Below are 144,179 nucleotides of genomic sequence, written 5' to 3'. Positions count from 1 at the left end.
GCTCAGTAGCAGAGTTACTGTACATAGCTGCAACGGATGGTTTCACCAACCGTTTAATTTAAAACAAATGACGACTAGCTTCGTGTTGTTTTCTATATGTTCTATTATTTAGGTTAATTCTCCTAGATCTAGGTCTTAAGGATCGTAACGTAACATTTAATGATTTGTAATCTTTTCTCAAGAATTAGACTAATAAATATATTGTTTTATAAATGCAACTGGTAGTTCCAAACATTAGTAGTGCATTCAAAGAAACCAATTCTCAAATTTTGATATTAGCATAGTATTAGTATAGATAATAAATTGTGCAGTCAAAAATAATGACAGCTTTATTTAGATAAAATATTAGCAAGTTATGATTGACTGCAAAACATATTATGATATGTTAAAAGATTCACACAGACAGTCGGGCGCTACACTTAAGTTGAGATGTAAGTATTAACAAGTGCTGACCTACGGCGTAACATGAACGTCACCTGACTTTAGTTGCTTTTAGCTTCAGGGCAAACAGATATAGAAATAGGTTTGTATGTACAGACATATCAACGGTACACAAAACTTGATTGATATCAATTCAGTATGTTTCAATATGTTCGCATTGATAGATATTGTTTTATAGTTTTAATCAAATGCGTGATGATTTATAATCAACCATTGTTAAAGATTTACCAAAGTTTTTAGGAATATACATAGACAAATTCTGTAACTGGAAAGAACACATAGAACACCTTAGCAAAAAACTTGACAAATTTGTTTTCGTACTAAACCGTTTAAGACAAATTGTTTCTGAAAAAGCTGAATACTCGGCATACCATGGCTATGTTGCTTCACAAATACGCTATGGTTTGATACTGTAGGGTAACTCGGTTAATGCTATAAACATATTTAGAGCACAAAAGAAATGTATCAGAGCGTTGTGCGGGGCATATTTCTTAGACAGCTGTAAACCATTGTTTAAAGAAAAAAATATTTTACCATTGCCATGTCTATATATATTTGAAATGAGTTTATTTGTAAAAAAAAATATTGATATATTTGAAATTAATTCTAAAAATCGAAGACTAAGAATACAAAATAAATTGATAATACCGACACAGAGACTTCACATGTTTCAAAGAAATTGTTATTGCATGGCCATTAAATTATACAATAAATTGTCTGATAGTGTAAAAATATTACCACCATACGCTCAATTTAAAGCAAAATTGTTTAAATATTTAATTAACAATTGTTTTTATTCTGTAGAAGATTTTATATCTAACTGTAATTTATGAGAATTTAATATATTTTTCTAATATCTATTAATCTAATTAAATTATAATTTAAAAATTTATTTATATTGGTAGTAGTTTGAATAATTTTATGGTTTTAAATAATTTACACACCTTGAATGGTAAATATTGCTGAACACCTTATTAATTGTTGTGTAAGATCTGCCCTATGCAATTACCAGTATTTTGTAAATAAACATTCATTTCATTTCATTTCATTTCATTTCAAATGGAAGAGGAAACGGCACTACATATGATATGTGATAAACTATGATAAATATCTCCTTTTGAAAGAACACACTATCCTGAGGATATAAAAACAATAATTTCTAAGATTATCCTTGTATTCTTGTCTCTGAGGGAGGTCCCTCAGAGGGAGGTTCCTGCCTAGGTAGGCAGTGAACTCTAAAAAAGGCGAGCACAAAAGATATATTCAGGTCGCAGTGCTACGGGTCTCTTTAGCACATAATAACCAAAACCCCTAAATAAAAAAAAACTTTGTAAAAAGTTGTCTGCGTATGTACCTTAGTCTCACCTATTTCGGTTGGTATGGTTTTCTCACAAATTATCATGTGAGTCGTTAACTTGTAAATGCCGGTATCCAAATCAGCAGCAAAGCAAGTAAGTCAATATATAACCACTAAGAAAACAAAGAAGAATAAAATAAAATGTAATATTATTATCTAAGAGTATATTTGCCTACACAGTATTGAAACTCGAATCACTTATTACCGAAACAGATAATTTTTTTATGTAACTAGATGGCAATCGAACTAGTGATGGAATTGTATTCGCCTATAGAAAAAAAACAGCACTACGGATGTGACAAAAGCAATTTAGTCATTTGTAGCCCGTTTAATAGTATTTAGAACTAGTGTTTTGTCTCTAGACACAGTAATTTCACTGACATATTCCTTATATATAGCTCAATAAATAAATATAAATAGAGATAGATACGATTTTGTACATAATATACCTAGATACAATCTTTGAACATCTAAAACTATATTGATTTCGAGATTATGCTTGAAACTAGATGACCACAAGTTTGTGCGAACGACGTCACATAACCTTGGTGAAAGTCATCCATAATGATGTGATTTAATTATTCAAAAGATTACGTCCGCAAAAATTATACATAATGTGTTCTTGAATAGATGATTATGTATGTAACCTAATGACCAGTGTGAGAGTTGAAATACATATCTTCATCGCCATAAAATTATATCTAATGAAATTCCTATTAGTTCTAATATTTCTTTATTTGTAGACACTATATAAATTACTAGCTACTCGCCCCGGCTTCGCACGGGTGTACATGTATTATATATGTAAACCTTCCTCTTGAATCACTCTACCTATTAAACACCGAAAGCGACTTTGTTTTATAACATGTAATGATAATATTTGAAGGCGAAATAGCAAAATGTAACAAATTTAAATTAACACTAGTTAACTAAACGATAGGAAGTCGAGTAACCTATTGTGAGGACCGTGATAACCTAAACTAGGTATACGCCTGTGCTATAAGGTATCCGTACCCTCATGCAACATGTACCGCAAAATAAATTTCTGACTATTGTATTTAATTAAATAACAATCTGGTTTGCTAAAATTAAATATTACCACTTCAGTTGTGAATTTAAGGGTTAGTATTGCTTAATGTACAGAGTAAGAAATTAAACTATGAATTAGTAATTAGTGGAGTGGTATCTTTATATGTCTATAAAATAAAAGAAGCTAACGACCCTCTTGACGGTAAGTAGTGACAGTCGCATATACACACCACAGTATCACGACCATAACCTCATCATCTGACGCTCGTAGTAGTCTTATGCTTTGCTATACCGGCGGACTATGTACTGACTATATATGTTAACTGTATTTAATGCCTGATATGCATCTTTTAGAGTTGAAACACGTATCACAATATGGTTATAGACTCAATAACGGTCCGATTTTGATCACTAATAGTACCTAGCAAGAAACTTGACAAATTTGTTTTCGTACTAAACCGTTTAAGACAAATTGTTTCTGAAAAAGCTGAATACTCGGCATACCATGGCTATGTTGCCTCACAAATACGCTATGCATCTTTTAGAGTCGAAACACGTATCACAATATGGTTATAGACTCAATAACGGTCCGATTTTGATCACTAATAGTACCTCTTCCAGTAGCGATGTTTCCGCATTGAATGTTTGTGGTCCCATACATGCTAATAGTAGCAGAATTAAACAAAATAATATATATATTAAGTAATAGACTATAAAAGGTTTTCCAGACAAAAGCGCGATTGGCAGCTTGTTAAAAATAGTTTTATTATGTCATTTATGTAATATTTTTTAAGTATCACATATACCCGTCTGTGTAGAATTGGTTCCGTGTAATTTTCTCTCACGTTTGTCCTTAGACCTCTATAAGTTGAATACATAATCGTTTATATATGCATTTCCGATCGTGATAGACAACATTATTGTGTTTTAACGTTACGTGAATAGAAATTGCACTTAAAAGGATACAGTCCGTGTGGGTGCGACTGATCGTACAGCTTTCAAATTTTACGTTTCCGAATTCATTCATTAATTCGTATATAATTTACCTTTTCCTCTTTAGTCACACTTGACACTCTTGACAGAGTGGCCGTGGCTTTCATGGTTGTTCACCTTGGTGACAGCGCTCCTCACAAATTGTCTCCATCTGGTACAGTTTTTGCTGTCTAAGAACATTGTACAATGGACTGCTGTGTAGCCGTTTTAGTGTGCTGTGTTGGTCAGTCCGTCGCGTTGGTGATCGACCATGAGAACGAACCTTCGATAATTAAAAAAATTACTTAGGGCCATTCAAGTTTCAAGTCTGACTACTGCTGTATACCAGATAATTATCAAAAAGAATTTGTGCAGCGACCTCTTAGACATATTGTTATGTTGTTTTTTAATTTTATTATACTATCTTTTAGACAAACTATTTTTGTAGCATTTTATTACATATCATCAGTCTTAATCAGTATTCTACAAAAAACATTCGGGGTACATAAGATACCTTCTTCTCAATATTTTCCAATTTTTCCAAATGCAACGTCTACAGTATCACATTTCTTAAAGATATCTTAAAAAAGTGATTTTGTAACTAGAACATTAATTATTCAATAATAAAAAAGTTAAAATGTATTCGGAAAATTGAAAAGAAAAATGATCACGAAGATAAGGGTTAATTTCTTCTTGTTTAAAATTTTACATCCATTGATTAATTATAACGGTAGCGAGACGATTACCCTTCAAGCAGTCAGAGGATCAATTTTTATTATAAAAAAAAAACAACAGACACTGTTAATATTGCGACACGTCGCTAATGAATGCTTTCAAATTAAAGCGTCTAGCGTGGGGCCCGACAGAAGAAATGTTAAAGATGACATGACCAAGTATGTTACATCATCCGATTTTTAATGGATTATAATATAATGCTTATTCAAACGGTATACGCTGGTAACGGCACCATTGGTGGATGACAAAATAAGGTCGGGTCAGTAAGCAACATAATAGTATCATCAAGAATTAACCATCAGGTCAGTTAGTTGATCGTAATGATATCATCAGGAATTAACCAAGATGGTTTTCAGTGAAGATCATATGGAGATTGACCTATTTTTGATTCGTGCGGAACAATCTTAGAAAAAGACTGGTCTTTTTCTAAGATTTTGCAAGAGTCGTGTGGTATTCTAACCTACTTAAAAACCACACCTACGGTGTACCTACATCATGCGTATTAGTATTCTACCGCGAATCCGGCAGCGTTGACACGCCGTGTAGATAGTTTAGGGTAGGCCTCATCTCGTTGTTAGAGCGACTTAGATCACCTTAAGGAGGTCGGCCTCACATGGATGGCCTGTAGGTGATATAGGGCAGGCCCCATCTCGTTGTTAAGGTGACCGATATCACCTTATCGAGGTCAACCTGACTTGATGAGGTAAGGAAAGATCAATGATATCAGTAATCCCCGTTAATTGTAACGGGGATCGTCTCCCCCCTTCCATCATGCGTTACCATTCGGCATTTCTATAGTATTATGTCTCCATACCCCAGTGACTTGACCGCCATAATCACCTTTCAAACCGGAACACAAGCGCATACTATACCTGTAAGCAACACAGTGGTAGAAATAAGTAGGTGAGACTGACGGAACTATGTATATGACTTTATACAAAGTGTTCCTCTAGTGATAATAAATTATAACTTGACTATACATATAATAAATAGGTGGTATACCTACTTTCAAACATGTGCATGAATGGAATTCTTTCATTATAAATCACAATCAACACATCCTATATGGTTGTACTCCAATCATGTATAAACAATATCTACTTTGGAAAGTATATACTCTATCCTGAGGAGATAAAATCGGTCCTAACTTACTTAGTTAGTCAATTCTTGTCCCTGAGGGGTCTGGATGCAAACTTTGAAAAAGGGCACAATAGGTCTATACAGGTCACAGTACTGCAGGTCTTAGCATCTGACAATAGCCCAAAACCCTCAATAAAAAATAAATGTAAATTAAAATGCCTTAGTTTAATCTACTATCAATATACCACTAGCTGTTACCCGCTACTTTGTCTGCTTTTTTATGGCCGTCCTCGTGACATATTCTGTCTTCGTTCGATTCAGCCGGCTAGTTCTGAAAAGGTAATAGGCAGACAGATAGTTATATATTATGAATACTTACGTATTTATAGTTTTTTGGGTGTATTGTTTTAATGTCTTGTGTTATTTCTTGAAGGTGACATATTTAATATAGTTATTTATACAGTTACTAATATATAAGTATATCCGTACATTATAAATATTTGCATAATGATATTTCTAGTATCTAATAGTTAAACTTGTTATTTTGCACAAAATGAGGTTTCGGGTTGTTTTCTCGCTCGGGTCAATCGGGTGAGGAGGTACTACTGAGTTATGGCCAATGTACGTTGACTGGTTTCTCTTTGAGAACTAGTAATGCTTGATTTGTTTTGCACTTAGGTTAAAATTATTTTATATCTACTGGGATATTGCTCATTTGTACTAAATACTGCGTTTTGCCTGCGCGAACTCAGACGAATAAAAAGTGCGTGTGTACGTTTTTTACAGCGTGAGTTCGTAAGTGTACTAATATAAGTAGGTACTTACAGTCTTTACCCCTGTGAGCTCTTCTAGTACTACTACTTGTTAACTTGTAACATATATAAGATATATAAAAAAACATGTTACTAACAAGTAGGGATGAATTGAGTTACTGGAAATTAAAAATATTAATATGTAAGATTGCATTTCAAATATAGAAACAAATTCATACGTTTAGTCTTTTCTACAAAAAAAAAAAACACAATTATATTCATGGTGAACGTAGGTAGTGCCTAATGAAGTGCATTCTTTACTAGTCAACCGCCTTACCGAGCATAGAGTATGCAACATGCAAAGCATTGTAATATTGCTTTGATCCATATTGTATCTTTAAATTTATTACGATTGAAATGTGTTATTAAATAAAAAAAAAGTTTAAAATATGTATATAAAAATAAATAGATTTTCGAAACATCCATCATTGCATTAATCGATATGGAATTGATTGCAATCGATTTGACATTTATGTCAAAGATCGATTGTCTATAGTAATAAGAATCTACAATATAAAAAAGTAGTCTATAGTATTAGTGATGACTTGCTTGAATTGCTACCAATGAAGCAGCAATGCGTGCGTCCGTAGTTAATTGAAAAAAAAAAATACTACAATACTTTTTCAATTCAATGAATCAATTCGCCGATCAAGATAGCAAAAGCATGTATTACGCTTGCATGACGATACTGCTTTACTTCAGTTTATGTAAAAAAAAAGCTAACGGAAACTAAACGTACTATTAAACCAAACGCCGTGTCATGCTAATTATAGTGTGACTCAACCGCAAGCAAACCTTGAACTTAGTTCTCTTGGTTGTCAATAGATGGCGCCTTGAAACATCAATATCTTTAACTTTTCCTTCTAATGAAAGATGGCGTTGGATTTGAAAGAATATTTTCAAATTTATTAAATGTTTAAATTAATATTAAATGTTTATAAGATATCTACTATAAGTTTATGTTTTATTAATATAATTCTGACACTATGTTTTGTTACAACAGTAAATTTATTGCAAGTGTAATGTTATGGACCAATTTTTTAATGGCTGACAACAGTATTGTAAATCCACCTCCGCTAATGATATATGCCTTCTTGAAACCAGTGGAGGATAAAGTATAATAATATATATCGTCGGTTAAATAGAAAAATAGCACTATTCAAAATGTACATTCTTTACAAGCATTTAACAAGTTTTTTAAATTTATTTAAATTATTTTTTTTCTTTTAAAGTTTTAACAAAAATTTACACAGTAGTAATATATAAATTTTTAAGTTTTTAGATAATGATTAAGATGGCGTGGTTAATTTAATTGACTTACATGAAGAGAGGCAATTCTAGCTTCTAATTTTGGAAAATGACATAATTCTATTTAATCGACGATATAGTGTCTCTAATTTACTATGGATTGCCCATGATTGTTTTTAAAAGGGATTGCATGGAAATTTCTCTAACATGGTACTATGTTATGATGATGCTAGCATTAGTGATACTACTCAATCACTAATGCTAGCATACCAATCTCTATTAACATCGATATAATTTTGAAATAAAATATAATATTATAATTTTAAACTTACGCAATATAAAGACATTAAAAAAAACTTGAGCTCATGGCCTACATAAAGGTATCTAGTACCTATAAGCATTAATAAGTTACACGCGTGTGGTCTGTGAAAGTGCTTGGTCGCAGCGAGCTTCCGAAACACCTGTACGGTTATATTACGAGCGAATATTTCATCGAGCATGTTGTTGAATATGTTCGATGATGTATTCACAACCCGTAACAGGTATAACGAAAATCCTTACATCTGTCCTTTTTTCTGAATCAGCTAAGCTACTAAATTGATATTAATACTTTTGCATTATTATAAACTAGCCGGTTTCAATCACGTGAAATTTTTAGCCTGTAGTTTATTCCGATGTATAAGCTATATTACTATAAAGTTTCATCAAAATCCATTCAGTAGTTTTTACGTGAAAGTGAAACAAACATTCATCCTTACTCACAAACTTTCGCGTTTATTATATTAATAAGATATATATAAGTAAATTATTTTCTGTTTCTTCTCTTGGCGTTATTTGGACCATCGATAGAATTTAGTATAAAAAACTTCTTTTTATTATATTAATTTGAGTTATCTAATATCATTATTAATATTACGTTTATCTTAAAATATAATACAATCGTAAAATAGCAAGACTATGTGTTTATCTGTTCGTGTATTAAAGATTCACATATATCGGCTACAGAAATTAGGATTGGAAATTAGAATATTATTATCATATAACGAACACCATTAGTACCTACATATAATTGTAGATTTGAGAGTTTTTAATAACACCCAAAAAATACCGGCACGGATGATGTTTCTATATGAAGATCTTTAATTTATTGAAGCTAAGCCAAAAAAACCAATAATTTAAGAAATAAAAATAATATTAGGATACTGATGAGTGAAAATTGTTATTATCTATACATATAAATAAAATTGGAGTGTCTGTTTGTAATATTGAAACAACCGTTTTTTACTACATGCATATGATATACAAATATACATACAAAATAACATTTTTTACAATTTTTGTCTGTCTGTCTGTCTGTTTATTTGTTCCGGCTAATCTTTGAAATGGCTGGACCGATTTTGACGGGACTTTTATTTGCAGGTAGCTGATGTAATAAGGAGTAACTTAGGCTACTTTTATTTTAGAAAAATAAAGTTAAATTCCACGCGGACGAAGTTACGGGTTACAGCTAGTATGTAATAAATGAAGGTTCATTTTATATAAATTACAACAATAATTGAATTACTACAATTTGCTCTTATTATTCTTCAACACGAGAGTTACAGTGATGTTTTTATCTGACCTAACCGAGCATGTATGACAATGTAATGCCTCGTGTATTCACACATTTATCATACATCTGGTTCTTTTATGAAGTCACCGACCGCCGTCTGGCAAGTTCAATAAAAAATCTTTTGACAACCACTCGTTGCTTATGTAATTTATACATTCGCATATCATTTTGTCAGTCATTTTTAGTGTATCCTTAGTGAGAGTTGTACGTTCGCTCTCACAAGATGGGAACAAGATTTGTGCCACCATGGACCTACAGTTTCTCTTGTAGACAATCTAGGGAAAGTAGAGGGGAGGTGATTGTTAATAATGGGGACAAGTGGCCCCATTGATAGCAATTTACCAGGTCTGGTAGACTTTCACGCGGTCTCCCAGAAAACTGATTAATTAAATCCTGGTAAATTCGGTACAATGCTTTTTACTAATCTGATTGTCTTTAATCTCATAAAAAATTACTTATTCTTAAAGAGATAGCTATCTGTTAATAAAAGTCTAGTAGAATGTATTTATTCATATAGGACATTTTTATCTCTTATGGAATATTGTATCTACCGTCTAGTTCCAGCTACTTAAATTCAGAAGAACTGATCATAAATTCAACTGGTATATTTCGATATATATTTTTCTGCAATCGTTTTTTAATAGTATTGTGATACTCCATAATGATATTTAGCATATTAAATACTTCATAATTTCGTGCCTGAATAACTAGCGCTATCTATATATCTTTGTTTCCCAAGTAATCGTTTACAGTATAATATTTTAGGCATATATCAACAGATTTTCCTGTAAAAATATTAAAAGGTAGATTCAAAATATGTTACGGTACCATATTATAAAATTTAATATCCATTCATAGAAAATATCTATTTATTTTATCTAAACAACACTTGGTAAGTTCAGATTTATATCTAGTATTAGTGCTATTAACTTCACTATTTTTGGGTATACGTGACTATCATCATAAATCATTACACTTTCGTTTTCTTGTCTTTATTAAGAACTGTTATGAAAGAGAAAAAGTTAAAATATAGGGGTTCATAATGCTATGACCAATAACAGATTATTCTCTATTTGTGTATATATGTACAGATAATAAACTAACAGTATCAAGTAGCAAGTTAAAATATAAACATACAATTTTTCAATCTACTTAGTCTCTGATAACTTTTGTATTTAGATACGTTCTTATTAGTTAGTTCATTAGATCTTTGTAATGCATACTTTATCATATTTTTCTAATGTAATGCAGTAGTTGAGTTCCTTTTAGTTCTTCTCAATTGAATTTGTATAGTGATGTAGATGGTGGGGAATAAATATGAATAAAAAAAACTTGACATTCATAAGCGGCTATAATGTACTACATGATTTTTGATTTTATAAATTTTCTTTTACTATTCAAGTAGGAAGTAACCATCGACACCAAAAGTGCTAATTTCTATAATGTAAAATTTCTTATAAAATTACTTTATACATTATTCAATTTCAATTTAATACACATATATCTGATTTATTTATTATCCAAATATTAATGTATATTACAGAAGCTTTTAGTTTTTCCAACAACCATTTTAAAGTTCAAAATATAAAACTTGCGGCATGGGTACTTGCTACGGAATCCTATGGTGATGCGTGTCGACACGCACTTGGCTGGTTCTTTATTTACGGCCAATGATCTTGTAAAATTTACTTCGAATTTAACTTTCACTGATGTGTGTGATTTTTTTACTATTATAACCGTGTCAGAAGAAATTCATGGGATATTTATAGAAATAAGATTACTGGAACATAATTCTTAGGTATATATCAATGAATATTAGGTATGTATAATATATATAGGTACTATTTTTACAAAAAAAATCTTTCAGCTATCTATTATACATAGCTAGTTCTGCTTAGAATGGAAACTAGATGTACTGTGTGAATTCTGCGATGAAAAAGTGCGAAAGTGAGATTAAAAAAAATCACCCTTTAATAGTCCAATTTAAATGGCGAAGATATTGCTAGTAATAATAACATATTAATCAATACAAAAGCAATATCCGTCAGGTCGATTTCTACTAAAGTAATCGGGGTTAATTCCCGATCAATTTCCCATGATGGGCTAACTGACCTGTCAACTTCATCCAATTATCTTCCTCTGGTGCCTAGCCAGATACAGTGCATGTATGTGTACGATACCATTACCATCTACTTAGAACAGTCCAATAGTATGTTATATAACATCACGCTTTATGGAAGGACCGTTGCTGCAATAAGCAGGGAGCTGGTCTTGCCATCAGATATGCTAAGACTATGCTTTAGAAAACCGCCTCCTCGCGGGTTCGATTCCTAGCTTAATACTAACGTTTGTATCCATGACAATGAATTATTGTCTAGGTGATTTATATGTATATTATGTATGTATTTAAAAAATAATAATTTAGTATTACTATCAGTTGTACCCATAACACAAGCTCTGTTTAGCATGGGACTGGATGGTGTTGTGTGAATTGTCCTGGCTTTAAATGAAGTCAGAAGAAATGCTAAGCCAGCTATGAGAACATCCTCTAGGATGTTCTCATAGCTAATATGTAATATCTCATAGTTAATATGGAATATCTAGGATATCTATATCCTAGATATTCCATATTAACTACGTTAAGTACATTGGAGTTTTGGATTGTAGTGGAATATTGGATTATATCAAAATTACGTGTGTTTTGGTGTACTCCAATCTTCAATATTGATTATAATACCATCAATATTACCCAAACTAACTATGCAGTTCTGAGAATTAATACCATATACCTTTTTATAAACCTATTGCAATAAAACAAACACGAAATTTTAATGCCGTTTCTTTGATTACTGAATGCGCGTACAAATTGACAATAAATAGCTCTAATAATCATTATTTTACGTTGATAATAGTTTCCCCATAGATCTTTCATGCTGAGTATATATCACCGATCATACATGTAGATTTAGATTGTAGAAGTAGATTAGATATAGATTTACTTATGAATACCACTTGAGCTTAAAACATTGATATCTCAAAAACACTTTACACGCGTTAACTCCTTTCTGCGACCTTAAGTATCTTGTTTAATTTTTAAACATACAACAAAGCTGTTCAAATTTATCGGTCGACGAGTGGAATACTGAATACCCAATTTAACGTTGTTTATTCACATTATGTGTACTCATCTTACATTTTATGGAAATATTTATAAAGAAAGTTGATTTAAGTCTTATATATGTATATTTTTTTTATAATATTGTAACAGGACACACATATTGACTATTCTTAATCGCGCAATATGTTGTTACAAACGACAGAGGTAAACTTTGTAAATAATACACGTGGATACCACAGTCTCATCAATTTCACCGTCAATCAGCTTTCTGTGTGAGCTGTTTTTGATTGAGGGATGAGATATCGAATAATTGTTTGAAATGGCAATGCATAATAGATACCACGGTTGTCACACCATAACGTAATAATCACCCACTTTAGAACAACCCTCTTTCTAATGTCCGATTAAAAATCAGGAATAGCTTTCTGAGAAGAACAAGCACAGTTCAATGACCCATATAAAGCCAAAGCCGACTTATGGAAGTCTAACTATCCTGCTCGTTCGGACTTTATGCGCCCAGTCAAATACTTACTCGTACCTCAGACAGCCATCTGCAATGTATGTGCGCAGAGGTTATTGCAATATTCTGGGGTAAATATATTCATGAATACTTTCGGTATGTAGAGTTATCACTTACTATCAGCTTCTATGCTATTTCAGTTACATAAATTACAAGAGATGTATTTTCACTTTTATTGTAGATAATAAACTAATAACAAAGCGGATACCTAATCCGCATCAAAATTATTGTATAAAAAACTGGATTTTTGTCTGTTGCATAACATAAGGGCCTTATTAGATAAGCGATTTCTATTACCTTATTAGTTTTATAATATATAAAAAGTGAAAATCATTGTGGTCGACAACCTCATAGATGGTTGTATATAATATTAATGTACTTCCGCGGACTAAAGTCATAACTAATTTATCTAATTTTAGTAACCTAAATATAATCTCAAAACAAGATTTACCTGTTGAGCTTATTATTATTATTATTATAACCTTTATTCAGATCAACTTATACATTATTTTAAAACAAACATAAAACTTAAAAACGGAATAATTATTCTATTATTTGGATCTTTTTTAATTTCTGTAGATCTGTTTGCCAATCGGCAAATGCCTCCTCCAATCGTTTCCATTCTTCTCTTTCTTGTGCCACTCTGTTCCACATTACTCCTGGCACTATCCTAAAATCATCATCACATCTTGTTCTCTTTTCCTTTTGTTGTGTTGAGCTTAAGAACTCAAAAACAATATCAGTAGTTGTGTTGTCTTAATTTCGTTGTTGTAATTTCGTCAACTTGTTAAGTCCATCATATAGGTACAAGGAGCATGTTGTCATTTTGAAAATTATTATATTGCATGTTTAGAATTTTGTCATATGATTAAGAATAAAAGTAATCTTTAAAAAAAACTTAATTTATACTATTCTAATAGTAGTTACATTTTATATTTCTTCCATTTTACTAAAATGCAAGTAATCGAAAATAATATTCTAAAGAGAAAAGGTTATATTTAATTTGTATTACAATTGATAAACACTCTAGATACTTCAGCTATAACTTTATTTTTGAAAAAAATGAAACGTGTACTAACTAGTAGAACTCATTGTGCCATCTGTCAATCAATCATATATTCAAAATTAATATATATCGAATCAAAATATATAATCATATATCCAAAGACTATGCAATAAAAACAATATATATTATATTACAAACTAATAAAGGAATTAACTAAAAATCGCCGAAGTTAGAGCGAGAGGTATACCAGAGAAATCTCTCTACAATCTTCAGCACTAGTAGTAGCTCAGGCATAGACAGGGAGAGAAACAGGAGCGATGAAGGCGAGTGTTAGCGTATGACATCGACAATGGGATCCTTAAGCCTATACCCAGGAACTGCTCGGAGTTTCCCTCTCTGCTATAGGATAGACTCAGCACTAGCACAGTGGATACATGGAATGCTAAAAAGTTCATAGAAATAGAAACAGAAATAATCTTTATTCAAATAAACTTAATATAAGCACATTTGAATAGTCAACTTTTCTGATTCTACTGCTCATTCGGAATGCAGATTCATCACAAGAAGAATAAGCAAGAAATTTGTGTGTTGCTCTTTTAAATAAATATTGATTTCATTATATTTACATTAACAAGGATTAGGCGTGCGACAATCAACATAGAAACCGCTATGCACTTATTCTCTGTTCAATCAGATAACCTTGTCATCTCACATCAATATTGGTTACGAGTTACAAGAACTATAATTAGTGTACAGAAATTATAATTCTTGTTACTCGTTAAAGATTATTGTATAAATTAGTAAATAATACGGTTAGAATTCATTGGAAAATTAGACTCAATGGCCTTTGTAATAAATAAGAATTATTGAATAATACTTATAATAACTAATTATTGTTATGCCTCCACCAGACTCAGTCTAATGACTCCACTTCATCCTAAGGTTACCTGGAAGAAATTCGCTATTGAGCGATAAAGCCGTCCATTGCTACCTCAGCATTGTAATTATGTTGTTTTTTATATTTGGCATACATATTATTTTATGTTATTGTTATTCTGTTTAGAGGAACAATAAAGAGATTTTTCATTTAAATTCATGAATACAATATAAATGTACTGACTAACACAGCGCGTATTCTGGAAGTACGTCAAAGGTTTCATGTTCTCTTTATCACGTTAAAGAAAAATATCACAATATTTTCTCTTTATAGTAGATATTAAGATTTCACTAGCATGCGGGGAACGTATAGAACGCACGCCACTTATGGAAATGGCGTTGTACGATGCATCTCCATTAATAGACGTGAGTTAATCTTAATGTGAAGTAAATTGTTTACGATTTAGTCCGATTTCCAAGAAATCATATTGTAACTGACTTTTTTTTTATTGGAATGACAAACAAAATGAGGACCCACCTGGGAAACGGCGACCATCGCCAATGTACAAGAATAGCAGTTACACGAGCTTGGACATTACAGTGTCACATGACATGTGTAATTTCACAGAGGACAATTATGTCATGCCTCTTAAGCTGTAATTTTAATTGGTAAGATACAGAACAGGGATGAACATACATATATTCTTCCCTGTCTCATGATTGCTTTTACAATCGTTAGGGTTTACTCGTTTACATTCTCTTTTATAAATTATGTATATATTCCTAAAACGATTATTTGATTCTTGTGTTATATCTTTGTTTACGACATATTTGTTTACTATATATAATAAATTAACAATGTATTAGAAAAATGGTATAATTAAAAAAAAAATTGTTAGATTTTTTTTAACATCAAGAAAATTGGTTTTCTATGAGCTGTTACCAACACAAATATTCTATTATTATTTTTTTTATCCATAGAGAATATTAAGGTATATATGCTTCATAACTAGATTGTATATTGATTAGAGATTGTATAGAATTATTCTAGGAATTGTTTATATAATATAACCTACAGCCAAATAAATAAGGTACCAATTTCATTGTTAAAATTTTAATAACAATCGAACCGTCTTGTATCTATTATGATATATTTTCTATGTAGTAAACAAAGTGATTCAGTGTACAAAGTTAGTTCAATAGCCCTTTGCAGTAAAAGTGCGGATATGCTCCAGTTCACATGCTCGGCGAATTACAAATACCACACTCTACCGAATTTATAATATAAAGATTTACTTAAAATAGCAAAGGAATCTAGAACAGCTTTCTTTAGCAGAGATATATTAGAATATTATATTCCATACAAAAACACGGGAAAGACATATATACAAGAATGCCATAGTAGTACATAGTCATACAGGAAAGTCTACAAGGAACTGGTGGTAACTCCCTCGGTGTAACGGTTTAGCAAACTGAATAATTTTCTTAGGGTTGAATTTAAAAATATTCAAATATTTGTATTAATAAGTACTAATAATTAATAAGACCAATACATACATAATGTATTGGTCTCAGTATTTTACTATGTATATTGTGGATGAACTGTATTTAGTAAAAATATTTTGTATAACTCCTTTACTACAGTTATTTTATTTATTTATGTATCATTTACTAATTATATATTTGCTTGTATAAAAATTCGATATGGATTTTAGATGTGCTGTGTTTTCTGTATATCTAAAATTAACGTTTACTCGTCAATTTGTTTATGAAATAATACTTCTTAGAACATATAAAAAAATATCAATATTCTAGAAAAATCTCACCTTCCTAGTAATTTAGGTTTTGAAACATAACATTTTCAATTAGATGCGGTTTCGCTTTCATAAACATCATGCTAGTTTATTGTGAGAATTAATAATTCGAGTTCATTTTTAATGGTTGGAATCGTAATAAATTGATCTCGAATAATCATCAGTAGCGCCCGCTGTCAGCAATCATAGCATAATTTAAAGGCAACGTGATCTCGATTCACACAGTAGTAACACAAGATGGTGTCTAAAAATCACACATTATGCTACAGAAAATCGTCCAATCTCTTGATGTTTATGTTTCTAAATACATACGAGTATGTCATTCTAGTGTATTAAAAAAAATTAACATTCTATTTATTAAATTATTTAAATTCGTTATTAATAAATTTAAAATATTTGGTAATGTATATATATATATTTAAAAAATAAGACAGACATCTAAAAAACAGCATTTGATTAAGAAAACATCGTTACTACTTGTAATTTTAATTATTTTGATTTACCTGAAGATGCCTCTTTTATGTAAATGTTTTATACGTAAGTAGTTTTAAAGTATATTTAGAACAGATTCAATTGGATATCAAAAAAATTTCCCTAGCAAATGGAGAGGCACGTAACATCTATTTACAAGTTTCCGCCTATGCACACACAAACTACTGAACCAATTTAACTCAATATTCGGACTGTAACAGATTAGTTGGCAGAAAATCTAACTGTGTTAGTTAGCCATAGTTTTTGATTCTATTCTGTGTTTGGATAACTTAAAAAATCATGATCTTCTTTCCCTTATCCTGTAGCAATTGCGACCGGCCTATGTGTATAAAATACATATTACAAGAAAAGTTATGGTTTTTGTTTTAATGACCTGTCTACGTCCACCCTCTTTGCATTTGAAAACGCTGATACAATCATAGCCAAAATTACGGAAATAAGAAAAATAGAACTTTACTTTTACTGCAAGAATTCCTTCAATTGTTATATGACGTTGTAATGTGGAACAATTTATGGAAATACTCTTCAATCACATAAGCCTATAGACTTATATGAGATCGATGGATAGGTCGAATAATATTAATTATTAACAGCGTGTCCTGGCTTTGCATGGGTGGATATTTACTCAGTATTTTTTAAACAACATAAACTTTGTGTTATTGAAGTTTTAGTAGAGATTTCTATTTTTTTCTAGTAATAAATATAACCTATATTACTCAATAATAATATAACATGCCAATGTTGAAATATATTTTGAAATCGGTGTAATTACAAAAGTATACTTTATTTATACTTTCTTAACGTAATCGCGTAAATGGACTTCTCGTAAATCGCACAATGTGCGAATAGCTCAACGCAGCCCTTGGGCTATAGTAAAAGTAGGGGCTTTTACTGCCCTAGTTTTGAATAGAAATACTTCTCAGCAATTTTAGTAGGCAAATTATTTGCCTGACTTTGTAAATATGTTATTACTCCTTCATTAATTCCTTCTCTGTTTACTTCATTTATCTTCAAAATACGATCACATTCTTGTACTAATGCTTTGTTGTACATATTGAACTGGGTGGCTAATATTTAACAAACTTGTCAACGATTTCGTACGAAGACCATGAGTAATTTGGATTAAAATTATAGCCTATATCCTAACTCGGGATGTGTTGGTTATGGTAATATTATACGTATGTATATTAAATAAAAACGTTAAAGCGTGAAAGCGTAACAAACAAACAAACTTTTACATTTATAATATTAGTTAATACTAATATACATTTTTATCATCTACAAAAAGAAATAAATACATTAACCAAATCAAATTATTATACCTTTATTCATCTATATAAAAGTAAAAATGCTAAAACATTTTCATTTTGTTGAAATTACTTTTTGGAAAAATCTTGATCATGGATATCAACGTACATTTGTAACAAATACAATCATTTTAAGTTGACAGATAATATCAATTACTATTTTCTTTATATTGCCAAGTAAGAGTAATAAAATAGGTTGCAAGCAAATAATATTTTAACATTTATCATAAGTCGAATGTACGTTAGTTCGAAATTTAATTAACCATAGTGTGTACATAGAAAAAAAAACCTTATTTTTAGGGGAAAACCGTCATGGAGACCTACTCTCTTCAGGGTAACGAACGGGTACTTCCGGACTCTTATCGACTAAAATCCCAAGGAGTACCTTTGCTGCTTATTGCCGGAACCACGGGTGTGTGCGAGCATTATTCCCCAGTGCCAACCCATTTTACTAGACGGACCTACATAGAAAAGAAATAGCAAACATTGTGTGTATTACATAGAAAAAATCCTTTTTTTCTTGGGGAAATCCATCATGAATACCGAACATCACGGCACGATCGGGTATTGCTGGACTTCTACCGTCTAAAACCTCAAGGTGTACCTCTTCCACTTGCCGGAGCCACGGGTGTGCGCGAACAATTATCTGCAGCACCAACGGCGAGACCCATCTCAATAGAAGAGCCACTAATGCACATGCACAAAATTTTTGGTGTAAATAAAAAAAAAATGAAAGTATTGTATTAGGTAACAAAATAATAAAATTAGTGTAATTAAGTTAATTTTGACACCAGTGTAGGTATTTGATGAGTTAATGGGAAAATCATCAAATATTTGACGATTTGACAATGGACGAAGAAAATAGTTGTGTATTTTCACATGGCAACAACCATTGTGTTATGGGAGACGAATGAGAGTAAAATTAACTTTCGTTTACAGTGAAATTAGTAATTAGACGTTTTTGTTACTTTTTTTCTACAATTCATATCGGCTGTTCCCACATTTTTATGTAATTTGAGAATGATTAATACTACATTATAAAAAACTGATAATCAGCTGATTATTCCAAGTTTCAAGTAATCGTTGTGAGAATTTATTTTCATTGTACAGGTTTTTTTATTCCCATTATAGCTGATTCGAGATGATTCAGTTTAGTACAATATTATGAAATAGTACTATGTAACCATCCTGCTAAATTATATATGTGTAATTTTGTAAGAATGCTTAAATTAATATCTAAAATTCTCGTGTCACAACATTTGTTATCGAACACATTAAAAAAACGGCTTGACTGATTTATATGAAAATTTTGGTATATTCGGTAGGTATGAGAATAGGTCGTATGCTATTTTTTATAACCCTATGCGACAAGGATGGCAGTCCCCAATGGCTATATGGATGTTTCTTACCCTTCCGCCTATAGACTCTATTAGCCGTTTCAAATTTCAATTCATCGTAAAATTGGAAAATTATAAAGCTATTATTTATTTAAAAACGAATATTTTTTTAACAGAATTGGTGAGTAATGTCACAGTATTTAGTAAGTACTGTAGCATTCGCCTAATAAATTAATGAATAAAATTAGTCATATAATTTAAATTTTTAAATTCAAGAAATACAAGAACTCTAGAATTTAATATAATTTAAAATTTTCTTATATTATACTTTTTTACTACAAAACAGAACACATAGTTAATTACTTGTTGTTTTTATAACAACTTCTAAAAACATAATTTGATGCAAAGTTAAAAATAATAGGATACGTGCATTTATACTTAATTTCTGTCATTAAAATCTATTTTTGGCCTTAGTAAAAGCTGGTTAGGAATTAATCACCGTGAACTAGAACATTGACCGCACAGTTTGTTTGTAACGATTATGTTAGATTTAAACCTAGTTACTTTACTGCATTAATTCTTTAATGTTTTTTTTAATTATCTATAAAAATTACTTACTTTATTATTGTTTCTAATTTCAATATAACCTACCTCGGTGGTTTAGCGATTTATTACACCGCTTTACTTCCGATTGTCACCAGTTCGATTCCTAGCAAGGTATAAAAATTTGTTTACATGATTATGATTCTTTGTATCGGTCCTGGTTTTTTCTATGTATATAGATATTTACAAATAAATATATATGTACAGAAATATGATAAAGTAGTTTATATCCATTATTATGGCATTTAATTAAACAAGAAACCTTTTACCTTGTCTTTTATTGTGTTGAGATTTCACGTTGAGATGTTTGGAGGAATTTGTTCAAATTTTTCAAAATATTTAGTTTTTTTACTTCATCTAATGTTAAATAAATATAAGACAGAGTTTTAATAAAAAAACATACTGAGTCTCGATGTAAAACTTAGCTTAGGCTTTTCAAGAAACATAAAAAGAAGAGAATAAAACTTTAGTTTTATATGTCTATAAAATTATTTTATACCTACACTTTGTATGTACCTATTCGGAATAAGGAGAAATTGCTACGGGTGTCACGATACGAGATAAAATATTTCAAATGAAACTTGCTTTGTCAGACAAGTTTTAATGTTGATCTCAAGTATGTAGAAGTGCCTACTTAGCAAGTAACCAGAAACATTAAGTTTCATAGAGGAAACCTCTATATATTTTTTTGCTGTCTCTAAGTAACTCTTTCCTCTACTTAATGTAGAACTTTAATTGTGGTTATAATAAATTATAAATTTTACTCACAGCACAAATGCCAGAAAAGGTGAAAAATGACTTTGAAATTACAGGTTATAAGGCGCTAAATCTTAGTTCTAAGACAGAGAGAATGGATGGCACTATAGTAGGTTACTACTACGGTGATGTGGTGCTACTTCGATTGAAATACATAGGTAAGGGATGTTTCCATTTTGTCCAACAGGTGGGTTATCAATTATATAAATAAATCTATATTTTGTTATTATTAAATATTTACCTCCTTTTTTTAAACTAAGGACTCTTGCGTTCTTTATACTGCGAGGTATGGTAGTTCGAAGAACCTCCTTAGTATAAAGGGTTCGTAATTGTTAAATTTATTAAGTGTCTAACTTCTTTCTATTAGTGTCGAATTATTGTCTAACTGGCTTCTACGCAAAATAAACAAAGTAATAAAATTTATTATGAAAAATATATATTAGGTTTTAAATCATTTTGTAATACTATGTACTATTATCCTATAATGGTTAACGTAGGTAGTATAGTAGTAATATATGTAATAGCGACATATCGTGTACGATACCGCCGTACACATTTTGAATTTGCAATTAACTAATTTCACACTCATTCATCACATCATACTCAGTGCACAGCATAACTACTATCGCTTTAGACGCGTAACTCTAACATTAAGACTATTTTAACCATATATAATTGACCATGCAAACGAATCTTTATTATATTAGTATGTATTATAAAGACAGTTTGAAGTTTGGATATTTGGATGTTCGGGATAAGATACAGTATATCTATTGATATATATATATATATTGAACTATATCCTGAATCAATTCGCAAAGATGTGAGACAAATGAATTTGCCCGAGTGAACTAATTAATAAATATTTTCAGAACCAATTTTTTGAATTTCTATTGAACGAGTGTTCATTTTACCGAGATTGTCTGCACCTCGAATTATTCTAATACGGCTTCATGTGACGAAAGTGCAAGTTCTATGCACTGGCCACCATCTCGTTTGATATTGAAGTTACTTAATATAAATAACTGTCTTTCTGTATCAATACAGAATATATATTCTTCTACTCCATTCTTACGCCAACTACCACTTTCTCTCTTTTCTGCTCTGCCCAAAGGTTGTCTGGAAGAGATTGCTTAGGCGATAAGAGCGTCTTTTATACATTATCACTCTTATTTCTGCTCCTTATATTTTACTTGTAGTCCAACAGAACATTTAAAATGTATGTTAGAGAAACTAAAGATTTTGTTAGAGGATATTAAAACTGATATACAATAATAACATACTTTATTTGTCTCTCTATTGGAATGACTGCAAATGATAACAATAAACGCGTCATGGTGAAAAAATTTCAACTTACGTCTCACACAAACGTGCAAATAAAAGTCATTCAAGTCATTCAGACAGCCAACACAAAACAAGAATTAACATTTAAACAGAGGTGATATCAACTTTGCCCTCGACGTAGTCATAGAAAGTAAACAATTTAAAAAATTCATTCAAGAATCGGTCGAAAGTAAGAATCAAGTTCAGAAAACGAAAGTTCCGCTTGTTGTGTGATGCTGATATCTACCGATATGTCGTGTTAACGATGAGTCTTAAAAATGTATCCACACTGCGCAACGGTGCGTTTACAGGCTACGATCCGATTCGATTTAGTAAATTGTTCTGTAACTCAGAGATTTATATATACTTATCAGAGGCAGATTGTAAAACATCATTTACGTGCGTACGTATTCACAGTCTCATTTATTTCAGCCAAGCAGTTTGCTCTACAAACTGTGTTTTGGTCATACGGTGCAGATTTGGCAGTGAATTTACTGATATGAGCTATAAACTGTTAGTCCTCTAAAAGGCATGCATAATGCAGTTATTACTTGATAATGTGATGGGATGAAGGGTACCGTTTACCATCATGTGGACGTAAGATTCTAATCATATAAAATAACAAAAAAGCATCAGCGAAATTTCTTACTCTTTTTCTGGCTTTCTTATATTTGATTATATTATTTAAATAATAATAATAATCATCTCAGGACAATTCACACAGCGCCATCTAGACCCAAGTTAAGCTAGCTAAAGCTTGTGTTATCGGTACTAGATAACTGATATATATACATAGATATTTTTTTTTTTGTAAATACATACATATTATACATAGAAAACACCCAGACCGATACAAACAATCATACTCATGAATACGAATGTTTGTGCCGTGCGAGGTATCGAACCCGCGACCATCGGTCGTAAAGCGTTTTATAAATAATTAACAAAAAAAAAAAAATTAGATTAGTTTTATGTAATTATTATAGAATAATTAATCCTATTCGACTGTTTATATTTTGTTACGTTCAAAATTTTCAGTAATGGTTGGTACTAAAGACAATATTTTAAAAACTCCTATCATATTAAAAAACAATGTTAATAATATGTTGCAGCTTTCATAGTTGTGTGTACATGTTTTCTGTGGGAAATTAGATTGTTGTCTACGATATTATTATTTATTTTATAATGGAACTATTCTCATATTTACCTTAACTCTCTGTGTTACTTTTTCTTATATGACTTACAACGATAAATAAAGAAGACGGCGTGCTTCATAGAAAATGAACCATAAATATAACGGGATATACTTCGACAATCATATCACCCTTCGTCTATTTACTATTCATGGGAACCAGGGCATCATGTCACCATGGTACCTCTACCGTATGGTATAGTACCTCTGTGTTGTCGTGATAGTACTGATTCCACATTTCAGATCGAAACTAGCTCAGGCTAGTAGTAGACAGTTTAAATCTTTGACTTTATAACTAATATATTTTATTACAATGATTTTATTAAATCTTAAAGTAATAAAATTTTATGAGAGGTAGAAGTAAATCTTATCAATCTCTGAAGTAATTATTAAAAACTATGTCTTTTATTGGATATCGAAAATATTCCATAATATTGCAACTAAAATGTCAAGGAACTGTTCTAAGCAAGTAGGCAGGGAAGATAATAAGATGTTTCATTAGTTTTTTTATCTTTTACTTTAGTAACGCTATGACAGCCTCGTCATAGCGTTTGGTAGATCGCCTTACTTCCGATGGTCCCCAGTTCGATTCCTCGCACGCTACAAACATTTGTATTGATAAGTATGATTGTTTGTATCGGTTTGAGTGTTTTCTATGTGTAATATGTATGTATTTACGAAAAAAAATGTATGTATCAGTTGTCTAGTGCTCACACAAGCTTCAGCTAGCTTAATTTCTAGATCTAGTCTAGATGGCGTGTGAATGTCCTGAGATTATTATTAAGTAATAGTACACATTTGTAATTCCAGTAATTAAAACCATTTGAAATAAGTAACCTGCAAAAGAAAAGAGGTTTAAAACACGATATTATATTTAAACTATCGCTTACTACGTCGCTTTATCTCTGGTTCATCTTTTCGTCTGCAAATGAATTAATACATTTGGGCTCTTTCTCTAACATAGTACGAGTATATGCCTATAATATTCAGCAGGCTGGAACAATCTTGATGCATATTTCGGCCTAAAGAAAGTGGTAGTGTGATTATAATAGTAAAAATATAAATAGAAAGGTGTTTGTTTGATCTTAATGAATCGTTATGATGCTTTAATTACTAAATACGTTATGTTGTTAATATCTAAACACATACTTAAACGAATATTCCTTCTTTACTAGTAGTGTCAATTAAGCCGACTATGTATGTACCACGATCTTCATTTGTACTGACTAATAAGTTATAGGTTTATAGACAAGTCAGAGAGATAAGAGTAAAATAGTGCAATCACTAACAAAAAAAAATTACTTCTTACGAGCAATTCATAGGAGTCTGAACCATGTAATACCGTTAATATTTTTGTTTAACATAGAATGCACAAAGATCAGTCATGTAACGTGCGACGAATTTGTATTATCCAAAATATTAAAAGAAAATTTTTTTCTAATATTTTTTATACCGAATTCTCAAATTATTTAATGTACCTACATACACAGTTCTGGCTCTTTTATTATATACTAGCTGTACTCGCGACTTCGTCCGCGTGGAATTTAACTTTATTTATCTAAAATAAAAGTAGTCTAGTAAGGACTATTACCTGTCAAAAAAAGTCCCGTCAAATGAACCCAGCAATTTCAGAGATTAGCCGAAACAAACAGACAGACAGACACATGTACCATATGTATATTCATATGCATGTAGTAATAAATGGTTATTTCAATATTACAAACAGACATCCCAATTTTATTTATATGTATAGATTTTCATATATACACACTCTACTTTGTAAGTGATATGATTCGATCGTATAGTATAAACAGTTTTTAACGGTCCGCTATCATTTATGGCTAACTTTCGATATCGATCGATTATATTCCAAACATATCTTTCTGACGTAGTTCACTTTCTGTCTCCCTTACTCTTTAATCGGCCGTGTTGTGAATGTACCCATTCTAGTTATTTTTTTATTGAATTTGGCAGAAAAGTATATGAGCCATCTGGTAAAGATATAGAGATACCTTTGACGCCTTAAAAAAATATAATGTAATCCCTAAAAAGTCAAACTATAATTAATAAGTTAAACTATTATTTTTAGTTGGGTAAATACCATTAAGCGATTAATAGAATTCGATCTTCTTATTTATTTGTTAAAGGAGTAATCTTTAAAACTCCTTTAAGAAATAAATAATAAGATCGAATTAAATATATACAAGATGTATATCTTTAGAAAGAAATCCAGTTGTAATAATATTCCGCTGTCAATAGACTATATACAATAACTTGTATTAAGTTAAGTTTATTAATTATAGTAGAAATGGAATGCCCATCATCTAATTCTGAGATTAAACAGCTAAACAGCTCTCAAGAATTATTACAGTATGGTAGCATCACTGAATTTATGTATAAAGAACCAAAAGTTTTAGATAACTTATTGAAGAATATAATTGTAGTATAGGAAATAAATTTTCACAGAATTATATGTTGAAAGAGGATTTATGCATTTTAATTTATTATAGTTCTATTTTAAAAAAAGAATTGAAGGAGTTGACAGAACGACGTAAGACGATGTAAAGATGATTTTAAGACGTAAATAAATAATTAAATATTATCAGACTTTTCTTCAAGTCTCACTCGCGATAATCCCACATATATATATATATGTATCCAATTTTAACTGTAACGGCTGTGACGTGTTACATATTTACATGGTAAGTTAATACGCCATACGAGTTTCCAAATCAGTGAAAGCATATCTTGGTATAAAGCAATGGACGGGTACAGTATCACCCTTCTTTGAGTAGATTAAAAATGAGAAATATTTTCATTTCACTTTTAGTATTAACATTCTTGGCAACTTTATGAGAATCGATATTAAAGCAATAATAATTTTGTAAATTACAAAATTGAATCTATATCTATGTGTAGGTATTTCTATGCATACTATGTATGTATTTACAAAAGATATCTAAGTAGTGTCTAGTATCCAGGGTTATCATTATTATTATACATGTACTTAAATATTTTAATTCGTTAAATATTTCCATTGTACGTTCTCTAGAATATTAAATAAATTGTAAGTATAGGTTTTAGAATATCGAAATTGTAAAGTTGCAGTCTCCATACTAATATTATATTTATAAATACAAAAGTATCTGTCTGTACTGAACGGCTCTTTATGATATTTAACGTAAATATAGACTGAACAATAAATACGAAGACGAACATATTTGTATACTATGTTTTAATTTAAAGAAGCCGATGATGACCCGGATAACGGATTACAGTATTTTCATAAGAAGATCATACAGCATTTATTTAAATATTGATGATGAAATATCTGAATTGCTTGACCAATCACTGACTTTCTATAATCATTGATCATACTTACTCTGCTGATTTGGGTACTCTGCGTAGGAGTGATTACCCGTTATTAGTAATACAGATGTGAAAATTAACTTCTACGCCGAAAGCACAAAATGACAGTCACTAGTGGGTATGCTCTAAATTTGATTAGGTTTGATACCTAATATGAAATGTGCTTAATCATCTTACTAATTAAAAGTAAGACAATAACTAATATCAATATACTTTATATTACTATGTATTACGTTTTGACTGTATACAACATCTGTGAGTATTTATACCCGTTATTTAATTTCCATCTGAAATAATGTACAATTATTATTATACAGTATTTTAGTTGTGTGAATTATCCTGAGATATTTCTCAGGATAATTCACCCAACGCCCTCTAATCCTAAGCTAAACAGAGTTTGTGTTATGTGTACTAGAAATCTGTTATAAATACCAGACCGATATAAACAATGATATTCATGCATACAAAAACTTATACCATATGAGTCGAACCTGCGAACATCGAAATTTAGGCAGTGTGCTAAACTGCTAAACCACCGAGTCAAATGAAATCTATGAGTATATTAAAAAGTTATAGTTAATATCTACGACTATTAAATAAAAATAAGTTTTCAATGTATTTCTTGTAAGAGATACGATATATGTGAGAGTATATACACGTTCTTAACTTTTTTTTTACACATTTAATTAGAATGACAAACAAGTTGTCGGCTCACTTGATGGAAAGTGGCAACCGTTGCTTATACTTGAACAGCACCACGGAAATCACGCTGTTGACAATGTGGGGACTGAGGTGTCTCGTTAGTAGTAACAAGACTCTATAATTTTTCTATCATATCAGATTTTTTTTTAATTTGGCATTAAAAGTAAAACCCATAATAACCGTCGCCAATATATAGGCATTACCATCATGTGATACTACTCATTGGATCCCGATATTGATGATTACTATTATACCATGTCTCAATATCCTGTAATTTATTACCATATCTCTCTATCACACATACTTTAAACTGAAATATAACTTAAATAGATTCTAGATAGAGACAACGTGTAGCAAGCAAAAATAGTTGAGGTACTCACGCAGATGACTTGGTATAAAGTTTATATGTAGACAAGCAGTTAGATACTCCGTCAATATCTGATTTTGGCATTCACTATAACGTCGGCAATTGACAATATCTCTGAGTTGCCTATTTATAATTACTGTAGTAATGATATTTTTTTATACTACGATGTTGGCAATCAAGCATACGGCCCATCTGATGGTAAATGGTTTCCGTAGCCTATGAACGCCTGAAACACCAGGGGTATCACGTGCGTGTTGCTGACCCTTAAGAAACCTTAATATACTCTTCTTGAAAAACTCCATGCTGTAGTCTCGTGAGAAAACCTCGGATAACCTATATATTTTATATGGAACTAGATACTGGCAGCTATATCCATATTTTATTATGTTATAGTATTTAACTAGAATTTAAAAAAAGTTATATAAGCGAGCACACTATAAAAGTCAAAATGGTTGTATTACGAACTCAAAAATAGTCTTCAATTGTTACGTGTAACCTACTTTCCCAAATGTAGAGTAGAACGATTTTAATTTTTCTTCAAATTTATTCTATTTTTTTGGAGGTATAATAAAATAAAAAAAAAATGCACTATTATTGTAACAGTTAATGCTCTATTTAAGAATTATAAAATAAGTAAAAGCTTTTCCACCTATTTAGGAATGATTCTGAATTGTTAAACTTTGCTTTCATTTTACTTTTATTTTATATATTAATTTTTTGCCTTTCGTCTGGAAAGTTGATTTCATTCAGATGATGAAATAAATTAATATATATCTTTCGAATACTTCTGTCACTCCTTATAATGGTAAGTTAGTTATTATTACCCATATGACGCCAATGATGCGATAGATAAGAACTAGGATATCATGCCTCTTACCTAGTAAAGTAAAATTACTAAATTTAATTTCATTATCTCTCCCTTCCACTGAAACAGCTCACAAAGCAAGCTGTTTATTTGAAATAGGTGAGGCTGACCTATTTAATGGAAACTATTTAAATAAACCATGTGCTCCAGTAATGTACCTAGCAATATCATAATTCAAATCTGAATATAGCTTGCAAAGCAAGTTACTAAACGGAAGAAGTAATTAATAATTTGAAAAGGTTATTTAACTATTCTTTTTGAATGATTATCGAGTCGAGTTTCTGGTTCATCTCCACAGACGGCATTCCATATCCGACAGTTGAATCATAAAAAAAGACAATTTAAAAATGTTTGCAAACAAGTCTTTCTATTTCTATTAATATACAATTTATGTCGATTCGGTTGAGATCATATGTTCTTAAATTCATTTGTGGGTATTTTCCACTTATATGTGGCACATTTCTTTATAATTTAATATATTAAATTATAAAGAAATGTGCATTATATATATAATTATATAGCAAATATTTTTTTCTTCAAATCTTTATTTGGAGAAACAAATATTTGCTATCGGTGTAAAAACAGAACTCTATTTTTCCATTGCTGAAAACATGAACTGTATTTATTTCATCTGTGACGATATAATTAAAACTTATAGTTACATAAAACTATCGAGCAGAAAGAAGAATTATTCTACGAAGTATTATTAGGAATTATTATTAATTAATATTTTATTTGTAGAACAGATTTTCATAGACAATATATTTTTATATTTATATGCACTTTAATTTAATCTATTTTTTCTATATAGGATAAAGTATCTATTTTCAATAAAGTTAATATTAACGTAACATTATTTTAATGTAAGAATTATAGTCTACCTAAAAACTAAAATAAAAATTCAAATATAGAATAAAATTTTAATCAGATTATCACAATTTGCTCTAAAACATCAAACAATTTAAAGTAGGACTGGTTATTATTTTTAGTAGTAAGTATTACTATTATTATTATTATGTAATGATAAAATATTAAAAGATACAAAATTTACTACTGATTATTATATTTCATCGAATAAATATAAAAGACAACTCATAAAAACCGGAATATGTCTGTTCTAAAAAAACCATTACGTAAACTTTTTGTCAAGATCCAATATTTTAATGTACATGCATAAATATAAAAGTATTGACACTAACTTACATTAATTTTACTTTCACATCCTGTTAGTACCATATTTGTACTTACTTAAAACATGGAATCTGTATTCACAAATATATAAATATATGATCAAATAAATTACCTATATAAATTATAAGTATCAATATAAATTACGAAAATATTTCTTTACTTCTAATAGCTGTAATATTTTTTTAAGAAAGAAATAACAAGAAATATTGTATTTAAAATAATACCTAATATAACTTTTATATACTTACTCTGTCTCAGTATTTCTACAGTAATTTTACAGAATTTTAATTACGAATATTCCATATATATGTGACAACAAATATATGCGTATATGTAATATAATTAAAACAAAATTTACCTAATAAATAACTTTTACCATACACTGTACTGAAGGCGACCCTTCAAACCTACGTGATATAACAAATCACACTTATCTACATAAACTTTAAGGTCCAATCTGAATGAAGTATAATTTTAACCCAGATGAGAGCCGCGTATGGTGTAGAATATAGAAGGCAGGTGGGGGGGAAATGATAAAACTGTATGGCAGAGTCACCACTTCGCCAAACTAAGCTTGACATCCGAGTCTCTCGATGTCATATAATTAATATCCGGCCAGTGAAAGAAAAAGTTTATAGTAAAAAAATGAAATTAATCGTAGTATTCGTGATCGCCCTTGCGGCCTTCGCAAGTTCCGAAGACAGTGATAACACCATGGATATCGCCATGAGCTTCGTCAAGGACTGCAAAGGGGATTACTTTTTATGTGTCAAGGTTCATAATTTAATTATTTTAGTGAAAGTGCATCAGTGAACGTGTTTAGTGTTTGTGTTGTATCAAGTTCCTTTCCCGTGGACTGTCACTTTACTATAGTTTCCGTTATAATTGCCATTCCAATATACGCTAACTTAGTTTCGAAAGTGTCCACTGTTTTGGAACATTTGGAGTAACAATAAAATTAATATACAATTTTGTCTCACAGGAAAAGTTACTACGAATCGTCGACAATCTAAGGGCTTCACGGAGCATAACGATAGCTGAGGGCATTGTCCTTAAAGGCGAACCAGACAAGAAAGCGGGCAAGAAATTAGACTCCCTGCCAGTGGACGTTACATCCAGAGATGCCGAGGTCAACTATAGGCTTATGGATGGAGTAGTCAGTCTATTCGAGACCCACGCTGTCGAAGTTAAGATGAATGAGGCTGACAAGGAGACCCTGCAGAGGTCTCTCGAAGAAGGTAAGATAGGACAAAATAACCATAAAATTATTTTAGGAAATTAAATAAAATTCACATGTTTTGTTATAAAGCGCAAACAAGATATTGACCTACTTGATAGAATGTGGCCGTCTCGGTCATTGTATATTTCCACAAACATAACAGATTAAATATAGCTTAATTAAAAATTATATTGAATCTTTGGTAATCAATTTGTGTACTAAAATTATTTTTACGCCTTCCAGGTCGTGGTAAGAAGAAGGGTGGTGGTTTAGGCGCTATCATCGGCCTTCTCGGTGCCAAGGTACTACTCGGCAAGCTTCTCATCGTCAAGCTGATCGCCCTGAAGGCGTACGCCACAGCTAAGATCGCCTTAGTCCTAGCCGTGATTCTGTTCGTCGCTTGGTGTCTCAAACACGACCACAGCAAAACCACATATGAAGTTATTCCACATGCCCATCACCACGAGTCACATCACCCTGTCCACGTGGAACACGTTTCCCACGATGTAGGACACGGGCACGGCGGCGGTGGCTACTCCAGCTATGGCGCCGACTGGAACAAAAACCTAGACGAGGCTCAAGGTCTAGCTTACAACGCCTACTCTCACAATAAGTAGATAGAAAAATACCAAACGGGACGCCCACGTCCGAACCTTTAACCTCTTTTGTACAAAGACTTATTTATTTTATTTATTATTTAATTTAATTTATTGCCATTAACTTATTGAATGTTCACAATAAATTATTGTTTCAACATTATTACGTTTTATTTCATAATCACAAATCGAATAGTAAAGAGAAAAAAAAATGAAAGTTCCTAACGATCATGGTCAAAAGCTAATGATGCGTTACATCTGATAAATATCATTGACTAGTTTCGACTTGAAAGGAAATTGAATATGCCTGAGGTAAGGTGTTAGAGAGTTAAGAAAGAATGGGCGTAATCAAACCCATATCATGTCTATTAATGCCACTCCGGAAATATTCCAAACAACATTATTATAACACTTTCTTTCATATACGTTACGAATCTAAGACGATGGAATATTCCGTCGAATGTGAAATGGATTTGCATATCAATAAGTCTCAAATATATCCCTTTTGATAAAAGAAATGCATATTCTTTCTTCGTTAACTTCTATAAACCTATAAGGCCGGCCTGTCTTTATAGCGTGTTTATTTATGTATGTTCCACATTTTATTTATTAGAGATCTTGGAGAGATCTCCACATACCGGACCAGCGGCTAACCAAGTCAGTTTATAAGCAGGTAAACTCTAAAACAGGTTTAAAGTAGATATTCATTAAAGGTTCAACTTTCTATAGTCGCATTTCGGCGTGAATTCGTTCAATTTCATTTTCAATGGAAACGATGTGATATAAGATATTATGAATGGTTTGGTCGTAATTGCTTATAAACAAAAAAGTCGGTATTAAATTATAGTTTTGCTAGTGAATGTCAGTTACGTGTTTATGATGTGAACACGAAAGCTGATATATGGATGATATAAATCTAGAAACAACTTTACATCACTGTATTTCCGATTCGTATATTTTATTTTTTTAACATTGTAACATTACAACTAGTAATTCAGTACTTACGTAATACATTATTTTGATGAATTAGACACTATCGATCAAAATAACTAGGAATTTATTACAGTAATTTAATATTAAGTTGTTATACGAAAATATGCCTTATTGCATTGTGAAAGCTAAGGAGTTTAAGACAAGAATTATGATGTTTAATTATATGTATGTATTACATAGATTTAAAACTTCAATAGAACAATGATCATTGTTTTCGGCACCAACAAGAACGGAATATCATAATAGAACAGCAGGTTGTAAGATCAATAATTACAGATTGATGATTTTGACATGTCTTCGACGTATGTATTATTAGTTGGATAAAACATATGAATACATTTCTTTGTGTGTATACGATAGATAAAAAATGAATTATTGAGATTTATGTACATCTGTTTCTTTATTTCTTATTTAGAAGGTAAGTTTAGCTAATAAAGGTGTCGTTGTTTAAGTCGTACCAACTTACAGCCAAAGTTATATAGAATTCAAGATCGTAAAATGTTACTTTGTTCAAAACTTTTTTATAATTATTAATTAATTATCATCAATGATACAATAGTATTTCTAACCTTGTTTGTAAAGATTGGTTTATCTTAATAATCGTCACATATTATTTTAAATAAGATGTTAATAGAAGGAAACTGCAATGACAACCTAACATATTCAAATTTATTTTAAAGAACTAGTTAGAAATAAGTTTGTAGACATTTGCTTGAATATTAATTTACTATGTCTTGTATGGCTAACATCGTACATTATTTTGCAGCATTCACATTTTTATATTTATCTATTTCACTAAAATCCCTAACCCAAAACTACTGAACGGATTTTGATGAAACTTTACAGCTCATACATCAGAATAATAAATAGGCTATAAATTTCATGCAACTTCAGTTGTGGGCATAGCTAGTATTTACTATGAAGCAAAAATTTCAAAATATACAATTATACATGTACTCGTAGTAGCAATGTCTCTGTTTTCATCATGTCTGTTTCCCCGCCTGTCTCTACTAAATCACGTAACATATTTTGTTACGGTTTTTATTACAATTTTGAGAATTTCTTCCGGAAGATTTATATGTATAATACACGCAGATAGTTATACTGTCTCCATCATACACCAGAGCGAAACAGAGGTAGGTCTCTGCCTTTAATAGTATGTTGTCATACATTATGTATCTATGACATTTTTTACGGTTCTGTCTATATTTGTTCCAATTCACAAGGAATACGGTTACGGCTGTTATAACTAAATATAATAAAACAAATATTCTATGTCAACTACCAACGATAAGTAATTTTCTATCTTTTATTGTGACCAATACCATTGTGTTTTTATTTTATTTCTTCTTTATTTATTCAAGTGCATTTTTTTTCTTTATTTATTTAGGAGCTTTAGATCACAAATTCAAATTCAATTTCTTTATTCGTGAAGTACAAAAGTATTAAGATATAGTAATAATGTTAGCTCAGTCTTGGCTTCTAAATTAATTACAACAATTATATATTATATATTTACATTACATCTAAGATTTAAATTATTCTAAAGACAAATATTACAGACTTAAAAGTGCGTAATAAATATATGGTATTTTTAGAGTTCTATTGTATATACTTGGAAATTGAATATTGATGCTAAAAAATATTAACTTTTCATGGTCGTCTCCTATTATTGTTTGTAACACAACTTTGTGTATAACAATACATATATATAAATAATAAAAATGAATTATTAGTTATATATTTAATATAGGTACGTGAACTGTCATCGTTACACTACAAAGAAATCAATGACAATTATATTAAAAATAGACAATTGAAAAGTTATGTCATAGACAATTATACTAATACATATATTCTTTTAACTAATATGTACATATGTACATTGTTTCATAATGCATTTCTTTAATTTCCCTTAGTTCATCTATAATATAGGTATTAGTTTTTTAGATTTACGTTACACAAAGATTTTTAGACTATTTTAATATTCCAGAAATGGTGTTTTGGGGATATGAGGTTGTTTATAATATGGGGTTGTTTGGGGGAGACATTGATTTTTTTAGTAAAACATCGATATATTATAATGAAACACGTCAGATTCCACGGTGTAGGTACCGCTATTTTTTATTTGTTGCTGAATTAGTGTTTAATTATCAAATTTTTTTATAATTATTTTGTTAATATTATAGTAATCCAGTAATGCTGCTAAAAATTGACAATATTTGAGAATGTCAAGATTGTTGGAGCCCTCTTACTTAGAATCTCAAGAAGACCTCTTAACATATAATAATTTGGCCATCTTGGTAACGGTAACTGTGGCCGTATTCATATAGAGAAATAATTAGCAAGACAACTATAGTCTATTGTAGCTTCGCAGTTATACTGGATGGAAATTTCCACACTTTTTTAAGATCATCAGTAAAGTCAAGTTAACAATGGATATTGAAGACGTCGATGGTCTAGCGGTTTAACACGCCGCTTTAATTCTGATGGTCACGGGATCGATACGCACATTTAAAAAAAAAATTTTTATCTTACCTCCCGTAACATGTTCTCTAGTAAATAAAAATAATGTGATTTTTTTAAAGTATAAAACGTGTTAATAATTCAGTCTTATGCCTTAAAAATGTTTTATACATCTGCTTACGTCTTTGCAGGAGAAAGTGTGGCGATACTTTATATTACTACTATATATGAATAAATTATGTTAATGAATATCTACTGTGCCGAAATTAGTAAGAACTAAAAAAAAGATTTTTCTATAAGTCTATTATGAGGAATAAGTAAAGATATTTCGATACATAAACATTACAAATATATATTTTTATTTTTAAATAATTACTCAAAATTATTATAACAAGTTTCGATTTATAAAAAATTATATAAAAAACAATATTGAATCTTTACAAACAAAATATTGTCAGATTTTACTTCAATATTTTCATTGTAAAGATTCAAGTTCTGACTAGAAAAAAGTAAGTATACAAAATTGAGAATTAGTGGATATCATACAGATTAAAAATATGCTGATTGTTTATTCGGAATCGATTTTCAGTCCGGTTCTCTTAGACTAAAATTATATCCGTCAGATAGGAGTTGGCGTTCAGCCAGTTCATAAGAATCTGGGAGAGATGGCACCCGCAGACGAACGAAGTGTTACCACCTTATCGTTCGGTGAAGCAGTGAAAGCCATCTAACAGCATAAGAACAGTTAAAAAAAACAATAGAAATGAAAAGTGTAGAAAACTTGAATTTCATATTTTATAATAATACGCATATATAACATTGTAACCATATTATCTGTTACCTTATATGTATAATTTTCTCTTTCTGCAGGTAAAGACAACTTTTACCGTTCATCACTCGATCACACACTATAAAATACAATTTCTATTTTTATTCCCGCTTTCTTAACAATGTAATATAATATGTCTAGTTTAATTTATAATACAATTCAAATGTTAATACTGCTCGTGCAACTATTCGCTGCTGTTATATAATATATGCATAATTTATACATTAAGCCGAATTTAGATAGTGTTAAAAAATATTTATATAATTTTGTTTTTTGAGACATTGTTAATTGGATAGTTCTATTTTAAGACTCTATGTAAAAGTAAAGAAATGGATATATTTTTTAATTAAAATCAATCCCCGACGGAAGAAAATCAGTGGACAAAAAAATTTAAAAATGTTGTATTTAAAATTAATTACTAACTAAGCTGTCGACATTGCTTGCTATTCAATTAGAACAGAATATAAATGCTAAGGGTAAATAAACTAAATGCAAGATTTGAAACAATTTATCAGATATTGTAAAACAAATTGTTACATATTGTTTAAATACGTAAAATAAACTCAATTCCTTCTATTGGATTCATGCTTAAAATAATTAAATTAAATTAAATTTTAATAAATATATAAATATAAATGTCATTTTTTTAAATCTACCACAGGATTAATTTAAATCACTGTAATAACCCACTAGGGACAATCCACATAGCGCCTTCTAGTATCAAGCTAAGAGATGTGTTATGAATATAGTAGTGATGCAGCAGTGTTTTAGATACTAAGCAACTGATACAAATACTTAAATATAATATATTTTTTTCATAAATGCATAATATACATGCATATATAATGCATAATATACAAAACAACCATATCAAAATAAACAACATATATGAACATAAATGTTTGCTCTGTATGAGGAATCAAACCATTGGAAGTAAAGCGGTATGCTAAATTCTAAGACCACTGAAGCCATAATGTTAATCGAGGCTTATTCCTCAAGCACGCTACTCTACTCTAGTCTGGACCGATCACACTATATACTATAATATAAAAGTACCCACCACCTAATAATATTCTGTACATCGATTTTTTTTTATAACACACACAAACGAGCATGCGGCTCACCTGGTGGTAAGTGATTACGGCCGGTCATGAGCATCCGCAACACCAGGGGAATTGGTAGTACGTTGTTGGCCTTTTAAAAAGGAATAAGCTCTTTTCTTGAAGGATTCCATATCGTATCGGTTCGGAAATACCATTGCTGGAAAGTGATTCCACAATGTAGTTGTACAATATTACACATCCAAACTTTAATACACAATCTTCTAGAAACAGTTGAAGGAAAATACTTATTATTATTTATAAATTATTTTCTTTTCCGTTCAAAATTATTTCATCAAAATCAGAATGGAATGGGTCAGAACATTTTCTTATCACACACACCTTCCGCTACGAATCGGCTGGCGGATCCGGTTAGATCCGGTTATCAAGTCAAGAAAGCTTGCCTCTGGGTATACGTATGTAAGTGACGATCAACCCTACTCTATTCTGCAGATATACATTGTGTTATTAAGTATATTATTGTACTCATATGTAACATACCGCCTTACTTATAATAGTCGCGGATTCGATTCGTCACACGGTACAACCCTTATGATATTCATGAGTATAATTGTTGTATCGGTCTATGTGTTTTCTATATATATTATGTATGTATTTAAATCTGTCGTCTAGTACCCATAACACAAGCTCTGCTTAGCTTGGAACGGAATTAGAATGGCGCTGTGTACATAAATTGTTTAGAATTATTATTATCTTATTAATATTATTATATATGAGTTTGTCCTTCAACATATAATATGTGTATTATATTTGTATATTTATGAGTTTCTGAGATCAGATGGATATCTCTTCTCTACTTAACGTGGATACACCAAATTACAATAACCTTGTAATTATAACACGACTGTAATAACTTCCTTATATCATATTTTACTCTATAAAAACTTTTAACCTTAAAATTACATCAAAATGAAAAATGATTGTAACAAGATGTTTTTACAAGATATAATGTCCAGATGCTTATTTGATATTAATCTCTATACCGAATTGAACTCAATCTATTCATTCTTTTAAACTGTAATCAAGTCTAAACAGAATAATTCTATAACAATGTTAATTAGTTTACTCATTTAACGCTAAGCATAATATTAATATGTTGCTTGTGTTTATATTCGTATTATTATCGGTTTCTGAGATCAGATTGATACGTCGGACAGACACCAGCACTAATATATATATAGATCCCTTCTTTACTGAACGTGGATACACCAATTTACAATTACCTCGTAATTACATATAATACGACTATAACAAATTCAACTTATATCTTAATTTAAAACCAATATACTGGACCTTATAATTATATCAAAATGGAAAATGATTATAACAAGATGTTTTTACAAGATATTATGTCCAGATGCTTATTTAATATCAATCTCTATACCGAATTGAACTCAATATATTCTTTCTTTTAAAACGTAATCAAGTCTAAACAGGTAACAATGTTAATTAGTTCTCTCATTGAACGCAAAATATAATATTAATATGTTGCCTTTGTATAATAGAAGAGAATAATACCGTAAAAAATGGTGCAGTATACTGTGTTTGAATCGGAAATAATTTTACAGAGTAGATCGGCTGATCTTAAGAACGTTAATTAAACGTTAAATAAATTGTGAGTACGCATTAGAAACACCTACCAATAATAACGTACAACACGCAAAGTAGCTAACATGTGATTTACACGCACGGAATAATGATCTGTGAAACATCTGACAAACACTTATTTCTGCTTTAAAATTAGCGTCTACTTCTTAAATATAAATAAATTCTATTTATATGGTAGGAAATACGTACATGTTTTGAGAAATACGTACAAATATAGTAAATAAAACTAAGAAAATTCTTTGCAAAAGAATTTTGAAAAAGTCATTTCTCTAGCAGTTTTGCGCGGAACCTTTGGGCTGGGTACGAGACTGGTCAATTTTGCTTGATAATTGTTTTGTCGTTTAAAATATTTTATTAAAAATTTAATATAATTAATTATATTGTTTGATTATTTTTGTAGTTTAATAATAATGTTGACTTTTCGTTTCGTTTCTTTCGTTGACCTTTTCTCTTTAAATCGTGGAAAATCTAAAAATATATTTGATACGCTAGAAAGAACTAATATATATTATTTTTATAATTTGTATAGTATTTATTTACACTGCGGATTCTAACCATATTTTATTTTCTTATTTTTATAAATATTTCATGCAATAAAAATTACATACCAACATAAAAATTTTATTCAGTATTATGCAGCGGGAATAAATTAATGATTATTGTTTGTATTATTCGTGGCATGGTAAATAAAATAGAATTTTAAAGTCATGAAATAAAATAAATAAGTAAGCATAAATTCGTATAAAATTAGCATAACTGGTAATTTACTGAATATTATTTTTGTGTATTTATTGATAATTATAACTACGATCCTCTGTAACGCCTACAACATCTGTTCCGTTAAATCGCATAGAATAACTTTTAACAGAAAGAAAGTTACAGTCTTCGTGTAGTGAAAGCTATTGCGCGTATAGATAATAGCGTAGAAAGAAAGTATTGCCTTATCCGTTTGGACAGGCGTTAGAAGAATATAGAAGGATTTTTTGTATAATTACATAGATATAAGAAAGGCGTGAAATATGGAACTTAAAAGAGTTTCGCAGACAACCATATTTTATCGAAGAATTCCTTAACTCCTACTGAGAAATTCTCTAGTTTACTTTTTTTAATTTAATTTTGTCCTAATTATAATACGAATAAATTTAAAAAAAATAGTATAATAAGCACTACTATCCTTAATGAAGTACGTGAACGTCATATCATACATTAAAATGTTCTTCAAAGAATAATTTATACGCTTTATTATGTTAGCATTATCATAAAATAGTTTTTAGGATTCCTGACTGTTTGTCTGCGTTTGTGAATACTAATCTTAGAAACAGCGGAACAGATTTGTATTTGTTTTTCCGTGGTAAATTTTAATAAGCCTCCTGTAATATTAAATCTTAGTTTAATTCCAATCTATTCACAAACAAAATGTTATGAGATATTGATATTCAGAATACCACATACACAGAGTTACAGAAACAGTTAGTATAAAATGAGCAATAACATGTATCGTTTTCTAAAATATTTCATTAGCCGCAGAACCTGGTCAAAGATAGGAAACCTAAAAGAAAGAGGAAAGATAATTTATATTTCTAAGTATAAATTATTTGGATATAATGTTATTAGAATATGTACAGATAACAATCACTTACTTTTGTATTATATGTATAGATTTCTTATTGTCGTAAAGTTATAAAGCATCATTTAATTCAATGTTTGTAAGAACAGATATCAATAAAATCTCTAATTAAATATTTCTTTAACCATGTCTAGTCTTTATATTTTTGAATACTGAGTATTGGAAAAAAGTTGTCTTATCATAGATAAAGATTATAAAAGATAAGAAACCTTTAGGAAAGAAGAGCTAATAATTAAGAAGCTATTCTCCTGTTATTAACTAAAGATTAAATAATGTTTGATGGTTGCCATAATAAACTCTTATTTATGTTCCTCTTTTAGTAAGTCTCTCTTAGCTGTAGAACGTCGTCAAAGATAAACTTTAGAGGTAGATTTATTAGGAGATTCCTCTAATGAAAGATGATAATTTATAATTCTAGAAGTAGATCGATGCTATTCTTCTATATTTTGAATAATCTGTGATTGTCGTGATAATAAATTTTCATGAAGGTTTCTCTGTTTGGTAAGTCTTTGGATCTACATCTGCAAGAATACCTTTACAACGCTATTGCGATGCGGATAAAAAGGATTGTATTTCCAGTATGTTTTTTTCTATGAAATTTGAGTGTCTTCATCACAATCTCTCTTTATTAAGTCACGTTTTGGTTTAAGATTACCTACTGGCTAACTCAAATAATATTTGTTCTATTAATATTAGATTTAAATTCTAATTTCAAAATTTATTATAACCAGACACTAAATATATATCCTAAATAATTCCTCAGACATAATTCCTAGAAACCCAGTTTCTCATAGAATTAATTTAACATTTACTTCTATGATTAAATGAATAATATAAACTCGATTATTGAAAACAAGAACAAACGCGCAGTATAAATGGGAATGTTACTACTTTTTAGTTTGAATTTTTTGGGTTAGATTAATAAATATTCTTTATTTGGTCAAAGTACACCATTCTACACGGATGAAGACGCTGGCACAGTTAGTTATAAATAAATTAAATAACACAATAAAACGCATTGTGGTTTAATTGTAAATAAAATAAACGATAGCACAATTTGCCATTAAATGCTGTTTGGTTTATTAACTTATTTATACAATAATAAATAACTTAAAACTCATAATACTAGAAATAAATAATTTCAATCACACACACATTTACACATTGGACAGTACATGCTAATATTTCGTGATACACGATACTGACTATATTGTTATAAAAAAAAAAAAGTTTATAGGCACTGACATATACGAATATATATTAGAGATCAGTCTACAAATCAAATTATATAAATTAATAACACTTATAATAATGTTATAGAATAAATAAATAATTATAAATATTTAAAATACTAATTTGGCATTGAACACAATATAAATGACACAACTTAAATATTATTTCACATAAATACTTCAAACATAAGTTTCACATAAATAAGTTTAGCCTTACTTTGTCATATTAAATATTGTCTTTTTTTATAATAAATAATATATACAAATGTATAGGCGTAAAGTCATACATACAATTTATTAACTCAACTAATATTACCTTCTGATAAGTATCTCCTTTTCGGTCAAATTGACTTATTTTTTTATGATAATAAATAAAAAGCAAAATGGCCGAAAAGAAAAGGAAATATAAAAATAGACGAAACCCAATCACTCAACACACATATACCAAAAATATTGTGAAATTATTCAGGTAATTTTATGGGGCACTGTCGTATTCATCCAAAGACGTTTCATTCCACGCAGTAAATGCAATATCCTAAATTTAATTATATTCATATATCGCAATCGATATCATGATCTTTATTAACTCATCCTAAGACAGGACATTTTTGTTACAAATCTGTAGAGATAATTTTAATAAAATTTTTGTAAAAATATAGAATCAAAAAGTAACTGATTGCTGTCTGGAAATTGTAGAAAATAAAAACATAAATCGCTTGGATTACGAAAAAAATAATTCAATAAATAATTAGGTTAAGTTGTCAAACGATCAAGATTGAAGCGTCCTCATATGAATGCGGCATATAAGTTTTTGGTTAAATTACTGTTGATAATGGGAATATGCCAGACTGGAGCCATCATTCTTGGAGCGCGACCAACCACCTTCCCAACCTTCATGACCGTGATGCTCCTCCACATGGGGTACCCAGCCGTGTTCTTCTTCATGGTGTTTCTTGTGAAGAAGTGCTTTGAGGATAGCGATGGCTTTGAAGATAAAAGCGATCTTAGCCATGAGCGCCAATTTGTAAAGCGAAGCAGCTATGACCACAATGGACAATACGACGACAGCTGCAGCCTTTATTTTTGCAAGCACTAACAAGGGAATTAACAGTTTCAACTTCTTTTTGATTTGTTTTTTCTTACCACGGCCCTCTTCGACTGTAAAGATAAAAATACAATTTAATATTATCATCATGATCTTCATCATTACATCACATAGCATTATAGCCACGGATTGCTCCCATAATGAAACTAATACCAAGCGCCTTAAGTTACTCGGTATAGATTTTTGTTTAAAGATTTCCATCTCTGGTACTGATACATTTTCGCTTATATCCCATTTGCGAGACAGTAAGGATAGAAAGGAGTGTTGAGATATTAGATGATCCACTAACTCTGACATCATACTATTATATCAAGCCATAGTTGTATCGATTACCTAACTCTTTAACATAGGTACGAAAATTGATTTCGAACTTTACATATTATCGATAATGTGATCGCGCGGATTGTTACATAACTTCTGTAATTTTAATTTTCTACTTTATTTTCTGAAGATTTAAATTTAGAAATCATTAGGTATCAAAGGGCAAAAAGTCAAGGTTGACATACATATTTTTTCCTACTGTCCAGTTAAGTATACAAATTCAACTGAGAAAACCTGGCAAGAATCTCAACTCAATTTATTTTTATATAGAAGGTAGTTTAATTGGATTTTATACTTCTATAGATGTCTATATCTAACATTAAATAAATAATTGTTTAGGGTGATGGTTCATCCATTGCGATAACTCCTACTTTATATAGTTACAAAGCCCAATGCATTAAAATATTTGTGTTAAATATTGTGCCAAAAATATCGACACACATATGCAATCAAAACATGAATATAAACATAACAACATCAAAACATTCATCGATATACCCACGATTGAAGACAATAATTAAAGTAATCGATGTTTGACCATAAACCACACCTATTATAAATTTGACCTACATATCTAAACCTGATTCTGTTAAGCCAAGTTTCTAATTCAAATCGGAAAAGTTCATTTCTTTTCTATTTTATAAATATACATAAATCTACGTTATGGTCCGTTATATGTTTATTTGTATGTTTTCGTTATTTTCGACTAGCATGTAAATTTGTGTTTGCGTTTTCTATTATTACTTCAATTTTATTATTCATATACAAAATTAAGATTATACTCGCATTGAAGCATTTTTGCAAAAATATTATTAAAAGATTTTTGCCTTATATAAAATCTTTTAATAATTTTTTTGAAAGTATGTTTTTAAAGACATTTTTTTTTTCATATCGGCACCAAAATCCTCTTATATATTATTTAGTTATCGATTAATTTTATCTCATTGTCCTACTTACCATCTTGAACAGCTCTAGACTCCTCCTCTTCATCAGATCCAGAATAGCTTAATTCCAATTCGCTTTGCTGAAAAATTTCATTTGTATTCTCCCAAAGTCTTTTAGTAATTTCTTGTTCACGTAGTGATGGCTCAGTAGGCAGAACATCGAGACTTCTAGCTTCTTTAGGACTGCTGTTGAGAATAGTAACACCATCGAAGATCTTCAGCTTACGGAGTGTCCCCAAACGCTCAGTCGCTTTCAATGCATTTTCCTGGTGACAATACATATGTTATTAATTTATGAACGATCATAACTAATTATAATAAGTTTATAAATAATTGACTAAATTATTACAATTAAAAATATTTTATTAATTTATAATTAATCTTCTCCATAATTTGAGTCATTCATTCCATGCAGCTTAATTTATACCTTACTCTTAAATTACTACTCCTATTCTTAGCTATCTGATTCCAGTAGCCCCAAGCATTACAGTGCCTTCTTGAATTAGCTGACTGTTAAAGGAAGGAGGATCCAAGCTAACATTTTTGGTGTAAGAAGCAACATCTTAGAGAATATATAAATTATGCTATGAATATTAAATTTAATGCGGTATTTTATGTTATTGAATAGGAAACAAATTAAGAGGCTATTTATCGTGACGTAAATGCATCACAAATTAATATGACTAGTATGATTAATGTCAAAATGTGTAATGTCACGGTCGTTACTGCATATGCTTTCATGCTCTGTAATTTTACTATTACAATTATGTTCTTTTAAATCTAAAGCGTTCTGCAAAGCGTGCTACCTAGATCCAGAAAAAACTTTGTAGAATATTTATTAGCATTTTTACCATTACGTAATTTTTGAAGTACATACAATATTATATTCTACATCTCTTACTCTTATTTATTCCCCGAGAAGGTTTAAATTATAATATTTTTTACAGATGCAAAAGTATTCATTAATTTATTGACCTTAAATATTGTATATAAAGTTACGCATAATCGTGATTCACAAACTAGCGCAAATCTAATGATCTGAATAAAATAATTTTAGTTGCAACGAGAATTTATCTAAAACCAAACAGAATTGTCGACAATGACAAACAGAATACTGCGTTCGATTTCTTAATTCATGAATAAATTTTGAGTCATGTAATAACTGTCTCGACCGCAAATAATGCATCAAGTGCAAGGTCAAGATCATAATCGGAGACGTAAAAAATCAACAGATACGTCAGCGTGCAAAACATTACGGCATGTTACATTAACCTAATCAATTCAGCACGTTTTGCTACGTTGACCTACTGATCCAGTAATTTCATTTTTATTTGCTCTACAAGTCAATGAACTTTTGCTATCTTTAATTTCGCTTTCAATGAAGCAGTCAACATTTATTGCGAAGTAGGTAGTTGTATCACCAACTGGGCACTACAAAAATCCTTAAGTCACTGCACCACGTACCTTCAAGCACAAACTTAGGTCACTATTCACGCAATTCACAAAGTTACTCGCCACCATACGTAACACTGATTCTTCTTGAACTACTGGGCTACATTGCACCACCGCTACCACACTCAACAGTAATCCAAAGAACTTCATATTGTTTTGGATCCACAAGCTTCTGAGTCCAAATTCACTGTGATGACCGCTTGATTGGTAACAGTTTTTTATTTAAAATCCCCCCACTCGATGTTTTGCTGTATTAACATATCAAAGTTATATATGCCACGAGAAAACACGACGACGCTATGCCATAGTGACCGGCATAGATATACGTTCATTAATATTAATTTCTGATATTTCACGATCATTCTTACTTTTCTTTTGATGTGTTTATGTCATAGCTGATAAAGATTTTATAAAATAATTCATTTTTAATATTTTTATATATATTTAAAATCAATCTGTTTTATTGATAAGTAGTTCTTAATTGTGATAACTTTTTAATTTCATGTGGTGTAATAAATATTATATTTAATAATATTTATGCAGTAAAAAGTAAGATTTTATCAACTGTTGATGTATAATGATACAAATGTGACAATAATATAGGCTTTGACAATGAAATTCAACAAAGCACAAGCACCGTACCAAGAGAAGTGAATGATATAATAGTACTTCTCTATATTTTTTTATATATCAGTATAGTACCTAATTGCCCTAATTACTAAAAAGTCGTTTTAATTTTATTCTGCTTTTGATGGTCGTCATGGTCTAGCAGTTTACATTTTTAGTTTGCGATTTACTTCCGATGGCAGCGGGTTCGATTTCTCGCACGATGCAAACTGTTCCTGAAAGTGGTCTATTAACAGCTTAATAATAAGATCTAATTAGCTTGGTACTATATGGCGCTATGTTAATCGTTTTGGGTGATAATTAATATTATTTAAAATGTTATATAATCGAAATATTATACTAAACGGATAAATCATTTAAAGTTAAATTGAAGTTAACTTTACTATAATTGTTTTTTTAATAAGATAACGAAACTAATAATTTTATAGTAATTTTATAAATAATACATAAATGTAATAGTAATAAATATTAGCAAATCGATAGGAATTTAGTTTAAAGTAAGCTATATCTCGTAATTGTTAGAGGTAATCATCCATTCGTATAATGTTGATCTAACAAAGTGTTACGTCTGTACTCGTTTTGAAATGATTGATTGACATAATGCATGGATAAGTGTTATAGGCAACTTAGATATGTTTGTTATAGTTTTCTTACAACCTAATTTTTGTAAATATAAATTTCAATATTAAATATCATGATAGTAGTGCAGATGAGTTGGAGGTGGCATTCTGCTACAATTTATTTATTCCTATCTTATTCAAAAGTGTGTTAAAATTTTGAGTTAATTGCAAATATTTCAATATTAATATTAATAACGCTAACTTATATATTGATAATTAAATTTACTTCAATAACTAAACTAAAGTATATATATATTTACTTTTAACTAGTATGTTGTATTTATGTATTGTATATTGTAACTTGCTATTATATTATAGTGTGGAAATTGTTCTGAGTAGATTTTTATAATTCCTCTTTTTAATTTCTTTTATACTCAGTGCAACTACTAACTGAATTATGCTAAAAGTAAAATTATTGTAATATGTACTCTTTTCCAGCCTACAACTTATTCATTCCTATAATTATAGGACATTGCAGAGTCATAAAGTATATAAATTATATATATATATATATGTTTTCGAAACCATCTTTAAGAAAAAATTTGGTTAAGTCTTTGTTTAATATTACTACTAAGTTTTACTATGTTCTAACATAATAGTATCAGATTACTGAATGACCAGCGAGAGTGTATTCAGACAATAGAGTAACAACTCAGCAATAGCTAATAGTTACGTGAGACATTACACTGTAATCATGTTATAATGTTTACCTGCTGTTACCAGTTTTTGACAATAAAACTGTTGTATAATAGAATAGAATAGAATAGAATAGAATAGAATAGAATAGAATAGAATAGAATAGAATAGAATAGAATAGAATAGAATAGAATAGAATAGAATAGAATAGAAAATCATTTATTCAAATAAACTTACATTGAAGCACTTTTGAATAGTCATTACATTTTTTAATCTACCGCTCGTTCGGAAAGCTGTCTCATCACAAGAAGAACGAGCAAGAAACTTGCGTGTTGCTCTTTTAAATAATTTTATTATTACTTTACATTTTTAAGTTTAAGTGTGTGAATACAAACCACCAATTAGCACTAATTCTATTAAATACTCAAATAGAAATAATATTGAATATATAACCAACTGGTTAAACAATTAATTAGAGGAAATCAGTCATAGTGATTAGAGCAGACCAGTCCCTACAAGCAGCACCCGTTCACGAGTATGACGGATGAGCCAGCCATCACTGCGCTCGACCATATTTTAGGGAGCCCAATGACCCGGCCCACCACGCCGCCACAAGTCTGGACATTTTAGTGAGCATGACTACTCAAAACACTAGACTACGTCAAAGCTACTTACAATTGCTATCTGATAGTTATAGTATTCACATTTTACATAAGAATGCATGTGGCAATCAATACAAAAACCGCTACGCTTTCATATTTCTAAAATCAATCAATTAAATCAAGAAAGCAATGAGAAAATTAAATTATAACGTTGTATGCTAATATACTAGTTATTTACTTGATATGTTGTCGTCTATGAATTCGTCTATCCTGTAATAGGCTTTCTTACACAAAAATTGTTTAATATAAGATTTGAATTGCCTCTCTGTCAGATTTAGTGCAGATTCTGGCAGTTTATTATAAAATCTTACGCAATTACCATAGAATGAATTACTGACTTTGTGCAGGCGGCATTTAGGTAAAATTAGCTTATTTTTATTGCGTAAGTTTCTATTTGTACAGTCTTTAAGTTTTCTAAAACTCTCTAAATTCTTCCGTGTATACATGATATTCTCATAAATGTATTGTGAAGTAACGGTGAGGATATTTGAATCTTTAAAACACTGACGTAATGACTCTCTTGAACCCATACCATAAATAGAACGTATGGCTCTCTTTTGTAAAATAAATATAGTATTTATATCGGCTGCTTTACCCCACAGTAGTATACCATATGACATAATGCTATGGAAATAACTAAAGTATACAAGTTTAGCCGTCGCCACGTCTGTTAATTGCCTAATTCTTCTAATTGCATATGCAGCTGAACTGAGTCTATTGGCCAATTTTGAAATATGGGGCCCCCATTGTAATTTCGAGTCCACTGTTATACCTAAAAAAACTGTATCATTAACAAAATTTACTATTTCATCATTAAGCAATAACTGTGTATTTATTGGTCTTACATTAGGAAGTGTAAATTCTATACACTTTGTTTTGCTGGAATTTAATAATAGGTTATTACATGTAAACCAATTTAATATAGCAGACATAGCACAATTTACATCGTCTAATTGATTAGTTTGACGTCCAATTGTAAACACTAACGAAGTATCATCCGCAAACAGCACTATATCTGCAATTTTCTCTACCATAAAGGGAAGGTCATTTATGTAAATTAAAAAGAGAAAGGGGCCTAAGATTGACCCTTGTGGAACGCCCATCCCAATATTAGCTCCCTTAGATTTTATACCGTCAATATCTACAGTTTGGACCCTATCCTCTAAATAAGTTCTCATTAATTTTAGATCATTATCTTTTATACCATAATGTTCGAGCTAGTATAATGTAATAGGGTTTATAAAATAAATAATTATTTAATTTAAATTGTGTTTATTATTTAAATAATAATTTAATAAATAACCTGAGGTACTCATACAGCTTTAATAAATTATACACACACAGAACATACACACTTATGTAGTAATACTCAAAGTCTATTATTGACCAGCATAAGCCATTGACTGGGCATCGCTTGCTTGCCTACTCCATCCCTGGGCTGGCTCGTAGTTGTACCCAGGGTGCTCTTCATGATGATGAGGGGTGATACTGATCGTGGATCCTGATGAGTGATTCTTTGACAGCAACTTTCTGATGAGGTTAAAAGCGTTCATGGCGAATGCAATCTTTCCAAGGAACACGGCCTTAACAGCAACGAAGGCGATGATTCCTAAGAAAATTGGTACCAGGGCGGCTAACTTCACTTTCAAGAGAAGGAGGAGAGGTAGGAGTTGCTTGATCTTCTTCTTCTTTTTGCCACGAGCTGAAAATAATAAAAAGAGGACTTAAAACGTGGTATTTCAAAGAATATGAGTTTTGTTATTAAATAGGATATGTATAACTGAATATACTTTATTTTAAGTGCTACGGAAATATGCAATTTCTTAGTAATTTCACAGTCATTGCAGTAGTTATTTCAACTGTTGTAATTTATGCATTTCGAACCTGACATCTATTGTGAGTAAGGCCCTTGCATGCATTGTTCTGTTTGAGATGTATAAGTATGTATGTAAATATGTCTAGAAGAGAAAGCTCACGTTTATTTTAGAAGCACTTACTTTAGACCACAAAGTAATGTTAGAACAAAACTCACGACTACTTCGTTTTGTATTGCAGAGCACGTATTGAAATACAAAAGTTCCACAAATAAGTATTTCAATTACTATTAATTTGCATGGAAGAAGAATATTATAACAAATTATTTAAACTAAAAATATCAAAACAAGGTTTTAGTGAATAACCTCTTGTGTTATACATACATCATTTACAGGTAAATTGAAAGCTTTGTCAAATTTTAAATCAATTGTAAAACGATATTCTTAGATATTTCTAAAATACCTACTATAATTTTGTTTACAAAGATTGTACAATAAAGGAAGGCTATGGACTTTATTTCGAAATCAGACTTTTAATGAATATCTTTGAAGATACCTCAAAAATATAAACCAATTATACCGCAAGCCCAGAAAATAATAAACTGCCATGAAACTAGATAATTGAACTATTAATAATTATTATTAAATAAGAAAAGATACAATATCATTCAATTTTGTGTACTGTTAAGACAATCTTAATATATGACAAAAACAAACAATAATTATTGATATTAATAATTCCAATTTGTAACCATTTAGCTAAAAATACTTGTATAATCGGATTCAATTTCATAACTTAAGCATTTTTAATAAGTATTATTTAAGAAATTTATTTTGACAAATCATCGTTAAACATGTATGTGATGATGATGAAGCTACATTGAAACCGGTAAGCTACTTAAATAATATTTAAATTCATCAACAAATATTATTTAAATAAGTACGCAATACTTATAAGTAATTACAATAGCAATTATGTAATATTATATATTTTTTATGTTTATATTTTACGTAATAATATTCTGAAGCTTTGGTTAAAAGGAATAATATTTTTTTAATTGTCATAACGTAGAGATGTATATTGTTATTTACCTTCATCATCCAAATCCCTAGATTCATTATCAGGCTCAGTCAGTCGTAACTGCAGTACGTGACTGTCAAAGAAATCCCCAACATTATTGGCAATCCGCTCTTCCAGCTGAAATTCCCTGGTCTTCGGATCCTCAGCTAAAGGTTCGTAGCTGCGTGCAGACCGTGCTGATCCAGTATTGATGAGGCTAATACCTTCAAAGAGGTTAACATCTTTTGTGATAGCTAATCGCTCGGCAAATTTGAGCGCTTTTTCCTGAAATTAAACAGGAAAATTTATTTAATTTGCGATAAATTACATATGATAAATAGAAATAGTTATAAGGATATTAAATTAAGAAAAACGTCAATATGACAATATTTATGGTATGAGTGTGGTCAATATTTCCATTACAAATGATTCGATTTTTTTAAGGAGATTATTTTGACTTCAACAACAGATTTCGCTCCATAATTGAATAGTAAAAGTCACATCTGTTTTGAATTTAACTACAGCCATGACAAACAAAGGACACGACGTCCAAAGCTTTCGAATCCAATACAATGCATCACTTCACATTTAGCACTAAATTCACTATTCACCTTCAAACACAATGATGTATCTCTATCAATACACTCAGAGACTGCACCCACGAAATTTTCAGCGATACCATTTTCTTTTACCGGATTGCACTTCACTGATGCCACTAAGGCAATTAAGACTATACCCTTCCACATGTTTTCTTTGGTAGGTGACCTCACGAGCAGAGTCTGACAGAGTAATGATGTTTTTTGAAAAACCTCTTGGATTTTATCCTGCCACCCCCCACTATTTTAGTACAGTGACGTAACACGTGTACCTCGTTTGACGTTGTATGTTAACTGACGTACCTTCAGCTAGTACGTAAGGATAAGTAGAAAAATAAATATTTGTTGGTAGAAAGCGAAGTTTGCGTTTACGACATCCAAATACGCACTTTACGACGTTTGTGATGTTAGTGCAAATGAAATGAAAGAAAAAGTGCGATTGTTTGATTTTTGTTAAACAAACTATATAAGTGAAAAGATCTCGCATAACCGTTGCTAGGTCGCGGACGGCCAGTCAAGATTTTACTATGAAATATTGTACTTATCGTGACATAAAAAAAAAAGTATAAAATTATTTTATATAAATATATAATATATCCAATTCATATCGCACTCTCGCATAAACACCTCCTAATTTTATATGTAGCTATTTTTTTAATTCTCTCAATTTCGAGGCCACGGCAAAACCGGTAACGTATGGAATCACGACCCCAAAACAAACTTTCTGTCGCATGTTATAAGTTTCTATATTTGTGTAAACTTGACTTTAGTTTTCATATACACAGGTATCATTTCAAATTATTACAATACATTCTTATATACATATATTAATAATACACAAAAACTGATTTTTAGCTGATTTCTAAAATAAATCTCTGTATTCGATTGCTTACGTATATTTATCGATATCTCGACATTCGTCAACTGTGAATTTTTTTAAATTATTTCATTGTTTATCACCAAATCAGGATCTAATAATGTTATCCCAGGATAATTGAGAGAAATTCTCAAATATTATAGGCACGTATTGTGTATCTGAACTTTCTAGTTAAATTGTTTAAGTATTTGCGACTGGGACTTTTACTAGCAAATGCATAAATCGTTAACGATTGAAGTTGCATTTCTTTATAAGCGACGCGTATAATTATTGTAACTTGCATAGTCACCTATACTACGAAGGGAGTCGCAACCTGAAATTATTATTATACTTGCGAATGTATAAACCGTTAACTAACTATTGTTATTGTATGTTTTCATGGGCAATGCGTACAATAAAAAAAAAGTAGCCATGTTTTCTATGAATACCAATATACATTATGCTTCTCTTTATAGCATTGCTACTGTTAAGAAATACATTAATCATAGTCAACTTGAGATGTCCATAATCAGTCACCTAAACGGGCCATATATATGAATGCTTCAATAATAAGATTGATCTGGTCACAACGTACGATTTATGTTGTTATTTAATTATGATGTATGCATGCATGATGTATGTTTACACATACAACATAATAGTATTTTTTTACATTTTTTGTCAATATAGTCTGTAATTTACACAAAATCACATATTTGCTTTTATTTCATTGAAAAGAGTAATAATTTTCATTTCTTGCTAATTCTTCGTGTTTAAATATGTTTTTTAATTGAACAGTAGTATTCTAAAATTATAATCATTCAAAGGTTGATTAAAATTTAATGTATTACATCAAACATTATTTCTATTTAATTATATTCAGATTTCGATCTATTACTACAGTAGCAGTGACCACGATCACATATGCTTTTGTGATTCTTTTTTTAATCTCCATCCTTGTGATAGATAGATAAACACTTCCAGTTTCATTAAGATCCATTCAGTCGTTCAATAGTGAAAAGGTAACAATAGACACATTATTGGAATTATAAGAAGAAGTTACCCGTCGCTTCTTCTGTAGCTTCTTCTGTACAAACATTAATTCTCTATTTTAACCGCTTTTACATATTTATTTTGGAATGAAATCTATCTTTATCTTTGGGAAATGTAACAAACGCTAATACAGACATATTCACGTTAACATTTAGATTAACATAGGTTTCTTAAGAACTATTTAGATTTAAATATACAATCGTCCAATGGTTGAAATTCGCACATAATTAATTAAAAAACAAACAAAACAAACAAAAGTCAAAGACTATACTTTTTATGCGTAAATGTGTTCAATAAATATATGGTTGTATGTGTAATGCTTTTTTTACATTTTTTTTTATTTTTTCATAACAAACAGTCTGCACTCTTTCTCTATATAAACTATAAGTGTACAAAATATTATACTCCTCAGTCCGCACAATTTTTATAAAAAAGGGGTACAAATTTTTTGCTTCATGTATTAATATAATGATGATTGAACGGTTTTTAAGTCACCATATCTTTGTTCAATTGCTAATGCTATGCCATAATTGGAGAAAAGTTCTAGACTACTTGTGAAGCGATTTAATGTACCTATTGTACTGCACAGTCTCGTAGTGTTATTATCACTTTCATTGATAGGAGAAACTTTAGTTAGATGTTCACACTCAGTTTTACTTTTATTTACTTTAGATACTAAGAAAACTGGCTGATCGGTTAAAAAATATTACAATACAATTAGAAATGAATAGAATTATATGAAGTTCGCATATTGTTTCAATTGTATTGGCAAGAAATAAAAGTGAAATTGTGAACGCAATTTTCCTATTAGTGTTTTATTAGGAAATATTACGAATAAAAAAAATACAGTTTTTAGAATTGTCATATTTTTTATTCTCTTTATTGCCTTCATTATAAGTACTTACCATTTTCTATCAATTATTTGATTAATATCACGCATATCCATTAATTCAATCGCCCATAAAAACTATCAATGAGACTAAAACTATCATAGAATTTCAACATTATACAGAAAGTATATGTGGAATATATATAATATAATACATTGAAATAAATATATTTATGTTCTCAAATTACCACAATTTTATATGTCAATTATTCCTGTTCGTAACTGCTTACTCATACAGTGAAATAAATAACTTGGATAACTAGAATTTTTAATTGTAAAAGATTGAATATAGTTTCTTTTGTTATATGTGTACCTGTGTAAAATAGGGATTGATGGTAGAAGGATAAAAATTTAGTTGTGTATTTTTACTGCAATATCATATTTTTTTGGGGTGGGCCACTTTTATCAGTTACTGCAATAAAAATTAATAACAACAACCCATCCGACCTACTGAGTTCATAAAAAATCATCAAAATCGATCAAGCTGTTTCGAAGTAGTATGGCGATGAACACGAAAATTTTAAATATAAGATTTTCAACGTATTGCTACTTGTTAATTTTATATCTTAAATAAGTAATTTACACAAAATTACATTATATTACTCGCAAGTACAACAAAAAATTTTGGAAAGTGCCTCGTAATGTGGTAAAATCTTGTTAAAATTTTTTATACAACTTTTCACTTTTCTTCTGATACAAAATTTAAGAATACTTATTGTAACATTATACGAAATTCCTAAACTACAAATGTGATTGATTCTTTGTATCTTCTTTATTAAGTTGATGACTCAAAAATCATGTTATAAAACCAAAAAAGATAAATTAATGCGAGAATTCAACGTATTATACAACGGAATCGCTGAAATGAATTAATCAAAATTATTTATGCTTACACTTGACCTACAGAGTGGTAGCAGATTATATAAAACAACCCATTCAATTTCAATCTAATAAACTAACATACTACATACTTTAACACTTTACGTTTTGTATACAGTTCTAATTGAAAACACAATGTCATGCTTATTTTATACAGCGAGAAATGCCATCATCTGCTTTTTCCTTATCCCATTTATTTGGGGTCGGCGTAATATGTTTTTCTCTTCTATTCATCCCTGTTCGCTTTCATCTCATTATTTACACCATCTCTATTTCGGCCTTCCGGGGGGAAGGGGATTATTAGTAATGTGGACTCATGACCCCATTACTAGTAGTGTACCATGTCAGGTTGACCTCCACGCGGTTCCCCCTGGAAACCATCATCCTCCACTGGTGCCCATTCCATTACCACCCATATAAAAAAAAAATTCGGCCTTCCTCTGCCCTTATAACAGTGCAGCGAGAAATGTGTTAGAAATAATTTTGAGGATGCTATATTTTTATTCACCCTGACGACCTCTATCGCAGGTTTGTTACTCGCACGGTATAAACTTTTGTATTCATGAGGATTATCGTTTGTACTTTAATTCTTAGCTATTATATATTTTAACCCATATTTTCAACAGGACTAGGAACCTTCAAATTTACTTAAATGGAGGCAAAAAAATGATTTAGGTGTAGTCTGTATTGAAATGATAGTCTTAAATGATATCCATATAGCTAGGAGCAGAGGAGCTTAAAAATCTCAGAACACCAATATTACTAATAAAATTTGTAACTTTCTTTTTCTAAATTTGGTAATCGTGACACTGTCTGATTATATATTTTCCCTTTCTATCACATCGGATGGTTCCAATAAAATTTCACCAACTCATTTCAAAAATTCTATATGCAAAAAAAACTATTGGTAATATTTCACTGAAGAACCAGTTTACACTGGTTTCGAGCTCATTACCATAGATCTTAGTTTAGAGGTCATTTAAATGCTTTATTTTTTATTTCCTTTCTTCGATGACCTTTGGCCATGAAGGGAAAAACCACATAATTATGTATATATGTTACATTATTCATTAAGAAAGTAATTTGCACCCCGTAGGCTTAGTGTTGAGCATACATTTTTGTATATAATTGTAATTTTAAATAAGCTCACTGACGGTAAATGGTAGCCATTGCTTATGAATTGCACTACACGTGTATTTCAAACCACTATGAGCAACATGTATACAACATATTTACATTAAAAATATAAATGAAATTAAGTAATAGGTAGTAAGGAATATATTATACGTGAAGTGAAATTAGAATTTCAAAAATTGATACTCTTTTCTTTGAAGTTACAAAAGTTTCTTGTTATTAGATCTTTATAGTCATATCAAGTCCTCTGTACCGTACCTAACGCTGTACTTACTCAGGAACTACTGATTAAGGAATAGTACACCCGTTTGCTCTAGCGGCTATGGCGGGGTATTTTTTTTATAGGGTTGTTTGGGCTATTGTCTGTAGCACCTGTAGCACTGCGACCTACATAGATATTCTTAGGAGCGATGGTTTTTATCTCCTTGGGAATAAACTTTCCAAAGATATTTCGTTTATGCATGAGTGGGCTACAACCACATAGGATGTGTGCGTTTCCTCTTCAATTTGGCAGAATCTGCAGAAAATCTGCAGATTTTTGTCGTGCATAGGCCTAGTTTTGCCATATGCTTATATAAGTTACAGTGTCCTGTGTGTATAATTTACAGTGTCCTAGTCATCATGCATATGTTGTTTTTACTCAATAGCAGTAGTGTACTGGAGTATTTGTTCGGGTAGCCCGATATTATGGCTTCTCAATGTATATATGGCGGGGTTTTGGTATTGTATTAGTTGGATAGGGTGAGGATAAGTCAGTTAGCCCTCTGTAGCAATAACACTAACTTTAAATAATTCAAATCATTATTTCCAAAAATATGTCTATTTCCATTTTTTTTAATACTTATGAAATATCAATTAAATCTGAGTTTCAAATTTTAAAGTGTTTATTGAAATTAAAAAAAATTATATAGGCTATTATTAACATTAAATTATAATTTATACATCAATACTAAATTATATGCCGCCGCAATTTATTCATAAAAATTACCATTTGACCGACTTGTTTGGAAATTAGTTAGAAACCATTAATAAAATATATAATTTAATACTTGAATCTATTAAAATATAATAAATTTTGCCAAAGTTCGTGTATGAAAGTAGAAGTGTAGTGTTGTACCTAAATATAAAGGAGAAGATTAGAAAACATTTTTTTTTTAAACTTCTACTGAATTAAGAATTTGTACCTTTTTGAACTCTGATAGATATAAATTCTTTTGGTAATAGAAAACACACATTCTATTAAGCCTATTTTAGCAACTCATTAATTGCTATAATTTTTTCTTCGTTTCCGGTAATAAAAATGCTGTTAACTATGCAAATTAATGCGAGATATTACAGTAGGCTTCATTCATTAAAATTTACTCCGCGAAATATAGTTACGAGATTATTTTACGTGTGTATGACTATGTCATTATGAAGCCATAGATCAAAATGCTACTAGCTATATCCATCTAGCATTCTAGCCGTGTGAAGTTATAACATTAATTTATTTACGTAGCTCGTTTGTTTAACTCATAACTATGGATTAGTACTAAGGGAATGTCATTAGGAAACCGGGTCGCAGACCTTTATTTTAGGCCCTACCTTTATGTTTAAGAGCTTTCTATTTGAATGAACTTTTTACTAAAACATAAACCAAAGACAATATCCGATGAGTACAATACTATACAATACGACAATATTCAATAAGGCTGCAGTACTCTAGTAGTTTAGTACACCGCCTTACATCAGATAATCGTGAGTTCGATTCTTTGCATGATGCAAGCATTTATATTCAAAAGTATGATTGTCTGTTTTGGTTTGAGTTTTTTATGTATGTATTAAAAAAAATGTATGTGTGTTTCTATCACGTATCTAGGACCTATAATACAAGCTATTTAGCTTGAGACTAGACGAGTCTGTACAAATTACCTAAGGTTATTATTAATTCTTTTTTGAATGTGTTTTTTAAAAAACATCAAACTGCTTATAGGTTTTATACGATAACTTTAAACGTACTTACTACGTATTTCACTGTTTGTCATAAAATTAGTAAGACAAAATGAGTTAGGTTAGAAAAAAAACTCGCCCCTGCAAACATAACATGTTATGTCCTGTAAATCGATATAATTCGATAAAATCGAACTACAAGCCTTCATACAATGACAGCGACCTAGAAACAATTGACCCCAGAGGGCGCAGCTCTCACAAGATTAGTAGAGACCTTACGTTTACTAGAAATTAGAGCTAGTAGTCGTATTTATTAATTTACATTTCCATTTTTATTATATTTACTTTATATCCTGCATTATAATATATGTGCTACTTTGTCCTTTGACTATCACATTATTTCTATATTTTAATGTAAGTGAAGTGGCTTAAACTTCATAAAAAGGCAAAAGGCCTAATATTACATAATACAGATTTTATTTATACTTTGAGTTTGATAGCCTCGGTGGTCTAATGGTTCAGCACACCGCTTTAGTTCCAATGGTCACGGTTTTTGTCTACTACCCATAGCATTTAGTTACTGTTAGCTTGGTAGCCCCAAGCTGTGGCGGCGTTTTGTGTATTGCTCAGTGATATTATCTTATATATAAAATTGATAATGGATTAGAATTTTTTTTATTTTATAGACAAAATTTTTAGTTTTTTTATGATACAACATACAAAAGTACATACAATACTAAATTTTCACCCTTCTATCATCAACCCCCATTTTTTATAGCATTATTAATTTATAAAAAATAACTAGAAAAAAATACTAGCTGTAAATAAATAAAAATAAATACTAGCTGTCCCGGCAAAACAACGTTTGCCGGGACAGCTAGTATTATTATATTTTCTTCTGTATGTTTCCAATAAATAAATTAAAAAATATATAACATCGATTTTAATCAATTTTTTACCAATAGAGATACATATTCTATTTTTCACGGGGCAATAATTAAGTTGTAGTTAAGAATGAGATTTTATTCTTTTTTTTAAATATATTATGTGTCATGTATGTAACAAGGCACTTGGATTCTGAATACGCTACATTCCAGTGAGAAGAAAGTGGTATTTGATGAGTCAGGTCAACGGTGACCTTGAACAACGGGATTAAGGTGCCTGTGTGTACACACTAGGCAATTATTATCGTATTACAAGCGCCATTTATTTTTATTTATTATTATTATTTTCGTAATATTTATATAATCCTAGCTGTTACCCGCGTCTTTGATTGCTTTTTTTATATAAAAGATGTAATCGGATGTAATTAGTTTTTAAGTAACTTAAATAAACTACTAAGTAATAAATTAAACCAGCATCAATAAAGAAAACTCTAATAAAAGAACCTCCATATTAAGTTCCTCCCTGTAATACAATTCAATTACCGTATTTTAATGTTTGAATATCATATCAAACATTGAAATTTGTTCAGTTGTTTAGTCGTGAAAAGGCAAGAAACATGCGGATAAATACAGAGACACGCTATATCTTTTATAATATTAGTACGAATGTAGACTGTTGAAAAAATAATCAACTAGTGTGAACCGAGTTTACAGTATTGGGTGCGGCAGAACTTTCGCGGCACGCCTCTAACGTACATTATGTCGGACGTACATTATAGTAACGGATATTATACGAATTGCACAAGGCATATGCTAATTTGTACTCGTTTTCAATTTGTGCATATCATGCAAGTAACTATATAACAATATAAAATAAGTAACTACTACTACTTACTATAACATATACCTATATAATACTAGATGACCCCGCAAAACAACGTTTAGTATACAACAATATAGGTAATTAATTTAAAATCGCTATTAAAGAATAATGATTGGTGATAGAAGGGTAAGAATTTAGGGTTGTATGTATTTTTTAAAAATATGTTAGGGGTAGACAACCTTTATCACTTAGGGGTGTGAAAAATAAAAAGTAACCAGTGCTCAAACGTAATGAATATATGCTTCTAAAATTTCATAAAAATCGGTCAATATCGTTTCGGAAAAGTATGGTAACTAGTATCTTGACACGAGAATTATGACTATGGTCTAATGACCATACTCATAATTCTTGTGTCAGTTCAGTAATAATTTACTGAATTGATTCTATTAATTTAGATCAGAATTAGAACATTCGTTTTTATCTATCCAATTATAACCATATGTAGGAGTGTTTTATTTGTACATATTCGTAGTATCCTTTTTTTATTTCCACAATAGTGGTACAATATTTGTTACATACGCTCCATTTGATGGTAAACGTTTGCAATCACTTATGGATGCCTGAAACACCAAGGGTGTCAAGTGCCCATTACCAACCTATAAGTTTAACAGCTTATTAACTTTACCTTTAACTTTACTTTTACTAACATATTACCTCAGTCTCAATTATTTTAGCAGCTTGCTTTATAAGCACACATCTTATAAAGCAAGCTGCTGAAATATATGAGACTAAGGTATACAGGTATACGGCCAATATAATGATAAACGGTTACCGTATCTTATAGATACCAGAAATACCAGTGGTGACATCACTGGTATGTCCATTACCCACACATAAGAAAAATTATTAGTTTAAGAGCTTAATAGCTTTACTAGTCGTCTACCTGTGTACCTCAGTCTCACCTAGAATAGAATAGAATAGAATAGAACAGAACAGAACAGAACAGAACAGAATAGAACAGAATAGTACAGAATAGAACAGAATAGAACAGAATAGAACAGAATAGAACAGAATAGAACAGAATAGAACAGAATAGAACAGAATAGAACAGAATAGAACAGAATAGAATAGAATAGAATAGAATAGAATAGAATAGAATAGAATAGAATAGAATAGAATAGAATAGAAAATCATTTATTCAAATAAACTTAATTTAATCACTTTTGAATAGTCAACATTTTTTTAAAATCTACCGCTTATTCGGAAAGCTGTCTCATCACAAGAAGAATAAGCAAGAAACTTGTGTGTTGCTCTTTTAAATAATCCTTGTAAGTTCACATTTTACAAGTCGAAACGTGTGAATTAACCGAACGACGAACGAACGAACCTACTTCAGCAACTTACTTTATAAGTTGTGTTTTGATGATTCTCATAAATAAAATTTAGTAAATTACATATAGTGTTAGTAAATTCGCCGTAAAAGCATCAGGAATTCTCTACAATGAGCTGACTAAACTAAATTTTCGTTTGGTATGCTAATCGTACAAGCATAAAAAATATATTATTTAATTCTCATACAAATAATACATTCTTTGCAATAATATAATTCTGTAAGTGTACGAGATTCGATATTTTTTTCTTTGTACGAGGCTAAGTATTTTAGTTGGTTCAGTTAATGTTACATTTTGTTCGGACGTGAAGTATTATTCAATTGATATCAATAGAAAACACTATTGCTCTCATTATAAGGAATAATATTGTATACTTATTTGTGGAACTGTGTGAAAAGCTATAGAGAATTTCTACCGTTGGTCACATCTACATAGCTTTCCTTACAAACAGTGTAAACTAAATAGAGCCTTATTCTGTGAGACTCCGTTCGATGTATCTTTACCGTTGAAGCAGGATTGCCAAGTATGAAGTTTGAGCACTTAAAATGATTATGAGAGTTTTGGTAGAAATGAGTATTAGACATATTTTACAACGTCAATAATAAGTTAAAAATACTATTATAAAATTGAAACGAAATATAAAAAGCAGTTATAAGACCGCTTCAATTGGTATTTTTATAAACAAGTACAGTCAGATTTTGTAAAAAATTATCTGCTTGTGTACCTCAGTCTCACCTATTTTAATCGACAAGCAACTTGTTTCGTAAGCTCTATTTTAGTTCGGAGATAATAATAATACTCACTTCATTACTGGGGAAATAGAGATATAAGTGAGAGAGTGTAAACTTTCTTATTTTTATTTTCACGGGATAATATAAATTTAAATTAATAGAACAAATAGCAAATAGTCAAAACGATATCGCCACGATAACATAACGAAACAGCTGATATATTGTCACCATTATCCAGAATACGACATTTAAGAAGATCGTAAATAAACTTAGCACTTGGTAACGACATCCGGTTTGTTTAGTACAGTCAGATACAAATGAAGTTTAACTATTCTTGACCAGAGCGTAAATAGGTGAAAAAAATGGAGTTACTGAATATAAACGACCTTTAGGTCAGTCCTTTACAAGTAGGATCAGCTTTGAGGTAGAGGACCTCTTCATCTGCAAAATTCTTAAATAAAAGTAGCTTAAGTTACTCCCTATAACATAAGCTATCTGCGAATGAAAGTGCCGTCAAAAAATACGCAGTAAAATTTGTACTAATATTATAAAATCGAAAATATATCTGTCTATTTATATTTCACGACTGAACGTCTGAATGGATTCTAATGAAATTTGACGACAAAATATCATATGGACGAACACGGGCAATCTTTTATATTATTAGTACCGTTACAAATAAGGTAATATTCATTCTTTTTAATTTTATTCCTGAAATCTTCAAATTCCATGAAAAATAGAGAAGCTTTTACCTGAAGTGTTTGCACAAATGTTCACTTATAATTTAATTAGATTGTAGTATGAACTACCTGGCGAGTTTTACTCACGAGACTACAGCATGGGGTATTTCAAAAAGGGTATTTTTAGGTTTCTTAAGGGTCGGCAACGCGCACGTGATACCACTCGTGGTGTTTCAGGCGTCTATAGGTTACAGAAACTATTTACCATCAGATGGGCCGTATACTTGTTTGCCACTATAGTTGTATAAAAAATATTAACTAGACTTAGAAAATAAGTCACATATTGCCTATCACTAAAATGGCTACAAATTTCCCCTCATTCACATGGTTCATTGTCTTAAGAGCTACATAGGCACTATTTTGTGGTTACGTACATTGAAAGTATCTCTAGAAAATCTAGAGTGATTTCCATCGCTTTAGGTATAACCGCAGTAATACTCGTACATTATATTTAATGTATATAAAATTAAAACAAGATCAAGTTTAAAATATTAATTGCAATATTTTTAATTGGTGATAATGGAATGGTACACCCGCTTGCGCTATCGGTATACGCTGGGGGGGCACTAGTAGGAGATAAAATGAGAATAAGGTCAGGTCTATAAGCCCATCTTAGAAAATTCATCAGAAATTTATGACAATCGTTTCCACGGGGTTTTCACGGGAAACTCCAATGGAAAGACGTAGATTAATCTATACATTGCTAGCAATGGGGTTTTAAGTCCACATTATTAATACTGTTACTGGCAGTTTGTCCACTGTTCTTTTTCTAAATATTGTATTGATTTGTCTCTTTTTTTATGTCACTTTTGACTTCTCTACGAGCCCTCTTGAGTATTTATACATTATACATTACCCATACACATATAATGCAATTATTAAAATTATTCAATAAATCATTGTCACCTTTCCTTGGTCACAAAGAATAAGACAACAATGTGAATCAAAAAATTTGCCTGACTGTACCAATTCCACTTACTGATGCTAATAGGCTTTTCAATATGTATGGGGAACATTCTATGCATGTAAAATATTTGATTATAATAATGTTCTTATATTGTTTCGTATGGCAAAGGAGACAGAATACACTCTGAGATCTGAAAGAATCCCATGCATTCTTCTAAAAATTACAAACCAAACATTGCCTTCCTTTAATATATTTTCATCATAAGATCAGCTTAGCTATAGCAGCTTCATTAATACCATAATAACACTACTCTCCGAGTTACAAAAATATTATAAGGTAAATAAGCAAAAGTTGAGCTTTATTGAAAGTCAGAACATGCTTGAAAAATAAATGAAAATAATGAATTTTTATGAGTATATTTCTAAATATATATAAGTACAATAGGATCAAGTTCAAAAACGGTTTAATAAAGAGATATAGCCAATATATAAACTTCACCTTAAAATAAAAAATGTATTTGAAAGCGCCATCTAACGTTGCTCAGTTGAATTGGTAAATATTTTTTTTGACAGGTAGTAAGCAACTTGCTACGAGTATTTGTATCTGCTATATGTAGATATACATTTATTTTCTAACAATTTTCTTTAATGGAAAGTCCACTCCTCTGCACTATTGATATATGCTGGCGGGGCACCAGTGGAGGGTAATAAGATGCATATGATGTCAAGTCAGTTGGCTCATTATGACAAATTCATCAGGAATTTAACACTATAGTTTCCAGGAGGAACCGCTTGGAGATCAACTGCTATCCAATAATTCCCTTCCTCCTCTTTCAATATTTCAATATGGAATGGTGTGGTATACCCACCTGTGATAACGATATATGCACTGATTTCAGTAGAGGATAATAGTGTGAGATGAGGTCAGCTCATTTAGCACTTGTAATTACGCACACCTGTAATTAAGCAGGGTAGTTTCCATCCTGAACCACGTGGAAATCAATCTGATAGGTTACATTGCAAGAAAATGGATCAGTAGTCCCTATTACTAGCAATGCACACTTACCTAATAAATTAATTGCCGAATATATGCAAGCGGATATCCGTTCTATAGTACCCATAACATAAACTCTGCTTAACTTGGGACTTGTAGGGGCTGTGAGACTTGTCCTGTTGATTTGATGATTGATTGATCCTACACAGTCCCCTTTGTCGGGGCTGCTTTAAAGCTGAAGAAACGGTGGCTCACGTAATCCTGGAGTGCACGGCAGTGGCCCCACAACGAAAACAAATCCTCGGAACGGTGAGGTCGCTCCGTGAAGCCTGTGAAGACACAGGAGTCTTCTGCGCTTTTGGGAGGAGCTTGGCTGGCTACTTTAGTAGTCTGGCCCTGCACGTACAACGAATGAGAGGCTAATTGCGGAGACTGGAGTCCAACATACAATACAATACAATACAATCCTTGTCCTGTTTTTTAATTAATATTAATTTATTTCATTAATAGGAATAAATTGTAAAAATGGAAATATTTCATTTTCTTCTTTAGTACGCACGAGTGTGAGATGCCGGGACGTGCTTTTTATGAAATAAAAAGCTTTTACAATATTATGATTCGCTAAATAACAGCATAGTAAGCAGGTGCATCTATTGATATATTATTACTTTCTATTACTTAAACTATCTTTTTCTTGTTAATACGATAAAATATGAGTTAATGTAATTCTTATTTACAGTCGTCTGCGGTGGTTGAAGGGTGAGATTTTATATCACTCACCCTTCAACCGATACAGAGTACTGAGTATATGACATCTTAATTCGACGCAATGGCAAACAGTATGGGATTACTGGTGTCACATAACAGGGTAAAAACCGCGACGCTGTTCATATATAGGCGACGGTTTCCACTTATCATGAGGTATAGATCCACATAAATTCCATGTAAAAAATTATTGAAAATATTTCTAATTTTTCAATAATATAATAACAAAGTACTACAATGTGTACTATGCACAAGACTGTACAATTGATTATCATCATCATCTTATATATAAAATTCAAGTGTCAGAGTTTTCGTTCCCATACTCCTCCGAAACGGCTCGACCGATTCTCATGAAATTTTGTGAGCGTATTGAGTAGGTCTGAGAATCGGCCAACATCTATTTTCATCCCCCTAAATGTTAGGGGTAGTCCACCCCTAAATTTTTATTTTTTATTTTAAGGCAAAACAACGTTTGCCGGGACAACTAGTAATTAATAAATCTATTGTTCACTACTAAACATAGATCACTATCATAATACTTCAAAAAGTACAGGTACAGGTCTACAAAGACAAATAGTAACTATCTGGTTACGACTGATATACCTTCATGAAAGAGGACTACTGGCCGAAGACGGTGGCATATTGACGCTACCGTGGTAGATTGCCGTCGGCCGTGACCACATAGTCAATTTCCATATAATAGTATAATATAATATGAATTCATATGTTTGTTAGTCTATGAGGTATAATATGGACCTAGAAGCATGAAATAAGAAAAATTCAATTCAGTCACTGAATATTATTATGATATATCTATTAAAAGTGTAATCCAAAATGGAATTTTTCTTTAATTCTATAAATAATCTAAAGCGAAGTCGCTGTTTTCGTAGTTTTTCAGTAGTGTTTCTAAGTTCACTTTTCCTAAGCAATGCTACAAATGTCAATTATCAGTAATTTCGAGAATTTCTATTACAGAAGGGTTTATATGTATAGAATAATACTTACATCACCATACACACTACATCCATGAGTAGAGACTATAATGAAGGTGAAATAATTAACAAGTTATTGAGTATATTCGTTTATTTACGTAATATTAACGTAAAATAAATTATTAATTATATAAATTAATGTCATTTTATATTAATTCGTTCAATAAATAAATTCGTTCGGCAATAAATACTTGACCCAATATCCAATCACACAAAAGTAAATATAACATTAAATACAATAGTTACAATGAATGGTAAAATACAATACAATTAAAATATCTTTGGAACAAAAATGTATGAATTATTTGGTAAATATGAAATAATGTTAATAAAATATTTATATAATTTATAATTATTAATGAAATATTTGAAATATAAAATATATGTATATATAGACATAGATATAGCATGAGTTATTATTAATAAATTACTTATATGGTACATTTCATATTTCTGTATTAAAATAATATAATATAACATAATTAATAAATAGACTACATAAATACGATTAGATAATTTGATTAAGTTAATATATATATATATATATATATAAATAAATAAATATAACATATAAATGAATACGAATAAAAACTCAGTCGCAAATACTTAAAAGAACTATGAAATAAAAATACTGACTCAGTACACACTCTGGCATTCATCCATACACACTGACTTATACGACTCAAGCATTTCACCTAATAGAAACGGTGGTTATGACAGAAGACTAAGTGGAAGAAAGAAATCATTTCCAGGCTGAGTCCAAAACCGTTTCGAACTGAGCCTTGGAAATCTTATATCGAAAATAAATAATTTAAATTTATTCTACGCTTGCTTAGTGTGAGCTGCGTACGCTAAATTCTGAGGGTCCTGTGACCTTCCCCAACCACTGTTATTTTCCCAGCCGTGGTGTTCTTCGTGAGCTGGTTCAGACCATCCACTGCTCTTCTTTGATTCCAGAAGTTTCTTAATGGCTCCGAAAGCAGCAGCGATGAATGCGATCTTTCCGAGGAGGTAAGCCTTGAAGACTGCGAAGGCGATGATTCCGAGGAATAGAGGAACCAGAGCTGCCAATTTCAATTTGAGCAAAGCCAAGATTGGGAGGAGCTTCTTGAGCTTCTTCTTCTTCTTGCCACGACCTATGAAGGATGACAAGAAATTAGTAACAAATAGTATTTTAAGAAAGAAAGGAGATATTTATTCTATTTTTTCAAAGTACTGTTAATATTAAGAGAAATATAACGAAAGAGGTTGAAGGATTTCTTTAATGGAAATATCACGTTAATATGTGAGGCCAGCGATACACCTCAAATGTTATTATTCCAGGGGGCTAAACTGCCTTCGATCAATGTAATTTCGCAAACTTCAACAAAAACACAATCGCGGCTTGTAGACTGAAATAGGTAAGACTGGTACCTACGCAGATGAGATTATACAAATTCTGCTTCGGTATTATTCATACATGCACAGTTTAAGAGAAAGTCACTTAGCAGTGAATGAATAAATAGAGAATAAAAAGGATAAAGGCTTTTCACATTCGGTGCCGAAATACACCTACTTCATAGTGTCTATTGACCCTATACTGAAGGTAGAAAGTGTGATGGTAAATTTTACAGATGCTCAAAACACACGCACTTAATTCAGAAACATTTTATGTCATTTTAATAACATAGTATATTTTGATGACAATTCGTGTTGTTCTATGAAAGTGTGGCCTAGTAGTCATATTACCGAATTTGGGCGACGACAAGACTTTGTTTGTCAATTTAAATTCCAAAGCAACTCTCTGTACTTTCTGTTTACCATGATTCCAACGGTGTTTAGTCAACAATTTCCCTTGCCATGCTTTATTTGAAAACTAGCTGTAGCCTACAAACGCTCCAAAGGAAGTATAATAGTCGAAATAGTTTTCGTTAATTAAAATCTAACTCGTGAAATTGGAAGGCGAGGATTATTTGATCCCATTGTTAGCCTGCAATAATGGTGAATAATTCACTAAATTAACTCTAGTCTTAACCTCCACTAGTACATTGCCAGCTAATCTATTATAACGTATGGCTGCACTATTCCATATTCACCTATTAGAAAATCTAGAAATGATACGTAAACAATATAATGCAATTCATGTGTAGATAACACATGTAGTGCAGTGCAGTATCTCTCAAAGATTGCAGTTCGTGACGATAAAAGTTTTATGCCACTATACCCAGAAATTTATATAATAGTTCATATATTGTTTTATAAAATATACTACAATGTTTTGGTCTCTAATAAAAATATCTACTAGTATTAATACTGTGACACTTTAAGCAGTGTCACAGTAATCAGAAATCATCCAAAACAGTTCGTGAATGAAGTCATTAATTATACCAATAGACTCTCGTTTATCATATTGTGTTTAAATCTATTCATACAAAGTGACCGGTATAATTCAAATGATTTTAACAGGCACAATACTAGCTTTGAATAGTGGACGTCTATTCATAAACGAAAGTAAATTAAACTTTGCTTTGAGACCATTTTGAGTGAAATTCGAGACATTCCGAGAAAGTTAAGGAGCAACAAAGTACATGTAAATCACTTTAGGGTTACGGAACTCTTGCAGGAATTCGTGATCCGTGATTTCCTTATTCATGAACGGAACGGCATTCGAAATCAGCGCGATTTTGCCATTTATGTCACACATTAACCGGTTCCTAATTAATTTCACCTTTGATTTAATCTACATACTAGTGATGTTTATGTTTTCGTTTGAATTATGAATGTAATAAATGTAATACGTAGCCGTATATAAGAAACATGATGCACGATTGCCATAACTGGCCAATCTGATATTAAGTAACAACTGGTGGCAGTGGTATTCTGTAATTTCACTGCCATCGAATTAAAAAATTACTTATAAAAAGCTGTTTTGCGGCTGACTGAAATGATATCACTATCAAAGATTCCGGAATTTACATCAAAATACGCCGAAGCAACAAACCAAACTAGAAATATCTGGAGGATCAGAATACAAACGAAATGACATGAAAGTGTAAGCATACTTCACATGTAGGTGTAGAAAACAATAATAGCCGAGCTGTCTCCCACATTCGACTTTGTATGATCAAACAACAGGTATTCTTGACATAAAAGATTGCACTTGAAACCGGTTTAGTATCAATAGATGCTGCATTACCTTACGGATATATAGAAAAGTAAGATGAGTTCCGACGAAATTTTAATTCTTTTCATTATTGACCGATGAATGATAATAAATTTCTTAGAAATGAAATCGTTAATGTTCATAGATAAATAGGGGTTGAGATTTATTTATATCTCATTTTTTTATATACATTATTAGGCTAATATGTACGTTTGAAAGTTTGTACCTAATTGACTACATATTCCTCAATATCAAGAATCGTAATTTTTTCACAAATATTGTTTTAATGGTACTAATGCAGATGAAGGGAGGGGAAGTTTGTTACTGTTTATTATTTTTTATACTCACATGACTAAGTTTCGAATAGTGCAAGAGTACTTGTTATAAAAAGCTGACAATTAACTATATAAAAATCTAGAAAACTGACTATCTATATTAACTCAAATGATAATCGAACCTAAGACCTTACTCCCACAAGGTCAATATACATATACAGAGATAGTCGAATTTGCACATCATTTTAATTTATTATATAAAATATGATTTTATATATTTTCCAATGTCAAAACCGTGTGAAGAAGTTAATTCCATTATTGTTATAACTTACCATTAAAACGACTTTAATGGTTTAATTGTTAACATAAACCTACATTATTAATTTAGTTGTTTAATGTTACCCAAGTTTAACAATTCAGTTAATTATCCAATAAATACTTTACATTTTTGTTTTTATTAACGCAGTAAAGAAATGTTTATATTATTATATTAATATTTTCTTTTTTTATAAAGCTAAAGTTATTGGATATCAAATTTAATAAATATGTTATTAAAAATAATATATTTTTAATTTATTAGAATTTTCTTATATATTATATTTAATTTACTATGGCTGTTATAATAAATTTAAAATAATTTACTAATATATATGTTTGCAGAGATAAATTTCTAAGTTTTAATTAAAAGCTATATTAATTACTCCGTCTACCTACATTTTGTTTAAATTATCATCACATAAATTCTAGAGTCTATTATATGCGACGAAATTTAAATATCAATACAATGTTATAAATACAAATTTATTTAAATTTTATGCATTTTATTAGAATGAATTAATTTATGATGCCTTTTATATTCAAGTTATCGCATATTGGTAATGTTACATAATTAATATAATATATATGTAAGCAGCAATAAAGGGTAGAGCTTTGGTGGAATAATTAGGCAATTAATACGACAAATATCAATAGAATAAGTAATAATTTGGTCACTCGATATTAGTAACTACATTTGTCTAGTAGTATATGTAGTTACTTTTTTTTGTAAAGAATATACTTGGCTCTAAATGATTTGTTCTTTTACATAGCGGAAAATAATTTTGTTTTTTTGTATTTAAGTTATTGATCATGGAATCAACGGTCACACGGTAGTAGGTATAACCTGAAAGACTTAGACTATATCACACACCTAGTACAATAATAATGGAATAACTTAAAATAAGAATTTTTATGAAAATCCACTCTAAAGTTCTACCTTCAAAGTCTAATCTCAAAAATATGAAATTTTTATTTAATACATTTTTAGGTTTGCGAGGTATAAGAATCAGTGCTCATGTATGTTAAAGCAAGTTTATCGCAATCACACGGTTTAATTTTCTTTGTTTAAGTCGTGTATTTTTTATCCTAGAAAGTTAATGCGAATTTTGAGTTAACGGAATTTAACAATATATTGCTTAGGTCGATGTCAGTTAAAACTAAGCATGATAGTGTTCGGGGAAACGTAAAGTGTACGTAGATTAAATTGACTGTAAACCAGCTTCAAAAACAAGGACTTATTTCTTATAACTTAAAAGGCATACGAGCTTGAAACTCATCTGATGATAAGTGATTACCGCCATCCATTGACACCTACATCAGAGAAATGGTGTGCATAAAAGTATGTCATATTTTGGCAAGCCGTGTATTCGTCTTGATGGGCAAACTGACCTGATTTCATCCACAATTTTGCATTCTTTACTGGTAGCCCTGACTGAATACAGAATAATATTGCGCTGGATCGTTTTTTCATCATCAAAAATTGAGGCAGCCAGTTTAGTATTCATGAAGAATTTCTAATCGATTAAAAAAAAGTAAAAGTTTCTCTACTCAACTGAATTTCTTTTGGCTATACTTTGCGACGTCTTTGCTAATTAATTGATTTCGGTTTTTGTATAGATAACTCCCTCGTTGTTGCTACTAATTTATACAAAATTGTAATCCACAATTTTGAGATGCCCCAAAAAATATTATTTCATTAATATACATACCTTCCTCATCGAGAGAGTTGTCTTCTTCGAAAGATTTGGGCATTCTCAGCTGTAGTGCGTGATTGTCCAGGAAATCTACGATATTGTCCAGGATTCTCTCTTCAACTTGTTGTTCTCGTGCCTTCAGGTCATCGGAGAGAGGTTCGTAGCTTCGAGCTGATCTGGGACTACCAGTTCTTGAGAAGGAAACTCCATCAACGAGAGTCAACTCCTTAGAGAGTGCTAAGTTTTCGGTGTACTTCATAGCCTTCTCCTGTAACAGAAGGAGATTATTAAGATTATATACTACTTAATACTTATAGTAATTTTTGTATATTTAAAATTTATTCATAAAAGATTCATAAGAACTAAAATCTTTTTTTGTCTCATTCCTTCAAACAAAGAAAGTAACTCGAAAGATATAGACAAAACATAAGTTAAATAGTATTATTAAATATTTAACTTTCTTAATAAATAAAATAATAAATTGTCCATTTAAACTATTTATATACGAGTAGATGGACAAATCTATAATTTTTAAATGATTAATTTTTATTCTAGTTTTATAAAAATTATTTAATTACAATAATTTATTTACATTTTTATACAAAGAAATTATACTGTATTTTATTTTTACATTTACCTAAAATACCTAGTAAAGAAAAACCTTGTTTCGTAATTTAATGTGAACGAATAATAATGATTAATTTTTATCAGAATTATTCGTTTTCTATGGATAGTTATTATAGTATAATTTCATATATTACAATACATCATTTAATCAGATTAAATGATGTATTGTAATAAAAATAAACTTATTAGATTAAGGTTAATTATTAAATATTATCAATTATACTAATAATATTTAATAATTTACTTAATCTGATTGCGTACTAAACTCAAAAGCTCATCACGTTCTAACTATTCTATGGAATGAAGCTTATATCACAGTTAAGTTTACCAAGTAGCTGGAGAACTTATTAACACCGAATTGATTTATAATTTTAATGGCATCTGTTATATTCTCAATTTTGATATTTGAATTTCAAAAAGAGAATTCCATTTTACCCTATATAATATATATTTCGTAATAAACAGAACTTATGTTCTATTTTATATTTCTATTATCAAAGAACTGCTAAAATAATTTTAAAACTCCATTATTTTAAACATCTTTGCTAATGGTAACCGATTTTGATGATTTTTTCTGACATGATTAGCTCCAGTCTCAGTCCCACACTACTTATCAATCGAGGTAGTTTTATAGTGGAACACAATTTTAAATTCTTAAGGAATGGATATATCCGAGTGTGGGATTATGCACTTAATTATAATGCCACATAAAATCCATTTTGGTATCACGACACTGCACAACACTTCACTTCACTGAACACACCTTCAAGCACAGCATGGTGTCTACGTCCACGCATTCCCTCAACGTGGAAATAAACTTATCCGCGACTCCTTCCTCCTTAACCATGGGCAAAGCCCCGGTGACCACCGCGACACACAGTATGACGAACGCCTTCATATCTCCTCACAAACTAGCAATTGTTGAAGATGTCTGCATAGCCGTCAGTTTTATTTTGTCGCCCCCTCTCTCAGTTTTCATATGTCACGCCCGCTGTGACGAAATGCAAACATCGGGCTCCTCGCCGTAAAATGTATTAACACGTATTTGAAAGGCTTTTTAATGGTACAAAAGTGTGTTATGATGACGATTTATTGGGGGTAATGGATAATGGGCATTATTTGTTCATGGGTTACGTTTGAAATTACGTCCCAATTAATTGTTTGACAAATACCTTTTTAAAATAGAAGTACCCTTACACCGGGTAAGTTGGTTAGTACTTATAGTCGATTTTTCTCGTGCTGTGGAAACGGTGGATTAATTATTAAACATTATTAAGAGCTAATAATAGTGTACATAAATCTGTACCTTATAATGAATTGCATAATGTATATTTTGGATTGTAACAATCCCAACGTCAGAAAAGGGCAACTCCCGATGTGTCTGCTAGCTGTAATATTCGTGATTTTGGATGTGAAATGTATTTTATTATTATTATTTCTTCGTGTAACTTTAGCACCAGTGATTGCCCTAACAAACCTCGAACTTATATCGTACAGCCATTAATACTGAGTGCATTTCCAATTACATGACGAATTGCTGTAATTATCAATTGGAAAATTGACTAGTGCCTGAGAAAAAAGCTGTTTTGAGCTGTTCTGTTAGATATGCATATTATAAGCATTATTAAATTTTTATTTATTTCCATCTTTAAAATGAATTGAAGCATTAAAAAACTACTGCTAAAATGCATTTCTACTATTAATTTATACATTAATCTCTGATATTTTACGACAGCAACATTTGATTAATTCATTTGATCAATATAACAATATATCGGGATGAGATTTCTAAAGTTAGAAAAGGCTGCCTGATGGCTAGAGAGGAATAAAATCGCAATGCGATCGATTTACAGTAAACTACAAATACACACACATATATACATATACGTATATGTGTAAAATGTCAGTTAAAAAGTTAAAGTTAAGATCTGAACTTTTAACTCCATTCATCTTGAATTCGTAATGATTACTATCAAATTACAATGTATTGTATAAGAAAAAAAAAAGAAAGAATTCAGTATTATTGCTTATATCTCGTATTCATAACTAAGTTAAACATAAAATTCTACATAAATATGATAGTATAGTGTAGATAATGTAGCTTCCTTAAAAATTACTCTAATAATGGATAAAGATCGCATGAAAATCCGTTCAGTAGTGTTTGAGTTTATCGCATACAGTCAGAGTGGTTGAAAGCTTTGTTTCGTAATATGTATAGATAAAAAATCATTATATAATACATGAAAAATCATACTCTAATTTTAAATATACAGATATATTGTTAGATGTAATAGTCTAAATTTCGAAAAATTGCTTTCTAAAGATGTTAATTTATCCATTATTACTGATTTCCGATTAGTTCACATTCATTTGTATTCTAGATAATATAGTTATTTGACCATTTGGACGCAATGTACAGCGAGCGAAAGCCCAATCCGGGTGACAGAAAACCCGGTTATTGAATATAAATGACATTATTATGTTATATTCAGTTCCTGTCCATTATTTGATTTCAGTGACACATCGACTCGGTTACTCGAAATTATGTAATTGCCACTTTCTTTCAATTTCATGAATAATTTATTACGTGAACTGTGTAATCATGAGCTTGTCGATTTAAAACCCTTTATTTTAATTACGATCGGTTTTAGGGTTCTGTTGTGTATTGTAAAGAACCGATTATTTGATATTAGCTTTTACCAGCGACTTTGCAATCATTTATGATGATGTAATAATAATGTAATGTTTAATATACTCTTAATTCATACATACAATAGATGATATTTTATTCTTCTTGAACAATATTTATCATTGAGTTATGAAGCGATTTAGTATTGTAGTAATAAAAAAAAATATAGTATTTAAATATATTTTGTCAGACAGAATTGAATAGTATTTGTAAATGTACAAATAAAATTGTATTTTTTATTATAATTGTATAAATGTTAAAGGTATCTCTATTTCTAAATATTTAAGAAGACGGAAACTAGAAAAGACTATACATAAAATATTTATTAATATTATTTTTGTAATTTATATTTTCAAAAAGATAATTAATTACATGTATTTAAGTTTTGTTGTTATTTTAATCAATAAAAGTAATAGTTAGGTATCGTAACAGAACGCCTATGAAAATTAAAATTAAATCATGACAACGACTTTCTTAAAACCGCTCTACTATGCAAATCATTTTGCTCTTGTAGCTATGGAACCTCAATATTATTTATCTGTTACACATTTTCTTGATCACATTCTGTACGTACCAGATTGTTATAACCAAGTATTATGATATTGCACTGAAATTACAGGTTACGGAGACATAATGTCTTGGTTCTCTGGAATGCCAAAACATGTGAGGTACCAATAGCAACATATGATGTTCATTTTCAGAAATCTAAATAACTGACTGGACAAATTACCTTCATCTATATATCATTTTATTTTGTTGGTTGTCTCTTTCATTCATCTCCTTAAAGAACTATAACATTTCCTTTATTAATGTTTCTAAACTATTATTATAGAAAGATTTTATACCCTGTTTGCTATTAATAACTGGAAAAATACACAACCACATTAAAAAATCACTTATATAAAGATGCATCCTCAGCGTGTAATATAGGTTGTATTTTATTCATTAGATACCATCATTCTTTACTTATCTTTATCATCATCATTACATAGTATAAAACAAATTCGCTGTCGCTGTCTGTCCGTCCCTATGTATGCTTAAATCTTTAAAACTACGCAACGGATTCTGAAGCGGTTCTTTTAATAGATAGAGTGGTTCAAGAGTAAGGTTTATATATATACATACATGAACACCCGTGCGAAGCCGGGGCGAGTATCTAGTATAATATAAAATGAAGTCGCTTCCGCTGTCTGTGCTCTTATAGTTTTACATGTAGAATACATATAGGTATACCCGTGCGAAGCCGGAGCGGGCAACTAGTATAATATTTATATCCAGGGAGTAACAAGGGATGTATTCTATTTAACAAGAAATAGAGACTCCTGAATAATATCCGTGTGAAGCCGGGGCTGGTCACTAGTCTCTAATACAATTACTAGTTTATGAGGACAACGATGTACATATTACGTGTAGTTCCGGTTTTATGTCACGAAGCTCTAACGTCTGGTTGTTGAATCATCTAAAGGAATGGCAAAAGTGAAAACATTACCGTAACGAGTTAATTGCATATTTTACTGTATTAATTTTATAATTTCAAAAATAATTAAACCAAAATTTTTTGCATTTTGTGTAAAATTCATAAAGTCATATATACGTAATATATTTGCACAATATTTATTTGAATGAGAAGTATACACAATCAAACTATTAAACAAAAATATATGTAAAAAATAAATACAAGTCAAATACAGAAATCAATTCTACGTTTAGTGCTAGAATAAATCATGGAAATATTGCAAATTATTGCGGCATTGGTATCGCTTAAAACTTTTAAAAGTAATAATTTAAATTTAATCCTTTCAAATACAAAAAATATAATTTAAATGATAATAAAAATATGTCATTAGATTCCAAATGAATAAGGTACAAAATATTTATTTTTACACTGTAAAGGTCTAAATCTCGGGTAATCTCTTTTAGGATTGTGTTGTTTTATTCGTGTGATACTTTACTTTGAAATTCTTTTGCTACGAACAATAAAGTACCTCCAGAATACTCTCAATTTAATGATGATTAGATTTTTACTTATTCAAATAGCTTGCTTTTGTTTCTAACTAATAGACTTACAGATCCAACTCAATAATGTGCTAATCACCTTTTATGCTGAATAATTGTTCAACTATAGCAGTCTGTCAAAGAACCCATTGACAGAGATCCCAAACAATGACATTTAAATCGGAGAGAGTTCATTGTCGATATTCAAGAAGATCTTTTTAAAATTTAAAATATTCCTTTGTAAAATTACCTTTATTCCTCAAGGTGTTGAGTTCTAAATCGAATAAGGCATTGATGTCTTAGTCTGAATAGTTTCTAGGCACAGTTGGCTCAGAGGACAAATCATTTGCTTCTGGGCACCATCTGAATATGTAACCGCAAAGGGAAATTTCTAAAGTGTTAAGAATGTATGAAATGCCGTGGGCAGTCCGCTTCCCTTTTATGGTATCGAGAATGCAAATCTCGAATACAAGATCCTGTAGTAAACTTCATTTTCTATAACCTTGATACTTGTTCATAATATATTGCAAACCTATTGATTGGACAATTGTGTCTATATATAATAATAAGAGAACAGGACAATTTATACAGCTCCATTTAGTCTTAAGTTAAGCAGGGCTTATGTTGTGGGTACCTACTATACAACTGATAAGAAATTCACATTACTAATAAGGGCTTTGTAAAAACTAAGTGGGAAAGGCTTTGTTAGTAATATGGCCTAATGACTCTATTGCTGTACTATGTCAGATTGACTTTCACGCACTTCCTCCTGGAAACCACATAATAAGTTACCGGTGAATATGTCACTCTTGTGCATCTTATTGTCATCCACCGGTGATCCGTCAGCGTAAACAGTTGTTTACAATGGGGTGTATATGATATACCACATTGTGAAATCTCCTTCTAGCAATGGAAACAATAAGATAATTAAAACTTCAATAAAAGAGCTTATTCCTTCTTGAAAGGCCGGTGACCAGACTACGACTCGTATAAGACTTTAGTTTACTTTGGTTAGTTTAGAACAGTTATTTACACCAGTTAACACTAGGATTTTAAACTATATACAAATATTATTCATTTCCTGATGATCCTCATTCAGAAATCCAATACCGGTCATTAGTACCGGTTATACAGCGTTTCCGATAGTGGTAGTCAGGTTTTCGGACAAAATTTTAGTGACATCGCATTTAGGTTTCGGACAACGTTAAATTTTTTCAATTTCAACGTTTCAATTTCAGAAAAAGTTCATTAATCCATTGATACCAAGTCTCTATATGTTCATTTCTCCTTCTATCTCATGCACGTCACGACTTTCAATTGTATGCCTCTCCAGGATAAGTTTCACTATAGACAATGTGATGTCATAGATGACATAATAGAAGACTGGAAGTGCAACTGTCGCGACAAGAATAGAAACTAAAGCAAAATTGCATTTATATTCAGTACTTAAAACGTAACTACTTACATATAAATGTGTAATTGTATGAGTAATTTCCTTTTTCAAAAATGTAAATATATTTTATACACTATCCAAGTACCGCACACGTAACTCCAGTTAGTTACGTGTCCATAAATTAAACCAAATTATATTTTATCTTTTTTTTATGTAACTGAAATAGCAAACAGACTAATTGAACACCTGATGATAAGTGACCTACGTATACAAACTTGAAGGGCGCCAGGGATACCACGTTGTCATGCCTGCCTTTAGCATCCCACATGCCTTCCCATTCTGAAAGACAAGTAGATGCCTAGGTACTTTGAATTGCACTACCATAACTTACTCTTCAACTGAAATTCTGTTTACAAAGATACATTGGAACTAGATAAAATAGGTGAGACTGAAGTGTAGGGGTTAAATCCGCAATGTAAATTAATATAATGACGATAAAAGTAAACATATTCTACTTTTATCGTATAGGTATATATTTGGTAACAAAATCACAATGCGTCAACTGCTAAATTCAATGAATAATGGAAGATACAAATTGTACACGTGACATCCCTAGTATCTCAGGTGTCTATAGGCTACTGTAACCATTTACCATCAGATGGGCCGTATGATTGTATGCCACCTTCGAAGTATAAAAGAAAACACACTATGTTTCTAAATTCTAATTGCAAAGTCTTTAATCTATAAAGGGAACATTAATTTAATAATAAAGTTTTTTACAAATATATTGATATCTTAAACTTAATTGGTTATTTGTCTATAAATTACAGTTTATAGCTTTCACAATATTATATGGTAGTTAATAAATAAATACCTTAATTGTTACATTAAAATGTTTTCTGTTATTGTCACATTTATGACGATGTACATTAAAGTGGTACTAACGTGCAAAATAAACAACTTTCCTATATAATATCCGTGTCACGTATAGTGTAACGGATGCATTAGATTCTTACCTATAAAATTGCCGCTTTAAAATAATGCCTTATTTGAAGTTCAAATTCGATTGGGTTTCTAAATTCAAAACATTGTCATATTAAAACTATGGTGTCAGTATAATAATGGCCAGTATATTTTTTTTCAACGCAAAATACTTAATAAACGTACTTTTTCATAATATCAGTATTTTGTATTATTATTTTTCAATAGTTCAATAAATAGTATTTGTACAGAGTCATCAATGTGGATACTAGACTTTTGCCTCACATATTCTGTTCCAGTATTCAAATTGCAGGTAACTGTCGCCTACATACACGAACAACATCACGACATCACGTTATCACGTGATGCCCGTAGCTCATTCGTTGCCATTCCGGAGGACTTAGATATTGTGTCTCTTATCCTTTAATCTCACTGTCTTATACCCTTCCACCGAAACATAGCTGTTGAAGTAAGCTGCTTAGTAATGAGTAGAATGAAATACCTACGCACTTTTTACAAAGTCCTACTACTACTTTGGTTAAATTATTGTACTACACTAAATTACTGTACTATACAGGAAAAAGTGTTTTACAATACTAAATATTTAACAATTGTACAAGGTAGCTTTTCTAGTTATACTGATGATTTCTTTAAAAGTATTGGTATTTTTTACTTTTATAACTATTTTTTGGATTTTAGTTATTTGTTTTCTAATTTATTTAAGCTGTAATTTATTTCCACAGAACCTTATTTAGGACTCTCATGACCGTCACACCCTTCCGATCGATCTACCATATATGATTATCGAAATTGAGATGGCTTAAGCCGAGTTTCGATCCCTAGCGGTGCCCTCAGTGCGGTGCAAGCAACAGTTGGCCTTCAGTCAATCCATAAATCCTTCCGCGTGTTCGGAGTCTCCTCCATCTCCACTCACCCCCTATCATTCTGTAAAGTTGTAAAGGCCAGTTGCGACCATCATTAGAATAGTTTGAATAAAAACAATCGCTTATATCGCTCTTAGTTCATAGTAAAATATTAAAATGAAAATACTTTTACTTAACACGAGTAAAACAAAACGGAACACAAACATGGAAACAAGGAGTACGGTAAATTCGACAATTCAATTGACACCTCTCAGTAATTTCCATAATGCGTACACAATATGCAAAATATAGAAACTATCCATGTTTTTATGCATGCTCATACCTGTATATGAAAAATATTACGCACTTTGGTGCTTCATGGCGAGTCATTGTTCATTGCGGTAAGTAGGCAACAAAAGTTCCGGCAACGCCCTTTATGAAATCTGAAGAACGAATAAAGAAAGTCGTGTCATATGATGAACAACATGATACACCCATTGTATTTTGTAATCTCCGATACATACACGTCGCTTATTGATTTTTATTAGAAAGCAACTTCTACTAGCTTGACCATGATAGAGATAAATAAAAAGTACCCTATGTCCTAATCTTTATAGTTAATTTTATGACAAATATACGGCCTCGGTGGTTTAGTGGTTTAGCATACTTCCGTTGATCGCGGGTTCGATTTCTATCACGTAACAAATATTTGTATGTATTAGTATGATTGTTTGTGTCGGGTGTTTGAGTATTTTCTATGTATAATATGTAAGGTATCGAGTGCCCATAAAACAAGCTTTAGCTAGTTTAACTTGGGTCTAGATGGCCCTGTGTGAATTTTTTATTGCATACTTACCTCCCAAAAATATGATGTTTTGACATATATAATCAACAAATTATATATATTTAATATTTATAGGAAGAAAATAAATTTTGTTAATTCCAAAGTTGTTACATAAATCTAGTTTCAATGTCAGACCAGCCCAATCGTGTTTTTTTTTATTAATATTAATTACACAGTATCACAAGTTATCTAAATATGCTCATATTTAGCAAAATTGGAAATCGAGAAGCAAGTGATTGAGAAACAAATTGAACTTAGCTTATTGCTTAGAACTCTAGAAAACGTCCACTAAAAGAAAAAATACTCACTAAAAGATACAAACAAATGCATACATACAAATAAGGAGAATTGTCTTTAATTTTTAAAATAATAGTTATATAATTTCTCTAAGCCGTTATGCAGTATAAAATAATAGTAGCTACAGCAGGTAACACCAAATGCTCGCCACTAAACTAAATAGTGAAGCAATGCCTCTTGCTATCAAGAGAAAACGCTGATCGAATAATTTAAAACAATGCACACTAGATGGCACTACTTCTAAAACTACGTAATCTATTTTCTTTTTATAATAGTTATAAATAAATACTAGATTTACAAACAAATTTGACGTGATTTAAAATAAAAAAATCGACAATTACTTACATTAATATGTTCTTATTTGTCTATTCCTAATCTCCAAACTATATTTGCCTTACAGATGTTTCATCAAGAATTGGGTAAGGCAAACATCTTTATATGTAAAGAATTTGTGTTTGAAATGATGCGACTCATTTTTTCGGTGTAGTAATTTATAATATACTCGTGTATATTTTTTAATAGGTCGTAATAAATAAAGAAACATTTAGAAGATGGATAGAAAAGGAGAGAACGACCAAAAAAAAAACGATGGGTATGGTGTAAAATATAATATGTATAAATGGAGAGTAAGCTCAGATATGAATGCTAATAGGGAACCGTTGAAGAAGATGACATATTATAGCTCCAAATAATACGAAAAAGTAATGATGATAATAAATATAGAAAAATTCTGGTAATGCAGGTTTAAAGGTTTTATAATCTGGTGTTGACGAGAACCCTTAAACACGAGTATTAATTTAATGTACAAGAATATCTCCTAATATACAAATATTTGAAGAGATACAATCAATCAAGACTTTATACAAAAGGAGAAAATATATTTAGTTTCAGTAATCTGAATGAAAAACGACGAAATATTATTAAAGAAATAGGTAGTAGTGAAGTTCGTTACCTATTTCATTATGTAGCAATAAAAATATACGGCTCTTAAACGGTTTCTATGGAAATCATATATATAGCTATATCAGCCATTACATAATTTCAAAAGGACATTGAAATGATGAGTGATTTATGTAGCTACAGTAAGCGCAGTGGATTATGCGCATCTTCACATATTTCTAGAATAAATCTATTATTAGAAAACGAAAGCTAAATGCCTAGCTGTAAGTTTAAATTGTAAACGTGACTCCCTTACAAATAAATACATGAATATTAAACAAAGTACATCAGAATTTAACTACTATTGTAAATATTTCTTTAAGTTACTTCATAATTTTCCAAACATCTCATTATTTTTCTATAATGTTACATTCTAAAGATTTAATATGAGTAGATACTTATTTCGATTTAATAGCGCGGGTGGACATTTTTTTGGTTTAATAATTTTAATAGTGTAGTGTAGGTTAGATATCCCTAATTGTAAGTAGTAGTAGTATTAAATACGAGTACATTTATTACTAGATAATATACAAATCTATAATTTAGCAATATAATGGTGAAAAAATTTATGAAATCCGTTCAGAAGTAATTGATTATTTTTTATTTATTTTACAAAACAAATAAAATTAAAAGCAAATAGTTGTCGTTTGGTTTGTATTCGTTACCAACATACAAATCTTTCCTTTTTATAATATCAATGTAGGTTTATATAAGCAAAATAAAATAATTATTAGTATATTTTCAGTTCTTTATTTGTACATATCGTTATGAAGTATTCTTTTCAATAAGCATAGATGAATGGCATATTTTATTACATGTATATAAAATTTGTAAATCTGAATATTATAATAAATATATACATACATATCATTATAGAGATTATTAAATAGAAGTAACTAAATATAAATATTTCACATGATACAAATATGATGAAAATATTATAAAAGTAGTAAAATATAAATATTATTAAATAAGAATGTATATATATATATACAGAAAGATAACTTCTCAATAAAATACCCATTATAATAACTGATAATAATAGTGTTGATACGATAAATATGAATAAATAATATATAATATGTACATACAATATTACTATATATACTTATATATTAGAATATCACATTGTAATTAAAGCATTATATAAGATAGGGAATATATAAATAGATAAAGTTATACTAAATAAATTAACAAAATTAGGACTTAGAAAAGTAGGACTAGAATAAAAGTTATTAAAAATAAAAGGTACTAATAATATCTATAAATTAAATAAGTTAAGTACTCATTTTAAATAAGAAATAAGAATTATAAAAAAGACATAATACACAAATACGGATACCGTATAGAGTATGTAATAAATACTAATATAGTATTACACAGAATATCATACAAATTCAGAACACATTTATGAAAACAAAACAATCTCATTCGGTAATATCAACCCTCACATAGGGATGTCGTTCAATAAATACTCAAATAAATATATCTTAAAGCTAACAATAAATAAAGTCATTGTACTTCAAATGCTTGGAAATTCGATGACTATTACGTAATATTTGGGTAGGCCTAGGTTACAAGCCTGTGGAACACTTCCTTACATTGAAATTTAAAATTTAGTCGGTTTTCACGTGGGCACCATAAGCTAAGTTTTGGGCTTCATCAATAGCTCGTCCCCATCCATGTCCACTGCTGGCGTAATGTTCCTCGTGATGAGGATGAGCTACGACTTCATAACTGGTATCGTGGTGTTTGTGGGCCAAGAGTTTCTTGAGAGCGATGATTCCAGCAACAAGTAAGGAGGCCTTGGCAAGAAGGAGGGCTTTGGCGGCGGCGAAGGCGATGATACCCAGGAATAGAGAAATTAGAGCTGTGATCTTGAGTTTAGCCAAAGCCAAAAGTGGGATGAGCTGCTTAATCTTCTTCTTCTTGCCACGAGCTGAATAAAGAAATACATCACAGAATCAATTCTAGACCTTGAAACACAAATAATGTATAATTATGAAAGAAAGAAGAAACTTGTTCTAATAAATAGTAACTTGAAACTTCGAACATATCCTGTCATTACGCAACAGTCTACAAAGAATCATTTTATAAAATTTCTACGGAAATAGGAACTAATAAATTTCCGCATAAGAAATGCCGGACAACTAGTATAACGACTGATACTAGTATATTACATAACCTGAACAATGAAAGTTGTATTTGATCTGATATCTAATGAAAATGTATTAAAATATGACCACCTGATATACATAATTATAATCGTATGTTCAAACACCTTTAGTATCAGTTTCAATTTCAATAAAGTTATTATGTTTCATAACATTAAGGCTAGGCTAGGCTTATGTTTCTTTCCGGTTACATGCTCAATAGATTAGTCATGCAACATATTAGTTAGAGTCTTATGTAACTTTAATCTATGTTATGTTAATGACCTTTGGATAAACTTCTTTTGTTCTGCTTGTTTTGGTTATAACCATATTTATTATGGACTAGAATACAGTTATTATTTTTAAAGTCATCGTCATTAGTAATTTCTATAGCAATATTAATAAATAAAGATATATATATATATATATATATTGAATTAATCTATAATAGTTATTGTTTAATAAATTATTCACATGGATGCTGTCGATTCGTATACGACATCCACGATTTTTCCGCGTAATCATGTTTAAAAGCAGTTTACGTCCTCCTGTACTCCAAATGGTATATTCTAAGATGATTTGTTAGCTATTAAGGTGTGAAAGCGTAACAAACAAACAAATAAATTAACTCACTTTCCAATTTATATTATACTATATTATAGTTTCAAATTTGTGTAAACGGAATATACCATTTTTATAAATTATATTACTAGAGTTATAACTATACCGCTGTTTCCTATCCACTCATCCGTTTCAATTTCACCCACATATTAGCTCGTCTGTAAACACTTCGTGTGCATCTTAATTGTTCAAACTTTTTTATTTACTCATGCTTAATTTACTCTAGTGCTAAACAAGTATTTCCTGTTATTATTGAAACCACGGTTACTGACCTGGATTTTTATAGAACATTCTAGTGATGCTTCATTTAAATCTCATATTTTTTAAAGTATTTGTTACTATTCATATAATTTCCTGTAAGTATTGCTTTTTTATAATATTTATAATCCTCTGATTAATGAGAGGTAATGTTACGTAATTAGCCGTAAAGTATATAATGTTTCGTATACCAATATTGTACTATTATCATATGGATTATAAGCCAAAAATAAGCATATGTAACCATTTTTCTTATTCAAAACTTTAACCAATTATTACATTTAATTAAAAACATTTCCTTCTAAATTGACTATCACGAAATTCGATACTGGTGCTCTAAACTCTCTAATTTATAACCTATAATATTATAACTAGATCATCAACATACTAAAGCAATGTCGGCCGAGGCTTGCTAATCTTGTTCAATAATAACTGTACGAAAACTAACATAACTAAACCAATCAACACAGTTCTTAATCTCTAACGTAACGAACGATCAATGATCATAATGGATCATTGGAAAGGCGACTTTCTTAAAGAAGCTCTTAGGAGTGGCTTGTTATGGCTCGATTTCTCGATGAGCTGCCCGGTAAACTGGTTTCGCCATGAAAGTTCAGTGACAAGGACTCGAAGACAAGGTACAGAACTTGTCTAATGACCGTACCAGGAATGCAGGTGCCACTTTCATGACCTAGTGACAAGCCATATTTACACTTGTGCGTGATACGACCACTTGAATACAAATACGGTAAGAGTTTGGGTAATGGTTTAAATGTAGAAATAGCTGTTACTTAGAAACCATGATACCGACATACTCGTAAAGCCAAACAAATGAATATAAATCAAATGCGGAATGTCGTTTGTTGCTTCGAATTTAACTGTTTCTTGAATGTCAAAATTTAAATATAACGCTCAACATACTAGGTAAAAGAATGTTTAATATTAAAACTTTCAAAAATTTATAAATTAATATTTATAAGTGAGAATATTCCTTTTTAAAGGATTTCCTAAAGAAACTGGAAAACGTTTTAGCAAAATTAATTCAATAAACTTCAACATTAATATGTAAATAAATTTTATTAATCATAAACTTTCAAATAAGAGAGTAGTTTATATAATTAATATTATTTTATATTGGAAGTATTATTACGCTGCTTATATTTTGCATATCTATTATATCATCTATATTCTATTAATAATGATAATCTGCCATCTATTGATGATATTTGTATCGAAGAAATACTTGATTGTTTCAAGTTCAAGTCCATACATCTATCTTAGAAAGTAAATTGGCACAACACTTGCAATCAACCCATTGTTTCAAAATACATTGTCTATTATTGTTTATACATCATGTTGTATTACAATGCATTATAAGATTAATTATTAAAAAATATATATATATGATACTAGAACCTATTCTTGTATTATATGACAATATTGTTTTATCAACTAAAGAAATATTATTTATAGAAATCTATTTTTAAGAGAACAATCTAATGCCAAGAACTTTTTATGGTTTTAAGAAATTCGTCGTCAGAATACGTGAATATGGAAATTAGTTCATTTATGAAAAATAATTCTAGTTCGCTTCACAGCCATTATATTTTTAGGAAATCCTTTGAAATAGCGAGAAAGATATTCTGTGCGATGTTTTATTTTAGTCATCTATTATGTTATTTAAATAATATTACAATTAATTAGTTAATGCAATTTATATAAATATATCTCATATTTTAGCAAATTTCACAAAATCGAAACTTTTACGAATGCAGCCTTTAAAAGCAGATCATCTACTTTTAAATTTAGATCATAAACATTTTATGGAAGCAAAAAGTAAAAGCTGCTTATGAATCATTTGTGAATATCGAAAATACCAGAGAAATTCTAAATACCGCGCTATAACTAAAGTGATCCATACCAGAATATAAGATGCGCTCTATTTGTTTGACATTGAAATTAAGTGAGCTATGCGGTAACAAATCATTTCTTTTTATGTTTACTGCCGCACTTTCCTTTATTTCTGTACGCGCCTTTTTTTATATTTTTCTCATTTTTAAACTCTGACTCAATATTATACAGAATCATTTCGTAATATGGTTGAAGAAAACGAAAGTTTCACGTAACATTATTTTGTATAATTGGTTAAATTAACATATTTTAATATATTGGTGTTTGGAAATATATGTAGCTTTGTATTAACTATTAATTTGTGAAAAGCATTCCTAAGAGTAGATATTTTACACAATTTTGTTATAGTGTAATTGTATTAATGTCTTTTTTTAAGTGGCCAAAATCAAACAGCCTGATGTAAAATGACATAAAAGTAACTATGTTTTGTCTATTGTTTCTTTATATGTTGTCACAGCTATTTGCTTATTGCATCAAAGAATGTATTGGTTGACATATCCTTCAGATTGAAACGCAAAAAAGCATGCATTGTTAATTCTGAATAGCTCAAATGGTAATACTAACATATGCAAGTTAACTGTATGCACTTTACATCTACCACATTTTACATTTGTGTAGTAATAAAAAATATATTTAGAATTCATCATCGCGTTTTTTTTTTAAATATTCTGAGAATTTAGCACTAAACTCTAAATAAATATGCAATTTTCATAATTCTTGATTTGTTTTATTAATTAGTACAAAATTTAACATTAATAATAAATGTTTTATTTAAATTTTTCTGAGCATTATGGTAGCGTAATATTATACGCAGATTTTAGTTTATTTTTAATTAACATTATTCTAAATTCTCCGTTACAGATCCTTATCATTAATAATATTATAAATGTGAAAGTGAGTTTGTTTGTTTATTTGGCGGCATACTCGCATCTATAATTTTTTATGGAGAATAACATAAACTACTTTTTATTATAGTCTATCAGAGCATCCTGATTATAAGAACTAAATGACGAATATTTTTTAAAATTAAGTCTCTCTTCAATAATGTTAGAATTATTAGAATGATAAGTAAATATAAATAATTAATAATTATAGTTACCTTCTTCAAGTGATCGCTTCATGCCTTCAACAGCTGAAGTTGGCAGCCTGAACTGTATGACATGATTCTCTAATAGATCAGCAGCCGTATCCATCAACCTTGACTCTACCTGGGCCTCTCTTGCTTTAGGCTCTTCAGATAAAGGCTCCAACGCCCTCGCAGACCTTGGAGAACCAGAGCCGAGAAGGGTAACTCCATCAGCCAGGTTCATCTCCCTCGCTGAGGACAGTGTCTCCACATATTTTAGCGCTTTCTCCTGCAACCAAAAGATAATACTTTATATATCACGCACAATATCACACTAGACACTTCACGACACTTCACTGCACAAACCTTCAGGCATAATGATACGTCGCCATCAACACATTCCTTAACGACACCTAACACACTCCCAACTAGTCCTGGATCGTTTGCCTCCTTGTCTATAGCAGGCATAGCCTGCGCGCACGCAAGAAATAGGACAATCGCGTAACGTATCATGTTTGCTCTAACCACCCCTAAAGCTTAACACAAAGTGTGGCTACACTGTATACAACTTCTTGTTTTAAGCCCGTCACCCCACTACCGCAGCACGAACGAGTCTAAAAAGTCTGATTAAACTGGTACCACCGAAATCATTTTATATTAATACGGGCAGTTGTTGCGTATACGCAAGTTTTGGGGTTCATTCACATTTGTGTGGATGTGTGTGTGACTCGGTTGTACGCACATACGCGAGACGGTCGCGTAACCAAAGATGAACTCCATTGTGTATCAGGTGTATTTATTACTTAATCGACTGATTTAATTACTTATATTTATTTATAACATTCAATTTATTTATAAATAACTAATATAATTACAATAAATTAATATTAACTGTATACTTATATAAATGCACGTTTTAAGATGAATTTAATTCTTTTATATTTATCTGTATATTTTAATGTCCCTTTAATTCTAAATAGAGACATTAGAAGTAAAGGGACATTAAAATATTAGTAAGACTATGCTTGACCTACTTTATTTTTATTTATACCTTTATATTATAAACTTGTGCCTAGAGATTTAAATTTCGGATATATATGATATTTCATTTAATTTGTTAATTAAATCAATGTTTATAGTTGCATAATAAATTGAATTTCAAAAATCTATTAAAAATAACGATAAAATAAATGAAAAATTGAATTATATAGTAATGGAGGCATGAAACCCCTAAGTGTCGTCGTATTTTATTTTATTCTTACCTAATTATACACTTGACTTACATTTTGGAAGAAATACGCACAAATTTCTGCTTTAAAAAAAACTTTTACTATTTCTTAATGTAAATTATTTTTAACATTTTCTAGTAAATGTTAAAATTTCTAAATTGTTATATAATTTATATTATGCATTTATTTAATAGGATCAAACCATAAAATGCTCATTTAGAGAACTATAAAATTAACCTAATGTTTACTTTCCTTTTTTATTAGAGGATTTATTACGGACATTCCCTAGAGATCTTATGAGTTTTTTTAATGAAAGGAACCCATACAGTCCACCCAATATTTCTTTTTTATAAAATTGAAATTCAAACTACCTAATGGTACACTTGATGGAAAGAAACGCACCTTTCTGGCTTAAATAGGTTACGTATACATATATATACTTACCACTCATGCCTTACCTAAGGATTAATATGATTTGTATTTATTATCTTAGTTCTATAATCCTGTAATTTCACAAAATTATCTCACCTGTCAAATAAAACACATCTCATAAAACAAGTTGCTTGATGGTTCAAGTTGGTGATGAAAAGCATTCACGCAAATGACATTTTACAAATACTACCTCGGTAAAAAATTGCAACTGTTCATTTTCTATTAATTTATTGAGACCTTTTTATATAAAGATCTTCAAATACCCAGTACACTGATTTACAAAATGTATCATAATTTTCATGAATCTTACTAATATTATTAATACTTTACAGTCATATTAATGTTATATATACTGTTTTGTATAACATTTTAATCTATGTATTTTATAATAATATATTATTTTATATGTGGTATTAATCAGTGAAATAATTTGCATCCATACGATTTCCTTTTTTGCTCTAGTCTTGTTACATTTCGTACTGTTCGGTACTATCCAATTATCATAATATAAATATGTAGCATTTGGAATGGAGAAGAATGTAGATTTTTATTACTATTCATCATAGTTATTCAGAGAGTCATAAGCAGAATGTAGTGTATGTAAATTTTTAGTTAATGCATATCAATATTAGATTATTTCGACTTTCTACTATGTTCTTTTTTTAAATATTGTTTTACTTTTTATCGATATTTTGTCATTTATTCTGTTCTCTTTTCTTCTATCGATACTTTACTTTTAATATTTTGATGACTTTGTATTTACTTCTGTCTCATCTAATTTTCTCACTTTGTAAGCTGTATTTCGGTTTACTGTTGAGATATGGTAGTGAACTTATAGAGTAAGAAGGCATGACACCTTAGTCCTCCATAGAGCTAACGCATGAGGGGATACGGGTGAATATAACTTCTGTGATGGTGTTCACGTACATAAGTGATAGCTGTATCATTAAATAGTATAAAACAAAGTCGCTGTCGCTGTATGCTTAAATCTTTAAAACTGCGCAACGGATTTTGAAGCGTTTTTTTAATAGAAGATAGTGATTCAAGAGGAAGGTTTATGTGTATAATACATGTACGCCGGGGTGGGTAGCTAGTTAAATAAATAAACAAATACTTGTTAGTTTCGTATATTTGTTGAGGAGCACTAGAATGCGTACAAACTGCAACTGTCATATTTGTCTTGTGTTTGCGTAAATACTGTAAACAATAATTAGACGCCATTAACTTTTGTGAGCTATCTACTGTCTTATTATACGTTATGTTCACATTTTCCCACACGAGTTTTCACTTATTCACTTTCTCACTTAACCATTTACTGTTTTAGTATGTTTGTTCCATTATATTGATGTGTCTTTTATAAATTTATTTACTGTAAATATTTTTAGACCTATACTACTATTATAAACCTGAAGAGTTTGGTTGAAAACAATAATCATAGAACCTACTAGTTGAATTAAAAAAAATGTATTAGATAGCCAATTTACCGAAGAAGTTCATGGATGTAGAGCACGTATTACATTATGACTAACTAGCTATTTCCGCGACTTCGTCCGCGTGGAATTTAACTTTAATTTTCTAAAATAAAGTAACCTAAGTTACTCGTTACTACATCAGCAACCTACCAAAAAGTTCGGTCAAAATCGGTCCAGCCAGTTCAGAGATTAGCCGGAACAAACAGACCGATAGACAGACAGATAAAAATTCTAAAGAATGTTATTTTGGTGTATGTATCGTGTTTGTATTCATATGCATGTAGTATTTCAATATTAACAGAACATACAATACAAACAGACATTCCTATTTTATTTATATGTATAGATAGAAGAAGAGCGTCAATAAAAAAGAACCAGATAGTGTTATGTATAATTCATATTCGAATATGTCCTGCTTTTGTTCTGTGCAAAAATCAAGCTATAGTTAACTCACTTACTGATAAAAATGATCAACCAAATTAACTCAATTACTCTAGAACTAATAAAACTTTAATAATAACAATAACTTTTACAAAATAAAATAAAATCAAAGCCTAAATATGCCCTTTTAAAACATTATTTGCAGTGCGAAGAGGGATGGAGTTGGAAGGAGGACGGAGGGATGAAGAAGGAATGTTTTAAGTTTAATTTATATGTGTATATGTAAGTGTAATTCTATGCATATTTTGATGCCATTTTGTTCTTGTTTTCGCTGATTTTATAGAAAATTTTATTTATTTCTGTATTCTAATTAAAATAATAAAATAAAATAATCTATTAACATGTATACACTAATAAACTTTTCTTTTTTTATTACTGAGTCTATAGCACACTTTCCACATTATATTAAATTGTAGTGTAATTCACAACATTATAATCACTATAATATAATCGGGTACATGATTTAGCATATTGAAAGACGTAATAATGAACATACTCGTTTCACGCTACGCCTCGCTTTCTTTAAAGAAATGACCACAGGCTTCCGTGATGCAACCTCATTTTTTTTGTACCCGCTGTCTAGTTTCTTTTGTTCCTTTTCTTTTTAGAAATACTTACGAGTTGGTCTTTTTGTCGGCGTTATGTAACGTTTGTAGGTCAATATCAGAAGAGTCTTTCTTTTTCGTTGCTATGGTGATGGAGTAAGTGTTACTTCGTTTTGTTTGTTGTAATATATTTTTACGTAACTGGAACCGCAAGTAAGAACGTTTTGGCCTCGTGGTATACTGTCCTGACTTAAATTGAAAAGGTCGTGATTTCAAATCTGGCTGACACATAAAAAACATTTTGTGTATCAATTTACAATTCTGACTAACTCTCCCAAATGAAGAAAACATAACAAAACTAAAAATTAATCCGAGATATGATGGTTGGCTCGCCCCTCACATTGGATAAGAAATATACTAAATGTAGACATTAGGAAGATCAAGACTGGTGTTCAATATGACGTCAACAATAGACAAATCTGGGTACCCCACCCGGTATAATAGTCGTGATGATATGTTTCGAAATCGCAAACTTACCTCTTATATAGTCGAGTACAATAATGGGTAGCTCAGCCATCATACTCGTGCACGAGTGCTGCTTATGAAAATAGGGCTGTTTCAGCTGGTGATTTAATTATTTTGACATTAATTAAATAGCCGGAGGTTATTGATTCAACTAAGTCTTAATACATAATAATACTATGATGTACAATTACGTTTAAAGAGAGTAAAATAATGTAACTCTTCCCAGGAAGCTATCAGAAATAATAAATAATACAGATTTTTTTACAGGTCAGCAACACCCAAATATTCAGTGTATATCCGGTTAGCAAACCATATAGCTACAACGCTTTAAAATTAATCTTTAAATGTATTGTAATAATAAAATAATTAAAAAATAAAAATGTAATATAAATTACTAAAATAAGTCTGTTTTATATATATAAAAAATATTGGAAATATGTCAAATAATAATGTCGCACAATTAATGTTACAATATACATAAAGCCATTAAATGTTGTGAAAAAGAAAGAAATTGAATAATATATAATATAATATATTACATAAATGTTGTGTTCTTTGTAATAAAAATATAATATAAATTACTAAATTAAGCCTGTTTTCTATATTTAAAAATATTGGAAATAGGTCAAATAATAATGTCGCATAATTAATTGTTACAATATACATAAAGCCATTAAATGTTATGAAAAAGAAAGAAATTGAATATTACATAAATGTTGTGTTCTATATTTAAAAAATAGATTTAAATATGCCAAAATTATGTAGGTCAATTTTGGCACAGCTTACTACATGTATTGCATTATACATGAGCCAATAAGCATATGCGACTGCAACCATTGTTGTACCATAACAGTGACGGAAAACAGTTCATTAGGTAAGTGTGCAAAAATATTTGCATTTCAAGCGAAAGTTAACAACATTACGGAATATTAATTAATTTTCCGTATGTAATTTTGTCAACTAGTAATTATTACATTTTATAAAAATGTCTGGATAGATTTCACTCTACAAATTTCCATTACTGTATCGACTCGCCATTGATTGTCCAGTAGCACATTGCCTTACTTTCAATGGTCGAAGCTTCGATTCCTTGCACAGTGCAATAGAACGATCCAAACAATTATACTCATTATTACACGGGGTCTTTTTTTCGGACTACTTTATTACTGTTGGCCGTACAGCTTCATCGGATACAGAGGTAAGGAGATTGTTAGCAATATTGGCTAACCCCATTGCTAGCAATATACTATGTCAGGTTGACCTCCACGCGGTTCCTTCTACGAACCATCGTGGCAAATTATCACTTGTCAAGATGGGCTAGCTGACTTAACTTCACGCTCATTTTATTATCCTCCACTGGTGCCCCGCCAGCGTAAACCTGCTGCATCATTTCATTATCATCCATTAAATGAATACTCTCGAATATAAATGTTTACGTAATACGCGGTGCGCTTTCAGGGGAGCTTCATCCCGCGTAGACTACACCATGGGGTTCTTGTAATTTCTCTGTCACATTTCGATAGAAACGCAGCTTAAAAATGAATCTATTGGACGGCTGAAATAAGTGGACACAGGTACACCCTGTGTTTTATTAATGGGTACGAATCCCATATACCCTCTCGTCTCCTCCGGCAGGGGGGACGGTCTCAGAAGATTTTTCCATACTATAAATATAGTTGGACATAAATACCCACGCAGGCAACTTTTTACAAATTCTACCTCAATGGTGGTTTTCTATATATGAAATATGTTTTCAGATTTTGAAACTGCTGAATGCTTAAATAAATAAAAACAGTTTTGAGTAACCAACAGTTTATTAACGTTACATTATAATTTAAGAGAAATAATAACGTGACAGACATAACACAATAATTTAATTTAAGTACATAAATATATCTTTATTTACATTACATTAAAACGAACGAGATATTTTATTAAATAGAATATAAAATAAATATGAGATCAGTAAGTTAGTAACTTAACAAAAATAATTATAATAATATTTGGTTATTCAACGCCTTCGATATTATATATTGATAATATATCAAATAAATGCAATATTTTATTTACATATGTACATGTTATAATTATATTTTTTTGCATACATACACACATACAGCCATTACTGTTAATATATAATTTAATTAACTACATATATTTTATATAATTTATATTTTATACAATAATGTAATGTAAAAAATATATACATATTACTATCCAAATAATATATAATAATATATAACCCAAATAAATAAAATATAATATATGCCTCATATTTGTACAATACGTATATATGTTAAATATATTAGATATTTGGATAAATAAGATATAATTATAAATAAATAATATATGTGTAAACTAATAATTAAAATATATATGTAATATTTGGTATAAAATGTAAATAAATTAAAGCAAATTCCAAAGGCTCATTGTACACACTTATATTACATACTGTTGGTATAATTAATAAATAAGTTAGATTAAATAATAATTTACATTGCGAAGCTTCCATTGCCATATTTAAGAGTATTGAGGTACTTACTAAAATGCTTTGAGTGATACAATAATTAATACACTCTAACTCATCTAGTTTTCATACAAATCATTCGGTCCATAAATTTATGCCAGTGTCGTCACTAATAAATACTAACCCACTACGTTTGAATCAAATTCTGACAAATTCATAATACTGAGTATTCAAATTTCATATTTTGGAACTATATTATATATTGAATTCTGTAATGTATTTTCAAATATGGAACTCCAGATATTAAGATTTGAATTTCGAAATTTGAATGAAACTCATCGTAACAAAATCTTTATTTAGAACCGGAGAGTTATTTTCCACTAAATAAATATATATACGTCTTGATATGTAGTTAGGTGAAACTATATGGTTGTTTCTTAACATTCAAATTAATGTATATCGGTGGGTTTGTTAAATTACTGGGCGTACGCTTTGTACGCTAACTCTTGAGCCTTCTCGAGCGACCTGGAAAGAAATATTAAATGAATATTAATTCAAATATTTAAAGGACATATTATTATATGTATAGTCAAGTAAATTAGTCCGCTATTAATATTAGATAGCCAAAGTCCGCCTTCGAAATACATGTATTTTTACGTTAAATTTACTAATGTCTATTGAATCGTTTAATTGTAAAAGGGTAACTAGGTAAAAGGTGGTAATAGATAGACAGACAGACATATTTTCGATGGACACGATTTTGATTTAATAATATTATATATGGAGTATGACAATGACAAAAATAAGTCACAATTTTGTCATAATGCTTCAAGATCTCTCTTTATGGGTACAACGTCGGGAAAGTTTAACGGAATTGTCCCAATAGACTCTTGCAACGTAAAAATAAATAATGACCCCAGGCCTTTTCCGTCCTACAATTAGCTTTCCCGACAAATTGCTCGGTAATAGATATAAATATACCCATTAAAATAATTAGCAGAGAACACAACGAATGTAAGTAATGATTAAATACTTTTCGCCAGGAATACCAAAGTAGACTTTGCATGAAGTCGTCTATGTGGGTACTTCTTTTCCACCTATCTTAGCAGCAAAAAGCGTTGTAACCTGTATTTAGCTTTAGTGGCTTTTTCTATTTTTTTTATGTAATGGCTGACAATCCATCGTAGTACGCGGTGAGAATTGTCTATATATTAACAGCACGAAAACGATTAAAATATACTCGTTATAATTAAATTAAAATGATTGTATAAAAGATGCTCATCTTTAAAAAAAAACATATAAACCACTTTACTCGATAATTTTATTATTAGGAATATAGTAGCATCCGATTAGCGCGCGCGACGCTTATATTACTTGCTTATAATACAACTTCAATCAAAATATAATTTATATGGGTCAAAGAATTTCTAAAATATTTAAATATTTTTTGAGTTTATTGTTACTAAAATTTATATCTTTTATTTTTGTTATTTTTATCTTTTTTTGCGAAATTTGAATGGCAAACAACAGAATAATAAATGGTAACCATCACCTATTGTATTCATGAACAGCACTAAGATATCGCGTTATCATATTACGCCCTACGTACTCATGCATCGGAAAACTAAAATGTTATATCTGTAATCCTCTAACTCAAGTCTACAAAGCACTCTGCTTGGCCGCTGGAATATATAAAAAAAGATAATTTGTAGTTTGGATAGGAATACCAAGATCATGATTACCTGCTCCACCCAGCACCTCCATGGCCACCGGATGAGACAACAACTTCGTGCGCTTCGCCACCACCGCTTGGGCTCAGGAGTTTCTTCAGTCCGATAATACCTGCCAACACCAGGGCAAGTTTGGACACAATCAACGCCTTGCCAGCAAGCAGAGCTAGAGCCCCAAATGCGAGAGGCACCAGCATACCGCCGATGAGGAGAGGAATCGCCAGGAGTGGTGCGAGCTTCTTCCTCCTACCACGGCCTTCCTCTACATCTGAGCTGCTGGGAAATTTGACCTGGAATGAATAAGAATTAAGGTGTAATATTTTTGATAAACTGATATCGATTAATTTGATAAATTTAGAATGTTAAAATTTGACGTTCATAAGCGGCTAAAATGTCCTACATGAATAAATGATTTTTGATTTTTTTGATGATACGGTTTCGGAGAATTCTTTTGACTTTTTATTTAACTTAATTACAGAAATTTTAAGAGACAAATCTATAATAACATAAAGGTTTAAAGGTAGGGTTCGAAAAGCTCGCAAATGATACGAGCCGATTATTTTTATTAAAAAGTAAGAAGTATGTAGTAAATTATATTATTCCTAATGAAAATATTATTTTAAATTAATGTACGGAAACTAAAGTAAATAAAAAATAAATAAGCGACGCTTCCCTTATAAAAATAAATGACATTAATGTAAAATTAAATTTGTAATTAATGAGAAAAATAACATGAATTTTACAATTTAACAGTTTTTCAAAATATATTCGAAATGGATAACTCAGGATTTAAATTCTTCACTTTAAAGGAAGATATAGTACAAAGATATGTTAATGTCATAATTAAATTAACGTTAATAAAATTAGATATATTTTAATATTATGGTAAGAGTATATATGATTTTATTGAATGCCTAAAAAGTATATTTGCTACGTAATTAATGTTATGTAATGCCAAAATATCGAACTTTGAACACGCAAGTGCATGCCGGTGTTGTTCCGTTTTCAAACTCGTTATATGCATTTATTTCCTATTTAACTGCAATTACGGTTTGTTCCTTTTCCTATTCAAATAATACGTAATCTTTTTATTTTTATACAAATAGATTTGGCAATTAATCTGGGTATTTGACTTTTTTATGGTAAACTAACTGATGCCCCTCTTTATAATTAGTGATTTTCATACATTAACTGTACTACTGACAGCACGTCGACACTTGACGACCTCTCATATATGTACAACAATATATGTATGAAGAAAATTAAACCCTCCGAAATGCAACCCATGACACTCAGTATTATATAGACTTCAGGTCCCCTTCGTACGCCACCATTTCTTTGAATATTTGGAACACTACTTACAAAGCAAGACGCTTGGTAGCAAAAATATATGAGACAGAGGTACCCACGAAGCCCTAATACTAAGTGATAATAAACGCGGTCTATAAAGATATCCAATAAACTCGTAACTCGTGGTACGAGAACATGCTTAACTATTTTATCTCATTTCATCCACTACCGTAGGACTAATTCAATTTTAAATTCAGATAAATACTTAAATGTATTTAGTGATTGACAGATTCAAACTCAAATCCTTCTATTGACACAACAGAGAACTAACCGAATCGAATGAGCATCTAGTTTATATATTGCGACTTTTAGTAACCCTAATATTTTTTACAAAAAGTTCCGACCTCTGTATCTGCAAAATTACAGTCTCCTAAACTCGGAATATTCTACAGCATCAGAGACTACTATAATGATAATTAATCATTCATATTCATACATGACTTAGTGTCATGTTGACATGCGTTAGTAATTAGACGTCAAACATTGTTTCTACGAATATATCACGCATATATAAGTTTGTACTAATTAGCAGAAGAAACGGTTATTATGTGAGCTAAGTAGGCTGGTCTAAGAAAACTGCTTAATAGAGTGTATCGGGTAAAAAAGTGAAGATGAATTAATTGCATGCAATTATAGAGATGCAATAAGAAAGCAGTCACGGTGCGTCGACGCACGGTATGTAGTAATTTTTTCAATTGCATTTCGTTATAGTACCGCTTCTAACGTTTCTTTTAGGTCTACACATTAAATTAAAAAAAATATATACTGTATAATTGTCTTCAACTGGACACGTTATAACTGCAATGAACAGATAAGTAGGTAATACGTCTACTTATAAATAGTTTTAGGTGTATCTTCTTTTGCTTGTCCATTCAGCTAGTACTTTATATACCTTTGGTATAATAGGCATGATTTTTTAGAACTACGTCCCGGTACCTTTTACTTTTTTTTTAAATTTGTATTTGTGTTTTTATTATCTTCTGCATTGTGATATTTTTGGTACTATCTAAGAGTAATAGTAATTATAGGCATATATTAGGATCATACTTTACTGTTCTATTTTCAGTACCTTGAACTAGATGGTAAATTACAGCTATAAATTACGGAAACTTTCCATAGTTAGGGTCCACTATCCGTCTATATGGACATTTTAGAAAAAGTAGTCCTCTGAACCACATAAACCATTTTTAAACAGCTAACAATGAACAATACTAAATAAAACATTTTTTAGTTTCATAGTTGACCTACTGCCAAAAGTACTTAAGCAGTAGTACAAACGTACGTGAAAAAAGTACATATGTAGACTTCGTAATAGTTTAAAATAAAGTGACATACTACATGAATAAAATAACTTATCTAATGCTGATTGTGTTTTTCGCCTGTTAACATAACTTGATTTTTTATCAATCTAATACACCAAGGTATTACGTGCCGTGATTTAAGTAATATATCACAATGACATAAAGCTACCTTCATTTTAGTCTATAGACTTGAACTTAGACAAGCTACTAAAACGGATCCTAAATACAGTGAGAGTTTTCTCAGTCGTAGATCTCAATCACAATTTTTTAGTCTCTATTGAATATATGGTTCTGATCGTTAGTGTACAGGAAATATTGCCAAAACCTCCTGAGGCGGCGAAATTTACCTCACGGTAAGGAATATTTCTCATTCAAACAGCATTTTTATTTATGGTTACATAGTTTGTAAGAAAGATATTTAACTGTATCTTAGAAAAAATATCATGCAACAGACTAGTACCAATATAACTAAATGCGTATCCTGCCTAACCATTTTTATACAAGAACTTTTCATAAGGCGTTACATATTTTGAAATTCTTCGAACAAAGAAATACATTAACCAATTTTGGTTAGCAATTCAGTATTTAAGTACAATACATAACTATCTTAAGAGCATGATATGAATAATAAAATTACTACGTTCTATTACGACTCGGGTCAATGTAATCATCATTAAGTTTACATCATTGTTATTGTTATTACGTTATATTAAATAATATGGAAGTTGTACATTCTTATAACCATTTGTAAGTTTCGTTTCATTCAACATGTGTTCATTCATAAATAATCCACGTCGAAATGTCATCCTGAATGATAATGACGACATTAACAATAGTAGTAACCACTTATAAGCAAACATCGGATTCTTGTTAAGATTTTTTCATCATTAAGGTTTTATTGTAACTGAATATTGCAATTAATTTTGATACATCTGTTTACTGTCCGTTATCTAACAGTCGATTTAGTTTATCTCTATCTTATCTAAATATTATACTAAATCCTACTAATTAAATTAAAATGTATACAAAATTTTGTGCAAAGTAGAGACTCAACTCACCTTTTCTTTTAAGGACTAGAAAAATGATTTTGACTATGGCTCACGTAGTCACAGATTGCATTTGCATTAAATGCATTCTCTGGTCACGTGTCACATCTTTTGTTGAACAGATATCCATCTAAGTTTTACAGGTTACTGTAAACGTTATAGATAGATGTAATTGTACCACTTGATACATAATTTTTTTGTAAATTCACTTACACTTATAAAATAAGTAAAAGATCACAGGTAAGTAGGCTATGTTGACGATGATATCACTATGTTTGGAAGAAGAATAAGATTAAACAAAATTACATTTGTTTGTAATCAATGAAAGTGAAGGAATATTTATAGAAATAAGTTCATAAATAGATCGTCATAGATGAAGAAATATTTTCTCTGTCATAAATAATCAAGCAAATGCTAAGAGATGATGATGATTCTAGTGATGATTAATACAATATAGTACTAAATATTTTCTTATTATCAATTACAGCTATATAGGTATAAAGGTCAATTAATCAGACAAAGAAACTGAAAAGTTAGCTGTAGTACCTAGTTATTTCTAAAGATTCCATAATTATAAAAAAAAAAAAACGCATGTTAAAAAATTTTATGATAATATTGAAACTACAGGACAATATAATGCTAAAACAAATAATAAAGTTTTTGCAAATATGTTACTTAAAATAAAATGAATCTCAGATTTTGTTTGTTTGATAGTTGCTAAGCTATAAAAGGTTCGTTACCTGGACGGTATGTGTCCTCATGAATCCAACAATTTTGTCCAATATTAGGTTATCCAAGGATCCTTCATCAAGGCCTCTCGGTACTGCTTCTTCAACGGCCGCTTCTTGAACTTTAGCATCCTTATCTTTAACTACAGTGACCCCGCTTAGTAAAGTGACCACATCACTCTTAGCTAATCTAGTCAGTGCCTTCGCCAATTTTCTTTTCAAACAGTTTGCTACGTCACTTTCACTGCAGTCTTTGTATGTGTCATAAGCAATTTTAAGATCTCCTAAAACATTGTCCTCTGAACTCCGGCCCTCGTCTATTGTGTTCTGATTGGTGGATGCTGTTCTTGCCGTTGCGGCTACCGCCAAAGTAAGGATTAGAAGGTAATGAGGTACCATGTTGACTGTGTGTGCACGACGTAGCGATATAGGCACTGTCTCTAAATCTAGAACACTTGTAGCGTTTATATGCGCTTTGTTTCACGGTACAGTGGGCTTTACTGAGAGGGATACTTCGATGCATTTATGCAGTTGCTTAGTATATTCAGGCTGTAAAGTCTATGAATGCTTGAATTTTTATAACGTTACTATATATTATTTTTCATTAATAATTTATTAACAAAAGGCTTGCATTTTTTTTTATATCCCCTGATTTCAAAAATCTATTTTACTACAAGATTTTTATCTTTAGATAGATATAGACTAGTATTTCATACAACTATATTTTATGTCTGTTATACTCATATCACATGAGGTTGTCATATTCTTTGTCAATTAACGACTTCGAGGATTGATATATCCACGAGTTGCCCAGTATATTTAAATTGAAAGTGACAGGAAGAGAGTTGACAAGCTGAGATTAGAGTCACTTCCTTAGATTATTTTAGTTTGTTATCACTAATTACATTTCCATCACCGGAATGTCAACGTTTTTTGATTCCGAGCGGCCAGTTTAGATATTTTGATATTTTGGTAAAATTTGGTTTTGTAAACCTACTACCACAGGTGGGAAGTGGACTAATAATCCCATTGCTAGCAATGTACCATGTCAGATCTATCTCCATGCGGTTCCCCCTGGAAACCATCATCATTCCTGGTAAATTTGTCACGTTGGGCTAACTGATCTGACTTCATGTTCATCCTGTCATCCTCCACTGGTGCCCCGCCAGCCTAAACCGTTAGCGCAGGCGGGAGAAACATTCCATTATCATTCTTTTAAAAAAAAACCTACTACCACATTCTCAATATTGTTTCGATACATAGTATTAACCTATAATAATACTTATTAAAAAAGTAGTGAATATTAGTTTTATACATTGGAATAATCAATTGAATTCTATATTACTGTATTTCTGATATAAATATATAATAAAGAATATTAGAAACGCAGAATCATTGAGCCAAAGTTCTGACATCAGCAATTAGATAGAAACTGCTGTAATAGAAACTAATTATGAAATGCTGCTCAATTATTAATATTGTGATATTACCTGATTTCTTTTAGAATATAATTTTTATTTGTTAATATAATGCTGCATTGAATTTTGTACGTCAATGTACAACATTTTAAATTATTATTTAGCTGAATTATTATGTAAATCCTAGAAACTAGTTTTATATTTAGTTTCTTAGTCTGGATAATGGTATTTTAATGACATTATTATTTACTGATCCTCACTAAGTTAATCTGGTAGAGAATGCAATACAGAATTAAGCTCACCCTATTGGTCTATAAAGAACAAAAAATAATAAAATACTTTGATATAATATTTTAAAATTACAATATTGTGCTTTTAAAAAAATAATCATAGTTCAATCGAAACTTCGAGTTGTTTAAAAACACCAAATAGCGATAACTTTTTACATTTCGTTATAGGTAATATATAGGCGTAACAAATATAATAGTTTTAATTTTATTTAAGTATGAAATGCTTGCTACAATACCAAAGATTAATAATAATAAAACAATTAAATGCAAATGCAAGAAATATAAATCAATGATCAGGTTTTTATTGCACTATCTCTCATTAGGTCAATTTTCTCTCTCACACATACACTAGACAATACATACACTCGGATAACAACGTCCGTTTTCAATTTATTACTATCAATACACCCGGCTCCGTGCGTACGATTATTAAAGATTATAATAAAATATGATAGAAAAAAGAACGAAAAGTTATTTTAATTCTTGCCTTCTTAGGCAAGAATTAAAATAATTTTAGAGGCACATTCTTATAGTATTATCATAGTATTCAAAGCAGCAAGCAAGCACATAGTATAAAAATTATTTATTTCATAAAAATTCATATAAGCATTAATATTTATATAAGAAATTACTATAGATAAGCTACCAGAAAAAGAACACCGTAAAAGAATCTATAATTAATTTTCCACGGCCTAGAGGATATTTAAAATAAAATCAATGATTTCCCTTTTGGATATTAAGTATATATTAAAAACATATTCTGCAACACATCAAGATACAGCAAATTTTACTAATATTATAAAACGGAATTTGTGGATGTGATGGATGTTTGTCACTTGCTTTTTTACGCAAAGACTACTAGATTCATTTTAATGAAAATTTACAATAATATAGCTTATACATCAGAACAAGACATAAGCTATAAATTTCAAACCGCGAGCACAGTTAGTGTACGATATATTAATTTGATAGCTGCGAATGATATAATTAAATTTTATTCACACATAACTTACTTATTTTAATTAATACTTGCGCAATGTATCGATAAAAATACTATTGAATAGAAAAATCTAGTTTTAAAATTGCTTTTAAAAATAATAATGCAGAAGACTTTTAATTTCAGTATTAAGAATACGGAGCTGGACAAGAAATTGTAAACGGATACAAACACGTAAATGACGTACCAGACACAGCTACTCAGCCCACAAAAGCATACGCGTTTAGATGTCAATCAAGCACGCACGACCACATAATATTTTTGAATGCAAATCTCATTATTGTTACTAACGAACATTATGTAGAAAGATACGATTTTACATTCAACTATAATATTTACAACAACGTAATATTCACTTAGTATAAATTGAAAGCTTCCGATGACTGTTTGCTTAGATCTTTTAAACTACACAACGGATATTAATGCAGCTTTTAGAAGTAGATGGAGTGTTTCAAGAGGATGGTGTAGATGTATAATATATTTACACTCATGCAAAGCCAGGGCGCGTATCTAGTATTATGTAAATAAGAGATTTGATTTTTTAAATTATTAGTAAAAGACCGGAAAAAAGTTTTACTTTTTTTATGTTGTTTCCTTTTTTAATAGTAACATATATTACATACTATGTTAATAAATGAATATATCCGTAAAAAAGAGCATAAATACAAACAAATAATATATATCTTTTGATATACAGTCTGTGTATGAAAAAAAAAAATATTTAAAACAAAATATGCTGCATTTTGCAAATGTGCAGTAACTATAAATAAAACTAGTAACTACAGATGAAATTAACATATACTTTATAATAACTCCCGGCAACTTGTTATGTATACATATATATACATATATGAGATTAGAATCCTCAACTACTGGTTTTCATTAATTTATCTTCTTTATTGTGTAATTGGAATAGCGAACAACATAACATCCTGTTATCATATGACGCACGTTGGCTCTACTGTGTTGACATTCCGGAAGACTATTTCACTGCCTTGTCTCAACCAAAACAAAAAACATAAAAAGTTAACCACTTGTCGACTGGAATAGATCTGAGGTAGTACCTTATAAACTTTATTCAAAGTATAAGTACTTCGGTAGTGTGGCCATTCTATCTCCACCCATATATTATAATAGACGGTCACTGATGCCGTTTGCTGAATGTTACAAATCACGCTACTCGTGATCATTTGAATTAACAAGTTAGATGAGAAGAAAAACCTTATCACATATCTCGTGGCGCAGTCCCAAGTACGAAGCTATCTATATAATAAGGTTATGGGTTTGAATAATAAATGAGTCAATTGACAAAAGGAAATTTTTAGATACTTAAAATGAATAGATTAATACACAAATATGGAAACATTAATGATTACCGCAATACGAATTTTTATGTTGTTACGGAAATGAAACCAGCTACAAACAGGAAATTAATTGTCTTATTCCAACTTGAAATTGCAACTCAACGTCACTGATGTATTATTCATAGTAGAGACCTCATTTTTGATAGGATCTAGAAACAATTCATCAGCAGTTACGGGATTTAATTGATATAGGTTTTAAATTACACGTTAGGTGGTAAAACTTTATGCTGGAGTAGTCATTAGTCAATGGAACGGAACGTAGAACCGCTGATATCTCGTTGAAAATGAGTTGCAATGGTTACTCTACTTTGCTCAATGAGGTGGCTCTTTATTAATAAGACCGTTAACGGCTTTACTATCAGTAGACATGTAAGACTCGCCTCATATTTTTTCTTAGACTTAATACAAATTGTGAACAGTAATGCACTAGTAAGGCACTCTGATAGTGCCATTAGTACCTACATATATATGTTTTTCACATATTTATAAATCTCTATCTTTATATATTCTCCAGTTTGGCAAGTTAGATGAAATAGAATATAGTATAAAAATCTATTAAATTCTTAATTAAAAATAAATTGATCGGGAAATATTAAATAATAAATGAATTAATTTTGAACCGACTAGTTCTAACCTACTGTCAGCACTGCAGGTACAACTTGGTAAAATAGGTGGTTACTTCAAGAGAGGTTTGTGACTGCGGAGCACCATCCCAGACTATGGCCCATCTATTGACCAGCTTTTTGTGTCCAACATCTTGCACAAAGATTAAATATGACAGGATGCGCAAAGTCAAGTCGTCGCAACATTCTGGGGAAAATACATTTAGTTGCCTCTAAAACGAAAGAAGAAAAAGAAGACTGTCAGCACTAAAGAACTGATTGAAATAATCATAATAAATACATGTTTTTTTTGTAAAATCATACATAATCTACACAGAAAATAATCAGATAACACAAACAATTATACTGGTGAACACAAAGTCTTATTTTATGGAAATCGAACCCTCGACTATTGGAATTAAGACGGTGTGGTAAATCTCTAGACCACGGAGGTCATAATAAAACTAGTTGTTACAGGTAATGAACTAATGAAGAATTATCATAATTATCACATTGAATCACAATGATGATGACGCGTTTATAATTTATGACAAATTAAATAATGAACTTACATAACCTAAGCATTCGGACATCTTAATAAAATAAATTTCGCGTATCTATAAATAATTACCTAACATATTCATTGATTCAACAAATGGCCAAGATGTCACGTAATACATTCTCTAATTCTCTTTCATTGCTTGCAACTAAGGTTTGTGTCTTAGCTTCCCATAATTTCACTGCAATATAAAGTATTTTATCACACAGTTTAAATATTTTCAAGCACAATTGCAGCTGCTATCTATATTTGATTTAGGATTTTGTAATCTGTAATAGAATATAATACTATAAATAGGTAGTTTATGAGGTTGTAGGATGTAATCTCTGGATCTACTGAACCAATTTTAAAAAATCTTCGAGCGTTGAATAGCCCATTTATCAAGGAAGGCATATATAACATAATATAACACATAACATCGTGATGTTCCTTTTACTCATACCGTGGTATGACTAAAAGGAATAGAGTTGCAAAGAAAAATGTATCAAAAACGGGAGAAAGAGACGCAGACGAAGTTGCCCGTAGATATGCGTATTTGCACAGCTAGTATAATATAACTGTAATGACAAAGAAGATATCGGCCCACATGATGGTAGGTGGTAAGCGTCGTCTACATACATGAACGGTACCAGAGACATCAAATAGTCACATGACGCCAGTGACACCTCTTTCAATTTATCATCCTAGAGCACTATAAAATTATAAATGATCTTGCCGCCATGCCCTACAACGTTATTTTCACTGAACACTACCTGTTCTAGAAACATCTATCGAAATTTTGAACTTATAACTACAATACATTATTTGTGTGTCGTAGTCTTTCTTGGAATTCCATTACACAAAAAAGGTTTCCACTAAAAAATTGTCTCAAAATTTCTTATAATAGGTTATTTCCTATAACAGTTCACAAATTAGACACGGTGAAACGACAAAACGACCTACACACACAACCGAAGCTCTAGTATATGAATGAATGACGTAAATTAGCATATATAATCGGTGCACTTGACTATAGTTTCTAGGCGGATGTTTGTATTATGTAATTACCTAATTTGGAACTATATGATAATTTTATTATTTTTGCGGTTATGAGTATTATGTGTTCATTGAGGGCTTAGGTAACTATATAAACATTTATAAAAAGTGCCATTCAGAATCGTTTTATTTAGAAAAATGTTAAATGAATAACAACCTTATATTCAAAACATTTTCTTTGTTTAAGAAAACAATAAAAAATAACAGTTGAAATTGGTCTAAAGAAAATTTTTTTTAATAATAAGAAGAATTCTTTATTAATAATAAAGAAATAAAAGCCGAATTAAATTGAAATATGATTTAATTTAGATTTTTATTAACTTGAACTAAATATATAATATTTGAAATTCTATGTGAATTTCAAATATTACATATTAAGTTCAAGTTCAACAAGCAACAAATAACACCATCTAGTGTAGTGTATGTAAAGCTTATAACAACAACTAACTAACCTGCTACTAGAAAATTGTGAGACATTACCTTTTTAAATACATACATGCACATCACATATAGAAAATATACAGGTACTTTCATACACTCATACACTTAAATACAAATATTTGTGGTGTGCGATGATCGAAACCAAAACCATACAAATCTGGAGTATTTTAATAAACACCAGTGTGGTTGTCAAAAACACCATAAAAATCGGAGGTCTCAAAATAAAATTAATTTCTAACTCTATCAGACTTCTTAAAAACTAATTTCATTAAATCTATAGTAGCAATACTAGTATTTATTAACAATCATAGCCTTGTCAACAAACAATCACTTATCACGTTATTTTGAGTTGACAGAATGTTCTTTTACTGACCTGTATAATCATGTATCTCTTTTTCTAACCATCATTACTTAATTTTTTTAAATTCATTATTTATTGTAATATTCATATCTATTTGTCCCTTAAAAAATCTAGTATGTGGTTTAAAACATATAAATGTTACTATACCAATATATACTTTCTAAAGCATTTCTTTATGTATTTGAAATGCCAAAATCATTCCTAAACTGCATAATACTGATATAATCATAAAGTGATTTACTCAAATTCCATACTAAATTCTTGCATCATCATAAAGTATTTGTGTCAAAGAGCCACGTCCTTTATTTCTTTTTAGTATAAACGAAAGAAAGTTTTCTTCTCACGCGTTCCTGTGTCCGGTTTGCATCAGACGATTTTCCTTTAAAGTATAAACAAGTATCTGCTGACCTAAAACTAGTCCGCAAGCAAAATAGAACCATATTCCACAGTGAGAAGACACTTATAGCAAAATGTGATTGTAAAGATATTTCGGTACGAGTATTGCCCATTGAACGTGCTCATAAGTCTTTTATTCATTTACCAACTTATTTCGTACCTTATAATATTATAAATCTAGAGTTTAAAATTAATAAATGCAATTTCGTAATAGGAAGATGATCTGAAGATGGTATATTCATTGACAAACGTTATATAAATATAATAAGAATTTATTTCAAGCGAAATCGTGCCATATTCATAGAGTTCGTGAAGTTTACTTTGCAATGATCATAATGAAGTTTGGCTAAAGTCGGAAGGGGCGATTACATAAAACATGTGAGGTACAGAAAGCCGCTGGGCCTCAGGCTACAAAGGCGAAAGCAGCTCGTCGATGACTAATATTCAACAGGTAGGCCACGGAGAAACAAGTTGAGAGGATATTATAGAAAGAGCAGATATGAAACCCTATAATTTTTACAAAATATTTCCAAATTATGCAATAAATTTTTAAACTGTACTGTGAAAATAATAAACACATCACCTGAAAGCGCTAACTGTAGCCTATATACATGAACATTATTACAGACATCACATCATCATGTAATATACTTCTTATTCATTGCATTTCTGGAATACATGTCATACTACTGTACACATATCGGATGAAAAGTTAGTAAATAAAATAATGCACGGGAAGACCAAGTTGTATGGACAAATAATAACATGTTTTTTTCATAAGCAATACCAATGAGAGAAATTATGAGTCTCCGCAATAGACATGCGTGATTCCAATGATGAAAGTTAACATAGGAATATGTATATATAAGGATAGTTGCTGTTGACATTTCTCCTACCACCCAACGGATATGTTTTCTGTAAAAGCATTAATAATATAGAAATCAGCTAATGAGTGACTCAGTTCAGGATTATGTTGGAAATAGTAAAAATAACGATGGATTCTACACTTGTTGGAGAATTTATATAAATTTGTACACGTGGTGGTATATCTTACCTATTTCTGTAGCAGCTTCTTTTGCAATTTTCACTCCTGTATTTAGGTATATATATAGTAGTGAAATTACATACAGGTCACAATACCTAAGTCGTAAAGGAAAGTAGTAGTAGACTCATTTACTTCTTTTTGTTTTGGTCCATATTCTGCCACTCTATACAGTATATATATCTCACAGATAACATAATAGTATTTATATTCTATCACTGTGATTCTATTGAGATCAATTAAAGAAGAAGATATAGTGCCCCAACTCTAAATAATGAGATGATAATTATAACCCTGGACAATCACACAGCGTAGTTTCAAGCTAAACAGAGGTTGTGTTATAGTTACTAGACAACTAAAAGTAAAAATACTTAAATGTATAGATATTTTATAAATACATAGAGAAATTACAGACTTACAAAAAACACAGATCCCGGGATATACCTGGGGTTAGTGCAGAGAATGCGTCGAATAACATGATTAACCAGTACAGTATATAAATACTGTACTGGTTAATCAGAAATGTATTTCATATTCTAAATTTAGAAATAAATTTGTAGTTATTTCATTGTACAATATTGTTTATACTGCACTGTCTTGACAATCATTCCTAATATGTATCTATTTATTCTAAGTCTTTTTCTATATTTTCTTTTTCTCTATATATATATATATATTAAATAAAACTACACCTTATACAAACTTCCACTCTTATTTATATTGTATTGTGTATATTCCGTAATGAATATAGTTTTCCTCACAAATTGAAACAGTCCTCAGCCAAGACATCTTTCTAAGCCATTAAAAATTCAAAATTCAAACTTAGGCGAAAATTAAATACAATGAAACTCAGTATAAAATATTCACAATACTTAGTAATCTATTGAAGTGTAATATAAAGGTCTAAATATAAAACGTATCTGTAATATAAAACGTCTTGAAATTATCTACAAAACGCAATCTATAATAATCGTTATAGCAGATGAGGCAAAACGAGAAAACAGTGGAACCAATGTCATTGTAAAGTCGAGAAACTATTACGTCACTCACAACTTTTACTAAAGTCAGCCGGACGTATGAAAAAAAAATATACTTTCACTCTGTGATGCTATTCAGAACCGAAACGACGCTAGCACCAATAATTAACACTCTGAAATGAATCATAAGATGTAGAAAATAAGGAATAATTTGAATTTTTATGCATATCTAAACATGACATAGTTTTAAAGGAATGATCTAGCATGTTGTTAGACAATGAAGAGGTCAAAGGCTCTGGAAGACATAGTTTTGTCTTGGACATGATTTATGTCAAAAGTTTAATAAAAAAATACAAAAATAGAAGGTATTAAAAATAAAAACGTGAAATGTATTTTTGTTAACACTAATCAAATGATATATATATATACATATATGTATGCATTAATACAGATATATTAGATATCTGTACAGACAACTACAAAACTTTCTGTTTTGTCTATAATAGTTTAACATACAATATGTTTAATACCGCGTGGTAATAAATCAGCAATAACATTTATATTACAACTAGCTATTACCTACGACTTTGTCTACACAAATATATCTCTTAGTTCTCCTTTCCAGAATATTTATGGGAACAAAAAAGAACTTATGTCTGTCCTCGTGATACAAAATCTCATCTATCTTTTTAGCAAATTTCATTAATATAAATCTAGTCGTGAAAACGTAAAAAAATAGACTAAGTATAAAACGAAGATATGAAAACCGAATTAGTATTTTAAAAAAATCAATTCATTATTAACATTATTACAATTACTTGTTATATTTAGATACACATTATTATTTAAAAAAATATTAAATTTCATACAAAGTATGTTGTTAATCAGAATAAATGCTCACTATAGTAATTTCAACAATTTTTATAGTGTAAATTAAATAATGATTACTGAGTCTCGTTACAGAAATGAAGCCGACCATTATCTCCGGCTATCATCAAAATAAAAAATAACAAGCCCGCTAGTTGTTGCTGCGTAGATTGTTTCATTGAGATTAGAACAGATTGCTTTGATTGGTAGATCATTATCACTATCATTAATACTATATTTGTTATTATTTTCTCTAAATAAAGTTATATTATTTTTATCGATGCTTTAGAAGGAATTGTAAACTTTTCTGCGATGATGCGTTAATCATTCATCATATCATCATACTATAGGTTATTGGATGAATTTATTAATACTAAGCAGTCCAGTCAGCTAATAAAGAACATTTCATTATTATATTTTATTTTGATAATTTGTAATCTTTAGTTAATCTCTTTTATATAGGTCATACTTATATAGGTGTACCTATTTTAGAACAAAAAAATAATATTGTTAACATAATATACATATATATTGTCAGATAGAACAGAATGATGAATATAACAATACAATACCATTTCATTAAAGAAGATACAAGAATCAAACCTTATTTGTAGTAGCAATCACGATTATGAAATGATATACATATATATATGACAAATTATAAAACAAAAATTTTATTGTCACAAATCAAATCAGTTCATTCTAATTCAATAGAACAATAACAGATAATAGAGAACTGTACCACACGTAACCCAATGTCCACGTAACCGAAACTACGTCTATTATGCAATGTGCCGTAATACCGACATATGAATCACAGATCACTCTCACAGATTTGCAAATTATCCACTTCGAATTTTCACCCCATTGTCGAGTCGGACGTGGGAATCAACCCGTGACGGAGTCTTGGGTTCTTCACCAAAACAATGGCAAAGTTCACCGAGACATAACAAGGAAAGTCTATAAAACACTCGGAGACTTGCTACAATTTCGTTATACGTAATATTAGAAGCATCACAAACGGTGGTGCTTGCAAAAACGCGATATCCTTCGGATATATAGTGGAATTCAGCTTCAATTGTTCTTTTCTATGTTGTGGTCTCTTTTGTTTTCAAAATGTCATCCTTATCTGTATTGTTAGCTTTTCTTTTTGTTTCATTATATATTATAGAAGTAATACCAATACAACTGGAGTTACAAAAAGGAGAAGAGTATAAGGAGAACGTTGTGGATGATTCAAATTTAAACGAATGCATAAGTGTACAAAGAAGTGCAGAGTTGGGTGTTTGTTTTGGGAAAGAAATATTAAATAATTTGAACAAGTTCAACGAAGCTGACACTTTTAGTTTGGCAACTGGAGTATCATTTGTTAGAGATGAAAAGACTCCAAGAGATATTGCAAGTTTTTTGGATAAGGATCCAATGGATTTTCGGTACAGTTTTATAATATAGTTTAATTTTCTTTTAATAAGAAGATTAATTCATACAAAACTTAAATTCATAATACCATCATATTACCAGGAGCCTATATATTTTATATTTATATTAAATCATTATCCGTTCTGATATAATTATTATTTTAGCATTGAATTACAATAATAATAAATATCAGAATAAAAGGTTACCTTATAGATAACCATTTAAATTCTTATAGATACAAAATATAAAAAGATTGCATATGTATTAATAAATTGAATTGAAATCCATAAATGCAATTAGATTTTTTCTCTTAAAAATAAGAATTAGAAATTTGTAAGCAGACTATTGTACAAATTTCTATTCAAATATAAATGCTTCTAGCTCCATGATGGAAGATGCCAGCAATTTGATTTCTAAAAGGTCGTTGCACTGGGATCTCAGTACGTTATACCCAGGGCTAGTAATGAGGATCGGACCGACTCTAGCTAATGGGGTCTTGGAATTCGTCATGGACCCGAGAGTAAAAGATCGGGCATATCATCAACATCCGCATGAAGTTTCTACAGGTAAGAGTAACCTAAAATTACTAAATAAACAAACTTACTATTTATAGTAGGTAGATCAATAAATTTATGTAATAAAACTATTCATCCTTAGGTCAGTCAATTATCGGGGCCAGTAAAGAATTTGATGCAAAAAAATGTTTTAAAAAGATTTTTATGTCATAATATTGTAATCACATTAAAGACAACATCATGCTACTTTAATGAATCTAGAACATTTATATTATTAACTTTATTTTGATAATGATATTTCTGTTAATGTAGTTAAACATAAAGTAGACGCCATCTATGATTTTATACGTGCACTAACTCAATTTTATGTATATACATGATAGTCATTGAATCCGACATAGTGGAGACATCTTTTACGATAACGTTGTACTTTTACTTATATTGCTACAGACTTATTGCTTATCAACTACAGATTCTAAAGTAAAGTAACTTAATGTTAAGTTACTAATATATATAAATTAAGTTAATGTTATTATAATAGTTATTTCTTATTTTCAGGACGTTTATTGGCAAGAAACTTATTAGTTCCATTTCTGCTGGGCTTTAAATTTCAGCTGTCGACTTTATTACCACTTATTTTAGGATTAGTTTTGATAGCAAGTAAGAAAGCTTTCTTGCTATCAAAATTGGCTTTACTAGCAGTAACTGTCTTCAGTGGTGGAGGCTCAAGTTATGGTAGCTCATATGGAGGATCGTTTGGAGGGCTCAGTAGCCCTACATTATCATCGTATTCTTCATTTGATAGTCCTGTGCATAGTCATGAACATCATTCTGGAGGTCAGTATTAATAAAAATAAACATTCACCCCTTATTAAAAATATACAAAACGTCTTGCAATATATATACAAGATGTTTTGCCTAGTACAATTACATTCAATTCAACATTTTTATTTCCAAATTTGGAGACATTTACAACTTTTTCTCAGGTTCTACTACTTGCCGATGCATAGTAACGAAACCTTTTAAACCATATGGATTAAAGCATAAAGTTGAAAATGTCTCTAAAAATGACAACGTGGTGAGTATAATAAATGAAGACTCTATGCGAAATTGTTATAAATAGAAATGAAATTAAACATGATTCCAAAATTAGTGAAAGTAAATAATGTTAATAACTTTGCAATAATGTTATTTGTTTTCTTCTTTGATGTATACATATATGTAACAATATAAATAGCATTTTTTTTAATGTTATTTTTACTATTAGCACAGATAACATAATATTACATACTATTAGTATAAAAACTAGGTTATCTCGTATAGTCTATTCTATTATTCCTGCCTGTAGATTTGTAAGTATGAATGTCCTAATTCCACTACTAGTTGGTTTACTAGGTTGAACCACATACCAATTATGAAAATCCAGTTATAAGTTATTTCTTGACATATATAAGTTATCATTAACTTTACTTAATGATAACATTAACATAAATTAATTATGGAATGACATTAGATATTTTACATTGAATTTATCCAGTTTTATTTTATGTCTTGAAATGTTAATTATAGATAATGATAAATTATAAAACGTTTGATATCTATCGTTTTATATTTCTATCTGAAAATGTACAACTTTCCTTTATATTGATTCCATTCCATATTAATTCAGAAGACGTCTTTAATAAATTTCTATAAATATTAATCTCAAATTCAAATAACCGCACTGCATCCCAATCTTTATTAATTTAACGTTTATTATTATTATATTAAAAGTTTTTAAAATAAATAAAAAAACAGTTTGTGATCATGACATAATCTGTCTATTAAGTTCTAATTATATATCATGCACTAAGAAATCCTACATACATATTTACATATATCTACATATACATTTACCATTCCAATTGTATTATTTGTCCTTACAAACTTTTTATTAAAATAGGTCTAAAAAGTTTTAGTATTTATATCGTCCCGCAATCGCCTCCGTATAGACATTTTTGATTTCAGGATACTATAACCGAAGACCACATCACGCAGAGTATTATTACAGAGAAAAGTCAGCAGAACAAACCACAGCTACACCTATCACCCCGGACGAGTTACGAGACAGACTAGAGAGACTGTTCATAACGAAAAAAGATATAATTGATGAAACCAGAGACGAAACTAAAGTGAGAAACGCTAGAAATTTTGCATGGACTCCAATTAATACGGGATAGTTGTATTTGGTCATACATACAGATATGTATTGGAAATATTTAAAGGAGTTATCAAGAGAACCCGTTTTGTAAACTAGCTCTTGTATTAATTAATCCTAATATACCCTTTCTGTGTAGTGTATTCTAATTCACTCTAGCTTTCCAGACGCATGTTTACTTAACGTTAATTATGTTATCCAGAAATAAAGGTTTTTGTAACGAACTAAACTAGGAATCAGAAGAAAAATCTAAGAACATTTATATTTTGGTTGATTCATTATTTGCATTTAATATCATATATTTTTCTAAATAACACCTATAAAGTCTGTTACGAATTATTTCAACATATCCTTTATAACATTCATAATCTATTATAAATTTATTATTCTGTTTGTGCTTTAAATATTATTCTATTCTTCTAGTCAATTCTTTAATTAGGCTATTCTCTGCACACAGAAAATCGTATACAGGGCTGACTGAATGTCTAATTGATTTCTGAATTATTGTATGTTATATTGGAGTCATAGTGCATTTTAATATATATTTCATTACTTATAATTTTGCAGTAGCTAACACTTAAACGGTGATGCTCGCTAACAAATAATAATTGTAATAATACATTAATCTATGGCCACTAATAAATTTGGTTGCTAACCTTGATCACTGAATGTTTATTTATTAAACACCTACCTCAAAACACTATATTCACGAATTATTAGTGATTATACATATATATATTTATTTTGAATACAATGTTTTAAGGTATAATTTCCTTATATTTCCTTCATAATTTACTACAATTATTTCATAATTCATAATTAACATACTATATCTTAGCTAATACTACCTATAAATGAGAAAGTAAGTATTTATTTAATTTATTTATATACCTATATCACTCTAAAATAATTTACTTTACAAATAATTTCTCAAGTCGATGCTGTGGTACTGGTGTTTACTTTTCTCATGACCAAGTTCGCTCTCTCTCTCTCTCTTTATAAATGAGAATAAATATGATGTAATGATGATAAGAATTAAGTAAAAGCAAACATGTGATGATGAAATACTATAAAATACTACACTCTTGCTCTTCTTTGTTATGTTAGTAAATACATATTTTTTACTAGGTATTACTACTAGTAACTGACTGAATCACTACTGATTGATAAATCTTGCATCTTTTTATATTTGACTAGTTCACTGGTAACATTCGTATCGCTTCAAAAATAAAAAATAATAGTTATAGATGAAAAACAAAAAAAAAATTCTTTATCAGTATATCCGTTTTACATACATTACCATAAGAGTCCTTTCATACAAAATGTGTTACAAAATTTTGTATGGAAGAGCCGTTTTCATTATTTTCTAACATTTAATTATTTGGTAATGCAATACGAGATACTCTCTATCATGATTATAATCCAGAGTTTCCTGACCTATAAATAGTGTAATAAACCCAGTATTATTCTCTATACACATTTAGAATTTAAGGAACAAGATAGAAAATTTATCTCAATCTGATTTATTAGTGCCGTGTCCCCATTAAGACATCCTGCTTTGTCTTTATGATTACGCGCTCTGTTAACTTGGAAACGGCTATTTCACTTCTATTTGTATCACATACGTACATCGACCATCGGACATTTTTCATTTCCAAAACCGTGAAAAGTATGTTCTACGGAACATTAATAATCTATACTTCTATAATTAAAAAATATATGTCATATATAACTAAATTATAATTGCGAAATGTGTATGTGTACTTCAAAATGCCTTCTCACGACTATACGGATGAACTTTGACTCGAATATAAATTGTATCATAAGGACGGATTTAGGCTAATTTTTATATATAAAACAGACGAAAAATAACATAACGAGTGGTAAAAAATATAATAAATGTAAAGTTCTGGATTATTTATTAAATTAAACTTCTCTGAAATTTTGTACCACGACGGGACGTGCCGACACCACAAAACTTTGTGTCAATGTACCTATATTTCTAACAGTCTCTTCAAAAATTCAAATCTCTTATCTATTTCTTAAATGAAGGAGACAATATTCGCATAACTCCTGGCACGTTGTATTCAAATAGCGCGTACATAAATCAAATTCATCTACCCCTCATCTAAAGGAATGTAACATAGAATTATAACAATAATAATAATAATGAACTATTCACAAAGCGCCATCTTTTATTCTTCATCTAATCCTAAGCTAAGCAGAGCTTGTGTTATGGGTACTAAACAATGGATAGAAATACTTAATTATTCTTTTTTGTAAATACATACACAATATAGAAAGAAGAGAAAAAGAGAATTGTTAGTAATGTGGACCCCATTGCTAGCTCTCCACGTGGAGGTCACCCTGACATGGTAATGTACCATGGCAAGTTCCTCTTGGAAACAATTGTGATGAATTCCTGGTGAATATACTACAATGGCCTAACTGGCGACATCATACTCATCTTATCATCCTTCACAGTGCCCTGCTAGCGTAAACTGTTAGCGCAGCCGGGTAAACCATACTATTATCTTACATAAAAAAAAATATACATAGAAAAAACCCTGAGCAATACAAATAATCGTACTCATGAATACAGATGTTAGTGTGTTAATGGAACCATCGAAAGAAAGGCGTTCTATACCTCTAGAACACCAAGGTCAATAAATTGAACAGTTCATTACTATTACTAAAATACATCAACCTATCATGGTATCCTTCCGCTGTTACCATTTCTAAAAATTAAAGTATTATGCCTCACTGAAGATTCCTCCAAGATAATTTCCAGACGTAACGTACACGCAGTCTCGTTTTCCGACATCTTATGCTCACATGTATTGAATCCGTGATTTATAATGAGCCACCACTATTCTCATTGTTGGACTTTCATCTTTTTTCTTGAAATACCAACAATTATTAGCATTCTAGTGCGTGCTGATACATCACGCTCTCATCCGCAATCTTTGTTCAGTTCTCTTCAAATACATCAATAAAACTCAATATTGATTGGGAAAACATAATTTAAGATAAGTTATATAAACTTCTTTTCTGTCTATACATATAATAAATATGCAACTGATCGGTATCTGCACATGAAACATATATGAATAAACTATGTATTAACGTAATAGAACCCAACTATGATGAATAACAATGTTTAGAATTTAGTAAGTCTTTTTCTGTGTGCGGTTAATCAGTAACTAACAAATACATACCAACCGTTGGGTTGGTATGTATTTCGAAAGGTGAAATAAATGGTTTATTTTTATATTTTTGAATTTATTAATTTAGGTATCATAAAATTTTGGTTGCGTGATATGGATGTTTTCTTTATTGTTGTCGTTTATTTCTTATATTGATAGGAAATAAACGACAACAAAAATGGAGTTATGGGGACATCTATTATACAAATGTATGTACATGTAAAAATGCGGGAAGTCGCAATCATAACTATTAATAAATACCTAATGATGGACAACATACAGAACGCCATCTAGTCCGAAAATACGCAAAGCTTGTATTATAAGACAACTAATAAATATACTTCGATATATTTTTTTAACTATACACTAATGTAATGTGGCATCCAACATTCATCTTGAGTACCCATAACTTCTTGTGTATGTCACAAGATGTTATGGGTACTCAAGATGAAGAGGAAACGCCTTTATGATTCTTATGTAGTTATATAAGCGAAATATCTCCTTTGGAAAGTTCACACTCTATCCTGTAGGAGATAAAAGCCGTCGCTCTTAAGAATATCCTTCAATTCCAGTCCCTAACGGGTCTAGGCAGCAAACTCTGAAAAATGGCTAGCAGAATAGATCTATGTAGCAATGCAACAGGTTTTAGCAGTACAAAGGGGGGAAGGTGATTAGGTAGTAATGTGGATTCATGACCTCATTACTAGCAATGTACCATGTCAGGTCGACCTCCACGCGGTTCCTCGTGGAAACCATCTTGATAAATTTTGGTGAATTTATCACGATGGGCTAACTGACCTGACCTCATTCTCATCTTATCACCCTCCACTGGTGCCCCACCAGCGTAAACCGTTAGCGCAGGCGGGTGCACCATTCCATAATCACCGATAAAAAAAAAGCACCTTACAATAGGCCGTAAAAAAATGGGTATTCAGATTATTACTACCTACATTTTTTTTATTGAAGCGGTCATTTTTTGAATTCAGTAATTAGGTTGATTAAACACAAAAAAACGCGGTCGATATTTGTACTGTATATACGTGAAGGTACAGTGACTGTAGTTAATCGAGATGAGTATCGAGCGAGTTTCACTAGTAGCAACAAACGAAGACGCGTAGGGTACGCGAATATATCTGCCTATTTACCTGCATTTATTTACCATCTACGGCTGCTCTTTAGTTTACGCGTTTTCGCATCTCTTGTAACTTTAAAATATTGGGAGCATAATAATAATATATAAAACGTAATAAGATCCTGTGATTTCTCTTATTTTACGTATAAATTCTTAATTCATACTTTCCAACAAAATATGTGAGTTCATTCATTTATATGAGGGTTTTTTAACGGGCGCCCTATAATATATTAATTCCTATTTTAATAATCTTAACAAACCATTTACGCTCGAAATATTAATTTAAAAATGATTTTATTGGAATAATTCTGATTCAATATATGATTTATATTAAGAATACCTACAATTCAGTGACCGAAAACAAATAGTAGATAATGTTATTATTTATAACTTTTTTATAAAAACTAATTAAATACTGAATTGGTTTAAATAGCGGTCTGGTTGTGCTCTAACTGCGATATTCACCTGGAGTTAATTAACAACGGTATTGATAGCGTATTTTGCGATTAAATATAAACAACACACGCAACTTTACAGTGTATATCCGTTAACATATAATTCACATGTCTATGTATGTCTATACATATAAATAAAAGTGGAGTGTCCGTTTGTAGTATTGAAATAACCGTTTTTTACTACATGCATATGAATAATACGGTACATATACCAAAATAATATTTTTACAATTTTTGTCTGAATGTCTGTCTGTTTGTTCCGGTGAATTTCTGAATTGGCTGGACCGAATTTGACGGGACGTTTTTTCGCAGGTAGCTGATGTAATAAGGAGTAACTTAGGCTACTTTTATTTTAGAAACAATATTTTATATTAGTAAAATAAAGTTAAATTTCACATGGACGGAGTCGCAGAAACAGCTAGTGTACAATAAATAGTTTCTTTTAGAAAAATTTGTAAACAGCTAGTTGTAAATATATTAACAAGAAACGCATAATAGATTCTTAATGACATCGTTCTTAATTTTAAATTAAATAATTAATTTACAATATACACATTTTTATATTTTACTATTATTAATTTTATTTAGCGTAAGGTACATTTTGATTACTTATATAATTCCGCTATTATCATGTGTTACACCACAAATTTACGACCTTGTCTATTGGTGATCATATTCCGACCGCTATTTTCTACACCCCTATTGCGACGCTTCCAGTAGCAGCGCAGGTTTGCGTACTGAATATTTGTGTTCTCTCACATGCTAATCGTAGCGGAATTAAACAAAATAATATAAATCCATTAAGTAATGCAATGGACTTCCGCAAAATAATACCTAATTAGATAAAATATATATTATTATTATTATATAGGGTAAACCCTACAGTGATTGCCCAGTGTATAGATATCGCCCACAGTAAGAAGATGATACATTTAAACCTATTTATAAAGGAGTTAATTCGAATTAAATTCGCTGGATGGCATTAAGAGATCCTCTAGTAGAACGTTTAATAATAAATTGGCAAAATTTAAAGAAAAACATAGTGTTATGGCATATTTGTTGACAACAGGTATGCCTATTATCGGAAAAAGTAAGTTTCTTAAAGAATTTCTTAAGGATACACTTTTTGTTTTAATTTATTGTGTTAACTTAGCTCCGTTTTAAACTTATTGCTATAGAGAATAAGTTAGTAAATGCTTTATACTATAATTTCAAGAAGTTATTGTGATGTAAAATTTACCTCTTAAGGAGTTAGATGGGGTGGGCAATTACTAAATCTTATTTAGATGAATTTTAGTGATTGCCATATCAGTATTTAGTTATTGCCATTGGCATTGGGTACAGCTATTGCCCGGGCAATGTCTATTAAAATTTATTAATATAAATTATATATAAATTATTTTTGTTAAATACATTTACGTAGTAGTATTATCTAGTTCTTTATAGAATGCCGAAGGTTACCAAGTTAAAATACAAACGGGAAGACCTAAAGAGGGCAATCATCGAAATCCAAAATAACAAAGACAGGTTTTCAGATCGACAAATAGCGAAAAAATATGGAATTCCTAGGACAACGCTGATATTTAACATAATTCAGGACACAAAATCAGCTTGGGTTCAGTGCCAATTTTAACTGCTAAAGAAGAAGCTATTCTTGAAGACAGGATAACAACTTCAGCACGAAAAGGTTTTCCAAGGCATAAAGAAAATATTTAGAACAGTGTTCAAAAATTTCTAGAGGAAAATCCAAGACCTAATCCATTCGTGAATAATAGGCCTGACATTGGATAGTGGAAAGTATTTTTAAAGAGACATCCAAAATTAAGTATACGGAGTTTTGAAGGTGTTCGAACAAAATCAAGCTCATGTGTATCTGAAAAAGATTTAGGTTCCATGAAATATTGCTATGCCGATGAAAAAGTAATAAGCCAAGTCTTAAGTCAAGTTTTCAATATAGATGAGACAAATTTTCATATTTGCCAGTGTGCAGGACTAGTTGTAGCTGAAAATGGTTCTAGAAACGTTTATAATATTGAACATTCAAATGGAAAATAATCAATAGTCATTTTATTTACTTTCTCGGCTGCTGGTATTATTTGTAGTCCATTTGTTCCCCAAATCTTTTATTAGTGTAGTAAGTCTACAAATACAAAAAGTTAACTCATCTTTTTGGGACTATTTAGCATACCCTGTAACTCCGGTAATAAAAGGAAATGATGTAATAGCAAATGGTTATCTTTCTGTCTGTCATCAGAAGGACAACCATTTGCTATGACATCAGACGTATTCAAGTTAGCTTTACTATAAAGGCAATCATATAAGGAGAATCTGAAAGAAAAGAAAAGAAGAAACTAGAGTAAAAAGAAAAACAGGTTTTGCACGCTGGGTATGTTTGTGTAGTATGCAAGCAATTTTTAAAAATAAAATTAATGGCAGCAGCTGCCACAAATAATTTCATTCAAAATGTATTCCTGAACATTACAAAAACCACATGCCAGATGAATTAGATATTCTTTTGTTTTTGTGTCATTTTTACTATAAAGTAGATGATTCTTATTCTGCTAAAGACACTGATTCTGATTGTTTAGAAATGTATACTAACGTACAGAAAGCTATAAAAGATCTCAAATAATAAATAAGGTCTTTAAAACTTGAGACATTGTTTTGCTTTAACGATTAATGTTAGTCAACATTCCTAAACAATAAGAATTAATGTTTATATGGTATATTTTTAACTAGATTTAGTAACTATAGCAGTTAATGCTATGTGGGCAATAACTATGTGATGCGTGAGGCAATGACTATCTGGTCCGGGCAATCACTATACTTTTAGAGGTTATTTTTGTTAAAGCTTGTAATTATTAGTTTTCTTAAGATATTTAAATTGTTACTACTGGATCTCTTAGCTAAACTATTAATGTTACCAAAGAGGTGACACTCACTTACCTATTATTTTAATTAACATTTATATACATATAAAACCAGTATAATTTCCTTAAATGGGCAATCACTATACTGTTTACCCTACCTACATGAAAAAAAAATTAGCAACAAATAAATATATATAAATAAAAATTATCATATCATGAAATAAGTGAAAGCTTATCCAACTAATATGATAGTGTTCTAATTTCCTGTAGAAGAAACTTAAACAAGCTTGTGCGTAATTGTGGATAGAAAATCGCATGACAGCTAATCACTTCACATCGATATAAAACTGAATTATCGTGTCGGAAATCACACGAAATATCATTATAGCAAATTACACATTAGGCCAGTAATGACCTTCCAGACGTAGAATTCATTCATTTATTTAAGGATAACCAACCTTTACCAACATACAATACAATATGAGTATTACAATTTAAAAAGTTCTTGTTTTTTTTTATAATACTAGGAATGGCAAATAACCCGACGCTGCACCATGTTAAGTGATAACAGTCACATATAAACATAAACAACATTACGAATGTCAATCAACGCATGATGAATTTATTCACTTGGCTAGGATATAGAGGCGTAATATTTCAGTTCTCCAGAATGCAACGCATGCGTTTATTACATAATGATTTTCATCTAATAAACGCTATTACATGAAAATCATCATGTAAACACCAAGTGAATAAATTCATTGTGTCAGTACCCGTAAAACAAGTAACTTTCACCCACCACGGATCAACCACCACGTGACGACCTCGGTGGTCTAGCGGTTTAGTACACCGCCTTACTTCCGATGGTCGTGTATTCGATTCCTTGCACTGCACAAATATTTGTATTCATAAGTATTATTGTCTCTATAGATCTAGGTATTTTCTATATATAATAACTACATATTTACGAAAAAAAAATCTATGTATTTGTATCAGTTATGTAGTATTCACAACACAATCTTTAATTAGCTTAACTTCTAGATGACGTTGGTTGAATTGTCCTGAGATTATTATTATTATTATTATTATTAATTACTCGTGATATCTAAGTCATAACCAAGTTATACGTGTTTTACAGGTTTTACGAAGAAATATTAAAACAAATATAATACTATTTTATTTTTCTGCTATGAACGTAATATTTTTAATAAGTCACAATAAAATTGCAGATTTCTGTATATACTTATGTATTTTATAGCCTACTAGCTGTGGCCGTGACTTCTTCCGCGTGTAATAGTGACCAAATATAGAAAAAATATTTAATAATCTAACCCAAAAAAAGGCGAAGAAAAAAGATTCATCTTTATAGCTACAAAAATTATTATTTTCTATACAAACTTTCATTCCCTATTCCATTTCTTTTTATTCATTCATTCCCCTTAAGCGTAATAATTTTACAAACTTAGTCATATTTATTTATATTTAATGAACAGCCTAAAAAATAAGTTACAAGATTCAAGTTCTAAAAAATGACGATACTTCCATGGAACCCTTCATCTCCCCTTTCAACCCCTTATAACCCTTTATTCGTATTAAAAAGTAACCTATATCCTTTCTCAGGGTCTAGATCATCTGTGTACCAAATTTCATTTAAATCGGATCAGTAGTTTTGGCGTGAAAGCACAGACAGACAGACAGACAGAGTTACTTTCGCATTTATAATATAAGTAAGGATTTGCTGTATATAGTTTAGAGAATCATGTTAGTAGACCATTCGGACTCGGGTCTTATTAATGTGAAAAAAGTAAAAGCTAAGAATAATATTTGTTACTGGTTGTATAATTACACTAATAATATATTTAAATTCAGTATAGTAATGCATGTATAAAATTGTACAGCAATAACTGCAATGCTCACGACGCATTCATTGACGCGTGATGGTATGAGACATGCTCCAATTTTCTCTTCAAATTAGTCTGCACATGCTAGTAGGTTTAATCATTATATGTCATGCAATTATTTTATATCATAAATAGTAAAAAAAATCTTATGATATACGTATCCTTTATTACATTTTTAAATACAAGATTTCAAATACATATTAGAACTTTTGTTAGCAGAGGAGGACTTCTCACTAAAAAAAATCTCTTCCAGTCAATATTAAACAGCGTGATATAGTGATGTGTGGGTCATAGAAGTGCAAATAATAAAAGTAAAATAAATAAAACTAAAACTAAAGAATGAAATAATAACAAAAGATTTTTTTTTATTTTCCTTATTGTAACTTTTGTTAAAAACTTTGCCCATACGAATTTAGGACCACCATAGAAGTCATATCGTAAAAATAAAATAATCATCAAAATCGATTCTGAATTGACACATACAATTTTTATGGCTGTAGAAAAATCCTTTAGAATATATTCAAGCTAGAGAAGAAATGAACTATAATTGCTGGTTTAATAATAGATGTTCTAACTATTCTCACACCTGCAATTAAAGGTCAAAGATTTTTAATAAAATTGCTTACATATTTTTCTATTTTAATTTTAATGGTGTGTCTAAGGCTACAAGTTTTTTGTATCATTTGTATGCACTTATGGCAATAAAAATGGTCTATTTTTACTATAATAATAATAATAATATCAGGACAATTCACACAGTGCAATCTAGACACAAGTTAAGCTAGCTAAAGCTTGTGTTATGGGTACTAGATAATTGATTCATATACATAGATTTATTTTTATTCGTACATACATACATATTATACATAGAAAACACCCAGGCCGATACAAACAATCATACTCATGAATACAAATGTTTGTGCCGTGCGAGGAATCGAACCCGCGATCATCGGAAGTCCACCGAGGTCGTCACCACTATTGTGTCATTTCTGTCACTTAATAGAATTTCTATGATTTTCATGAGTCTTTTCAAAAGCTTTTTTTTATTATTTAACACTGCATATATGATATTTTATACAACGATGTATGTCTTCTTCGATTTGCAACTATAGAGCACTACCTTACTATAATGAATCATATCCCCTGCCCTTTGTCCCATCATAATAAACTAAATATCTGAATAGTGCGAAAGATTGCACTAAACAACGTCGCAAAAATTTGATAAAGGTTGTATATGTAGGTTGATTCGAGAGAAGCAGAGTACTGCTATATATCAGATAAAACAACAGATATCAGATACATAGACTACTATCTAGACAACATTTTAAATAATTATATTTAGAAAAAAATATTAATGAACATAAATTTTCGCGTCAAGAATTATTCTTGACGCGAAAATTTATGTTCATTAATATTTTTTTCTACAATAAATAACTGGCCATTCCACATAGCTTGCTCTATTTGAATCTGTTATTGTCAGTTTAAATAGTCATATGAACTTCCGAAATTTTTTTGTAACCGCTAGTTATTTAAATCTTCACACTGCATTATTACAAAATTGCATAACATTACACATACTTGTATAATACTATGTTCATTTATTAACTTATGGTCAATGAACCAGGTTGTTAGTAAAAGATAGTATTAGATAATTGATATTTGTTTGTATATATGTTAACATTTAAATGTACAACTTAAAGATGGGGTAATATAATAAAATAATTGCAGTTTGCTGTTATATGGTTTAGGAAAAATCTTGATAAATATGTGGCATCATGTTAATTAGTTTCTGTAGTCTTTCTAATTTAGGATGACGGCGTTTAATAAAAGCAAGATTTTTAACTTCACGAATATTTTTATTAACTTCAACCATGGCCGTACTTGTCACATGTGTCTGGTCCCCAAATGAAACAAAATAAGCTGATTGATAAAAATATTTATGATCTTTGAATATATCCCTTTCTACTTCATAATTAGAATATATTTCATCATAATTAATTATAATTGAGCTATGATTATTGTTATACAATAACAGTGACATATTTAGTTACTTAATATTTTTGTAAATAAATATTTATGTTAAAGGTACTCGCGTAACCACCTTATTATTGATAATTAAAAAAGATAACAGTTACAATATGAAAAATTAACATTCATCTACTTAATCTAACAAAAGCACCCTTATATATAAATAAATAAATAATTTATAAACTAGTCTTAACACTATTTTTTACAAAATTGGACAATTGAACGATTTGAGAAAGAAATGCACATACCCGTCGACTAGCCTAAATCTTAAAAAATAATCATTACACAAGTTATATAATACCATTATCATGTTATATACTATCATTCATTCCCACTATTGACTATCCCAATATAATATTTGGTGCAAGCGATTACACATGTTTTTAAGCTATCTCCATTAATATTAATGCTATAACCAAAGATATATCATTCTTATTTACAAAATTAAATATAATAAATAAATTTAATTTATTACAATATTAATATATCTTTATATATATATATATATATATATGATTACGTATTTGTATACTGCATCATAAATTAGTCTACTAGCATTAATATATTTTTCTAAATCGATTTCAAGCATTACAATATCTAATATAAATAATCTTTGTTTCCTATTTGCATTAGCAAAAGGGCCAAAATACATCCGTTCGTGCTACGTATTATAATGCCCATTTTATCGTCGTTGTCTTTTGTTAAGAGTCGTAAGTCATTTTCTTAAAACATCTTATTTCTACTGCTTTTTGGCATAGGCCCGATAAGCTCTATCCTGGGCTGCAGCCTCATCTTCAACACTTCTTCTGTAGTGACCTCCTGGACCAGTGGCATCGAAGTCGCTTCCATAATGGGACGAGGAATATGTGTGACTCTGGGAAACTTGAGGATGTTTTACGATCTCATAGGTTGTCTTCTCGTGGGATTCACCGCCTGATACCAGCTTCTTTAGTCCGATAATCGCCGAAAGCAATAATGCGATCTTGCCAATAAGTAGAGCTTTTCCAGCAATAAGGGCAATCGCCTGGAAGGCTATTGCGAGGAAACCGCCTTTAATGGCAACTCCAGCAATAATCGGCCCAATCAACTTCTTCAGTTTACCTCTCGCTTCATTTATCGATCTTCCTACATCATCTCCTACTGAACCTGGTGATATTACAACTCGATGAGTTTGCAGTAACTTTGTAGTAGCAAGGTTGAGGTATTTGTCAATTTGATCCGAAGGTAATGAATTCAAGTCGCCTTCTGGTAGAGATGAGGGGAATGCTCTCCCTGAATCTGACCTTTTGACTAACGATACACCATCCACAAGTGGAAGTGTTTCCATACGGGCTGCCCTATCAGCGAATTTCGCGGCATGGACCTTGAAGCACTTAATAATTTCCTGGGAGTGTTCGCAGTTCTTGTACACTTTCCCTAAAAGCTTTAGCCCATCTCCAAAAGATCCGGCGGAAGCGACGGCAATCACACTCAAACACAACAGGACAAAACTTCCGCGGCACTGCATTTTGATCGGAAACCGCGTCAGTCCAGTCCCAACACTGGACCAATGTCCAGTTCAAGCGGTTGCGTCTATTGAAATGTGCAGAAAATACTTGAGCACTGGCATTTATCTATTTTCACCGGGAACTGCATTTATCTATAAATCTTTTAGAGCGTGCAATCGTTGCATCGTATGGCCGTGCACTGAGGCGTGCATGTGCATGCTACCAGTGGTTGTTGTGTGGGTGCACTTGGCCATGTATTGGTGGTCGCGGTCGCTCTTATGACGCAGCGGATAGTTTGGTCAATGTTAAGGGCAATGAGGGTATTTCAGGTTTTATAAGTATTGACCAGCTTTATTGGTAATTTGCATGTAAACTAAGAAACTAATCTACATTTAATGGACGCCGCACTACAGCTATCGCGTTATGTAACGTACGTGTTACTACCTTTACCAAAATTGCCATACTAGAAGATTAAGATGTAATCGCTCCTATCCTGGAATTTTATATTCATTGTATCTATGCTTCGCAAATATTCTTCCCTATAACTTCACTGACTTTTTTCACCTATCAATCAAAACTTATCATAGAAAACAAGGCTGGCAGACCCACGCAGATGATTTTGTTTACAGTCTACATTCGCTGAGATATCTCAACAACGGCTCTACGTCTGGTCTAGGTAAAAAAATAAATAAACAATACATATGGTTATGACTGTTATCCCAGACAGAGTAGTCAGAGGCCTTTTTAACTGTTTACATCATCGTGAACATAACATAAGACATTCTCAAATCTCGTTTGGTATATATTTAATCCAATTTAGAACAGGAAGATATCATTGCCGTGTCGAATTCATTTTTGGTTTAATATCGATGTTTCTTTCACTAAAGTGTTGTAAATTACACATATGTTTTTTTTTGTATCTGCCAAATTTTAATCATGACCTCATGAGCCTAATTCTCATGCATACGAATTAGCTCTACTAAAAAATAAAAAGCATAATTGATAACTTAGGTCTTTTTTTGTAATATCTTTATTTAACAACTTCGGATCACAATTGTGAGCACGTTAGCTCCGTCTTAGCTTCTAAATTAATTACATATTGATTTAAAATTTATTGTATTAATTTGCTAATAAAGGCTATAACAGAATAGCAAAGTGTGTGGATTCACCCTGAGTTATAGACCATTTTGTGTCGATTATTACATCAAAATTTAAAACAGCAATTGTAATGTGTTTATTATTTGACACATATAAAGATGACTGTTATTATAAATTTTTATCCACAAACTTATGTCAAACTTGTATTTTGTCTGAAACCAGAATATTGCCTGCAACATTAGCTGGATACGTAATTTAGTCTCTGCTGCCATTGATCGCCTACTGTAAATGATATTACAACCTGCATCCGTTTCAAAATTAAGAGAACTCAGTTCATTTTGAACTACAGTTAACTGAATAGATATAGTAAATTGAAACATACTAAAGAAATTTGTGACGAAAAGTAAACTTCTTACTGTGTCTAAATGAGATTTGTAGTTTGGTTCTAATCAGGTACCGAAGTAAGTACTGTAGGTAAATGCTATGAGTTATTGAAAATGATTTATTACTTTCGACTTCATCAAAACAAATATACACATTTACATTTGTATAAACGTCATACAGTCTTATGTACAATATTGTAGTTATCATTTAATACTTTTGTATTACAACCCGTAAACTACTGTGATATGTTCTTGTTTGTTGGAACAGAATGTATAGATGAGATTTTAGACGGCCTCGGTGGTCCAGCGATATACTACATCGTTTTACTTTCGATGGTCGCAATTTCGATCCCTTGCACGATCCAATCATTTGTATTCATGAGTATAATTGTTTGTATAGGTATTGTTCTGGAAGTTTTCTATGTATATTATGTATGTATTTACAAAAATAAGGATCGAAATATTTATATATTGCATATCAGTTATCTAATACCTATTATATAACACAAGCCTAGTTTAGCTTGCAGCTAGGTGACGCTGTTTGAATTGTCCTGGGTTATTATTATTATCACAATATACTGAGAAGACATCCTACTCTTGCCAGCGTGACCTATCAGGCTGAGCTGCTCAGCTCAAGCTGAATTACAGCAATAATAAACAATGTTCGTACTTTAAAGCTTGCTCGATTATTGCATTTAAACAGTAATGTAACATAATCTTTATATGGTTATATAAAAACTATCATTTATAAAATTAACTTTCTTAGGCAGAGAGGTCATAGTATCAAAACCCTTGATGAAATTCACAAGAACTATTTTTATGCTGATATTTTAGGTATACTACAGTAAAAATATGGGATTACATTTACCTGTCCGTTCATTCAACACTGATTTTATCTTTACAAACACTATTTTTACACAATTGTATCAAAAGATTGGTGTAAAAGCAATTTCTCTTTTTGTAACATTGTAATCTTCTAAGTTTTCGAGAAATATGTACTTCGTTTTGTCTTTTCCATTCCGATATTTCTTTTTAAGATAGTCCACCTGATGATAAATAGTAATCGCCGCTTATGAATATTTTATTAAGAGCATTACGACCATCACGTCATCATTTGTTGGCCCATAGTAGACCTCATGCTTTACCATTCTGGAGGTCCAAGATGTTATGTCTCCTTTATTACAGAGTGTAATTCCACAATCATATCTCACAAATCAACTGAAACATGGCTTTAAAGAAACTGCTTTGCGGCTGTATGAAATGAGTGAATGAAAATGTAGGATAGATATAACTTAGCTATGCAGAGGAGTAGCAATATAGTCATATACGTACGTTTCTTTACTTTTAGATTCTCTCCATTTAACAAGTAATAATATTTTTATTACGTATTATTTTATTCATGTACGTGTTTTATTAATTGAATTAAAAAGTAAAAATGAATAAAAATAATATAGATGCTTGTAGAGACGTTTATTATTGTTTATTAGATCGCAGTGACAGAAGTGATATAAAACAAAATGTATAAAGAGAACTCTCATATTTTAAATATGGATAAACGAATTTAAAAACTGCCAGTGACTCTCATTGTAGGTCTAACAGAATTAATGAATATACTAATTACTGTAATAAAATAAACATTGTATATTTGGAGAAAATCCAGTATTAAGACGAATACAACAGAAATATTAACGATCTCATTCTAATTAATTTTTATCCGTAGTTCAACTTTATTATTATATTTGGACAGCTCCATCTGTCAATATTCATATGAAATAATTCCACAACGATTTCCTATCCACGACGGTCAGTCAAAAAGTTTAAAGAAACCAAAGTTATATAATTTTATTGACAATCTTGTAATTGCAAGCTGCAACGGCTGACTGAATATTATTATTTTTTATAGTAAACACTTTATTAATTATATATCTATATTACTATATTGTTATATATTCACAATTCAGCGCCATCTATGATTATGATTTATAACTAGCAAGAACGCTACACTATGATCTACAATACTTTTTACAATCACAAAGCACACAAAAATGTACAAATTACAAGTCATGCTGCTTTGACAGAATACAATGCAAATAGTACGATCGATCCTGTCTCATTCAAACGGGGATCGATATCAAGATAGCCTAAACCGAGGTTCGAACCTCCTAGCCGAGGCCTCAGACTGAAATCCTAACCATCAGGCAGGAGTTAGTCTACAGCTGCTCAATAAGTCCTACCGTGGGATTGGAGTGCCTCCTGCACTATTTCGTTGGGTGAAGTTGAAAAGGTTACGGTCATCATTGTATTAGATTATACTTCGAAAATAATAAAGCAAAAAAACGTTCTATTAAATCAATTTATGATTATTCGTAAAGCACCATAAAACTATGAAATAACTATTTCATGTTTTAGGTAGGCTGAATAAAAAGTATTCTAGTATGCCAAAATTATTGTACTAATTTATACTATTTGGTACTTATCATCTAGCAATAGAAAAGATGCATGTATTTTTTATTCGGTAATTTACATTAGTAAATAACACAAAATATATAAAATATAATATAAAAATGTGATTTCAAATATTTTTGGCCAATTATTTGATTACGCCTTCACAAAACCGCTTTCGGTATGATATTATAACGTAATATTAACGTGCAAACTATTTCCAAATTATAGCAATATGACAGCTTACAAAAATTAAAGACATTATATGAAGAAATTAGAATAATAAAAAAAAATCCTCTTTAAAATTGTAAAATTTTAAGGCTACTAATTAAAACAGGATTACCTACGGCATGTTATTGAAAATATCAAATCAAATCACACGAATAAGGATGCGTGAATATTGCCATTTTTTTATATATTTTTATAAATTACAATTAATAATAAAATTATTCAGACTCCATGGATAAAGACGATAGTGTTGCCATGTCTTCCAATTTAATTGTATAATAAACTGAGCGAATAATAAAAAAAATACTGCGAATGGAAAACGCGATGTGAATTATTTATACGTTTCCTTGGGACATTTTATATTTTATTGTCGCGTGCAAATGTATAGCGACTACTCCACTTGGAAAACAGCGTTCAATCACCGACTCTCCACGAAAACAATAATTATTCGTAATTAATCATAAGGATATATCGTAGTATACTTTAATTAGGTATCATACTTAATTACCGATCACTTATACCTAGTGATATTTTCTACAGCCGGGAAATTTGTGTATTATTGTTAAGTATCATGCATTGGTAATATTAACAATTTTTTCGTTTAATTTTCCTTTATAGTAATAGCATAGGTATTAATATGCCATATTTTTTATACTGCTATGGTGCCAAACAAGCATACAGCCCATCTGATCGTAACGATTAGATATATATATAATGACCGTAGCCTATAGACACCTAACACCAGGGGTCACATACCTATTGCCGACTATATTTAGTAAGAGAATGCGTCGCAAATATTAGCGGAAGTGATCTAAATTCTTCTTTGCAATTTCGAATCTTTTCAAAATATTATACTTAACATTATATATATATATATATCTTGTAGTATCAATACTAATCAGTACTTACTCTATTTGCTTAGACTACACCCAAAACCAATAGTGTTCTAAATCTATTTTTTTATATTACTGTCTTTATACATCTATTATTAAATTAAATTTTTACAATACCCACGCGAATAGGAGAGAAGTACACCCGAGCAACGCCGCGGTAACCAGCTAGTAATTACATGTAAGATAAAAGCATTTCACACAATATCAATAAAATTGAAATTAACAACGGCTATTATTATTATGCATTTTAAGATAATGATTCGCAATGGTGGTTAGGTAATACAGTTTGGACTTTCTATTACATTTTAGTTCGAATTTAATTACCTCTACAGTTCAGTCAAGTATTATAAAATACCACAGACGTAGAATAGACGAAGACTTCTACATAGATACAAGGGTGTTTTTTTTCGTATCGAACAGCTTGATTTACAATATGTTTTTCTGTCGAAGGATGAGAGATAAAGAAGTAAAATTACAGGATAGGCATCACATCTCAGGCCTTCGCAACATCAACATATTAGTACTACGGGCTTTACATACATTATATAAGGCGTTAACCATGATGCTGTACATGAATATATTATAGATTATTGCCACTCACCATTACGCGGGTCATCAGTTTGCTAATCAATTGCAAAAGTTCAGTTTGTTAACGAAAAAGAAAATCATTATAACTACATAGATTCATATTTTTTATTTAATTCTGCTATTATTAACAGGTGTGAGGCCACAAATTTTCAGTGCGGTAACTTAACCATTACTATTCTACCAATAGCAATGGTTAAGTTACCGCTTACGACCTTCCACATCGGTGACCAAATTCCAATCATTGTTGAGTCTACATCTATATGTGTATTGCGATACGCATTTCACCTCGAACCGAATCATCATTTGGTATTTAATAGAGTTCGGATTCAGTCGACACTGGGTTTCCAAGATAAATCTGACTTAGTATAGAAGCTTGACTGTTCACCATCTGTCAAAAATAGTAGTAGTAATGATATCTGCCGTCAAGCAGCTTGCTCTGTACATAAGTTGTGTTTCGGTTCTAGAATATGACAAGGCAGTAAAATTACAGAACAAGAGTACATGTTAATCCTCAGGAATTACCAACGTATGAATGCTATCACGGACATCACATAATAACGTGATGTCCGTGGTTTTGTTCGTTGCTAATGGTTACCTTTATATGCAACTTGTTTGCCATTCCAATTACATAAAAAAATATAAAAATAATAATATATTTTAGAACCATAAACACAGCGCTGTCTAGTCCCAAGCTAAATAGAGCTTGTGTTATTAGATAACTGATACAAATACATAGACTTTGATTTTTTTGTAAATACGTGCACAATATAAAATTACTTACATATTTCTATAATTTTAATTTTAGTGGTGTGTCTAAGGCTACAAGTTTTTTGTATCATTTGTATGCACTTATGGCAATAAAAATGGTCTATTTTTACTAAAATAATAATAATAAGAATCTCAGGACAATTCACACAGGGCAATCTAGACCCAAGTTAAGCTAGCTAAAGCTTGTGTTATGGGTACTAGGTAACTGATACAGATACATAGATTTATTTTTATTCGTAAATACATACATATTATACATAGAAAACACCCAGACCGATACAAACATACTCATGAGTACAATGTTTGATAAGTGCGAGCAATCGACCCCTCGATCATCGGAAGTAAAGTGGTGTGCTAAATCCCTAGGCTACCGAGGCCGTTAAATAAAAGAATATATATACAGGTATAACTTTTAAACAGAACTAATGACTGGTCAAAGAATGATTAACAGCTATTCAAATCCGAATCGGAGTACTTACGTGAGTATATCATGTACATTACAGAACTCATAAAGGTCTTCGGTGAAAGTACAATTGCGAGCCATCATAAAGCTGTCATCTTCCCATAACAAATTTTTATAGCGTGTCAATTCACGTAATCGATAGTGAAAATTTTTCTTTTTTTTAACACTTGCAAAAATTTAAGATTTGAAGTATTCTTTATTTTTTCGGACTGATGTAATGATGTTGGCCGCAGATGGCCTTTACAGTTTCACCGGACGACAGGGGCGAGTGCAGATGGCACTCCAAACCGACGGAAGTCCTTCCGTGGGTTTGGAGTGGACTGGCTGGCTGGACTGGCTTATGGACTGGCTGAAGGCCAACTCCCGCCTGATGAATACGACTTTAGCTAAGGGTTCGAACCTCAGCTCAGGTCGTCTTAATTTTGATCTACGTTTGAATTCGATGGGGGTTCGATCGGAGGTGCCCTCCGGATGAAGACTTGAAGAATAATCTTTAAAACTATAAATGGATTTCCTTTTTATTATACAAGTACTTACTCTTGTATTGTAACCTGAAGCCATATATATATTAAAATATAATGCAGGATTTAATGACCTTGGCTTGGGTTTAGTATTACTTCCGATGGTCGCGAGATGAATTTCTCGTAAAGTACAAGCATTTGTATTTATGAGTATGATTGTTTGCATCGTTCTGAGTGTTTTCTATGTATATTTATAAAAAATATATTTTTAATTTTTCTATAACTGTCTTATACCCATAAAACAAGTTGTTTTTTTGTTTGGGACTAGATGGCGCTATGTGAATTGTCCTGAGTTATTATTATTATTTAGACAACTCAAAAAAAAAAAATAGATTTTAGTGGAAAAATCTTCCAGTCTTCTACCCACCAAGAATAATAGAGTGAGTGAATAAAATGGGCTTTTCACCAAACAGACAGCATGAATGTCAGATTTATGAAATGATATCAGTATTCATGGTACACTATGACTCCTAAGGTTTGATATCGTAGGATAAGCCTACTCTTGTTGAATAAGACGATATCTTCTTCCAGCCTAATATATTAAATATAACAAGTCGAACTAAGCACTGGCATAAAACAAAAGCTCTTTAAATTAAAAAGATAATTAAAAATAAAACAAAATGCAACACCTCTCCATGTTTGAACTTGGTGTAATATGCATCTAAACCACGCTTGCCCTAATGTATTCATACCTTAATAACAATCCACCGTAAACATTAAATTGAATATATGACCTTATAACACCTTTTTCTCAACAATGGACTCGCAATTCGATAAATTCTTTAATGACACTTGACGTTATTTACATAGTCGTGACACGATGAAAGTTTGTGATGTATTGTCATTTAGAAATGTTTTGTTTATAGAGACATTTATTGTTTTTTCAATTACGTTGACAGAGTGCATATTTATTTTTAAGGCGTTCAATGGACTAACGGTTTAGCACGCAGCATTATATCACGGGATCGATTCTACGCATGACTATGGTTATTTGTATCGGTCTGGATATAGTCTATGTAATTGATGATAATGGAATGTTAGGTCCACTGGTGTTAACGGTTTAAGCGGGCGGGGCATCTGTAGAGAATGATAAGACGATGATTTGCTTGGGGAACCACGTGGAGGCAACCTGACTCTAGTGGTGTGGACTAATGAATGTACATTGCTAGCAAGGGGTCATTAGTCTACACCACTAACAATCCCCTTTCTCTCCTTTGTCCATAAGAACCTAATATAACTAAATAATGTAAATTATGTATGTGTACGTACAAAAAAATGTTTTAAATATTTCTATCAGTTGCCTAGTACCCATACACAAGCTCTACTTAACTTGGGACAGGATAGCGCCATGTGAATTGCCCAGAATTACTGTTATTATTTAGTGTATTTATATTGAATGTACATTATTACAAATCAAGAATAAAAACAATGTGATTATTCAAAAATGCTTATATTAAAAGATGGTATCTATTTCTATTATATTTTACAAATTTATTCTCAAAATTATGTAAGAAAGAGGTTTTAATTGGTTTTTAGACCTATATAAAAGTACTCTTACATAGAAGTCAAAATATTGGACTTACACTACAATTATAATATATACATATAAATTGCTTTGAGCACTTTATAATCTGCGCATTATAACTTGCCGCGAGTGACAGCTGACATTTTAGAACTTTTAGTACAAATGCTTCTATGGATGACACCAATTGTGATCCGGTTAATACAACTAGAAAAAAGCGAGGAATAGGTTTTTAGTAGTAATTGAGAATAAGGGCTACACCAAGTTACTGGGATTAATTATAAAACAGACCAACCACCACCCGGTCACTCAGGAAACTATCGTAAATTCCAAGTGAATTCAATACAGTGATCAGACTGCTTCATCCTGTCTTTTACTTCTAATGGCCTCCTAGCACTTAATATTAGAGTATTCATTGCTATCTATTAAGAGAAATAGGTCCGACTATTCTATGTACATTTCCCGCAAAAATTAAGGGAACAGAAAAATTCCAAATTTATGGGTGATATTCAACTTAAATTTGGAAAAAAATTCTGTTTCTTTAATTTTTGCGAGAAGTATATGTATTGTCAGATGTACTAAGTTTAGTTAGTATTATGGAAATTATAATCATAGTACATGCTACTGTCTAGACTTTAGGCATTCGAACGATAATGATGTGCTCACAATAAACGCATAAAATTCGTACGAAGTTTATTATCAAGATATAAAGTCTTTTGATTCAGAGCCATTTTATTCGAATGATTACGCTCATAATTATACTCTTTACAGTTTGGTTGTCTCCGTGAGTGCTTCTGACTCACCTATTTCAGCTGCTAATAGGGAGTTTGTTTTGTTAGTTGTGTTTTGGGTTGAGGGGTAGTATATATTTAGGGCACGAAGGCATGACAATCTTCAAGAATGGCAATGCTTGATGTCATCATACACTTGATTGGTAACGTAAAAGCGATGTTCTTGAATACAATGAAACACTTTTGTGAAACACTCACAGTTGCTATTTTCTATATAATATATATATATATTTTTTTTTATATTTTGTAAATATATATATATATATATATATATATATATATATATATATATATATATATATATATATATATATATATATATATATATATATATATATAATTCTCTCATAATGTGATGTTTTATTTAATACTCATTTTATAAACCTAGGTCTATTCTGTTAACAAAATAGAATATTTGTATCTATTCCTTATCATTTTTATCTTTTCTCAGAGAAAGTACATACAATATGTGATTTTCTAACTTTTACTAGAGAAATTAGAGCGTCTTTCGAATACATCATGATTACTCGGGTTTTATTATGTTAAATAATGTACTTTTATGAACCTGTCCGCATATGTAATTGTACATTTTGACTATTCAGTACCTCAAATAAAACAAAACAATACGCTTCATTATTTTATGTATGTATATGTAAATTACGCAATGAATACCAATAATATTTAAAGTTCTACATTGATTATTAAAAAAAAACAATAGCATATCTCAATACGCCACGATCATGTACAAAAATATTCATGAACAAAAGTATTAAAGAACAACAATATTCGCCATCGACAGGGAATTCATCTTCACACACTGGAATCGAAGTGGTCTCGAACAGTGCGGTTTCAGAGGAGCTGCCTCCCGTGTGAATGAACTACATGCCGAGGTTTCCTCGAGAGATTACAGCATGGGGTTTTTAAAAAAGATATATTAAGGTTTTTTAAGGCTTGATAACGCGTGACGCCCTTGGTTAAACAGTTACCGTAGCCTATGGACGCCACCATAGGCTACGGTAACTGTTTACCGTCAAATGGACCGCATGCTTGTTTGCCACCTACGTAGTATAAAAAAACAAACGTACTTTCAGTCAGCACGGACTGAATAAATGTTAAGTACCTAATATTACATTATTATTAATTTATTATTTGTAGTTTTGAAATATTTATATATGTAATAAAAGGACACAAAATATACATGTATGGAGATTTGTAGAAATGTATCAAGAAGTAAAGAAACGACATTTTGCAAGATTAGAATAGAACTTTTCAATAGAGTTTTGAATATTTTTTAGTAACAATATTTATTGTCATATTAAATTAGTTTATATTACAACACTACACAGAGTAGAATGAATATTAAATTAATAGTTCTGTTTTTAGGCTTTAATTTTTTACTATGTTGGTTTTAATACTAAGGTTTAATAGTATTTAATGTTTGAAAATTAAAATGTACTAAGCGAAATATGCGTATATTTAAGTGTTAATATTGCGTGAGTTTCCATTTTATGTATGTGCTGACTACCTGATGGTAAGTGTCAACCTCGCCTTTATACGTGAACTGGTACCAAGGACATCACGACATTGACGTGTGGTGCTATGACAGTTGTGGTCCTCTTCGTATGTTCCAAAAGTCTAGAAGTCAATAGACATTTAGCCTCCTTACTTTATAATTTCACAGGGATAACAACAAGGGTTACAAAATAAGCTGCTTGAAGGATAAAGTCGGTGAGACAGAGGTGCCTACGCAAAAAACTTTTTATAAAAATAACCCTAGACAATTAGCACAGCACCTTCTAGTACCATGGTAAGCAGAGATTGTGTTATGGGTACTAGACAACTTATATAAATACTTAGATTTTTTTTGTAAGCACATACACAATATACAAATTAAATACCCTCACAGACACAAACAATCATACTCATGAATGCAAATGTTTGTACCGTGCGAGGAATCGAACCCACGACTATGGGAAGAAAAGCGGTGTCCTATACCGCTAGACCAGATCGAAGCTGTCACTTTATTCAAAGTCCATCAGAAATATGACTATGTCTAAACTCTACTATACATAAATGTGGTAGTTGAGCCAGTCATCATTGCGATCAATATAAACCAACATCTTAAAATAGCTACATGAAATCGGTAATCATACAGTAAATCTCATTATATGCAAGTCAACACTATCAAGAACAAACAGCGGCAGAAATCTCTGAAGTGAAATTAATGACTCATCAATTTTTTTAACAAAAATGTCAAGTGTGAGCGGATGTTATTATATAGCTCGTTTTACCAGAGGAAGACTTTACAACCACGATCAATTTCTGAAAGGATTTTGTCACAGTAAATTTGATAGAAATCCATAATTATATTTTTCCATGTTACCAATAAGTTATTATTGTATGTTATTGTGACAAGGTAATAAAAAACTCACAAATTAATCTGTACGTACATGTTACAGCCATGTTTCAATTACCCAGTGTCGCTTTAATAATAATATATGAGTATGATGATAAAATTACTAAGTTCGTAGACATATGTAGAATCTGAAATATTTAAGTGTAACAAAATAAAAAGAATAAAAAGTAGAGCAGAAACCAAGATTTATACAAAGAATAGAATAGAATAGAAAATCATTTATTCAAATAAACTAAATTTAAGCACTTTTGAATAGTCATAACAATTTTTTTTTATCTACCGCTCATTCGGAATACTGCCTCATCACAAGAAGAATGAGCAAGAAACTTGTGTGTTGCTCTTTTAAATAATCCTTGTAAGTTCACATTTACAAGTCGAAACGTGTGAAGTTAAACGTATGGTCTACTATCGACTTTGTGGTCTTTGCAACACTTACTCAATATAAGTGTAATTAAAAAGTATTTCACCGTTAGAGAGGTAGTTACCCTATTCCAGATGAATGTAGACAATTCTGTTACTATTATTTTATTTCACCAAAGCATATCCGATCGGTCCTTTAGTGTTTTTTCAAAGTGAGTATTTTTTTTATAATTGGAATGCCATACAAGTCGATGGCTACATTTACACCATTCGGATATATATTATATTATATATCCGTACCCGTAATTTGGTGCCTCTATCTACCCCTCCAACTGAAACAAAGCCTGTAAACTGCAATTGTTGAGACAGAGGTACGCAGACGGCTGTGTAGAAATTCTACCACTGCTTATCATTCTTATATGAGTATATTTGAGAATATGTAATGCCCATAGTAAGGTTAGTATAAGTTAAATACTGAACTTATGACCCATCACGTTTGATAGTGAAGTGCGTAGTGCTTCTTTGTTCTCAGATGAATATCGCGTTGTGGTAGAAATTGAAAGAAAGTTACGCACGTAACAAAACCTATACTTACAATTATTTTCAGCAAGTTTTCAGGATAACATGTCCTTTTTAAACATATATTATTAATATAGGGTACACACGAATACTTTTATGGTAAATAATATGGTAAGCATGCTCCTTTACTTTATAACTCTGTATTATACTAACTCATCATCTATGGGGTAATATTTATATAATTATGATTAAAAAGCAATAAAATCTAATAGTAAGGTGATAAATATAAAGTGAATAAATAAAGAAATATTATCTATTAAGATCCCACGAACTATGTTAGCATAATACTTGATTACTCTATTACCAGAGACTTGGTACTTGGTGGCCTAATATATACGTAATACTTTAGTATGTATTTATTAAGCCACCAACCAGCTCGTATAGTCAGCTTATATTTTGGTTATAGAATGAGATATAACAGCGAAATTAGTAGAAACGTAAGCATAACATATTACTCCTACAGAATAACAACGGCAGGGAGCTAACACGAATGTTACAAGGTTTCATAACCTTGTAACTTGGTGCTCCTATATAGGCAATCGTAAGCATTTAGATACCATTAGGTTAGGTGACAGCTTGTTTGCCATTCCTACGTTGCATTGCTCCAACAACAAAAAAAGCACTATATATATAACCAGTCTGTCCATAAATACTGTTACACAAAGAGACTTATTCTTCTTTTTTTCAACTTATTGATTTATTAATTATTTTGAATTTGGAATCATTATATTATTTTAAAAACTTCTTTCGATTTTGCGCCATTTCTCATTTTGTCTTCATTATCAAATTACAATATGGAATGGGGTGTTAAAGAAAATAGGCTTGCAATGATCGCCTTGCATAAAGTGGGTATGGACCCGTCGGTCAGACTGACCTGACCTGAGACTTTAAGAAATATATAATGTATGTAACATACAGTTTAATAATATTACGTTACTTCATTAAAAAAAATGCATTTTCATTTGTAACGGAACTTATGGCTGGACTATGTACATAAATAATAATTAATAATGCAGAATCCTATAATTTGTACTTAATAATAACTTCTGAATTTTTTAAACCCACATAGATTTCCATAAAGATAATTGATGCCACCGAGTATAAAATCTCTTGGTATTTAAACTTTTCTAAATTCCCATAACATTAACTACGAAGAAAGCAAAAGTAAATCTCATGATTCCATAGATATAATAATATATCTGGGCCGTGCGAATACATTATTGTATCGAGGTTGAATAATTAGGCTTTTTCTTTGCTTATACTTGCTAATTGGTTCTTGCTGGTTTCATTTGTTTTTCTTTTATTTTAGGGTTAATCTATTTTTTATCAGATAATTGATCGAAACTAAAGTGACATAAAACGGAGAGATTTCTGACGTGTATAGAAGGCTTAATAAAATTAAGTCTGAAAGAACGGTTTAAAAATGATGAGCAGTACCGTGAGTGTCATGTTTTATTTTATAAAATTACCGGTAAAAAGTCGTCAGATTCTTTTTTATTGCAATCATTAAAAATAAATAACCAAAAACACAAATAGTAGTAACAATTAGTTATATTTCACACATGTCCTTCCAGGTTTATTTATATATTTTCATTATATACAAAATAGCAACGTTATA

At 30.5% G+C, this 144,179-nt stretch overlaps 8 protein-coding genes across 8 annotated transcripts; 2 read left to right on the top strand and 6 right to left on the bottom strand.

Annotated features, from left to right (window-relative positions):
• The first annotated feature begins 30,711 nt into the window (after positions 1 to 30,711).
• On the top strand, positions 30,712 to 32,016 carry LOC131845421 (uncharacterized). Its single transcript, XM_059194485.1, has 3 exons — positions 30,712 to 30,898; positions 31,107 to 31,362; positions 31,587 to 32,016. Exons 1-3 carry the CDS (start codon positions 30,770 to 30,772, stop codon positions 31,958 to 31,960), a joined length of 759 nt encoding a protein of 252 aa, XP_059050468.1. The 5' UTR covers positions 30,712 to 30,769; the 3' UTR covers positions 31,961 to 32,016.
• A 10,619-nt stretch (positions 32,017 to 42,635) lies between these two features.
• Positions 42,636 to 45,787, bottom strand: LOC131845424 (uncharacterized). Its single transcript, XM_059194489.1, has 3 exons — positions 45,650 to 45,787; positions 44,199 to 44,451; positions 42,636 to 42,973 (listed from the first exon to the last, which is right to left on the bottom strand). The coding sequence occupies exons 1-3, from the start codon at positions 45,785 to 45,787 to the stop codon at positions 42,636 to 42,638; spliced, it is 729 nt and encodes a 242-aa protein (XP_059050472.1).
• Positions 45,788 to 49,561: 3,774 nt separating this feature from the next.
• Positions 49,562 to 51,886, bottom strand: LOC131845423 (uncharacterized). The gene is made up of 3 exons (XM_059194488.1): positions 51,668 to 51,886; positions 51,089 to 51,341; positions 49,562 to 49,884 (listed from the first exon to the last, which is right to left on the bottom strand). The coding sequence occupies exons 1-3, from the start codon at positions 51,800 to 51,802 to the stop codon at positions 49,562 to 49,564; spliced, it is 711 nt and encodes a 236-aa protein (XP_059050471.1). The 5' UTR covers positions 51,803 to 51,886.
• A 15,323-nt stretch (positions 51,887 to 67,209) lies between these two features.
• On the bottom strand, positions 67,210 to 73,572 carry LOC131845524 (uncharacterized). The gene is made up of 3 exons (XM_059194594.1): positions 73,438 to 73,572; positions 72,063 to 72,315; positions 67,210 to 67,754 (listed from the first exon to the last, which is right to left on the bottom strand). The coding sequence occupies exons 1-3, from the start codon at positions 73,570 to 73,572 to the stop codon at positions 67,441 to 67,443; spliced, it is 702 nt and encodes a 233-aa protein (XP_059050577.1). The 3' UTR covers positions 67,210 to 67,440.
• Positions 73,573 to 83,727: 10,155 nt separating this feature from the next.
• On the bottom strand, positions 83,728 to 89,217 carry LOC131845474 (uncharacterized). The gene is made up of 3 exons (XM_059194537.1): positions 89,051 to 89,217; positions 88,718 to 88,973; positions 83,728 to 84,614 (listed from the first exon to the last, which is right to left on the bottom strand). Exons 1-3 carry the CDS (start codon positions 89,195 to 89,197, stop codon positions 84,292 to 84,294), a joined length of 726 nt encoding a protein of 241 aa, XP_059050520.1. The 5' UTR covers positions 89,198 to 89,217; the 3' UTR covers positions 83,728 to 84,291.
• A 6,386-nt stretch (positions 89,218 to 95,603) lies between these two features.
• Positions 95,604 to 102,372, bottom strand: LOC131845475 (uncharacterized). The gene is made up of 3 exons (XM_059194538.1): positions 101,963 to 102,372; positions 97,538 to 97,815; positions 95,604 to 96,320 (listed from the first exon to the last, which is right to left on the bottom strand). Exons 1-3 carry the CDS (start codon positions 102,347 to 102,349, stop codon positions 96,272 to 96,274), a joined length of 714 nt encoding a protein of 237 aa, XP_059050521.1. The 5' UTR covers positions 102,350 to 102,372; the 3' UTR covers positions 95,604 to 96,271.
• An 11,016-nt stretch (positions 102,373 to 113,388) lies between these two features.
• Positions 113,389 to 116,806, top strand: LOC131845544 (uncharacterized). The gene is made up of 4 exons (XM_059194614.1): positions 113,389 to 113,732; positions 114,100 to 114,284; positions 114,792 to 115,070; positions 116,241 to 116,806. Exons 1-4 carry the CDS (start codon positions 113,416 to 113,418, stop codon positions 116,450 to 116,452), a joined length of 993 nt encoding a protein of 330 aa, XP_059050597.1. The 5' UTR covers positions 113,389 to 113,415; the 3' UTR covers positions 116,453 to 116,806.
• An 11,753-nt stretch (positions 116,807 to 128,559) lies between these two features.
• LOC131845530 (uncharacterized) lies at positions 128,560 to 129,636 on the bottom strand. Its single transcript, XM_059194600.1, has one exon. It carries the CDS (start codon positions 129,527 to 129,529, stop codon positions 128,762 to 128,764), a length of 768 nt encoding a protein of 255 aa, XP_059050583.1. The 5' UTR covers positions 129,530 to 129,636; the 3' UTR covers positions 128,560 to 128,761.
• Between the last annotated feature and the right edge of the window lie 14,543 nt (positions 129,637 to 144,179).

This window comes from Achroia grisella, unplaced genomic scaffold (assembly GCF_030625045.1).
Source record: "Achroia grisella isolate CSIRO2021 unplaced genomic scaffold, CSIRO_AGI_Agris_v1 utg474, whole genome shotgun sequence".
Lineage (NCBI taxonomy): Eukaryota > Metazoa > Arthropoda > Insecta > Lepidoptera > Pyralidae > Achroia > Achroia grisella.
Note: the sequence above shows the minus strand (reverse complement) of the source record. Positions and strands in the feature narration are given on the sequence as shown.

Excerpts from the sequence above, each read along its gene's own strand:
- LOC131845475 (XM_059194538.1), bottom strand. The coding sequence starts at position 102,349 with ATGGTACCTCATTACCTTCTAATCCTTACTTTGGCGGTAGCCGCAACG. Across the intron at positions 97,816-101,962 it reads TGAGGACACATACCGTCCAG|GTCAAATTTCCCAGCAGCTC; the intron begins GTAACGAACCTT and ends TATTCATTCCAG. Across the intron at positions 96,321-97,537 it reads GGAGGTGCTGGGTGGAGCAG|GTCGCTCGAGAAGGCTCAAG; the intron begins GTAATCATGATC and ends ATTTCTTTCCAG.
- LOC131845474 (XM_059194537.1), bottom strand. The coding sequence starts at position 89,197 with ATGATACGTTACGCGATTGTCCTATTTCTTGCGTGCGCGCAGGCTATG. Across the intron at positions 88,974-89,050 it reads ACGTATCATTATGCCTGAAG|GAGAAAGCGCTAAAATATGT; the intron begins GTTTGTGCAGTG and ends TTTTGGTTGCAG. Across the intron at positions 84,615-88,717 it reads GAAGCGATCACTTGAAGAAG|CTCGTGGCAAGAAGAAGAAG; the intron begins GTAACTATAATT and ends TTCTTTATTCAG.
- LOC131845524 (XM_059194594.1), bottom strand. The coding sequence starts at position 73,572 with ATGAAGGCGTTCGTCATACTGTGTGTCGCGGTGGTCACCGGGGCTTTG. Across the intron at positions 72,316-73,437 it reads ACACCATGCTGTGCTTGAAG|GAGAAGGCTATGAAGTACAC; the intron begins GTGTGTTCAGTG and ends CTTCTGTTACAG. Across the intron at positions 67,755-72,062 it reads CAACTCTCTCGATGAGGAAG|GTCGTGGCAAGAAGAAGAAG; the intron begins GTATGTATATTA and ends CATCCTTCATAG.
- LOC131845530 (XM_059194600.1), bottom strand. The coding sequence starts at position 129,529 with ATGCAGTGCCGCGGAAGTTTTGTCCTGTTGTGTTTGAGTGTGATTGCC.
- LOC131845544 (XM_059194614.1), top strand. The coding sequence starts at position 113,416 with ATGTCATCCTTATCTGTATTGTTAGCTTTTCTTTTTGTTTCATTATAT. Across the intron at positions 113,733-114,099 it reads AAGGATCCAATGGATTTTCG|CTCCATGATGGAAGATGCCA; the intron begins GTACAGTTTTAT and ends AAATGCTTCTAG. Across the intron at positions 115,071-116,240 it reads TCATGAACATCATTCTGGAG|GATACTATAACCGAAGACCA; the intron begins GTCAGTATTAAT and ends TTTTGATTTCAG.
- LOC131845421 (XM_059194485.1), top strand. The coding sequence starts at position 30,770 with ATGAAATTAATCGTAGTATTCGTGATCGCCCTTGCGGCCTTCGCAAGT. Across the intron at positions 30,899-31,106 it reads ATTACTTTTTATGTGTCAAG|GAAAAGTTACTACGAATCGT; the intron begins GTTCATAATTTA and ends TTTGTCTCACAG. Across the intron at positions 31,363-31,586 it reads GCAGAGGTCTCTCGAAGAAG|GTCGTGGTAAGAAGAAGGGT; the intron begins GTAAGATAGGAC and ends TACGCCTTCCAG.
- LOC131845424 (XM_059194489.1), bottom strand. The coding sequence starts at position 45,787 with ATGAAGTTCTTTGGATTACTGTTGAGTGTGGTAGCGGTGGTGCAATGT. Across the intron at positions 44,452-45,649 it reads ACCTAAGTTTGTGCTTGAAG|GAAAATGCATTGAAAGCGAC; the intron begins GTACGTGGTGCA and ends TATTGTCACCAG. Across the intron at positions 42,974-44,198 it reads GTCTAGAGCTGTTCAAGATG|TCGAAGAGGGCCGTGGTAAG; the intron begins GTAAGTAGGACA and ends TTATCTTTACAG.
- LOC131845423 (XM_059194488.1), bottom strand. The coding sequence starts at position 51,802 with ATGTGGAAGGGTATAGTCTTAATTGCCTTAGTGGCATCAGTGAAGTGC. Across the intron at positions 51,342-51,667 it reads ATACATCATTGTGTTTGAAG|GAAAAAGCGCTCAAATTTGC; the intron begins GTGAATAGTGAA and ends GTTTAATTTCAG. Across the intron at positions 49,885-51,088 it reads TAGGGATTTGGATGATGAAG|CTCGTGGCAAAAAGAAGAAG; the intron begins GTAAATAACAAT and ends TATTATTTTCAG.